The sequence below is a fragment of the Corythoichthys intestinalis genome, chromosome 18 (assembly GCF_030265065.1).
Source record: "Corythoichthys intestinalis isolate RoL2023-P3 chromosome 18, ASM3026506v1, whole genome shotgun sequence".
In the NCBI taxonomy this organism is placed as follows: domain Eukaryota; kingdom Metazoa; phylum Chordata; class Actinopteri; order Syngnathiformes; family Syngnathidae; genus Corythoichthys; species Corythoichthys intestinalis.
Window position 1 is genome coordinate 12608204 of NC_080412.1, and position 121896 is coordinate 12730099.

General features: G+C 39.1%; 4 protein-coding genes and 1 long non-coding RNA gene across 18 annotated transcripts; 3 read left to right on the forward strand and 2 right to left on the reverse strand.

The window, feature by feature from the left end:
* Positions 1 to 18659: 18659 nt before the first annotated feature.
* ufm1 (ubiquitin-fold modifier 1) lies at positions 18660 to 26471 on the forward strand. The gene is made up of 6 exons (XM_057821866.1): positions 18660 to 18722; positions 18827 to 18883; positions 19483 to 19540; positions 19743 to 19782; positions 21448 to 21480; positions 25577 to 26471. Coding segments are annotated over exons 1-6 (273 nt in total). The 5' UTR covers positions 18660 to 18720; the 3' UTR covers positions 25660 to 26471.
* Positions 26472 to 31968: 5497 nt separating this feature from the next.
* smad9 (SMAD family member 9) lies at positions 31969 to 42635 on the forward strand. Of its 9 annotated transcripts, none has more exons than XM_057821775.1 (9): positions 31969 to 33320; positions 33456 to 33552; positions 34161 to 34327; positions 34387 to 34641; positions 35306 to 35521; positions 35590 to 35859; positions 37636 to 38034; positions 40966 to 41222; positions 41337 to 42635. In XM_057821775.1, the coding sequence occupies exons 4-9, from the start codon at positions 34446 to 34448 to the stop codon at positions 41478 to 41480; spliced, it is 1482 nt and encodes a 493-aa protein (XP_057677758.1). In that variant the 5' UTR covers positions 31969 to 33320; positions 33456 to 33552; positions 34161 to 34327; positions 34387 to 34445; the 3' UTR covers positions 41481 to 42635. The 9 variants fall into 9 exon arrangements, with proteins under 9 accessions (XP_057677758.1, XP_057677757.1, XP_057677756.1 ...); XM_057821774.1 differs by having other exon boundaries at positions 31969 to 33070; positions 33149 to 33552; XM_057821773.1 differs by having other exon boundaries at positions 31969 to 32566; positions 32754 to 33552.
* Positions 41648 to 44603, reverse strand: rfxap (regulatory factor X-associated protein). The gene is made up of 3 exons (XM_057821782.1): positions 43902 to 44603; positions 42269 to 42379; positions 41648 to 42113 (listed from the first exon to the last, which is right to left on the reverse strand). Exons 1-3 carry the CDS (start codon positions 44322 to 44324, stop codon positions 42006 to 42008), a joined length of 642 nt encoding a protein of 213 aa, XP_057677765.1. The 5' UTR covers positions 44325 to 44603; the 3' UTR covers positions 41648 to 42005.
* Positions 44604 to 49417: 4814 nt separating this feature from the next.
* Positions 49418 to 118487, reverse strand: LOC130906457 (serine/threonine-protein kinase DCLK1-like). Of its 5 annotated transcripts, XM_057820823.1 has the most exons (18): positions 118317 to 118487; positions 115874 to 116308; positions 108871 to 109217; positions 90157 to 90256; positions 84591 to 84693; positions 76099 to 76196; positions 73545 to 73618; positions 63705 to 63783; positions 63440 to 63612; positions 59235 to 59354; positions 54318 to 54464; positions 54102 to 54235; positions 51723 to 51800; positions 51554 to 51650; positions 51401 to 51481; positions 51151 to 51258; positions 50983 to 51056; positions 49419 to 50914 (listed from the first exon to the last, which is right to left on the reverse strand). In XM_057820823.1, the coding sequence occupies exons 2-18, from the start codon at positions 116268 to 116270 to the stop codon at positions 50857 to 50859; spliced, it is 2268 nt and encodes a 755-aa protein (XP_057676806.1). In that variant the 5' UTR covers positions 116271 to 116308; positions 118317 to 118487; the 3' UTR covers positions 49419 to 50856. The 5 variants fall into 5 exon arrangements, with proteins under 5 accessions (XP_057676807.1, XP_057676806.1, XP_057676809.1 ...); XM_057820824.1 differs by lacking the exon at positions 118317 to 118487 and having other exon boundaries at positions 49418 to 50914; XM_057820826.1 differs by lacking the exons at positions 73545 to 73618; positions 108871 to 109217; positions 115874 to 116308; positions 118317 to 118487 and having other exon boundaries at positions 49425 to 50914.
* LOC130906458 (uncharacterized) lies at positions 51153 to 70029 on the forward strand. Of its 2 annotated transcripts, none has more exons than XR_009061329.1 (4): positions 51153 to 51287; positions 51422 to 51499; positions 51582 to 51754; positions 69455 to 70029. It is a non-coding gene; the product is annotated as an uncharacterized LOC130906458 (long non-coding RNA). The 2 variants fall into 2 exon arrangements; XR_009061330.1 differs by lacking the exon at positions 69455 to 70029 and adding an exon at positions 58120 to 58866.
* Positions 118488 to 121896: the final 3409 nt, after the last annotated feature.

The window sequence follows — 121896 nt, forward strand, 5'->3', positions numbered from 1 at the left end:
CTATGCTTCACCTCCTATTTATGTACATACGTAGTGCTCCCCCATCATTTTCTGCAATCCTCCCACTTTAAATGGATTGGACGTCTTCTAATAATAAACTCATTTAAATTCACAGCAGAAGGAAGATTGGACACCACAAGACATCTATCATCATCTTGGGATGGGCGCTAAGTAGACATGTGCCGTTTACCGGTTTCAAGGTATACCGTGGTATGAGAACATCAAGGTTTCAAAACCGCAAAAATTTTCCGTTATACCGTCCCTAAGGTATTAGCTATTTTTTATGTCTAAAAATACATGGAGAAATCCCTCGCTTGCAGTTGTAAGGCTCAACCCTATCCCCACAAGTTGTTGGTCAGTGTCTGAGTCAGCTGTGCTACACGATGGCTGGAGGAGGTGAAACTCCTGAAGTTTTTCCCCCATCGAAGAAAACATAATCGCTGGTATGGGAATACTTTGGCGACAGAAAAGTTACAGATGGCCGTGGCTTAGACGAGGAGGGCCAACTGACATGTAACTAATTTTTGTGGAGGGTGGCTGCCGAGGAGGCAAGACCTCCAATATGATTTCGTATTGATACAAAATTAAAGGTTAGTAAACACTGTCATGAACATTTCCCACCAGCTACGAGAGTTAATCCAGCGTGTTTAGTGTGTCTGGCGGTGGTAAAACGTGGCAATTTTGTTTTTGTTTTTTCTCGCAACTGTCTTAAGAAACAGTGTGTATAATCTAAACATGATACGACTCATACACACGTGCTTTTTATGGAAAATAATTCAATTATTTTTGTTCGGAACCGGTTCCTGGTGTTTCGAGGCCTCGACATCACAATGAAAAAGCCTTAACGATCCCTTTAACGAGTCCTGAAGACGCATATTGCGTCGTGACTGTCTTGTTGTCCAAACACATCAAACTAGCATGGCGCCAAGAACCACCCGCTCCAAAGTTTGGCTACACTTCACCAGGAAAGAGGGTGAAAATGAAAGGTTATGATGGTTTAGCACGAGCATTGCAGCTGTAAACATAACAATGACAGCACGTAGGTTCAAACGCTCGAAAGTGTGTCTTCACGAGGAAAAATTACAACAAAACGACTTACAATCATTGCAAGGTGGAGATAACTGCATCGGGAGGGAAGGTGGAGATAACTGCATCGGGTGGGAATAGACAGCACTGTCCTCACAGAGACAGCTATACAGCTAGCTAAACTCCGAATTGACGATACAGAAGACGTTGGTATAATTTGCTGACTTTATTCAACTATCACTTGAAGAATGAAACTAAAAATAGAAATGAAACAAATCAATTTCGTCCCCAATAACAAACAGGTTTGCATCAACGTAAATCAGCGATGATTAGCGGCTAATTCAGTAATAACAAAGCAGTTAGCATGCGTTCGCTGGCATTAGCACATCGTTCAAACCACTACACAACTGGATTCAAGTGTCCGATCGCGAGTGGAAACACAACAACACAAAAGCTGATACATACAGGCGTTGCCTCTGTAGATATTTTACAAGCATTAACAAAGAATGTAGGGTCGCAGCAGTGCTTCCCTCCCTCACTAACTCGCTCACTCGCTTGAATGCGGCATTTCTTCTTCTTCACGTGAGCGCGTTTTTCTTCGTGTGAGGAAGCGCAAGGGTGCCACCACTTGAGCGTGAAAGCACCATAAAAACGAAAAGGCATGCATTTCAATATACTGGTAAATAATACTTCAACAGTAGTCCCCAAACTACGGCCCGCGGGCCGAATACGGCCCGCCCCGACATTTGGTCCGGCCCCATGAACAATACCAGAGAGCATTTTGATTTTTTTTTTTTTTCCAATAGTGTTAATTATTTTCTGGCCTTTTTCTGTGAAGAACTCAGACAGGGTTATTTGGTTATTATCTATTTGATTAATAGTGTTACTTTTATTAATTATTATTATATTATTATTTTTATTTTATTTACTTTTGTTCCGTGAAATATCCAGAAAGGGTTATTTGATTGTGGCATTCTGAAAAACAATATTTTTTTTACCTTTAGGCACTCCTGCAATCGTCACACTTTTTCTGTTACAAACTGACCCCGGCCCCTCATCAGAGAAGGGAAAAGTTATGCGGCCCTCAATGGAAAAAGTTTGGGGACCCCTGCAAGTTTAACACATATTGCTAACGGCAGACCAACGACCTATATGCCAATATATACCAATATTTTTTATTTCTATTAGAAAAATGTTTCAGTAAATTGTTACATTCTTGTGCATTTGCCACTTATTGCCTCAGTTAATATTGAGGCTTTGGGCTTCTTATGACCTTGTTGTGAGTTTTTAAGGTTGTGACTTCTGATCAAACAAACTCAATGCCAATCAAAACGTTTGTTCTTCTTTTCCCCCAAATTAGAATCGATAAGAGAATCGATAAAGAATCGAATCGTTAATTAATATCGATAATGGAATCGGAATCGTAAAAATCCTATCAATTCCCATCTCTAGTAGTGAGTAATCTAATTAATTACTTATCTCATCTTTGCGACGCGGTTACCGTTACTGAGAATGGGGAAGGAGTGAAGGGAGTTGTGACGCCATTGCAAACGCAATGCTAGGCTAGGTGGCTCCAATAATACCTGACTGTCGCCAACAGCCTACAAACTACGCCCACATGATGCTACGCTAGATATCACATGTATATAGAACTAGATGCGAAATGACAGACTCGGCAGCGTTAGCAAATGTATAGAAAAGTAGATGCGAAATGATGCACTCGCTGGCGTTAGTAAACAGCCGCCATCTTAAAGCTGTAGACTTCTCAGGAAGGCTCTGTTGTAGAGAACCTTTTCTAGCAAACTTAAGTAACTTTATATCTAAAATACTCCTAAAACAACAAAATCTTGACTTGAATCTATCTTTAAATGATGAAACTGTTTTAAAACTTTCACATGTCGAAAGTAGACAGAAGTGAACTAATGCAATAACGGACGCAATTTTAACAACTTTAACGGTGTATTCATGACATTAAATGACTTCCAAACATAGCAAAGGTTACTATCTAGTTATTGCAATATCTAAAATATCCCTGTGTCTAGTTAAGTTTAGGGTAAAGAATTGGGCTAGGGTGACGTGTCCGAAAAACCCTTTGAACTTTACAGAGTGGGACCTATGGTTGTTGGTTTTTTTTTATGAAAAAAAAAAAACATGAAAAGTAACACCAGTAACTTTGCCAAGTAATTAATTACTCTTACATTCAGGTAACTGAGTTAGTAGCTCAATTCCTTTTTGGGAGAAGTAAATTGTAACTGTAATTAATTACTTTCTAAAATTAAGATTAACAACACTGGACTCGGTTACGTAAAGCATATTTACACAAAAGCTACTTAATCAAACTTAAAATCATAACTTACATTTTTTCACAACGATATTTAACGTTTGAAGAAGCAAGCTATCGGCTCATCTTGTTCTCAAATGAACTCCAACTTGTCTAATGTAGGGTGACCAAACGTCCTCTTTTGCCCGGACATGTCCACTTTTCACGTCCCGCCCATATCGTCCGGCCGGGATTTAAAAATTCATGAAAATGTCCGGTTTTCATGATTTTTCACGGGACCAATTTGAAGAGAATCCCTCCGGCCACTGGGGGAAGCGCCTCTCTGCGTTGATGTGGCTACTAATAGGGGGAGGTAGTTCTAAGAGACGTTTATGCTACCTGTATCCCCAAGGGGCCTCTGTCCTTTTTCAATATGACTGGCATTAAAAATATAGCGCAGAAGAAAAAATTGGGCAGAGCAAAAGAGAGAGAGAGGCTGGTGTTGAAGTTGCGTGGGCGCGCCGTGTTGAGTGGCAGTGTCCCACGCTGGTTCTGTTTTGGCAATATAAAAGTCTCCACTGAAAAAGCCATCCGAAGCGTCCATGTGTTTTATACACTTTCCATTCACTCGAAGGAAGAACCGGATCTGTAAGTTTATCTCCTATTAATGTGTGTCTTCTTATGTGTCTTCTGTTGTATATCGGGTTATATGTGTACACAGAGATATATTATTTTGTATTAGTCCTATAGTAACTGTTCTGCGTTCGTGTATTCGGTTAAATGTTAGTACTATATTCTTAAGTAGATGTGTTTCTTAAGCCTTAGGGTCCCGTCATCTATGTTGATAAAATGAAATTCCAAAATTGACATTGAGGAGTATTTCGTCACACTTAGCGTGTGATGAAATTGACTGACACTTTGCACAGAATACTACATTACTGAGCTGCTGAAACTGCCGGTGACGTGTTCCCAGAAAGCCAAAAGTTTTTTACGATCAATATGTATACTGTATAATGAAATGCTCATGTACCTAAAAGAGTAATTAAGTCGAAAATACCTTTATTCTACTTTGGATACAAATTTTCGCATGCTCACAGACTGTACACATACATACATTTCCATGGGTCTGCATAATATTATTATTTTGTATCATTATTTTCATCAGTACTTTAAAAAAAAAAAAAGACGTTGAACTGTTGAGATAGAAAACAAAAGGATAAAGTAACGTCTGCCCTTGTCTTTCTTCGGTTCTTTCTTTCTTTGGGCAAATCATATCACATTTTGCAACTGTCAATGATACCGATGATGATGACAATAAACATTTCATTTCAAAACATTAGAAACATACCCTGTTTAGAATGTATTTATTAATTATTAAAACAAGTATTATAGGAAATTTTGGAATCTAGGAATCTGGTCAGCAGAAGAATGGGTTTGTGTTATTTATTATAATCTCAGATGTTTTTTTTATGTTTTACAAGTTAAGCCTGAGTTATGCTCCCGCGTTGCGGTGACAGCGCAGCGACTACGGTGTCATTTGGCATTCGATAGTTCTGCGGTGAGGGAACACGTTGCTCTGTAATTCACCTCCAAGCCACTAAAGGGGTGTGGCGTTATGTTTGTACGGTTTTGGGACTTGCTTGTTGACTTCCTCTTGTCAAGTTTAACGGAGAAAAAAATAAACAATGCAAGATGGAATTCTTGAATGTGGATCTTCAGCTCATCAACATTGAATAAATGTTGATTATACATATCTTGAGGCGCAGGCGACGCAGAAGACGGTTTCAAGGCGGTCTGTCCAACTATTGATGCCGCATAGTGAGTTCTAGCCTCGGATGGAAACCAGCTAGCTGCAGCGGCTAGCTTCAAACTGGCATCGAGCACTGCGTCCAGCGTTTTGTCCGAGGTCTGCAAAGCCCCCTGGTCCGATTTGTTTGCCGTGTCCTGCAACCAGTCAGTGGGAAGTCATGGCAGATTTCTGGCGGCTAAATTAACTACATGAAAGAAATAACAAACAATTACATAAATTATAACATTTGGATTTCTATACATACTGTATATAACTCAAAAGACAGCAAGACACAAGTAGTTGGCACAAAAAGGAAACAAACCTACAGGAATATGTGCAGAGCAGGACGAACACAAATTTTAGTGATGTGTCGTTCGCGAACGAACCGGCTCTTAGAGCCTTTGAAGTGAACAATGGGATAGGAGCCGACTTTTTATACTCCTGTTTTTTCCCCCCTTCGGTTAAAGCCGCATGTGATTGGTCAAGATCTGTGGTAGAGGAGGGAGGGGAGGGTTACACACATGCTGCAGTGAGGAGAAGGAGGAGGGGTTAGATATACTGTATACTAATCTATATATACTATACTTAGATAATATATGGTTATGATCTGGTTTTTCTTCATGCCAATCTTCGCTACAGACTAGATAAAACTTTTACCTGGATGCTGCTTTTTTTTGTTTGTTTTACAAATTTTAATATATATAATTTGTTGTGTGGTAATCAAAGCTTACTTATGTTGTTTTACTGTAAATATTTTAAAGATTATAAATATACACACTCAGAGATTTTTGTTGACCTTGTTTTGAGATGGGTCTTTGTTTTTGTATTTTATAATTTATTTTTTTTAGCACTCCATTTTGTACTCCATGTTGAGTATGTTCAGAAGAAAATAAATAAAGCCATATAAATAATATTTGATATACTGCATATTTTTTACATTAGTAATTTGTTTTACACATAATTTTACGTTATTTTTGGTATTAAATAAATTTAAGCAACAAAAAAACTGAGGAGCCATTTGGTAGCCGAAAGAGACGGCTCTTTTTAGTGAGCCAAGCCAAAAGAACCGGCTCTCTAAAAAGAGCCGGAATTCCCATCACTAAACACAATGCAACAGCATAAAGAGCTCAAAACACCACTAATTCTCCCCTCACTAGAAGAAAATATATTGATGCAGACAGGCACTGCTCCCTAGTAGCCGGTGGCTCTCTCTTCAATATTCTTGAAGTGTGACACGTGAATAAGTCACACACTCACAGCAAACATATGTACAAAATAAATGATAAAGTGCACCAACCAAAATTACGACACAAAGTGATAAAAAGCTGGCAGTTTTTGGCTGACTGGGTCACCGCTTCGTTAAAGCCATTCGATTCCGAACACACACATTCTGTACTTGTCTCGTTGGTTCTTCCATTTTTTTCATTCAATCAATGGCTGACCTGCAGCCCCGTATTTTCAGCAATCTCCTCCCAAAAATTGCTTGCCATGTGGCAATCTTCATAATGTCTTGACGAGACATTGTAGAAGTTGTCGTACTTGGTCTTCGTTGATACTCTCCTCGGCTTGGTCCATTTTTGCGTGTGGAAAAATAATATATGAGAATGGCGGTGATTTCGCGCTGAACCGGAAACAACAGTCTGAGCGGACCAATCATAGTCCATTTCCGCCACGTCACACGCGTTGACGCGATGCAAAGTCAGAAAAAAAGGCAGGCGCCAGAGAGGCTACAGCGCAGGGTCGTGAATCGGGTCTTCGTTGACGCTGCAGGTCTGATGTGGAAGCATAACTTGGCCTTTAGACTGTGCGTTACTGTAAGTCCCACCTGTGGTTATGTGGGCAATTGTCCGTGCTGTGCAAAGTATAGCCTAAATAATTGTAAATTGTTGTCATAACATTTATAACATGGATATTATCTGAAATTGAGGCTTGTAAGTCCCACAGCATGGCAAGTGGGCATTTACGTGTTGTTTTCAGCACCATTTTCTGCGCACGTTCCGGGACCTGTGCCCGTCTCGTCATGCCTGCGCTGTCATATGTGGGATGGCTTGGCTCAGTTGTAGAGTAGTTGTCCCCCAACCCAGAGGTTGTGGGTTCGATTTTCTGCCCTGATGAAATCGCCTAAGTATCCTTGAGCAAGATACTGAACCCCACATTGCTCCTGGTGCTGCGTAACCAGTAGGTAGATGGCAATGTAGTGTAGAGCGCTTTGAGCTCCTTGAAGGTGGAAAAGCGCTATACAAGTATAAGACCATTATAACACCTACACCATATGTACTCTGCGTTCTGGCACCCTGTGATTGACAAATTAAGGACTGAGTGCAACCAAACTGTTTGTCTTGGTCACCAGTGCAGCTGGCGTTTGGTACTTAAAGTTAACAATGGTTGACCGTTTTTTTTTGCTTTGATCTGGCCAGAGAAGACATGGTAGCTCTACGATCAAAGGCACAAATGTGTTAATCATCGTTAAGCTTGTTACACACTAGCGGTATCCCAGTCTGAAGTGTGTTGTGGCAACTCGTTCATTGTGTAAGTAAGAGGCTGTTCTTGGCAGTGTGAACGTCAAAGCGTGAGTAAATTTGAGTGGATTCAATCAATGAAGCATTTCATAAAGATTAGCATTTTTCTACGTTATTCTTGTTTAAAAATAATTCGAATAATGAAGGCGGTGTGCGTGGGTTTTCTCCGGGTTCCTGCCACATCCCCCAAAAATGCATGGTATGCAGATTGAACTCTGCAAATTGTCTACAGTTGTGAGTGTGTGCATGAATGGTTGTTTGTCTATATGTGTGCTGTGACTGGCTCTAAACCAGTTCAGGGTGTACCCCGCCTTCTGCCTGGAGTTAGCTGTGATAGGCTCCAGCACCCCGCGACCCATGTGAGGATAAGCGGTTCAGAAGATAAATGAATGAATGAATTACGTATATGAATGTTATGGAGAGTGATTAAAAGTACGACATTAAAGGCGACGCAATGAAAAATGTGGGTGCATCTACATTTTGTGCTGGTGCACCTTAAGAAAAAAGTTAGGTGCACCGGTGCAGCCAATGCAAAAAGTAAGCGTGAAGCCCTGGCAATATACTAGTATATCACAATGTTAAATTTTCCCAATATTGTTCAGGCCTATCACAAAAAGAGCTATTCAAGTTATCTGGTGAGAATTCTTCCTGTTTTAACCCTTAGATGCATAAGTGGGTCAAAAATGACCCGGTGAGGTTGTTTTCTTGAAATATCTTCGATTGAAAAATTGTAATCAATTCATATTCCAGCTATTCCTCAAAAAACATGTTTTTGATTCAAATTTTTGATGAACTTTTTATACATTTGAAAAAATTGTCATTTTTGTATTACTACCCTAAGCTTCCACAAGTGGGTCAAAAAAGACCTACACGCATTTTCTATGGAATCCAATGGGAATCTTTCATGCTTATCAACTTTGGCTGTCAGGAATAAATTTACCGTGGACCGCACAGGCTAGGTATGTAAAAAGTGACGTCCCCTTAAGTAGATTAGTTTACACAGCAAGAGCTGATAAGTGTACTGTAAGTATTATGTCCATTTAGTATTTTGTGTGTGTGTCTTTCATGACTCTTTATTATTATTTATCAACAAATTAACCTACTTCATAACTAGCTAGCTAACTAAGGCTAGGTTCTTACCGCAGGTCCTAATGCACAATTTTTTGTCATATCTGTTTTTTTTGGCTTACCCGTTCATACTACATTTGTCCATTGAGCATGTTCAAGTATCACACATGCGCTCTAATTCGCAGTCCGAAATGCGCTGGGCAAACTGGCCCGCATGCGCAGGAGCATTGGAGCAGGGAGAAAAACGAGAATTATCAGGCTTATTCTCAACCCATTTTATTTATTTAAGACTGTTGTCAAGCCTGCTCCTTCCCCAAAAGCCGCGTTCAAGCTAGGCGCTAACGCTAATGCACAGCTGCAGCGCTACTGTAGCACCCTGTCTCTCTTGCTCTTTGCTGATGTTAATTGCTGCATGAATTCCAATTTGGGGGACTTGACAGTTCGGACCGCAGCCACATTCTGGAAAAATGTGGCCCGGATGGGATTGTAACCACATACGAAAGTGACCTGAATCGAAACACGAAAAAATCGGATTTGTGCTAGATTTACAGCTAAAATGGTCCTACAGATGTTGGATGATGGAGAGGTAGTGACGGGGTTGGACTCAAGTGTCCGAAATTTCTGATGATGAGGACCCAGACTATTGTCCAGGTAGCAGTGGCAGTTGTCTACCTGGAAAACCAACCGAACAGGATCAATCTGACTCATAAGATTCCACTTATGTGTCCTCTGAAGAAAAAAGTGTCCAGATCATGGCCAACAGAATGAGTTGGCAGGGCTCTTACTAGAGAATATTACCTTCCACCCAGGGCAGAGCACAGAATCGGTCAGTGCCTCCACAAGGGCTTAGCACCGCTGTCTCACCAAAAAGATGCATGGGAGCTCTTCATCATTGATGATAAAATACCAGGAAGAATGAAGTCTATTGCTTCTGTTTTTTTTCTTTCTTTTTTTTTTTCAAAAAATGTTAATTGAATCATAAAGATATTTCAAGCATGAAATCATTCTTGTGTGGCCCTAAATATCATCCTAATTAATATACAAGTGATTATTCTTCACCAAAATGGCATAAAAACACATTGGTTCTAATATGGGTCATTTTTGACCCACTTATGGAAGAGTGTAGGGTCCAGTAACTTGTGCATCTAAGGGTTAATATCGCAATACAATATTGCAATGTATCGCAACCCCCCCAAAAAATCGCAATAACAGTTTTTTTTCCCAATATCATTCAGGCTTATTCTAGAGTATGTTAAATATTAATGCTGCTTTTTGTGTTTAAAATGGCTTTTCGAAAAAGTGATTAAAATTATTGTTCCATATACTGTATTATGTCCCACGGCACTACCGGTGTTCTGTCACTTTTGGCTCCTTTGTCGAAGGTAGCTCCCCATTGTTTACAGCAGTGGCAAGTCGATATTCTCCCAGGCTAAAGGGGGCAAGTGTACAGGACTGTCTCAAAAAATTAGAATATTGTGTATTCTAATTTCCTGAGACAGTCCAGTATATATATATAAATAAAGCAGAAGTACCACGGAAACTTGTCTATAAACATAGAGCTAATACATAATATAATGTATGTCGTATTTATTTACTCATAAAAGAATAAAAATTGTAAAACACAATCATGGGATGCATCTAAATTATTGGTGATCTGCTCAGCCACATCATTTTGTGTGGCCCTCGATATAGTAAATCTTCATATTCACGGACATCATGTTTGTTGCCAAAATAGCAAATTTGCAGATTGTGTTGAGATTTTGCAAGCATTTTCTGTTACCAATCATTTTTCATGCTTTCAAATTCCAGTAAAAATTAATTTTGCTGATCATGATTTTTTAAAAAGTCAGTAATATTTAATTTTTATTTATTTTTTGCTTACAAACGTCTGCTCAACTCTTAAGCCCAATTGTTAGTAATAATGCACACATGGGCTGCTAATATACTGTATTTGTGGAAGTGTGAGTTGATTTAAACCAGAGGTCATGGAACCGTGGACCTCGGTCCGGTTCCGGACCCATAAGCCATCTGGACCGGATCTCAAGCTGTCCGGACTAATACACGTTGCAACAAAAAAAATCATTTTTTTTCTGCGGGTTTGCAGAGTGGAGGCGGGCAACAAACAAAAACCTTAGCGGTGACACGCGTGAGCCAGCCAATGGGAGTGAAGCATTTGAAAGTTATTTTTAGAACAGCATGTCTCACACTCGCTTTCCAGATTCCGCGGAGTGACTGCCAAAAACTGAGCTGAATGAAGTTGGACGAAGAGGCGAAAAGGTACGGCAAATGGTGTGCTCAAAACTACGAAAGAATGATGCAGAAAACAGAGTGTTTAAGGAGGAGTGGACCAACACATTTTTGTTCATTTTACCTGGCAGCATTACAAGACCGCTATGCCTCATTTGAGACTCATTCAGAGACGGTAGCGCTTGTAAAAAGCAGCAATTTGAAAAGGCACTATGAGACGAAGCACGCAGCTTTTTTTGCAAAGTTTCCCTATGAACTCTGCCATCCGTTCTCAAAAAATAGCGGAATTAAGGGCTCAATATGATCGCACCTCAAGGCTCATGGTTCATTTTCACAGCAACACGCAAATAAATTCTCCCTCAGAATAGTGTGGATATTGGGTCAAAACAAAAAGTCTTTCAGTGACGCACCAATTGTCAAAGATTGTATGAGTGTAGTTGCTGAAACTTTGTTGATGGAAAGCAAAAAGAAGAGGTCTGTCAAAAAATAAAGCAAACCCCCCTGTCAGCATCCACAATTTACAAAAAAAAAGAAGTCTTGAACACGCTCTTATGTTGCTATTTAATGATTCAATTAAAGCACTTTTTTAATTTTATGCACCTTTTTATATTTTATTTACATTTTTGAATGTTGTAATTATCAGCATGGCCACGTAAAAATACGTTTGTATTTTGGGAAAAAAGAAGCATTAAAAATATTTCCGGCCCCGAGATTGTTGTAATTTTTAAATTTCGGACCCAGAGGATTTTTAATTCATGACCCCTGATTTAAACAATTTTCCTGTTGTGTCCTCAAAATTTCAGGGCAGTGGCTACAGTGTTTCCGTGACAAAAAATATATTCTAATTTTTTGAGACAGTCCTGTATATATATATATATATATATATATATATATATATATATATATATATATATATATATATATATATATATATATATATATATATATATATATATATATATATATATATATATATATATATACAGTGGCGCCTCCAGAAATTTTTCATAGGGGTGGCCAGATGGGGCCACTTAAAATCTTGGGGTGGCCAAACCTAAAAGCCATAATTTCAGGTTTTCATTATATTATCGCAGTAAAAAGGTCAGGGGAAAACTTAAGAAAGACTTAAGGACACGGCTACTGATATACTTTAGTGTATAGTGTAATATTTGATGTTACTAATGATTTAATGTGCCTAGTCCATTACTGTCCAGTCAACATTTTGAGTTCCACAACAATTCTGTTTTATTGTGTTATGTATATATTAGGCATAAGGTGTACATTTAACTAGGGCTGTCAAACGATTAAAATTTTTAATCGAGTTAATCACAGCTTAAAAATTAATTAATCGTAATTATTCGCAATTCAAACCATCTCTAAAATATGCCATATTTTTCTGTAAATTATTGTTGGAATGGAAAGATAAGACAAGACGGATATATACAATCAACATCCTGTACATAAGTACTGTATTTGTTTATTATAACAATAAATCCACAAGATGGCATTAACTTTATTAACATTCTTTCTGTGAAAGGGATACACGGATAGAAATACTTGCAATTCTTAAAGGATAAATGTGAGTTTGTATATTGTGACTAAATATTGCCATCTAGTGTATTTGTTGAACTTTCAGTAAATGATACTGTAGCGACTTAACTGTTCTGCCCAAATGCATAATGGGAAGTGGTGCAACCATGACTGTGTGTGGTGGCTGCAAATGCTATATCTTCTCTGCGTTGGGTACACTACAGGGTGTTAAGAAAAAGATCAACTCCTGTCATTCTTCCCCACGTCGCTTCCCACAATATTTATAGGTGCTGTGGGAGAGTTGACAAAGCTTTTGCCAATTAAAAGCACGGCCCCAATGAATGCTTGTATCTACTCCACTCTGCCTCTTATCTCTGTATATGAGTAAAACGGCGCCATTGTAGGCTGTTTGCGGCAATGCGTGAATGAGTCGTACAGCGAATGCATTAATTGCGATAAATATTTTCACGTGATTAATTTCCGCCCTTAACATGATAAATTTGACAGCCCTACATTTAACAAAACAAAATAAATGCATTCATTTGGGATGAAATGCATAACTGATGCTACAACAATCTAACGATATACTGCCAAGCGGGGTGGCCAGTGGGGTGGCCAACCAATTTATAGGGGTGGCCGTGGCCACCCCTGGCCACCCCCTGGGGGCGCCACTGACTGAGTGCCCTTACCTGAACCATATGAGGGGGCGTGTCAAGTGAGGAAGGAAGGTTCAGGTGGGTCGACAGAAAGTGGGAGGAACCACCCATGGTATCTCCTCAATGTGGAACGTGAGGCTTATATCTCGTAAACAAAAGACATGCTCTGCTTTGATATATATATATATCAGAGGTTGCGCTAGACTTTTTCGTTGTCTGTCATTTTGACTGACAGGGTCATATAAATCCGGTCATAATCTATTTTTACCCATCACTTAAATTTTTTAAATGATGATAATGACATTGTGGTGACCCTTTGTTTGGCATAATTCACCTTCCGTACTTGTGTGTCCATTTGGCCGAGCGCGTTAGCGGCTACGACACAGTCACGTGACAGAGAAACTTAAGAGCCGCGCGCGTTCCGGCTTGAATAGAGAGTTCACAGAGAGCAGCAGAGGTACAGCGGCTGGACACAGCAATTCGAGCTAACAAGACTCTTAACATTGCATACCGCTTCAACATATTCAATAGTATTTAGTTTTCATTCATTTTAAATTAATATTCTGTCCGAACAAGCTTAACAGAGAATCCACACCGTGCCATCACACATCAAGCAGATGAATATGTAACTTTTTCTCCGCAGTGACAAAAACAGCTGACTGTGGCCCCAGTATGTAGGCTACATTATGGAACAATGAAATTAACAGTTCACCTGCTGTGGCCTGAACGGAGTCTTACATCTTCCTCCTGGTGCGCATGGACTTGAATTGCGTGCCCGCTTGTTCAGTCCCTGTTTTTTCACCTCTTTTATCAACACCATCGTCGTTTTGGGGCTTTTTGAACAAACTTCGGACACTCAGTTGCCTTGACATTTTTCAGAGTAAGGCCAACGACGTCATGCATCAAGAGAGACAATAGCTAATTAATATGCTCACTCACCATCCTGTTGTCTGGGGTGTGAATTGCAACCTGTCAGTTTTTTCCGTCACCGTTTTAAAAAATCGGTCAACGACGGAAAATATTCGGTTAACGCGACCCCTGATATATATGTATATATATGTATATATATATATATATATATATATATACATACAGTGGCGCCCCCAGGGGGTATAAATTGGTTGGCCACCCCACTGGCCACCCCGCTTGGCAGTATATCGTTAGATTGTTGTAGCATCAGTTATGCATTTCATCCCAAATGAATGCATTTATTTTGTTTTGTTAAATGTAGGGCTGTCAAATTTATCATGTTAAGGGCGGTGATTAGTTTTTAAAAATTAATCACGTGAAAATATTTATCGCAATTAATGCATTCGCTGTACGACTCATTCACGCATTGCCGCAAACAGCCTACAATGGCGCCGTTTTACTCATATACAGAGATAAGAGGCAGAGTGGAGTAGATACAAGCATTCATTGGGGCCGTGCTTTTAATTGGCAAAAGCTTTGTCATCTCTCCCACAGCACCTATAAATATTGTGGGAAGCGACGTGGGGAAGAATGACAGGAGTTGATCTTTTTCTTAACACCCTGTAGCGTACCCAACGCAGAGAAGATATAGCATTTGCAGCCACCACACACAGTCATGGTTGCACCACTTCCCATTATGCATTTGGGCAGAACAGTTAAGTCGCTACAGTATCATTTACTGAAAGTTCAACAAATACACTAGATGGCAATATTTAGTCACAATATACAAACTCACATTTATCCTTTAAGAATTGCAAGTATTTCTATCCGTGTATCCCTTTCACAGAAAGAATGTTAATAAAGTTAATGCCATCTTGTGGATTTATTGTTATAATAAACAAATACAGTACTTATGTACAGGATGTTGATTGTATATATCCGTCTTGTCTTATCTTTCCATTCCAACAATAATTTACAGAAAAATATGGCATATTTTAGAGATGGTTTGAATTGCGATTAATTACGATTAATTAATTTTTAAGCTGTGATAAACTCGATTAAAAATTTTAATCGTTTGACAGCCCTAGTTAAATGTACACCTTATGCCTAATATATACATAACACAATAAAACAGAATTGTTGTGGAACTCAAAATGTTGACTGGACAGTAATGGACTAGGCACATTAAATCATTAGTAACATCAAATATTACACTATACACTAAAGCAGGGGTCAGCAACCTTTTTGGTGTGGCGTGCCACTTTCAAATTTTCTTGTCAATCAGTGTGCCACACCAAGATTAATGACGCACATCCGAATTTTTATATCCAACAGAGCTGTAATTTTACTCCAAAGAAAACAACATGAACATACGTTGAAATCTTACCACTACCATTCTTCTTTAACAAATAACTAAAAAATAAAAGTATATTTTAGAAAATATCAAAACTTGAGCATCATCTTATGTAAACATATCACACACACACACAACCCAGCAAGAAAAGGGGAACAAGCGTGATTCTCAGTGCAGGTCTCTCACAGTACAGAGCGGGCTGTTTTAACCTTCAAAGTCAGGCGACTACTTTGTCTTTTTCACTAACAGTGAATTCTATGCACAATTTTAGATTTTATATAACAAATACAAAAGATGACTACCTTAATGTGATCCCTGGCCCTGTTTTCCATGAATTTCATGTTTCGTCTCGTAGTTGCGTTTGACACTTGTTATGCGACACACACACAACGCTCCCGAGGCATAATGCACAGAGCAAGCGGACGTAACCAGCCAACCAGTTGTTACCGGCACCCCCAAGGGGCCGCTGTCCCCTACAGTATGACCAGCTTACAAGTTGAGCGTAAGAAAAAGAGAGGCAGGGAGCAAGGTGTTGAGAGAGAGTTGTGCGAAGAGCGCCATGAAAAGTGGCTGTGTCCCATGCTGGTTTTAGTTTTGTTAATAAAAGTCTCCAGCAAAATACCATCCAACGTGTCACTGTGTTTTTATACACATCACCACCTCTCTGAAGTAATAAGCACCGGGCGAATCGACGACAACAAGCCACGTTAATCGCCTGTCCACTACACCCTACGGTGCAGAGTTGCAATTACCAAAAAGTGCAATTGGTAACACAGTGTACTTCCGCCAGCTCTCTGATTGGTCGGCTTCGTGACATGTTAGTAGCGTGGGCTGAATTAAACGCGCAGAGAAAAAAAATCCGACAAGCGCAGGAGTCGAGAAATTGGGGAAGAGCTGGAGGTGTGCTCAAAATCAATTATTGCTCGCATATAACGCCACAGGCAGAATGGGTGAGAGGGGCGGTCCCGTAAAGCCCCTAAATAACAGGGCGCGCAACTGAAAATTCCTTAATTTCCGGTAAAAAGGCACATTGTAAATGGGCTCGCTTCCGCTATCCAAACAGCTAAACATGAAAAGGTTCACACTCCGGATGTTTTCAGTAATCCTTTATGTGTCTCTTTTCTTTTTTATGAAACTAAAACAATGAAAAAATACCTGCAATCAGCAACAATGCTGCAAATAACAAAAATGCCATCCATATATGCAAACACAATTAGCCTGTATTCAGTAGTTCTTAATTAGAAATATCAAACACATTTCCCCTCAAACATGCAACCTAAAGACAATATAAAGAGTGTAATTCTCAATTTGACAACAAAATACTCACAGACGTTGCTCTAAAGAACACAAATGCCACTCAAGTTGTGAGAGTGGAGCTGCCATGTAACACACTGAATCCCATTTGAAGAACTTCCTATTTGCATTTTTCTTCTACTGTTTTAGAACCAATAAATAAAACGGCCACAAGATGGGGCGCTTGAGCAAGTGATAAAGCTACAACCGACAATGAACATAACACGCATTTTTTTTTTTTTTTTTTTTTTGCCATGCTCTCGCGTGTCACTGGTTAACCCTTCGCGTGCCAGTGCTGACACGCGTGTCATAGGTTGCCGACCCCTGCACTAAAGTATATCAGTAGCCGTGTCCTTAAGTCTTTCTTAAGTTTTCCCCTGACCTTTTTACTGCGATAATATAATGAAAACCTGAAATTATGGCTTTTAGGTTTGGCCACCCCAAGATTTTAAGTGGCCCCATCTGGCCACCCCTATGAAAAATTTCTGGAGGCGCCACTGCACTCAGTTCATTTTTATCGCCAAATAAGTTTAAAGTCCACAAAGGCTTGATGACATATAAGACAGTACAGGTGGTACACATACTGTATTTCCGGCTACATGTTTTACACGAACGCCTGTTTCAGTAATTCAGTGCTACAGATTTCTTATCTTATTGGCTCCCATTGACAGACGTCCAAATGGAATTGGATTGGATTTCTACTTGTGATAAACTCATTTAAATTCACAACAGAAGAATGAAAATACTAAGAGCCAAATGCTGGGATGTCTGTCATTGTTAAAAAATATATATACCAAATTTCCTAATTTTATACTGCAGAGTGAACCTGACTAGGTAGGACAATCACTAAACCTTGCTGGCACGCCTGACCACACGCAATGAAAAAAACTAAAATGGGTTTCAACAATCCATAGATGATAGGTTTGGTTACAATATGAAAAACTTGCATTTCTTTTAAATATTGACTGTTGGCAAATAGAAATGTTATATTGGTTGAAAAAAAAACTACTAAAGGGAGATCATCCAGCATATTTACAAGATAAGCAAAATGCACTTTTTAATTCAAGTAACATTTCAACGTGCCTGAATAGTGTATGACTGGCTCAGAACTAAAAATAAAAAATTGTGTTTGCAAAAATAATTTGTGCTGACCTTAAACACAAAAAAACTGAACTCCTAAGAAACACATTTTAACGCTTTTTAACTTGGTTTAACCATGAACCTGCACATCACTTGAACCACTTTTCTATTTATAGATTTTTTTTTTCCTTTTTTTTTTTTTTTCCATATTCTATTCTATGCACAAATGACGCTAAAATTAGGACAGCATTGCACTATTTCCGTCATGTACATATTTCAGTCTAAGTAAGCTATTATGCACTTATAACTCTAGAGCATATATTTTTTCTATTTAATAATCAAATATATATGTTTATACTGGAGTGCCACGTCCAATTTCGTTGTTCACAATGTTCTGTTGTTGACAATGACAATAAAGACCTACTCTATTCTATTTTATTCTATTTATCTATAAAAATGTGTGCACTCGCACAATGAAAATAAGAAAATACTCGCAAAATTAACCTGTGTTTGCAAAAATAATGTCCATGGTTTCAAAATACTTTTATGTCAATTAAAATATATTTTGTGCTTGCAAAATTATTTTGTCAGTGTAATTATTTTGCGAACACCATTTTTTTAGGGGAGAAGCCCTAAAAAAAAGCCCTGTTTTTTTACAAGCACAAATTAGTTTTAAATATATTTTTTTCCAAACATGAACTGTCTTGTTTATGTCAGTGCACGTCCATTTCCATGATCAGTAAATTTTAGTAGGCCGAAAATATTGCCTGTTCGAAAACATTCCCTTCTCTTATTTTTTATTTTTATCCCTGCCATCACACATTTAATGATCTGTTTATATATTGTATTGAAATATTCCTAAACTAAATAAAAATATGCTATATTTTTCTGCCTAGAATTAAATTAAACCGATGACGTGTACATAAGGGTCCTTCTGGACTTCCGGTTATGCGTAAACAGCTCACAAGCTGAGTCGCTTTGCCTTAAAAATGTATGTTTTTATTCTTTTGCGTTTGACCTTTGGTTTAAATATTGAGATTAAATACCTGTCTAAAACTAAGGTATTGACTGAGTTCTTTTTGTCTGCTTGTCCAGGTCTAAAGTAACGTTTAAAATCACGCTGACGTCGGACCCCCGGCTCCCCTTCAAAGTGTGAGTGTACACTGCATTGACAGCTCAGTGACTAAAATCGATCTGAAATGTGTGCTTAACCATTTTTATTTTAAATCTTAGCTGTATTCTACTCAAATCACTGTTTATGTTTTAATATGAGCAGCTCGTTGAAACGTGCGGCTTTTGGTGTAAGCATATGCTAGCTGCGAGAGGTGGCAAAAGTAAACATAAATAAAAATAATTATTAAAAATCTGGACTGGTCTGATAGACAAGCACGCTACAAGCAGTGTTAGGGTTTTTTATTTTTTATTTTTTTTAACAAATGTTAAAACGTTAATACTTTAAATTATTGTCAGCCATTGACGGCGATAGAAGTCCAATCATGTGGCTCTTAATATTTTTCATCCTTCTGTTGTGAATTTAAATTAGTTTGTCACTTGTAGACAAACATTCGTTTATTCCCTCGTAGTTCAAATGGATTGGACATCTATCAACGTTAATGGCAGCTAATGAGGAGTTTTTTTGTTTTGTTTTGTTTTTTAAATCCAATACCATTTGAAAAACATTTGGCTTTTAAAATATGTATTATGATCAAATAAATCATTGTAACATGTTAATATCTTTCTTTATTTAACAGCTTGAGTGTCCCAGAGAGCACGCCATTCACTGCGGTGTTGAAGTTTGCCGCTGAGGAAGTAAGGCAACAGCTGGGGGGAAAATGCTGATCCCACTTTTTTAACCCCCTTAAATGCAACTAGCGACTTAAATTCCAGACAACTATTTCCACATATGCTTATGACAAAATGAAGCCTGGTCGAACCAAATTTTCTAGGACCGAGCCTATTTCATATTATATTACAGCGCTTATTTATGTTTTCCATTTGACCCTCATTGCAGTTCAAAGTGCCATCTGCCACCAGCGCCATCATCACTAATGGTGAGTTCCCGAGGTCATACAGTCTGACCCTAAGCAAAGGCGTCCTGGCCAATCAAGCGATTTTTAGTGAATGAGTTAATAATGTACAATATACCGCATAGTTACACTATTTATTATCTTTGCACCGTAGCATTTCTTTTTTTTTACCAATTTTCATCTGAGACTACAGTGGTACCTCTACATACGGAGTTAATTCGTTCCAGGACCTTGTTTGTAAGTCGAAGTGATCGTATGTCGAGCAGGATTTTCCCATAAGAATACATTATAATTCCATTAATTAAACAGCCCGAAAACCTACACTAAATTCTTAATAAATACTGATGTTACTATTGCAAATATCAATTACAAGTACAAATAAATTATGAATAAAAATCGGAACAATAATATAATAATAGTAATAACAATGATAGTATAAAAGTATATCGGCTTACAAAATCGGCATTGGATATCTGCAATCGGCTCCAATTTTTTTTTAGATGTGGGTATCTGCATTGGCATTTAAAAATCCCATATCGGTCGACTTCTAGACTTCCAAAATGTTTAAACTGGGGGGACTGGCTGTGATGTTCATTTTAATACCTATCATAATGTAAAATAACGGGTTCTAATGTGGCGAGTGTGTTTGCGTAGTGTACCTGAACACATCGCGTGGCTGACGTGACAGAGTGAGCCTTTTTACTTTCACTTTGCTTACTTACTGCGGGGAACACTAGGCGTGTTGTGTTGCACAAATTGATGGAATAAATGAGTGATGCTGCCAAAGGGGGGGCCACAAAATAGTAAATGTGATGGTTCACTTACTTACCCCCCCCCCTCCACACACACACACACACACACACACACATCCGTCATTGTTTTCATACTATCCTCATTAAAATATGAAAACCTATAAATGTTTGGGTGGTTTTAAAGCACTGTTTTTTCATCTGTGTGATTTTGACAAAGATCAGATCACATTTGATGATTTTATGCAGAAACGTGAGAAATTCCAAAAGGTTCAGATTTGTTATACCACTGTAATATCTATCTATCTATCTATCTATCTATCTATCTATCTATCTATCTATCTATCTATCTATCTATCTATCTATCTATCTATCTATCTATCTATCTATCTATCTATCTATCTATCTATCTATCTATCTACAGGTCAATAGTAAGTATCACCTTTTTCCTTTTTTTTTTTCAACCACCTGCACTTACATTTTTGGAACCCATGTTGATTTCTCTCACGAGGAAATCTGCCGGGCTCTCAGTCTTGCGGGAAAACAAAAAAAATTGCGGTGCTGTCGTAGATCGTCGTATTGAGAGCATGTAGTCGGATTTAGAAACAAATGGCGAGTCAAATTATACGTCGGATGTCGAAAAGATTGTGTGTCGAACGGATCGTATGTTGAAGTACCACTGTATAACTTTCTGTAGTAATGACCTATTCAATCGATAGGGAGCTGTTGGTTCACATGGTGGCGGCGACACCTAGTGGTCGAGACGGAAACAATTATTTGTGTCTGATTTATATCATGTTTGTACCTAGTTTGGGGCAATTTCTTGATCAATTGCTTAAAAATATAGTTGTTCTTCTCATACTGCCTGTTCTGGCAACATCACAGTAGTGTTTGTCCATCATGTCCTTAATCTTTAAGACGCACCGTTTTATCTTTGCAGACGGAATTGGAATCAATCCTGCGCAGACAGCAGGTGAGCCGTGAAATGTATTTATAGTATTTCTCAAATATGCACCACTCACAAAAAGTCTTGATTGAACCTTGCATACGTGTTTTTTGGGATGTGGTAGAAAACTCCAAGACCTTAGAAATGTGATACAGATGTGCTAACAATTCGTCTGCTATAGACACCAGATTGAAACGATGCTTTTTTAAATGTTTGCATTTTTATTTTTGGTTCAATATGGAACATTTTTCTAAGCCTCATTTAACAGAATATTGCAAATCTAAGATCAGGTTCATACTGCAGGTCTTAACGCACAATTTTTGTCATATGTTTTTTTTTAGGATGCCCGTTCAGACTGCCTTTGTCCATTGAGCCCGTTCAAATATTACACATGCGCACTAATTCGCAGTCCGACACGCACTGAGCAAACTGACCCTTATGCGCGGAAGCATCAAAACAAATGACTACACATGCTGGCTATACATCATTCCAGGGGGATCATATTTTGATTTTCAAACAGGACACAAATAACAGACATTAATAATCCCCGTTTAGTCTTATACTCAAAGTTCATATGGATTGATAGAACGCATGGAAGTGCTGTGCGTGCATATATGTGTGTGCGTCAGTTTGCCCAGACTCCGTCATGTAAGCAATACTGAAATATTGCTTATTTGGCGCACAGAAAGAAAACCGAGCATTATCAGGCTTATCCTTTTCTTCATTTTATGTTTTTTATGACTGTGGTCAGGCCTGCTTACTGCATAAAAGTCTAGTTCATGCTAAGCGCTAACACTAATTAAGGGAGTGCCAAAAAATCGATTATTAGATGCATCACGATTCGACACATGACGATTCGATTATGTTTCATAAATGTTCACAAACGATGATTTTCCCTAATAAATTTATGACAGCCGCTCGTAGCGGAACGAAATTCAAGACACGTCTGCACACCTTTAACGGACGCATGCACAACGTTATGATGGATGCTGCCGGTTACTAGAGGTGTGCAAAATTTCCGATTCTTAGATTATTCGCGATTCGGCCGTGGAAAATTCGAGAACGATTCAAAAACATCCAAATTCGTACAACACACAGCGCGCCGCGCGGTCAATGAGCAACGGAGCGAGAGTAGCTAAACATCATGCTTCTCATTACCCGGCCCCTCGGGTAATGCCAATGCTCAACTCACGGCTCTAGCTCAACTCATGCCACGAGATTAAAAAAAATACAACATACCTGACTGCTGCTAAAAAGCTGCTACAAAAGTACGTCATCCACATGTTACGGTAGATATCATTTATATAGGACTAGATGCACTACAGTAGCGGTAGTGTTACCAGCACATCTACAAAAAGCTAGATGGGGACGTAGTAAACGGCCGCCATCTTAAAGCAGTACACTTCCCTGCAAGGCTGTTGTAGCGAACCTTCCAAGCAAACCTAATTAACTATTTATCTAAAATACTCCTAAATCGGTAAAATATTGACTTGAATCTATCTTTAAAATAGTTTTAAAACTTTCACATGTCGAAAGTAGACAAAAGGGAAATTATGGATTAACGGGAGCAATTTTAACAACTTTAACGGTTGGTTCACAACATTAAATTAATTGAATGTAGTTTAAAGCTGCTGATAGAGAATGGGGACTGGAGTTTTTTATTTACTGTTATTTTTGTATATTTGTTTACTGCTATATGTTAACTTGATACTGAAATAGTAGTTTGGTTTAGCCTGAGAGTATTTTTGAACAATTTTGGAACTAATGTACAAAAGTAGAGCTGTCCCGACTAGTCGACATAGTCGACGTCATCGATGACGTAAATCCGTCGACGAGCACAACATCCCGTCGACGGTTAATGAAGGGTTAAAAAAAATATATGCGCGGAAAGTTCAGAATGTCGGATGCTCTGTATGCAAGCGGGGAAAGCGCCACAAAGCCAAAAAAGCGCACCAGAGTGTCCAAAACATTGACTTATTTCAAAGAAATAAAGGAGGGTACACTCTTGTGTCCTGTCTCTTCACTGCCAAGCTTGGCTGCACGTCGGCCGTGAATAAACACCTCAAGCGCCGTCACCGTTTGTAAAAAAAAATTTTTTCATTTTTTGTACACCAGAGGGTGCTGTCGCTTTACTAAATAATAATGTTTCATTGACAATGGGCCCTATAAGTGCTATTAGTATTTCCAACTGAAAGGTTTATTTCATGTTATGGTTTATTTTATGGTATAGAAAAGTATATAACGTTAAAAGGTCATAAATATATACAGTATATACAGTGATTGCACTCAAGGAAGAGATTGTCAATGATAATAAATTAAGGTAAAGGCAATTCATATAGGCAATTCATTGATATATAAATAAGGTTTAAAAGGAAAAAGTGAAAAGTTTTCGTTAATTTCTAATTGTGTTGTTTTATTTGTGTGCACCATAGCTCTTACAGTGTGATTACATCAAGGATGGAATAAAAGTTGTAAACCATCAGTTTAAGAGACCATCTTTTCAATCGGGATGCTACACTAGTTAATTCTATCAGCATTTGAAGTCATTGTTTATTTGTGATTTATTATTGTTATTTACGTGTTTATTTGTACTTTAGTAAATAATTTAAGTGTTCCAATATGTTTTTTGTAAATTGATAAGCGTCACCAAAAATTTCATTGCTAAATTAGTAAACAAAAACAAAAATTTTTTTTTTTTTAATTATTAGATTAGTCGACTAATCGTAAAAATAGTCTGCTGACTAATCGGGAGAAAATTAGTCGTTTGGGACAGCCCTATACAAAACATTAAAAAAAAAAAAAAAAAGGAGGAGGGTGCATCAATAATCGTTTTAGAATCGAATCGGAGCATATGAATCGTAATCGTAATCGAATCGTTAGGTGCCCAAAGATTCCCAGCTCTACCGGTTACTGAGTGAGAGATTTGCTCCTTTTCAAAAGACTGGAGAATAAATTTGTGTATGACACAGGCTGGGACCCTGTTATTTTTTAAGTAAGTTATTTTTTAGAGCGAGAGGGGAAGAGAGATAGTTCGTTGCTCCTTGTCTTTCAGTTGTCCAGCAGTAGTTTCAAGTCATGTCATTTGAAAAATGTCCTGAGTGTGCGGCTAAAATCTGTGTGCGTCTATAAGAGGTGAGTACACGAACCCTCTTGTACTGTTTAGCCTTTATTGTTGTTGTTTTTAAGATGTTAACAGTTAGCACTGAGCGCTAAGCTAATTAGCGAATTTGCTAACGTGTATTTCCATGTCCATTTGTGCGTTGTTTGTTGGTGTACAAAAGTTACTCCATATGCAGAATGTGTAAAACCATTAGTAAGTACAGTGGTAACACTACAAACATGCGAAATAGTACAGAAATCTGTGAAGACAAAGTGTATTGGTTAAAAGAAGTCTCATTTCTAAAGACACTTTGTTTCTAGAAAATGTGAAAATTCCACGTGTGTAAATGTATTGTTGAGAGAAATAAGTTCTGCCTTTAAAAAGGTTAATGTTTTTGCACTTTCTTGTTAAAAAAAAAAAAAAAAAAAAGAAAATAAGCAGCTTTTTGTTGTATGAGCATGTTTCCATCGTTCCTGTGGAATCATTAGGATATTTTAGATAAATAATGGCCATAAATTTGTTTGGCTACTTTATTAATTAGTAATGTACGATGCATCGACAATCGTGCTAACCGTGATCATCGTCAATACCGTGACCATCATTCAATAATCGAATCTTTGCACCCTGAATCGTAATCGAATCGTTGAGTGCCTAAAATGGCACACTGCCATCCTGCCTGCCAATCTCGCTCTTTGGTGACGCAATTGCTGGATGAATTCCGATTTGGGAGACTTGACAGTTCAGACCACCACCACCACATTCTGGAAAAACGGGGCTCAGATCTGATTTAAACCACATACGAAAGTGACCCAGGTCGGATTTGAAATTTGAGCGCCTTGAAAGGTGGAAAAGCGCTATATAAGTATAACACCATTTACCATTTAAGTCCTAAAAACACAAAAAAAAATGGATTTGTGCATTAAGACCTGTGCTCTGAACCTAGCCTAATAGGTTTCGTTCCACGTTCTCACTTTTCCATTGTTACAATGTGCCTTCCTTACATTCTCTCGCCCGTTCCTGCAGGCAACGTGTTCCTGAAGCATGGTTCGGAGCTGCGCATCATTCCCAGAGACAGAGTAGGAGGACAAGGAGACGGACGCTGCTAGTTTCTGCCCAGGAGACCATAACTCAGCTTGGCCTCACCTATTTATGTACTGCTCCATAGTGTGGAGAATACACACACATAATGACATGCTGGCCACTTCCCTTAGTAAGTGTATGTAAACATCTTCATTTTTAATCTTTGTAAATGACAATTAAAAAGCCAGTCGCATGACATACAACGTATATTTGATAGCTATTTGCACATTCCATCTGCAGAACATTTGGAAGACCATTTATTTTGGAACTATTGTCGAAGTAATTTAATGACGCATCAAGATTATCCTACAAGGGTGGGCAAGTGGTGCTACTAATGAAAAGTGACACAGGTTTATTGTTTTATTAAAAGAAGGAATTGATAATGAAAACATCCATTAGCGACACTAAACATCCAATCCATTTTGACTGGAGCGGCTGGTAGCAATTGAATGATCGCTTCTACCTCCTCCCAGTCAAAGACGATTGGACATTTATTGCTGCAAAGAGTTAACATGAATTTGATTGGTTGATTACGATTTGCACACTTGTGCAACCACATTGTCAGAGTTGTTTACTATTTTTGTCAGGTTTAGGTGTCCACGATATAGCTGGCCTCTGAACAGGGGTGTGTAGACTTTTTTTTGTGCCCACAGTGCAAGTCACAAGAAGTCAATCTGCAGGTATGAATAACAAAAACAAACAGTTGTCTTATACTTTTACACTATTAAAAGGAAAGAGAACTCAGAATTTTTTTTAAACTGGACAAGCATTAATTTCTCATGTAAATTTTATTCAGTTAAATAAAAAAATATGTACATTTAAACATAGACAAGTGTGATACTGCTTCATCACTGTAAGCATGATTTGAAAAACTCACAAACTCAATATTTGACAGCATGCAATTTTTTGGAGCTATTTTATGTTCGGGTTTACCTGGGGGTAGTAACGGTTATACAGTACAGTATGGTGTCTTTTTAATTTACAATCATGCTTTTCTTTGTTCCTTAAAGATAAAAAGGGGCAAAGTTATACACCAGAAAACAAGTTTATTCCAAGTTGGATTTTGAAACTCTCAAACATGTATTTAGAGGGGGGTCCTCTTATGCTTTCCTTTATTTTTTTTAAATATTAATTTGAACTGCTTCTATATTTGTCCACCGGATGGTGCCATGTATTCTCATTCATGGCCTGACTTTTACTGTTCTGTCACCATGCAAGTATGTGTGGTTTCATATAGAGTCAGAGGCGGGTAGAGTAGCCAAATATTTTACTCAACAGTAGCGTTACTTCAGAATAATATTACTCAAATAAAAGTATTCGCCCAAAAAAATGTACTCAAGTACACGTAAAAGAGTATTTTGGTGTAAAGAACACTCAAGTAATGAGTAACATTGTGAGTAATTGCTTATATTTTTGGATTTTATTTTATTTTTTAATTTTTTTTTTTTTTTTAAATAATGGTATTTTATTCCGAGCACAAAGTTATCTGTATGGACTGTTGTTATATTGATACTGTACTATACCCCTTACACAAACCACATTAAGCCAAATAAAAACAATAACTGAATTCCAACAAGAGAAAAAAAAAATTACATAAATGAAGCACTATTCGTCCAAAGAGCATGACTGCCCTCTGGTGGAAAAAGTAGTTCCGAGTTTCAATAGTGAAGAGTTCCTTCATAATTACTCTTTTAAAATTAAAAGGATCATACCTCCAGTTTTCCGTGGTCAATTGGTGCCAAATAATGACAGAGAGAGGTTAAAATCTGCGCTTTCGAGTCATGTTGAGGGCAGCACTCGATATCAAATACTTCATTATCTACGGTGCTTTAAAGACACCACATGATTGAACAGGATGGCATGAAGATAGAATGGCAAAATTGAGTCATGTGATAATTGTTGCGATGTCTCATTGGTGAAATCGGTAGAGAAAAGAAAATCTAATATGTAGAATAAAGAGGAAAAAATGTAACAACCCTTGTGTAGCCCAAAGTAGCGGAGCATTTTTTCTGCACAAATCTACTTACAGTGGGGCAAATAAGTATTTAGTCAACCACTAATTGTGCAAGTTCTCCCACTTGAAAATATTAGACAGGCCTGTAATTGTCTATTATGTCCATTGTCTTCTTAAAAGGTTACTCAAGTAAATGTAACAGAATACATGTAACGCGTTACTACCCACCTCTGTATACAGTACTTCATAATTCCACACCCCATTATTAATTCAACAATAAAGGCTTTTAGTTTCCCCAATATATCCATGTTTATCAAACTGCTAAATGCATGAAATGCATTGATGATGATGATAAATAATCACAAAAGTTAGTTACACACAAGTTTTACTGCCTCCAAAATATTACAAACACATTTAAAAAAAATTTTTTTTGTTTAATTTGCCGAAATGTATAGCGATTTGAAATGATAGGGTTATAGGCCGGAGTTTGACGTTTGGGGCGTTGGGGCACAACATGTTGATGACCCCAAGACGCAGTGTCAGCAATAAAATTATTTGACAAGAATATCTATAATTATAAGTACAAGATGAGCGTTTTTTGTTGTTGTTTTGTTTCCTATCATTCTTTAGGGGAATTCTAAATTGGGCGGCTTTGGACAGCTACAGTATACTTTTCGCCAGGCTCGTCATCCATTGAATATGGTACGCCTGCCGGTGTCGTGCCAATGTAGTTACCCCCATCAAAAATTGTATCCTCTGGGCGGAGCCGCTGAGCTGATTTACTTGATTTCCGTGTTTTGGTGATGTAGTTATCTACGATGTCTTAAAACATGGCCCAGCCATTAAAAAAAAAAAAAAAAATTCTGTCGTATAACGTAACAAACGTACTGAACGTAAAAAAAGGCAATGTTTTACTGTTTTACTCATAGGGTGACCCCTAACAGTTATTACTGCAATTCAAGTCCCGTATGGAATTTCTCCAGTTTAATAAACGTCGATGTTCAAAATATATTGGTGTGGTTCTTTTTTGGCTTCAATTAATTGTTTAGGTCGACATAACTCATATAATTTATGTGTCTGTGTGTATGTGTGCTCCCACGGCAAGGGGATAAAATTTTTGACGGGGGTAACTACATTGGCAAGACAGTATTGGCTCTGTTGTACAATTAGCGTCTTTAGTGGGGCAAACTGAAACTCCGCTCACCATTTTGACGGAGCTCTCTTGGCATTTCATGGTCCACATTTTCAATCTTTGGTTGTTGCTCGGGAGTTGTTGTCACTTTTGAAAGCTTAGGTTTGAAAAAATTACGCATGTCCATTTTGCCTCTTGGGTCCTCGGGTGGTTTTGGCTAAGTAAAGCACCTAACCCATTATAAAATTATCTTTTTTGTTAATTAGGGCCCGAGCACTAAGCGTGCGAAGGCCCTATTGTTTTGCAAAGGATTATTATTATTATTATTATTATTATTATTATTATTATTCTTCTTTTTTCAGGGCAAATGAAAATGGCCAATTTGGAGGCCTGAACATGCACGAAAAGTCACCAAAATTTGCACAAACGTGCGGCTTTGCGTAAATTTCGATAATCTTGTGTCGTTTTGAAAAAATGTCAAAAAATGGCTCAGTGGCGCCCCCTTGACCCTTAAAATTTTCAAAAAGGCCTCTCCTCTCAGGTTTTCAACGTAGAGCAATGAAATTTGGGGAGTAGATACCTTATGCCTAAATGTTCAAAAAAGCCTCTTGCACCCATATTCCAAATCCAACAGGAAATCGGATATTTTGGATCAAATGTGAAATTTTTATCGGTTCACAGTTTGAGTTTACATTTGGAGGCCTGAACATGCACGAAAACTCACCAAAATTTGCACATACATGCAACTTTGCGTAAATTTTGATAATCTACAAAAAAATTTAACAAAATGGCTCAGTGGCGCCCCCTTGAAATTTTCAAAAAGGCCTTTCCTATTAGGTTTTTTCAACGTAGAACGATGAAATTTGGCAAGTCGATACATTGTGCAAAACTGCTCCAAAAAGTCTCTTGCACCCATATTCCAAACCCAACAGGAAGCCGGAAATTTTGGATCAAATGTGAAATTTTATCGATTTACATTTGAGACCTTGTCGCTGAAGAAAATAGTTGGATAGTCTTCAAAATTGGTCAGACTATTCAGGAGACATATGAGATCTTAAGTTTTCAAAATGGGGAGTTTTCACTCAAGGGTCTGACCTGGGCGTGGTCCCAAAGTCGGCCATTTTTGGGCAAAATACCAAATTCAGAAAATGATTAAAAACTCCGTGATACAACGTTCAATCTTTTTCATTTCTAGCATGTATATGAGATATCCCAGCCTGAACACGACTGCATTGAAATATTACCCATTAGGCCTGGCGCCCCCTAGTGGGAACAGGAAATGGCCTTCTTTACGAGACAGGCTCCTCCTCCAAGGGAAAAAAATCTATTGACCTCAAACCTGTTTCAGGGGAGCCTCAAGACATGTGTTCAGGTCCCTGATGAAAAATATTGAGGTTTCGTTGAAGCGGAGAGGTCCAAACTGGAAGTGAAAATGACCGTCAACAATTTGTCTCGCCAAAAATTTTGAACAGTCATAACTCGGCAGATATGTAACATATCTGCGCCAAACTTTCCGTGTTTGTTGAGAGTCATACCCTGAAGGTTCTTGTAGGGGTCATTTGCATCAACTCTACAGTGCCAACTAGTGGCGACAGAAAGAAGTTTTAAAAAAGGCCTTTCCTATTGGGTTTTTTCAACATAGAGCAAGGAAATTTGGGGAGTAGATACCTTATGCAAAACTGCTCCAAAAAGTCTCTTGCACCCATATTCCAAATCCAACAGGAAATCGGGTATTTTGGATCGAATGTGAAATTTTCATGGGTTCACAGTAAGAGTTTACATTTGGAGGCTTGAATATGCATAAAAACTCACCAAAATTTGCACATACATGCGGCTTTGGATAACGTTCGATAATCTTGCAACGTTACGAAACAATTTAAGAAAATGGCTCAGTGGCGCCCCCTTGAAATTTTCAAAAAGGCCTCTCCATTTAGGTTTTTCTAACATAGAGTGATGAAATTTGGAGAGTCAAAACTTTGTGCAAAACTGCTCCAAAAAGTCTCTTGCACACACATTCCAAATCCTACAGGAAATCGGGTATTTTGGATTGAATGTGAACTTTTTATCGATTTACAGTGTGCACATTTTACACCTTGGCACCTAGGGAATTAGTTTGATCATTCTCAAAATTGGCGAGACTGTTCATGAGGCATATGAAATCTTAAGTTATAAAAATGGTGTGTTTTCATTCACGGGCCTGACCTGGGCGGGGCGCCAAATTCTTCCATTTTTTCGCCAAAACACCAAATTCGGAAAATGACTGATAACACCCTCATACAATGTTAAATCTATTTTAAATCTGGCATGTGTGTGAGGTATACCAGCCTGAGCAGGACTGGATTGAAAATTTACCATTTGTGCCTGGCGCCTCCTAGTGGAAACAGGAAATGCCCTTTTTTACGGGACACACTCCTCCTCTAAAGGGAAAAAACCAATCTACCTCAAACCTGCATAAGGGAAGCCTTAAGACCTGTCTTCAGGTGCCTGATGAAAAATATTGAAGTTTCGTTGAAGCGGAGGGGTCCAAACAGGAAAGTGAAAATGACTGTCAACAATTTTTCTCTCCAAAAACTTTGAACAATCATAACTCGGCAGATATAGAACATATCTGCGCCAAACTTCCCGTGCTTGTTGAGAGTCATACCCTGAAGGAACTTGTAGGGGTCATTTGCATCAACCCTACAGCGCCAACTAGTGGCGATAGGAAGTCACTCGTTTTTCCAAAACATGTCCAGTTCTTTTCATGTTGGTCATTGTAGTTTCAAGACCTATTAAAATACTTTTTTACGGCCCATGTCCACGTGTCTCTGTCTGTTGCCATGACGACCCTTTGTTCGCCATTTAAAGGAAATATTTTTTTTCAGAGACTCAGGCAGCTTATAGAGCCACAATATTTGGCACACTTGGTCGAATTGGCCAAGTTAGAAGATTAATTTTGGTTTTGAATAAGGGCTTGGCTGCACAGCTCAGTAGTGGCTCCTTTTTTGTAGTACTCTCTCCAATAGGGGTTTTTATCTCTTGGGTGTGGGAATGTAATTAGGCGACTTTCGAGCATGTTAGGTTCTAATGAGATGATTAGAGAGGAGGATCTGCCACCACCCTGACCTGCACACAGTCCGAGTTGCGTGACGTCCGAGTTGCGCTAGATTGCGAGGGCCCGTTCAGTCCTGCTTGCAGGCCTAGTTTCATTTATTTTTGCTGTTTTTTTTTTTTTTTTTTTTTTTTAATTTACAGCTTTTATGGACAATATTTTAGCAGAAAACTGTTAATTTTAAAATCCTATATGGGAAAGTCAATTACATGCAATGACAATTTTCGGCCACCAGGGGAGCCTGGTCCCCCCTTAACTCCGCGTATGGTTATAGGATGTCATTTTATGTTATATATTGCTTTCAAACAATGTGTTAAAGGGTTAACAGCAATCAGTATGTTTTACATTAAGAGTAGTGTAACCTAAGATGTGCCGCATTTTACAACTTGTAATCTTTCGGTTTAATTAGCGACTGACTTGTCCTAGACTACTCAGTATAGAGTCAGTCGGTCGTGACCTGAGGCCGGCAAACCGCAGCGTCTTTGCGGCGTCAAGGTCGGCGGACGCTCCGCTGCCGCACCAGACGAACCACTCAGCAAAACAAAGGGGGCGCGATGCCTTGCCCCCCTCCTGCCGGCGACGTGGTTTGCCTCGCGGTGGCGGGGTGGCTTTCCGTGGCAGTTGCTGTAAACTGTGAAAATGTCAAACTTGCAGACTGAGCGTCGCCAGCCAGGCTTGCGTCACTAACCGGACCAGACCGCATCACGGCGTCGTCCGATATCCATCCGCCTGCTTTTACCGGTCCGTCCCCTCAAGGTAGTGAAAGTAATTTCAATTAGCGTGTAATATAATCCCTAATGTATGTTACTTTAACGTTTCGCGTTCTTTCATCGCGCGTTTATATTGTTATAATTTGTTGTTTACATTACTTGGTTCACCTGAAATGAAAGATTGATGCACTGACGGACTTGAAAGAGACTCGAATTTATAGCATGTTTGTCAGGTAGCAAGACCGCGGAGGGATCTGGATCGCCGGCGCTGCGGTTCCAGCCAGCCTGACGCCGCCGTGGCTGCTGTGTGGCGCTCGGGCTGGAGCCTGCAGGAGCCTAGTAGACGCAGGCAGGCCGACCCACCTCCTGCGGCAAGCCAGCGAAATGACCACCGGAAGCTTTTCCGGTTACCCTTCATAACAATAGCCCTATAGTAAATATTTACCCTGGTTTGGTTTTAATTTAATTTAAATAGTCAGACCCATGCCGACTGGCCAAATTCCCACAGACTTGTTTAATAGGCTCATTTTCAGAGACAGGACAGATTTATGTAGGTTTACTTTTGTTGCTTAATTCCTCAATTGATTCGTTAATATTTTCCTGTTCACTGATTCACTATCTTGGGCAGCCCGAGACGTCCAGTCATTTTTGACTGTGAAAGGTGAATGAATGAATGTTTTGTCACGCTTTCAAATGGCTTTGACGTCCAGCCCAATCAATAGCACTGAAACATGAGCAGCCACAACTTGTCCTCACAGTTTAAATGCATTGGACGTCTGTTGGCAGGCAATGGGTTAATAGTAAGTATATAGCAACGAGTGATTGCTCCCAACTCTCTTAATTGGCATTAATAACACTGAAACATAATCATTCACTACCAGACCGTTTAAAGCTTCGTGCTTTTCATTTTTTTTTTTATTTTGAAACACGCACAGCGGATGTGCTCAACTCAAAAGTGAAAACACACCCGCTCAGACGCGCACCTTCGCAAGCTTGAGTTGACACACTGACTGGAATACTACTAAAGTGGAGGTGAGACATCATCATCATTATTACTATTACCTTATTATTTGAACTTGGACAAAATGATTAACATGATTAAATTTGGAGACCTTAATTTTTGGGTAGATTGTTTGGGATAGTTTGGCATGCTGTATAATGTCACGTTTGCTTTATATCCTGAAGATTGTCACAATGAGCATGAATAATATCTATTTAATTATGTTTCCTTTAATAACAACACATGTATTCAAGTTGCGTTCAGATTTCAGATTCACAAGTAAGAGGAATCCACTTGTTTACTTTTGTAGTTGAGGAGTGGGCGTGAGGAAAAAAGGGGCGGGGGGGGGGGGTGTCCTGGTGATAAAGCATTAGGTAATTGGACTATCTGAGCCGGCAGACTGTGTGACGCCGGCCTCCATAAAGCAGTTGTGTAGGATTGTATGTGTAGTAGGCAATAGTTTGCACAATAATAATACAGATAGAAGATGTCATGCTTTTTCAGTCATCAACGAAGATCATGTGAGTTGTTCACATCAAGTGTGATGCTTCATTTTAAAAAGATGACTGGACAAACAATAAAGCAAACATACACACTCCAAAAAGCTCACACACGCCCCTCCTTCTCCTGTTCTGGCCAGACAGTTCGGCTCCTGGGCGTCTTCACAAGAGAGAGAGAGACGCCACAAGACCTTCCTCCTACTGACTGGAAAACTGTCCTCTCATCAGCAACAGCATCTCAGCTTCTCTTGACACACCAACTTGGAAAATAAGGCGCCTGAAAAACCAAGTGCACACATCAAAAAGGGTGAGTTGTGTCTAGCTGTTGAGTTCGAATCAAAGTGCTACAATTATATCTTTCGACAGATGCCACAAACCTAGACCCGGGTCATCGACATTGAGAATATCAGGAACAACGAGGAACCATGAACTCGTCCACTTCCATCACTTCGCTCTTCTCCTTCACAAGCCCGGCGGTGAAGCGTCTGCTGGGCTGGAAGCAAGGCGACGAGGAAGAGAAATGGGCTGAGAAGGCTGTGGATTCCTTGGTGAAGAAGCTCAAGAAGAAAAAGGGAGCCATGGAGGAGCTGGAAAGGGCCCTAAGCTGCCCTGGACAACCAAGTCAGTGGCCGCTAAGATAGAAGCAAACTGTACCATCAAATCAAATCCAATAGAAAAATACTTAAAGGTGTTAAACTGCATTGTGCTGATAGATTTTTGGCTTCTGTTTGATTTATGACACATCAAATAAAACCATGCATTTTGTTTGTAGGTCATAAAATCCAATGTTTTTGAAAATTGGTAACATGATTCAATTATGGTATTTGATGATTTATGACCACAATACAACCATCTATTGTTTTATGTATTAACATCAGCTAGAGAATAGTGGTCTTGTCAAAAAAGGAATATGGTGATGGATTTATAAGAACCATTAAAACAATTACCATTGATGTTTTGATAAAAGGAGTTCATAAAATCCAGAGCCGTACATGTTAAAAAAATAAAGGAAAAAAAAGCTTAGACATTTTTAGGTAATCTACTGATAAACTTTATAAATATAGTATAGTTAATTATAGTTCCATTTATGTACAAAAAAAAACCTATGTTCTGATTGATTTAGGACCTATGAGGGATTTATGTCAACCTGGCAAAACAACTACTCTTTGAAAATTTGTCAACAAAAGATAATCAAATCTGTTGATGCAGATTTTTTTGTGCTATGTCCAGGCAAAAAAGTGACACTCTCCTCCTCATTTTGTAATCATCCTTTACTCTTTATCAGGCAAGTGCGTTACCATCCCGCGCTCACTAGATGGGAGACTGCAGGTGTCTCACCGCAAGGGCCTGCCTCACGTCATCTATTGCCGGGTTTGGCGCTGGCCCGACCTGCAGTCGCACCATGAGCTCAAGGCGCTAGATTGCTGTGAGTTCCCCTTCGGCTCCAAGCAGAAAGACATCTGCGTCAATCCGTACCACTATCGACGTGTTGAAACACCTGGTAAGAGTCGATTTTTTTCCGCCCGAAAACGGAATCGAGAATTAACAACTTGATACCCACAATTCCAGTTCTACCGCCTGTCCTGGTTCCACGCCACAGCGAGTTCAACCCTCAGCACAGCCTACTGGCCAAGTTCCGCAACGCCTCGTTGCACAATGAACCCCTGATGCCGCAGAACGCAACCTACCCCGAGTCCTTCCCACCGCTCCCGGGCTCTTCATCCTCCTTCCCATCCTCGTCACCGTCCTCCACGTCTCACGGACGCTCGCCCCCCTCGCATTGTTACCCCGATTCTCCCGCCAGCTCCGCCGAGCCGGGTAGCCCATACCACATCGCGGGTAGGACTTCAAATGTCTTAAGAAATGATGAACATGTAAAAAAATGAAATGACTGCACTAATGTAATTTTCCAAAAAGAATTCGAATTCGACACTTAAATCTCACTGCCTTTTAACCATTACATAGTTATTTCATTCAAAGCAATGCATTAAGGAATGCCCACTTTTTTCACCAATTCTGGTTATAATGTCACAACCATAATTGATGATCATGCTTAGCTTTCTTGTGCTGCACTAACTTAGAAGTGGTTGACAGAATGACAAAACGGTCACACGACAACAAGAGGATTGCGCGTCTTTGGAAAGCATGACAGCAAAAATCTGTAGCCCATTCTGGTTGTGATATCAACTTCTGTTTGGAGAAATGCTTATTAGTAGGGATGTCCTGATCGCATATTTTTGCTTTTTTTTATTTTATTTTTTTAAATTTGACTTCCAAAGATGTTACAGTACTGTACCGTTTTAAGTACTTCCGCTTTTTGCGAGTGTTGCGGAGTATAAAAAGTATATCGTTTTATTTCTTTTGCAATGCGCCTGTATTTCTGGAATATTTAGTTTATTTTTAAATTAAAACCCGATCCTTTTCACCCGATTCTGATCCTCTGTCCTCTGATTGGGGACATCCCTACTACAGTGGTACTTCGATATACAATCGCTTCGACACACGAACTTTTTGACATCCGACGTAAAATTTGACTCGCCATTTGTTTCCACATCCGACGACATGCTCGAAATACGACAGTTTATGACAGCACAGCAGCTTCTTTGTTTTCCCACAAGACAGGTGGACAAAACGGTGGATTTTCTTGTGATAGAAATCAACATGGGTTCTCAGAATGTTAGTGCAGGTGGTGAAAAAAGGAAAAAAGGTAATGCTGAAATGAAGATGGAAATGATAGAAAAATATGAGCGTGGTGTGCACGTCCGTGAACATGCTCGACAATACGGCCGTAGAATGACTACCAACTCAACGGTCCTCCTCTGACCTCTGTTTGCCAGTCTTTTATAAGTTAAGGTGACAGTTATTATTGTGGTAACATCGCCAAAAAATCGCCAGCTTCGTCAGGTTTTTAATCATTAATTTCAGAACTTGTGCAACACAAGATGCCTACTGTCCGCGGCAGCTAAACAAAGTATAAATAAAAAGTCCTCCGCCACTCTGTCAAGTCAGCCATGCGGTGCGTTCATATACACCATGCAAAACACACATTAGAACCTGATTCGTTACATTATTACAGGTATTGTTATTATTATTATTATTACTACTATTATTATTTGGATTTTTATTCATAATTTATTTGTTTTGCTCTGTGTAATTGCTATTTGCAATAGTACTAGCAGCATTTATAAATAAATTAGTGTAGGTTTTCAGGCTGCAGAACAAATTAATGGAATTATAATGGATTATGGGAAACTCCTGCTCGACATGCGACCATTTCCACTTACAAACAAGGTGCTGGAACGAATTAACTTCGTATGTAGAGGTACCACTGTAATTAGGAAATATTTTCATTATTAAGCAAGCTTTTTTCATGGAATTGTGTCAAAAATATTTTCTGCTGTCATTTTAAGGTCACTTGCTGTAGTATTTCATAGCACTTTTAACTGATTAGCTGCTGTGATAGATCCATTTGAACTGGAAGCGCTCCGATTCAAATCGACTGACCGTCTACTAGTGATACACATTTCACAAATCCACTTAACTCATTAGCTGCCACTGAATTTTAATTTTTGCACTTTTTATTATTTGAACCTAAGATTGTTTTTCCCCCCTCAGCAGAGACTCCTCCTCCACCGTACAGCATGATGGAGTCAAGCCCCCAAGAGGACGTGAAACCCGGCATCTCCACGGAAACCACCAAGCTGACCTTCTCCGCTCCACATACAGGCAAGTTTAGCATCTCTCACGGCATGTATAGCAAGAAAGTTTGGTCATTTGGTCGTCATCTTCTAGATCTGCGTCCAGTGTGTTATGAAGAACCCGAGTACTGGTGCTCCATCGCCTACTACGAACTGAACAACCGAGTGGGCGAGACGTTTCACGCGTCGTCTCGCAGCGTACTGGTGGACGGCTTCACGGACCCCTCCAACAACAAAAACCGCTTTTGTCTCGGCCTGCTGTCCAACGTTAACCGTAATTCCACCATCGAGCATACGCGGAGGCACATCGGCAAAGGTGATTTAAAACATTTTTTTTATCATTTTGCGAAGAAAAAGCTCACTATGCTGTCTGTAGAAATAATGTACAAGTAATTCCTGAATTTACATTGAACAAAAATACGTAAAGCATTGGAGGAATACATACATACATTGAATTGTATTAATTAATAAATGATAAATATTAAAAATTATTTGAAACAAAGCTTCAAAAAATTAAATAACAAAAAGAATTGAAAGATAAAAGTAAGAAATAAAATGTATTTCAAATAGAAATTGAACATTTTTTTGGTCATTCCAAAATAACCTTCAAAGAGTGTTCTTTTCTTTAATTAAATCAGATCATAAAAAAAAAACCCCTTCTATTTCAATTTAATCAAATGAATGTTCATTCGCCGGATCAAAACATACTACTCAGCAGATTGGAATGGTGGGTAGGGCTCACTGATACTGTTCCTCAGTGGTTCACATCTTATTTACATGATAGGGATTTCTTTCTTTCATTCGTAAACCATGAGTCAGAACGAACCAAATTCACATGTGGGGTTCCTCAAGGGTCCATTCTTGGACCACTTTTATCTAACATCTATATGCTTCCTCTAGCTCAGATCATGGAACAGTATGACATCTCCTATCACACCTATCTATACAGATGACACACAACTCGACATTTCAGTGTCACATAATTATAGTCCCTAAGTAAATGCAGTCGCCAAATCAGTGAATGGATGTGCCAGAATTTTCTCCAGTTAAATGTAGGTAAGACAGAGGTGATCATTTTTGGGCCAAAAAAAGGATAGGTCAAGAGCAGCACGCAACTTGGCACAATGTCACTTACAGCTACAAATAAGGTCAGAAATCTTGGCGTTTTTATTGACTCAGACCTAAAATTTGACCGCCATCTAAGGTTCGTCACTAAATCTGCCTTTTACCACCTACAAAATGTAGCCAGAATTAAGGCTTCTCTCTAAACAAGACATGGGAAAAACTTATCCATGCATTCAGTTTTAGTAGATTGTAATATTGCAACGGTATATTTACGGGTCTTAATAAAAAACAGAGTCCTAACAAATACAAGGAAACTGGACCATATAACACCGGTTATGAAATAATTACACTGGCTTCCAGTGAGTCAAAGGATAGACTATAAAATACTACTGCTTGTCTAATAAACACTTAATCACCTTGGACCAAAATACATGCTTGATTTGTTTGACCACTATGAAGGATCTAGACCCCTAACGTCATCTGGAATCGGTCTGTATGTCTCAAGAACAAGAACCAAACAGAGTGAGGCAGCATTTAGTTACTATGCTCCTCACCTCTGGAACAAGTTACGTGAAGGTCTGAAGTAGTGCTGCAACGATTAATCGATTAACTCGAGTATTCGATTAGAAAAAATTATTCGAATTAAATTTTATTGCTTCGAGTATTCGTTTAATTAAAGTGGCGTTGTAATGGTTTATTTGAAAGTATTTGCATTTAGTTTTATTGATTAAGGTGGATACACTGCCCTCTGCCTCATTTCACATGGCTGAATCCAACTGCTTGTTTGAGCTAATGTTTTTTAATCCATTCACAAATTAGTTTATAGGTATATTTAGCCATTTTTTGTGGGAATATATGTCTGAACCATTTGTTAAGAGCATTGTTAAAAAAAATAATTAAAAAAAAACGTTAGCATTTTATAGCATTTAAGCTAGCGGATTTTTTGTTATGTAAATTAGGCAATTGTTCTTTTGTTGCATATAGATCCTTTTTTTTATTGTTTGAGGCTAAGCTCAGGTATTTTAATTTTTCATGTTGCTTATCCGATTACTCGATTATTCAATCTAACTAGTTCATCGATTAATCAACTACTAAAATAATCGATAGCTGCAGCCCTAGTCTGAAGTGTGCTCAAACTGTTAGCGCCTTTAAATCAGGGCTAAAAACGTAATTCTTTACCACAGCATATTCATTACTGTCAATATATTTCAAATTTCAAGTTCTTTGCTTATTAGTCTTTTTGTTTTGTTTTGTTTGTTGGTTTTTTTTTTTTTGTTTTATTTGCATTTCTGATTTCAATTATTTTATTTACTGTAATTTTCGTACTGTAAGCCGTTACTTTTTTCCTTCATTTTAAATCCTGTGGCTCATAGTCCAGTGTGTCTTATTTGTTGATTTATTTGGGTTAGTAGGTAACACTTGAGTATATATTTTTTTCTTCTCATGACAGTGTCCTAATTATGATTGTCTAAAGACAGTCTTATGGCGCAACTGTCAAACAACGTGTTACCAGATACCGTAACTAGGAATTAATGAAACAACTGGAACAGTAACTGAGGAAATAATTAGCACAGAATATGAATTTTGATTGTTATTTACATCTGTGGCACTCCAATGCATGCTAGGAGGCATGTTGGACAACAACAGTGTTGACAGCAAGTGGCAGCACAGGTTGACTATCTCCCTCAAGGGAGCTGTGATGGCCAAATGAAACTTCTTGAAGCAACGAAGCTTTGCAGCCAATTGATTCAAAGCTTAATGGTGGTTCATTTGGTCTTATGACAGTCGTATGATGCCACTGTCAAATAAAGTGTTACCGATTAATATCTTTTGGTGTAAATATCCCATAATACAGTGAGGACAGCTGCGGTTTAGAGTCCAGTGCGACTTATTTATGAACAAATGTCGTTTTTGTGTCAAGTTTGTCTGGTAGCAGCTTATAGTCAAGTGTGCCTTATAATACGGTATGCGGCATGTGATCTAAAGCATTTTGAATTGCCTTGTTTTGAATTTTGCTATACAAATGAATTTGCCTTGCTTTGCCCCTCCCAGTCAAACTGGATTGGATGTCTATCGCCGTCAATGACAACCAGCGAATTAAGAACGCTCAAGCACATCCAATCTCCTTGTTTTTATGATCTCTTAGCAAAATATTCATTTTCAAACTCAATGTCTCTCCCAGGCTTACACCTGTACTACGTGGGCGGCGAGGTGTACGCAGAGTGCCTGAGCGACAGCAGCGTGTTCGTGCAGAGCCGCAACTGTAACTTTCAGCACGGATTCCACGCCACCACCGTGTGTAAGATCCCGAGCGGCTGCAGTCTGAAGATCTTCAACAACCAGCTCTTCGCGCAACTGCTCGCCCAGTCAGTCAACCACGGCTTCGAGGTGGTCTACGAGCTCACCAAGATGTGCACCATCCGCATGAGCTTTGTCAAAGTAAGTTACTACTCGCAACTTATCTTTGTTTTGATTGGTTGGCATAAAATGTTCCACCCTAAATAACTAAGTCATCATCTACATGTATGGATGAAATACCCTATCATGTTTTAGGGTTGGGGGGCGGAATATCACCGCCAGGATGTGACCAGCACCCCTTGCTGGATCGAGGTGCATCTGCACGGGCCCCTTCAATGGCTGGACAAAGTTCTCACTCAAATGGGCTCCCCACACAACCCAATCTCATCAGTGTCCTAGCAGGGAGGCGTGGGGGTACAAATTCAGGTTGTGGTCCTTGTTTACTTGTGAGAATGACTTTCATTTTGCTTTGTTTTCTTGTGTATCCTGGCAGCACTTCAAAACTATGCAGCGCTTATGTGTGATTTAATTATTTTAACATACTGACCAATGTTGTGTTTGTACTTATATTGAACTTTTTTTCCTCCAAGGCTAAAATGAGCTCGGTCAAACTAATATTACAGCGGATTTGTGACTCGTGTATTAGGCTAATGAGGCACAGACAACTATATGCATGAACTTAATGTAATTCAAGAGTTTTAATTAAATATTTTTATTTCACTGTGCTCAAAGATCATAGAGCTTGTGCAGATGAATACAACATTTCTGTTAGTGGACATTTCCTTCAGGTTTTTCCTCAAAGCAACAAAACTGTCAACAAATGTTGTGAAATCAACAATACATCAGAAACAACAAAAACTAAAACACAATGGCTGTAAATACAATAAATAATGGTGGCAGACTGCTTGGCACGTGTGTTGATGGTCAGCATCCGCTAAAGTTGTGCTGCAGCGCCAGGCCTCGACTCTGCGTCGCCAAGATGTTCTGCTGCTGCTGAAGGAAGTGGATCACCTCGGGACTCCTAAGCAGCGACTGGTGGACGACATCGCAGTGAGTGGGAATGACGAAAGACTACAGCATAACCCATATTTGTAATGGTAATACATTTTTGTGTGTTTACAAATTGTAGATTTGCACCTGGAATGTACGCTTTGACAAACTGTTGTTGTGCAGCGTTAGTGACTTACCAGTCTTTTTTGGTTAAGCACCTGCTCAATGAGGGAGGGTCGCACTGGGCGGTCCCCCATGACTCCTAAACGCTGCTTGTTGACGGACACGGGCCGCTCCTCACAGTTGTCCTAAAGACAACACAGACAAGTCCTGTAATGTAGGGCTGCATCTAACGATTTATTTCATAATCGATTAATCGGACGATAAAAGATTAATCGGATAAATGTGACTTTTTTTCAATTACCTTCACAATTTACCTTGAAGTTGTTTTAGGCATGTTGTAAGTACAAGACAAAATCGACGACTCTCCTTCAAAATTATTTTATTAGTTTCCTGTCTTAACTGTATCGAATATCAAATTCGTTGGCAACTACCGTAATTTCCCGAATATAACGCGCACCTTTTTCCGCAAAATCAACTTGTAAAATCATGGTGCGCATTATAAATGGGTACATGGTTGGATTGGAGACAGAAATATATATATATATATATATATATATATATATATATATATATATATATGTATAAACCCCTTTTTTTTTTTATTGACACGACCACGTTGTGTTAAACGTATGCGGCGATCCGTTGCCGACCATTATGGTACGTGACGTCACCATTTTGTTTCGGTAATACTTCACTCTGATCGGCCGAATGATTTCGTCTGTGTTAAATTCTGCTTTTTTCACTCTTCATAAAGCACAGAATTTAGTTTCTTCAACTCATTTGAGTCAACGTTTATTGCAGCTCCGCAACTGACCATAACAAACGTAACAACACAGACTTCCTGTGTGTTTCCGTCAACTATATCTGTCCCTCGGGAAACTCAAACCCAAATAACAATAGTTCCTATTGTTACTGTCGTGTCGACAGCGATGAGCTCTCTCGGATTTCCGACTTACGTTCCCACTTTCATTTTACCGTATCAATCCATGGAAGAAACATTTCTTCATCATGATGAAACGAGCAAGTTATACAGCAGCCTTTGAAAGAAAAGTAAATTTTAGGGTATTTACAGGTCATTTCCTTTTGAGTTTGATTCACTGCCTATTTATTTGGGTGATTCCCAGGTCACTTCCTGTTCTGTAACACAAAATAAGGAGGAAGTGACCCATAAAATGTCTCAAAATCAACAGGTAAATGACTTTAAATGGCCCAAAATAACCTCATTGTCTGGCATTGGCTGCCACTGACGGCCATAGACGTTCAATCCGTTTGAAGTGGGAGGGATGACAGCGAATTCGTTCATTCGCTGCCACCCTCCCAGTTCAAATGGATTGGACGTCTACTAGTGATAAACTCATTCCAATTCACAGCAGAAGCTTGTTTTTCTGTTTATTAGTTGTAGAATATCCTAGAATGTTTCCTGACCAATGTATCGATAATTGTTGTATCGCCATATCGTCAGATCAACGTTATCGTGAGCTTTGTATCGCAACTCGTATCGTATCGTGAGGTACCAAGACGTTCCCACTCCTAGTATACACATGTACATGCAGTGATTTTAAATTAATGTATCATTTGTAGACGCCCGATCCATTTGAACTGGAAGGGATGGCATTTCATATGCTGCCAACCCTCTCAGCTCAAATAGATTGGACGTCTAGCGCCGTCAATGGCAGTGGGGGGTAAATTTTATTCGTGTCCACTTACGTCAATTTTGTTGGTGGACATGGCCTGGTCGCTTTTCTTCTTCTTGTACTTGTCTTTATACATCTTGTTGCGGTGCTTCTTGCACATCCAGGGCTTTCGTTGCTTTGCAACCTGCGTAGTAGTCTCGGTGCAGCCGTCGTAAGTGCACTGCTTGGGCGCGGCGCCGTCTCCCTCCGACGCTTCGTCGTCGTTGAGCTCCTCCGGGCTGACGGCGCCGTCACGCGCGTCGGATGTGTCCAATACGTCGCTCTCCTCGTCCGCGTCGTCCAGTTCCATGAGGTCGGCGTTCTCCATGGGGATAAGTGTGATCACGTCACGGCTGTCCACGGAGCGGCTGTCACCCACGATGTAGCGCTGGCCGTCTTTAGTGAGCAGAATGGCTTTGGAGGAGTCCTTGCGGAGAGCGGTTTCGTCGTCGCTCATGTTTGGTGGTGGAAAATGGCAAATACGACCCCGCTGTCAAGCTAAAAATACGCTGAAGGCGGCTTACGAGCCCCAGCTCCACCCGCCCGAGTTAGCAGCAGTTAGCCGATATTGCAACCATTTAACAACATGGAACAACATAAAGTAACGATTAACAGAAAAAAGAAGGCTGCGCTTCATAGAATATGAGATAATTTAATGAGGGAGGTGTGTTTGTGATCTAGCTAATAATAATTGTTGGCCAGCTCTTCTTCTTGTGTTGCTTTTCTTCTTCGTTTCAAATTCTACTTGCTGCAGTGCCCCTGGCCTCCTAGTGGAGTAAATTATAATACAAGCAAGCGTCAATCGAGAGCAAAGTACATTTTAACGTCCTAATTTGTAACTACTGTAATAGTAAAAACAAATTTTAACAAGAAACATACGTATTTTTTAAATATTTGGGAATTATTTGGATCAATTTGAATTGATTGCAAGAATGTAAATGTTGTATAAACACGTTTTAACTATTAAATTAATAACAACAAAAAATCTTATACACAGGCAATTTTTCTGTTTTTTGTCATTAAGAAGGTTGTCTTTAAACGCAAAAAATGAGGTGAATGAATCCAATGTTTTTGTCTATATTAAGGTAAGGGACAGTTTAAAAATATTTCCAAAATTTACAATATATTTTACTATATCTATCTATCTATCTATCTATCTATCTATCTATCTATCTATCTATCTATCTATCTATCTATCTATCTATCTATCTATCTATCTATCTATCTATCTATCTATAACACCATTTACCATATACATATATATATATATATATATATATATATATATATATATATATATATATATATATATATATATATATATATATATATATATATATATATATATATACTGGACTGTCTCAGAAAATTAGAATACACAATATTCTAATTTTTTGAGACAGTCCTGTGTATATATACAGGACTGTCTCAGGAAATTAGAATACACAATATTCTAATTTCCTGAGACAGTCAGGAAATTTGCAATAATAATAATAATAATAAAGACACAAATGTCCTAGCCAAAATGTGGCCCAAACGCAAAACAACATTACTTCAATGGAAAAATTAAAAGTATATCCTGTATTTTGATTGAAGCAACTTTGTTTTTGATAGAAGTAACTTTGTTTTTTGATTGAATAACAAAAACACAAATCTACCTCCATCGTTATCGAGAGAGAAAGAAATTAAGAAAGCTTTAAAACTAAAAGCCACCGGGGAGGCTGTTTTTTAAATATTTATATTTCATTACATAGACATGCCTCGTAGGGAAATGAGATTGAGGGATAAAAAAATGAGTTGGATGAGGCTGCTAAAGGCAGTGGATACCTCATCAGCTGGGTGAATAGCAGACCTGGTAAGAAAAAGTTTGCAAGGATAGTCGGGTATTAAATACAATTATAAACACAATTACATTGTTATTTTTCTATAAGATTTTATGTCATTGCTTTATTAATCATTAGGTGCTAGAGTTGTTAAGTATGGATAATAATGAAATAATAGTTTTGAGAAAACTGTGCTGTTGGTGGCTCAGTGACCATCTGATGTGGTTTGTTCTCAGATGAACAAGTTGAGGAAGGAAGTTTTGATGCAGAGGTTGAAGGAAGAAAAGAGGCAGACTGACTGAGTCACAGCCAGAAAGTGTTGATGGCAGTTTTGATTTCTATTCACTGTTGCCCCCTCCCAATTAAAGTATGTCACAGTCGCAGCCAATTATTATCTAAAGCTGGTTAAAATTGAAGTTATGTTGTTTTAAGGTGTATTAAATACTTGTTCATGTGCCCCTTTTGATCTACAAGCACCCGCCCCTCCACCGGTCTCTGCACGGCCCTGCTGAAACACAGTATGGGTCGACAGAGCTCAATATTTTGTTGGGGTGTACAGTGTACTGGAACATATTTCCTCCACACCCTTCTCACCTTTTTAACCCCTGACCCATTTTCATGCCTGATATATATATATATATATATATATATATATATATATATATATATATATATATATATATCTTACACTACCGTTCAAATTTTTCTATATATTAATTTCTTACACTACCGTTCAAAATTTTGGGGTCAAATGTGACCCCAAAAGTTTTATGAAAGTCATTATAAGTAAAGTCCTTATAAGTCAACACAGATTTACACGACCGTTCAAAAGTTTGGGGTCACACGTGACCCCCAAAGTTTTATGAAAGTCATTATAAGTCAATAGAGATTTACACTACCGTTCAAAAGCTTTGGGTCACTTAGAAATTTCCTCCTTTTTGAAAGAAAAGCAGTTTTTTTTCAATGGAAATAACATCAAACTAATCAGAAATACACTCTATACATTATTAATGTGGTAAATGACTATTCTAGCTGGAAACGTCCGGTTTTAATGCAATATCTACGTAGTTTTGTAAAGAGGCCCATTTACAGCAAACATCACTCCAGTGTTCTAATGGTCCATTGTGCTTGCTAGTTGCCTTAGAATGATAATAAATGATTAGATAACCTTGTGCAATTATGTTGGCACAGCTCAAAACAATTTAGGCGGTTAGAGAAGCTATAAAACTGATCTTTGAGCTAGTTGGGTATCTGGACGATCACCTTTGTGAAAAACTCTCAAAATGGCCAGAGAAAGACAACTTTCATGTGAAACTTGACAATCTGTTCTTGGAAATGAAGGCTATTCCATAAGAGAAATTGCCAAGAAATTCAAGATTTCCTGTAACGCTGTGTACCACCCCCTTCAGAGAGCAACAGAAACAATATCTAACCAGAGTAGAAAGAGAAGCGGGAGGCCCTGCTGTACAACCAAGCAAGAAGACAAGTACATAAGAGTCTCTAGTTTGAGAAATAGATGCCTCGCAGGTCCTCATCTCGCAGCTTCATTAAATAGTACCCGTAAAACGCCAGTCTCAATGTCGACAGTGAAGAGACGAGTCCAGGATGCTGTCTTTCAGGGCAGTGTGGCAAAAAAAAAGCCATATCTAAGAGAGGCTAATAAAAGGAAACAACTAATATAGGCAAAAGAACACAGACATTGGACAGAGGAAGATTGGAAAAAAGTGTTATGGACAGATGAATCATATTATGAGGTGTTTGGACTTTGGATCACATTTGTGAGATGCAGAACAACTGAAAATATGCTGAAAGAGTGCCTGATGTCATCTGTCAACCATGGTGAAGGTAATGTGATGGTCTGGGGTTCCTCTGATGCTGGTAAAGTGGGAGATTTGTACAAGGTCAATGGGACTTTAAATAAGGAAAGCTATCACTCCATTTTGCAATGCCGTGCCATACCCTGTGAACAACGCTTGATTGGAGTCAATTTCATCCTACAACATGACAATAACCCAAAGCACACTTCCAAATTATGCAAGAACTATTTAGGAAAGAAGCAGGCAGCTGGTATTCTATCTGTAAAGGAGTGGCCAACACAGTCAACAGATCTCAAACCCATTGAGCTGTTGTGGGAGCAGCTTGACCGTATGGTATGCAAGAAGTGCCTATCAAGCCAATCCAACTTGTGGGAGGTACTTCTGGACGTGTGGAGTGAAGTTTCTCCAGATTACCTCAACAAATTAACAGCTAGGATGCCGTGTGTGTGCAAAGCTGTAATTGTTGCAAGGGGAGCATTCTTTGATAAAAGCCAAGTTTCAAGGAGAAAATGATTATTTGAAATTAAAATCCTTATTTCTAACCTTGTCAATGTTTTGACTATATGTGTTTAATTTTTTTATTCTTTCATCTTCTGAGCTGCTAATCCTCACAAGGGTCGCAGGGGTGATGAAGCCTATCCCAGCTAACAATGGGCAGGAGGCAGGGTACACCCTGAACTTGTTGCCAACCAGTCACAGGTCACCTAAGAGACAAACAACCATTCACACATACACTCACACGTAGGGGTGAAAGTGGGCCAGAACGGTCAGGAACGCAGTTCCGGTATAATATTCAGGGCCGGAATGCTTTACTGGTACACGGTGCTTTAACTCTGAAAATATTGCAGCAACTGCCAAAACGCTATGTTAAAAAAAAGTTTTTTTTTTAAATGCTAAACTGCCACACATGCATTTAATCTCCAACAAGAAAACAATCTACCAACATCAGATTTACATACAAAAATGTTAACAACAAGTAAGCCTGTCGCAATATGCAATAATTCCATTTATCGCACGGTAAATAAAAATGAAGGCGATAATTTTTCCGCTGCGATTTATCGCCTCGCGTGCACCTGCGTGCGCTCGTGCGGCTGACGTGCTGTTAAAAGTTCGGCTTCCTTGTTACCAACTACGCAAAATGCGTTTTAGTTCTGTTTTTAGTTTAGTGCAGTTTAAGTTTAGTTCAGGTGGAGAAAAAAGAAGAAAAGGTGATGCTTACCATTGAAATGAAGATGTGAATGATAGCAAAATATAAGCATGGTGTGTGCATCCATGAACTGGGTCGTAGAATGCCGATCTCGGCCGGAGGTACCCCTCCGTTCGCCAGTCTTTATAAGTTAAGGTGACAGTTCTTATTGTGGTAACATCGCCGAAGAAATTGCCAGCTTCGTCAGGTTTCAAATCATTTATTCCATCAACTCGCCGAGTGTCCACTTCTGTTGATGCCAGGATCAAAACAGAAAGTAAAATAGCGCTTTCCTGCTCACCGTCAGCCCCGCGGTGCGTTCAGGTACAGCAAAAAAAGTCCGCCACATTAGAAGCTGATTCGTTACATTATTACAGGTACTGTACTGTATTATTGTTATTATTGCTATTATTATATTATTCTCTCATATTTTATTTGTTTTGCTCTTTGTAATTGCTATTTGCAATAGTAACAGCAGTATTTATTTAGGATGTATTAGGGAAAATAAAAATTAGGAGATGGAGGTTGGGGTTATTGCTGTTTTTGTTAACTTTTACTTTGCAAATCAGTGAAAAAATAAAATTTTGAATGAAAATCCGTTTTTGTATGTGCTATTGAAATAACTGTGCCAAAACATTTTTATTTGCCTTTCAGTAGTTTTAGGAGGTTTGACCCCCCCAAAAATGTAAATACTGTAAATAAATAAATAAACAAAATTTCTGGCGCAGTGGCGACCTTCACGTCGGGGAGTTCCGGCAAGAAATTCTAGCCATTTTCACCCCTGCTCACACGTACGGACATTTTGAAGTGTTCAATCAGCCTGCCATGCTTGTTTTGGGAAGTTGGAGAAAGCCCACGTAGGAACAGGGAGAACATACAAACTCCACACACGGAGGCCGCAGCTGGGATTGAAACAGCAATCTCAGAATTGTGAGGCGGATGTTCTAAACACTCAGACACCATGCCACCGACCAGGAACATGTTAGAGAAAAAAGATCATCAGAGCTATAAAGTAAAAATCATTACATAATATTTTCTCTAGCAAAAATGAACTTCCACTAGACCGGGACATTTGTTTTTAAGCATTTTAATAACTGTTTATAGCATGTTCTTATTGATAGAGCACTGTCAAAGAGAGGTACGTACATGTATTGGTATTGCAACAGGCGTAATGGTGTAGTGCAGGTGTCACAGCACTTTTGTGAGCTCTTGTCGCTTTTGTAGCTGTTTATCCATTAGTTGGTATTGATCGAAGTCAATACGGTCGACACGTTACGGAAAGCCGTAGACGGCAATGGATGTAAATTCCTTTGAAATGGGAGGACTAGGAGTGAATGATCATGTTTCAGTGTCACTGGCAGCAATACGCAACCAAAGTGTTTTGGATGTCTGTCGCTGTCAATGGCAGCCAATGAGTTATAATTAGAAAAAAGACACAGGTCTGCCAATTGGCGGCCATATTAGTGCTACTGTGTGTCTTATGCTGAACAAATCAAAGCTGAAGATGAATGAGGTCTTTCCAGGTGGCAAGTAAATCCACTTGAGTGCTGCTGGTTCTGCAAGTGTTTGACATCAGCGAGGCCTATACTGTGGTGGCGGAGGTGGAGGGGTCATGTAAACATGTTTGCTACACACCAGCAGTGAACGAAATAGCACTCAAACGCATGAATGTCGACCAATTCCACAGTCTGTAAGCTTCATAATGCAACATTGGCAACACCGATACGTCTTTGTTCCGTTTTCCAACATGTTTTGTAATAAAAAGTGCCTAAGTCGCATTTTTTTGTCAAAGTCTACATGGGCCTACGGCAAAAAACACCTACTTTCTTCCACCGATCAAACGACATTTAAAAAAAATGAAGTTCATTGGTCCATATTGCCAAGGAGGTTCCATCACAGAAGGGGAATGAGAGATGTAACAACTCGGATTAATGAATTAGCTAAAAAAAAAAGAAAAAAGTCTTCTCCTCTTGGAAAGATGTCCAAGAATTCTCCCAGGTTTTTTTGTTTTTTTTTCTGCGTAACAGTTTTCCCTCTTTGGGAACTCCGCGAAGATATTCCCACACTCTTCAGAGATGATGGAGATGTCATCAGAGTCACATGGGAGGCTGGCATTTGGGTGGGACATTTCAGGGAGGGTTTGGACGCAAGTTTGCAAAGGCATCACATCCGGGTAGCGTCTTCATCAGAGAAGCGACCTCTCCTTATCAACAGAGGAGGCCTGAAGATAAAAAGACACAATTTAAATTCAGAAAACTCGCTGTCTAATGAAAGTCCACACCAGCTTACCTTATCCAATACATAGCCGGGTGCTGGTTGAGGTCTAACGAACCGGATCTCTGCATAGAAAAGCTTCCGTCCAACTGAAAACAAAACAGCAGAGTCAAAAACTCAAACGGTGTCATTTTCATCACGTCCTCGCATCATGGGTAATGTAGTTTGGTGATCTCCACTTACAGGAATGAGCGCCTCAGTGTTTTCACTGTCCTTTGGCGCGGTGTTGAAGTGCTTCTTGATCTTTCCTGCTACTGATAGCTGGTGATCGTTCTCACCAAGACATTCATCCTGCATCGAGCAAGGAAAACCGCCATCAGGTAAGTCTCAGATCAACAACAATTCATCAATTGATCGGGGAAAAATGCAAAATTGTTGAGGATATGACGTGATGAGAACTAGTGAGATCAAAGTTGAGTGTAAGAGTGCTTACTGTGACCCACGGATGCTCCAGAACCTGCAGGGCCGTGAACCTCTGGTCCACCTCTACCTCCAGCATTGATCGGATCAGCACCTGAAACAAAGATAAAATGTGAGTAACATTGGATGACCATTTCCCGAGAATCACATGTTAGCATTTCCTTACTTTGGCTGTATCTGACACGTTGTCCCAGTACGGCAGAGGAAATTCTACCTGGCCTATCAGAATTTGGTCAAAGAGAACCTCCTGATCTTCACAGCTCCTGCAAGCAAACGCACGGTGACATCAGCTGCCAGCAGAGGAAGCGCTCCGCTGGCGAAAAGAAGCGACCTACCCTCGGAAAGGAGGGAAACCACACAGTAGGATGTAAGTGATCACACCGGCTGCCCAGATGTCCACTTTCAGGCCATACCTGTCACAACATTGTCAGAAATAAAATACAAAGAATAATAAACTAACACCTTAAAAAATATGATTGACTACAAGTAAATATTAGGACTGTCAAACGATTAAAATTTTTAATCGAGTTAATTACAGCTTAAAAATTAATTAGTTGTAAGTAATCGCAATTCAAACCATCTCTAAAATATGCCATATTTTTCTGTAAATTATTGTTGGAATGGAAAGATAAGACACAAGACGGATATATACATTCAACATACGGTACATAAGTACTGTATTAGTTTATTATAACAATAAATCAACAAGATGGCAATAACATTATTAACATTCTCTTAAAGCGATCCATGGATAGAAAGATTTGTAGTTCTTAAAAGATAAATGTTAGTACAAGTTATAGAAATTTTATAATAAAACCCCTCTTAATGTTTTCGTTTTATTAAAATTTGTAAAATTTTCAATCAAAAAATAATCGAATAGCTCGCCATTGTTGATGTCAATAATTACACCATGCTCACTCCTGGTGCTTAAAGCCATAAAATCAGTTGGACCCAAGCGCCAGCAGAGGGCGCCAAACACCAAAAAACAAATAACAAGCGGACATTACACTCTGCTGTCATTTTAATCTGTTTGAGCGGGGCATGTGCGTTGATTGCGTCAAATATTTTAACGTGATTAATCTAAAAATTTAATTACCGCCCCTTAACGTGAAAATTTTGACAGCCCTAGTAAATATATAAAAAGGGAATATAAGGTTAACTCAGTGGCTGCCATTTACGGCGATAGACATCCAACCCATACGGAGCTCCTAAAGCGACATCGACAGAAATAAAATAAATTTAAGCAATCTGGTCCGCACCAGATAGTTTCTAGTGCGCACCAGAAATGATCTGGTAAACATTAGCATTATATAGCATTTAAGATAGCGGACTTTTGAAATGCAAGTTAGCCAGTTGTTGAAAACACCACTATGTAGCATTTAAGCTAGTGAACTTTTGCTATGCAAGTTAGTCGACTTTTGCTATGCAAGTTAGCCAATTGCAACAATGCAACATCTGGCTAACTTGCATAGCAAAAGTCCACTAGCTTAAATGCTATATAATGCTAATGCTTACCAGACAGTTTCTGGTGCGCACTAGAAACAACTTGGTGCCCACGAGAAACAATCGTGCTTAAATTTACTTTATTTCTGTCTATGTCCATTTATGGGCTCCCAAAACCCATTTGAAGTGGGAGGGATATTCGTTGCCACCGCCCTAGTTCAAATGGATTGGACGTCTACTAGTGATAAACTCATTTAAATTCACAGCAGAAGTTAATGTAAAAAATAAAAAATGATCAAATTCAGTAAGGAAGCTAGAATAGGGATTATATAGAATTAAAAGCAAAGGGTAAATTTGACTTTGAAATACAGTGCATCACAAAAGTGAGTACACCCATTGCACTTCTGGAAGAAAGCCCGCAAACAGTTTGCTGAAGACATGTCCCAAAGCACATGGATTACTGGAACCATGTCCTATGGTCTGATGAGACGGGCGGGCTTTTTTTGTGTACCGTCCTCAGAGGAGGCTTCCTCCTGGGGTGACAGCCATGTGCACCAATTTGATGCAGAGTGCGGCGTGTGGCCTGAGCACTAACAGGCTGACCCCCCACCTTTTCAATTGCTGCAGCAATGCTGACAGCACTCCTGTAATGAGTCACATAACATTTTGGAGGGAAAATGACAAGCAGTACTCAATTTGGACATTTAGAGATGTACGTAGTTTCTAAGGGGTGTACTCACTTTTGTTGCCAGGGGTTTTGATATTAATGGCTATATTTTATTTGAGTTATTTTGACAAGAAAATATATTAACTCTATTATATAAGCTGCACACAGACTACTTTTCATTGTGTCAAAGTGTCATTTTGTCAGTGTTGTCCCATGAAAAGACATACTTAAAAATCTGCAGAAATGCGAGGGGTGTACAGACTTTTGTGATACACTGCATCAATAACATCACATAAATTAACAGTTAAAATCAAATTTTATACAATAACAGCTCTGTTACATTAAAAAAATACAAAAAGTACATATAAAATTATCCCATGAAATGTAATCAGCTAAAGAACATTTAAAATACAGACAATATAGAATAAAAACCAAAGCAAAATAAATGTTAAAATATTGAAAAAAAAATAATACAAAAATAGCAGAATGTAAACAATGTGGATGGAATATGAATGCATGAATGAATACTTTTGAAACACTATAAAATAAAGTCATAAAATTGGGTAACATAAAATACAAATTTGAAGTCAAAGTGGGCCCTCACCCGGTTTCTGCAATAATTTCCGGTGCTACATATGTGGGGGTGCCGCATACAGTGTAAAGAGGTCCATCCACCACCGTGGCCAAACCGAAGTCCCCCAGTTTGAGGCTCTTGCTGCCGTCTGCGTGCTCATATACCTGAGAAATGTATAGAATAAAAAAAGCACATTCAATGTAACGCCTCTCGTTTTATATATTTTAAGACAGAAAGTGACCTGACCAGAAGGTTTTCCGGCTTAATGTCCCGGTGCACAATGTTGAGGCTGTGGAGGTATTTGATAGCGTTGGCCAAGTTGTAGAGCATGCCACTGGCGTCCTTCTCCGTATAGCGGTTGGCCGAGGTGATGGCGTCGAACAGGTCTCCCCCCTGCATGTCGTGATGATTGTTAGTTATTTTGGGGAATAAAATAAAGATACTTGAGAAAATCTGGATGTTGCTCCAGAATATGGAGCAATGAATGCAAATGAATGATCATGTTTCTGTGTCACTGACGGCGATAAACGCAGTGGCGGTTTTAAGGGTGGGGCTGCAGTGGCACTGGCCCCACCTCTAATTTGAATGGCCCCTTAAATTGCGTACGTCCGGATAAAAAAAAAGTCTTAAATAGCATTATTATGTGAATTAGAATCATATTTTTACTATATACAACAATATGGCAAAGCGCAGATGATGAAAAATTAGTCTTTTAATCCGCGGTTTAGCCACGCCTACCATTATAGGGCTTTAGTTTCCCCAAGAGGAGGATGACGTCTGCAGGGTCATGGTTTCATCTGATTTATAATTCAAACCATTGAGGGGGAATTATTCACAACGAGTAAAATGCGAGGAAGAGAGCCGCAAAATGTCATTGTTTCAGTCTCTCTACTCCAATATTTTTACAGGATATTCTTTATCGAAGTATTTTTCTCCCAATTGCTAAATAAAATATGAAATAATAAAAATGCATTTATTTAGTTCGACATGGCAAAATTACTCCATAATGGTCAAAACTGTCGACTTCACCTTTACTGTCGCACCTCCCGAACGATATTTTATGCCGCCGTAGTTAGTCAGGCTTTTGTCATTTCCCTGCCCCAGCTTCGGAGAATCTAAACAAACCAAGAGGCGGGACAGCTATCCGACATGCTAACCCAAACCGAGTGACGTTTCAAAGCCTTATTTTCGCTTTTCGAAGCGAAAAATCACACAAAACTAGCCCGGATCAATTCACACGGCGGCGGGGTTGTCAATCGTCAAAAATTGAATATATAAAACAATCGCTTCCACACACATCCAAGCAGTCCATTTCATTTAGGAGCATAAAACACCGCATGAAATATGAAATAAACGTGCTTTTTTGGTGTCATACGCACTTTAAGTGCCCCTGTCCCCATTTTAGCACAAAGCATGGCAATTGGCGAGTCCTTCTTTCACTGAAGTGAGAAAGAATGAGATAATGTTGTTTCTATAGTACATTAAATATCAAGGCTGCTTTTCATGTTTAAAATAGCTTTTCAAAAAAGTGATTAAAATATTGTTCCATGTATTGTATCTTTAAAAGGAACCCCAGATAGAAAGACGTGTAGTTCTTAAAAGATAAATTTTAGTATGAGTTATAATTATTTGATATTAAGTGCCCTCTTTTAATAAAATTTGTAAAATTATTTTAACTAATAGCTCGCCACTGTTGTTGACGTCGAAGGGTGGTGACGTCACATGGCCACGCTGACGGACTTCCACCGTGTCTAACTATGTAAGGTAGTAATTTAAATACGCCACAGGGTGTCAATGGAGAGTTTTGAATTAATTTGAGATCAAGCCAGTGAGTCCATTTTGTCCCTTGACTGGCGCCTTAGTTTTTCTTTTATTCCACAGTCGGGTGAAAGGCAAGTTGACACAGGTGTTCAGATTCCTAGCCCGGATCGTGCCGTTTATTGGCATAAGCTTTGGCAACTCCTCCTTCACAACATACAATTGAACATAATTATCATAAAGTGAAAATACAACAAAATAATATTCATATCGCTCAAAAAAATGTTTTACAAAAAGTAAAGTGCTTAAATCTGTAATAATGAGGCCCTATTCTCAAACAGTTAAACAACAGTGCAAAGAAAACTGTCATTCACAATCAAAATAGAATTGCAAAGTCCACATAAAAACTTACTCAGACTTTGGTGAAACTCTATTTCAACATTTTAGCAACTTGTTTGGCTGAACAAATACACTGGATGCCAATATTTAGTCACAATATACAAACTATGATGCTGGGAGCCATTATCACAACATACAATTGAACATAAGGCACAATGGCGCCCGCTGTGCCCAGCACTAAGGAATGAAATGAATGAATATTATTTTACGGGAGCGTGGCCATGTGACGTCACCGCCCAGTGACGTCAACAACAATAGTGACCTACTAATTAATTTTTTTGTTTAAAATTTTACCCATTTTTTAAAACTGAAAACATAAAGAGTGGTTTTAATATCAAATTATTGTAAGTCGTACTAGCATTTATCTCTTAAGAACTACATGTCTTTCTATCCGTGGTTCCCTTTAATTGCACAAAGTATGATTAAATACGGATTATTACAAACTTTATTTACTGTTTCATTTTTGGGGCCTTTTACATGGTGACTCTCCGAGAAGACGAAAAATTTCATGTTTGCATTTATATGGTTCCGTCTCTATTCGAAAAATGTCGCAATTCCGCATGAAAACGATGTAGTATTTATGCCAGGCCCTAGGGGGCAGTGCAGATTTACAAGGCAACAGCGAATGATGCACTTTGACCTCCTCAGCCCGGAAGACAACATGCCAGCCCACTCCAAGCAATGGCATTTTCTTTTGTTCAAAAAGGCACAAAAATGGAAACATTACACGTAAAAAAAATTAAAAATATTATAAAAACAGTTAATTAAAGCCGACGTTCCGCCATATTTGCTGTTTTTAATGTTTAGTAGCAGCGCTGCGCACGCCCAATGTGACGTGTATGAGTGCTGATGTTATCGGCGCGGTCCTGCGCCGCGGGAGCTTTTGATATGCATGCGGAGCAAGCCCCCCTTAACCCCGCAATCGAATTCTTCCACTTTGAAGGCAGGATTCCAAGGTTTGCGTCTTTGCCTCCCGTCTTCGCCGACACCATACGAACGCGAGGCCACTCCGCAACACAGTCATTGCGTCTTTGTGTCGCAGAGTCGCCATGTAAACTGCCAGACCTGTTAAGTTTCACGATTTGGTCGGGAGACTCCCGATTTTGACCCCAATGCTCACGCCTCACGATTAGAAAGCCAAATCTCCCGATTTTCCCAAAATGTCAATTTTTTTTTTTTTTAACGTTTTTGTTTGTCACCGTTTTGTAACGATACCATTCGGCCCGATTCGGAAAGTGACCAACAACGAATAGCCTGGCCGTCTCCGACTTCCCTGCCCTCCCTCCCCTTCAGAGCTGGAAAAGCCCAACCAAACATCTGACAGGGAGGGAAGAGGCGAAGCACCACCGACTTCCCAAGGTGCTGGCACTAATAAACCGGCTTTTAGACTGGTTCAAGTCTTTATTTTGGAAGGAAGAGATGGAGCTGACCCTGGTCGGCCTCCAGTATTCGGGAAAAACGACGTTCGTCAACGTAATTGCCGTAAGTCTTACCTGCCAGCGATAGCTAACTAGCCTAATGCTAATAGCATTGATGGGAGAACGATGACGAGGAAGAAGTCGCTGCTTTACTCTGTGTTTTCGTGGATCAAACATCATGGAATATTAAACCATTGCGGTCCTACCCCCACAATATATGAATTTAAGTGAGAAAGCGTATCGTTACTTACTTGAAGTTTAATCATTTAGATTCACTATTATGCTAAAGCTAAAGTGTATACTATACACTTTATTTCATTATATCATTATTACTGTGCTGAAACAAAAAATATAAAGTTTCAATTCTAGGTTACAATTCAATTAAAAAACTGCCATGACAAAGATACTTTTAAAAACAAATATGATTAATTTTCTAAATGATGTAATTAATGTTTTTAATCTTGCTGATTTAGTCTGACGAAACCCTAATTGGAGTGATGGTTGATGAGATGAAGAGGCTGCTGAGGAAGCTGATGTCCAAATTTGTGCAAATGGATGTGATCAGGAAAGCTGAGGATATCTAGATGTTGATTACAGGAACAAGGAGAACTGGCATGACACAGGCAACATAGCAGTATCACATGATGCCAGACAATACATGGAGCAAGTTGAAGACTATCTCTGATGCCACCAAAAAGAGGTTCTTTGACAGTGTAGTTAATTTTTACACAAGTGTTGTGACCAAAATGAACTTGAAAAAAAATGGTTGCATTTTGTCTTAGCGATTGTCGCGCGCGCGTCATTGGGTTGGCAAACAGAAATCTCCCTATTTGCAATTTCTACAACTTAACAGGTATGAACTGCCCCTTTGTTTGATAGTGTCAAAAATGTTTTGACCACCACATGTAGGATAATCTGCAATTTCTGCATATTGCCTTGTTGACCAAAACAAACATTGAACAAAGAGGGCAGCGAAACTTGGTTCGTGAGGGTGGCCCCTTCTTGGACCCTGTTTCAGAAAAATCCTTGAACCACTACTGGATAGACATCTATTTCATTTGGACTTAGAGGCCTGGTAGCCAAAGAACGACTAAATTAAAACTCTTTAAATGAAATCCCAGTTCAATCCGTTTGAACTTATTAACTCATTTCAATTCATAGCAGAAGGATGAAACGAGCCATAAGACTGGATGGCTGCCATCGTCAATGGCACAATGGATTAGTGCATCCTTTAGTCTAGAGTGCTTTATTGTACAGAATTTACGGTATTTGTATATTTTGGGTATCTAGCTGAATTTTTTTTTCACATCCAGTTCAGGGATTAGTGATATTTAATGAATGCAGAAAGACGACAACCTCAGCCATCTGCGTTTCTCGGCCTTCCCCGCCCTCCTCACACGTACACGTCCCCCACTCGTCAAACAGATGGATGGCATTCACTCCTCATTAATTATGCACTGGACGCTTCCCGCCTCGCTTTACATTCAAACGCGGCTGGGCATTCGCTATGGAATACACTACTCGCGTCACGCTCCACTGAAGAACGCTCCCAGGTGGATAAGTTACTCCGCAATAAACAGGCACTGACCTTGACCAGCTCCATGACCATGTAGAGCTCTCCGTACGTGTCCACCTCCTCAATGAGCAGGACGATGTTAGGATGCTTGACTCGCCGCAGGATGGCCACTTCGTTTTGGATCATGTGCTCCTGGAAGCAAAGATGGACAAACATTTTTTTAGTATTCTGTGTACATCTGTGTGGCCCTATTATAGACTTTTTCAGGTCCCTACAATTCAGGCACACACACTGGATGGTACTTTTTCCCACCTTATTTAACGCAAATATATGGCATTAATAACATGCCGATGCTGTGAAATAAGTACTTTTTAAGATCTGAAGTGGGAGGGCGGCAGTAAATGATTTGTTCATCTGCTGCCAGGCCTCCCCTGTCAAATGGATAAGGAAAAACATTGCAATAAAATAATGCAAACTGGTTAAACTAAAAAGAGTAGCTGAGATCTATCATGACAGAACATCGCTTCAATGATATCTGGCGCCATCTAGCGTGGTGAATGGGGAGAGTAGCTGAGATCTGTCATGACAGAACATCGCTTCAATGATATCTGGCGCCATCTAGCGTGGTGAATGGGGAGAGTAGCTGAGATCTGTCATGACAGAACATCGCTTCAATGATATCTGGTGCCATCTAGCGTCGTGAATGGGTATAATGTCTAGACCGCAAATATAAGACGACCCCCTCTTTTTCAGTGCTATTTCAATGCAAAAAACACCGTCTTATATTCGGGCCAATACGGTAGTTCACATTCAAGTGACAAATAAATTGTGTATATTCATGATGTTTTTTTTTTAACGTCGTATTGGTATAGAATTGGGATCGGCCGATACCACACAGCTGGGTGTCAGAATCGGTATCTGTGCAACACTACTTTAGATGGCGAAAATACATTTTAACTTGGGTTTTACATATATATACAAAGTTTAACACCGAACGTGTCGGCAGCGACGCATTTACGCATGTCGTCTTTGAAGCTTCGCCACGCTGTAATTACGTCATCCACGTGCCGGTGGTTGGTCTCATTTGAAAGTGCGGAAGTTGATGTCCACGCCAGTTTATATTTGAAGTCAATCGACCAAGAAAAACGGGAGATAATGTCATTTGAGTTTTATAGTTTTATTGCACTCATAAATATGCATTAAAACGCTGCATGTAACATGTATCTATCTCCATATTTCCATCATTTCTTGTCCTTTTTCAAAACCGAAAGCAGCACAAAAGACTAAATATCCCAAGATCCGTTGTGATGTCAAGAAGGACGAACCGAATGAGAACATTTTTAACAAATTGCCGAGCTAGGCGCCAACTAAGGAAAAGGAGGCATGGACACCGGTTGGATTGCGCGAGCGACTTTGAAACGTGCAGAATGAATCGAAAACTAAATTTAGTGCAATCTAATGCATTTTTTCGTCAACTGAAGGAATAGGATGAGCTGCATTTGTCGTTGTTTTCCTCGGATTAGTCGGCGTCTCGGCGAGTAGAAGTGACAGCAGCGTTCAAACGGCAGAAGAGTAGGCTGTGTGACGTTGTATGTGACGCAGCTCAGTGACCTGTTCAAAAACTTTTTTGAGTGCACAAAAAAAAAAAAACTTTATTGGGTCGCATGCCTGAAAAAATTGAATTGAACTGAACTACTTGTCAATATTTTTGAAAATACTTTTTTTCAATGTTATATATATTTTTTTCTTCACTATGAATCTTTTCAATTTTTATATAGATGTGTGTTCGAGAAGCTTGATCGCATGTACGTATACTTTAGATAAAGTGATGGGTATAATACCTAACTTCACAAAGAGATATCCTCCAAACCTTTTTTGTGTTAGATGATATATATAATTTTTTTTCCTCACTATTTTGCACTGTATATAACATGTTTTGACCATAGTATGTGTAAAGGCCAAAAACGCCTATGACCATACCCGCTGTTTGTGTTGAATAGTCAAACATAAAACTATTCAATCTTATTTTTTTCTATTGAATGTTTATCCTAACAAGTTGAATAAATATTATCAAGCTTCAAAACGGTTGGTTGAGCATGTTTGGTTGTCAATGGGACACCAACATTACAAATTTTGAAAAAATATTTTGGCATTTTTTTGTCTTTTTGGGTCCAAAATGTGGATTATAATTGGTCAGTGAAGAAAACAACAGTTTGGACATGAAGTTCAAGGTGTCCTGAAAAAAGGGACCCAACTTGGCCATTGTGAACAATTTTTGCTTTGAAATATAAAGGCAACATCAAATGCATGCAAATTCGGCCAAAATAGGCTTAGGTGTTAAAGGGTTAAAGCTTTCTGAGCTAAAAGCAGAGGTGGGTAGTATAGTAACGCGTTACATTTACTCTGTTACATTTACTTGAGTACCTTTTTGAGAAAAATGTACTCCTAAGAGTAGTCTTACTAAGCCATAGTTTTTACTTTTACTTGAGTACATTTGTGAAAAAGAAATGCTACTCTTACTCCCCTACTTTGGGCTACACTCGTCATTACATTTTTCCTCTTTATTCTACATACTAGATTTTACTATTTTTTCCAGCCATGCCAACAGCAGCTCAACCACTTTAACCTATTTGACTTTGCAACTATAATCACATGACTCCATTATACCAATCAGACGCAAGCTTGCCGTCCTATAATAACGCCAGCCTGTTTAATCACATGGCATCTTTAAAGCGTCGTAAAAATGTAATTTTTTGACATAGAGCGCTGCCCTCAACATGACTTGGTAGCGCGGATTTTAACCTCTCTCCCAGTTTTGATTTGACACCAACTGACCACTGAAAATCGGAGATATGATCCTTTTAATTTCAAGATAGTAACTATGAATGAACTACAGCAAACATGTCCAAAGTCCGGCCCGAGGGCCAAATGCTGTCAGTGGTCAAATTTCATCTGGCCCCCAACCTCTGTCATAAAATCAATAACGTCTGGCCCGCACACAGACCTAATAAATTGGTCAGCAGTACTGCTACCAGCATATGAAGTAGCTTACACACTAAATGCTGCTCCTCATTTACCCACTAAAAGGCAGCAGTAATCTAAGCAACATTACCCCGTGTGACCCTTTATTCCTAATTTTCTTAAATAGCGACAATCAACAAAAAAAAAAAGAAAGTTGACTGCGACAGCCGACGCTTCAAGGATGGGTGGAAATTGGACTATTTCTTCATTAAAATCCGCAACAACTGTGTCTGCCTCATTTGCAAAGAGACAGTCGCTGTTTTTAAAGAGTTTAATGTGAGGCGATATTACCAAACAGGACACGCTGACATATACGACAAGATTACAGGGAAGATAAGTAGCGAGAAATCGAAGCAACTTGAAGTTAGTTTAATTTTACAGCAGCAGTATTTCGCAAAAGCCGGAGAGATGAAAGAGAATGCTACAAAAAAGAAAAGTTGACTGCGACAGCCGACGCTTCAAGGATGGGTGGAAATTGGACTATTTCTTCATTAAAATCCGCAACAACTGTGTCTGCCTCATTTGTAAGGCACCAGTCGCTGTTTTTAAAGAGTTAAACGTGAGGCGATATTTCCAAACAAGACACGCTGACATTTACGACAAGATTACACGGAAGATACGCAACGAGAAATTGAAGAAACTTGAAGCTAGATCCCGAGAGTCGAAAGAGAACGCCACAAAGGCTAGTTGCGAGATTGTTGAAATTATTAATTAAAAAAAAAATTAAGCAAATGTGACATACAGAATGGCTTGCTAAAATTTGCTTAAATATATTGTTCTACGTAAAGGACGTCAGTCAAGATCACCCCCCACATTTTTACCACAACAAATCTGGCCCTCTTTGCAAAAAGTTTGGACACTCCTGAACTACAGCATTCACTACACAAACTAAGAACTATTTCTCTATTTAATTTAATGATTTGTCCCCCCTTTGGCTTAATGTAATGAGTTATTGTACAGTATCATTATAACAACAGTTCATATAGATAAGTTTGTGCTGAAAGAAAAAAAAGAAAAAGAAGCAGTTACTTAAAATGTTACTCATTACTTGAGTATTCTTTTCACTGGATACTTTTTTACTTGTACTTTTACTGTACATTTTTTGGATGACTACTTTTACTCTTAATTGAGTAATATTATTTTGAAGTGAGGTTACTCTTATTTGAGTCGAATTTTTGGCTACCCTACCCACCTCTGCCTAGAAGTACCGTTACATGAGTTCACATCAAACAAGTTCCTGGTGAGCATTGTCTGACCTTGCCTCTGCATTTGCCCTTGTTGATAATCTTCAGTGCGTAATGGCGTCCGGTCGAATGTTCCGTGCACTCATGGACCACTGCAAAATTGCCGTCGCCCAGCATGCGGCCCACCGTGTAGCGTTCCGAAATGTAGGAAGGCACGGCAGGAACCTCGTCTGCAACCACTTCCTCTGCGGGAGTGTTGAAATGAATCGATAATGTTTGAGAGTCTCTTATCGTCGGGGAATTTTTTTTTTTTTTTTTTTTTTGCGCTTGTCCTTACCGTCGGTCACGGCTCCATCGCTGTTTACCGGGCTGGACGCTTGAGTGGAAGACTGTGACGAAGAAGAGCCTTGAGAGTCCTGTGGATGAAATCGCACCGATACAATTGAATGATAAGTAAGCAGGGCTCTAAGGATAAACTCATTCACTGCACTTGACAGCTGTAGACATCCAATCCATTTGAACTGTGAGAGCTAGCATGAGATGATCATCTTTTATCGTCATTGATGGCGATAGACATCCCAGCCCAACCAACAATCGCTGCCAGCCCTTCCAGTCCAAATGGATTGGACGTTTATTGCCGTCAATGGCAGTGAATCAGTATCAAATTGCATTTTATGTCTTCAACTCTACCGAATGAGCAGGAACTCTGAGGTTCTACACGCAGCCGCACAGTCATACCAATGTATTGCTGTTATTCGACCGCTGTCGGCCACTCCTAGCTCAAATGGATTGGACGTCTATCGCCGTCAATGGCAGCCAGTAAGGAATTTATTGAAATAATTAAAGCTGTTAGAAGAGTAGGAAGCTTGTTGATGTGTTTCCTTAGTTTGAGTGTTGTAAGTCGTATGCCAACAGTTGTTGTCAAGGACGTAGGTTTGGTCTCAACATTGGTAGGGACGATATTACAGCATAACCTGCATGCACACTTCTTGCTCGGGATGGGATATTAGTAAGACCAAACAGATTGGGTGGTCAGAGCTACATTTCTCACAAATATTCACCTAATTCATTAGATCGATCACGATCGACCAGCCACTCACAACGCTAATGTGGGTAGCTTGTGGCACCCCCCTCTCCCAAAAAAAAAAAAAATTAACGTACATAGTCAATTATGACATTTCTCACAGTTAAATTAGGGTTAACAGTAGACAACACATACAGGAGGACACCTTTCTCGAAGAAGCGTCCTACTCGAGTTTTGCAGGTTCGCAACTTCACACAGTTTAATATTATGCTAACTCTGATGCAGGTCAGACTTTCAGTAGCAAAACTATGTGTTTCCCACCCCCACAACATTGGCGTCTTTTTAAATTACTTACAGTGGCTGCTGCTGGCCGAAAAAAAAACTTCTGTAATATTCCTACTCTTCGAAGGGGGCGGAGGAGGCGGCATGTTGTCGACATGTATTGTCAGGACTGTGTGAGTGTGAGCATGTGTATGGCGGGGGTGGGTCAAGTCATCAGCCAATAAAACGTGCCTTTGAGGTGAAAAAAAAAATGGACCCGCACATCCGGCACATTTAGCAAGTGAAAAGGGGTAAATGTAAGTCTGAACATAATGAAAATAATTCACTTGATAATGGTCGGGTCAATTCTAACCTTATAACATATGGGAAGATAATTGAAATTACCTATATAACTGAACTCATTTCTAATACATATAATGTTGAATAAAAGTTGGTGGGGACAATTTGAGCGGCCTGAAAAGTTATGTCCCTACTGTCCCGATGCAAACCTACGCCCTTGGTTGTGGTTGATGTTAAAACAGCTCATTTTTAGACCAATTCTGGTTCGTCTATCACCGTCAATGGCAGCAAATGAGTTAAGAATGAAGTTGTATCTCGATTTTTTTCTGACTATTGAATCTGGGAGGTTGTCTTTGAAGGTTTGTTCACATGTTGGGAAGTAGTCCAGGTCTTGCTAACTGTACAAGTTCCACCTTTGTTGTAAGTCAGGGGGCCAGAATGATATTTAGAAAAAAATCAACAATATCATTGACAAAATTATTTCAATGAATAGAATCTATAATTATAAAAGTTGTTTTAAAGTGAATGAATTAAAAAATATGATTAGTTTGATAAAAAATTTGAAGATGAATTAAGTTTTTAAGCATGTTTCATAATGTAAGAATTTGTTTTAACGTACTGCGAATTAAAATAGAAATATGAAAAGCGTAAAATTTTGATGGAATTAATGTTATTTGAAATGTTTTATTGTACCGTGAATTTCATACGTCATTTTATTGAGAATTTTTCTTTAAAACCTTCTAAATCTAAATAATTTTAATCAGCTGGACGAAATTTAATTAATCAATTTTATACCTAATAGATTGCCCACTATAATTATTTCACATATTTACTTCAGGATATTTATGAAAAGTATGCATATGCAGTACCACTTGATGTAGTAATGAATTGTCAACAACAGCAAGTGAAATGTAAAAGAATTTCACATACAGTATATAAAAATAATTGAGTTTAATTGATTTGCTATGAATTTTAATGTTAACGAAATGGAAAAATGTCATCTGAAAGTTTTGTGGAGTAAAAATTCTTTTCCAATTAAATTAAAATAGTTGAACCTAATTAATAATATAAAATCTTATTAATCTGTATTACTAGTATTTGTACGTGAAAAGAAGACATCATCCATAGACATCATCACTATTGACGTGTCACTTCGTCATTGCGCGACGCCTTATTAGGGGGGCCCGAGCTTCATTTAGTAATAGCCGAAGACATCACATGCTCATGTTGGATTTAAGCTTGGATTTACTCACGATTGGATTTAACTACGAAAGTTGTACCGCATAAAAACACGAAGGATTGTCTCAGGAGTGATTCGTTCGAGGATTCAAGGTAAATATTATATTTTTCGTACCATGCATGCGTGATTGAAGCATTTATTCGCAGGAATTTTCTTCTTTATTTACACATGGAGGCGGCTCATTTTCGTAACTGACTAGCCTCATAGTTTACTTTTTTACGTCCATTTCTATAGAGAATTCAGGGATTTAAGTATTTATTCACAAGAATTTTCGCCACAAAGGCTCTGTTTACGCCAGGCGGCCGCTAGCCTCGTTTGCTAACATAGTAGCATTGTACTTCGTCAATATGCGCAAAGATAAACGCTAACTGCACGGCTTCTTTGCTTTTAACCAAGAATCGAGATTGTTTTACGTCCATGTCGATGAAGAATTCCGGGATTTAAGCAATTTTCGCCAGAAAAGCTCCTTTTACGCCAGGCGGCCACTAGCCTCATTCGCTAACAAAGTAGCATTGTACTTCGTCAATATATGTAAAATAAACGCTAACTGCAAGGTTTCTTTGCTTTTATCCAAGAATCGAGACTGTTTTACGTCCATATCTACGAAATTCGGGGATTTTAGCATTTATTCACAAGAATTTTCACCAGAAAAGCTCCTGTTACGCCAGGCGGCCGCTAGCCTCATTCGCTAACAGTGTATAGTGTGTAATGATAATAAAGGGCTATTCTATTTTATATTAAGTTGTGATTGTATATAGAATTTATTAATAATCTATTTACATATTATTTATAATTGATTCTGCATGTTTTCCTCAAGTATTAAGTTTCTGATATTAAATTGAGTGATTTATTAGCTGTTGAAAACTTGCAGAATTTTTTTTAAAAAAGTTGCTATTTTGGTCAAAAACGTATATAATATGTTAAATATTGCTATTGATCCTGAAAATATAAGTGATTATCTCATCATTTGTTGATTTTTGTGCATCTAATGTAAAATCTGAGACTTTTATAGTTATTTTAAGTTGTGTTATACTTCTGTAAAAAAATAATTAATTGGAAATTTATAAGGAAACGACTTTGAATTTTATGATGCCGCTGCTCATGGAGACTCAAACATGGCTAAGGTAGGTGCCTGTTTTGGTTTTACGTCAGTAGCAGTATTGGTTTTGTAAATATTTGAATTTGAAATTTTTGAAATTAGGCCCCCTACGAATAGGCCCCGTTTCCCGTGTCACGTCAATAGGTTATGAAGTCTATGGTTACGCTATAAAACACATGGCTGCAGTAGTCATTTTCTGGACTACTGAGAATAAAAATGTCCTCGAAGCTCTTGTGTCTTATGTAAGCTCTTCTTTTTTAGGGGGGAGGGGGGGCAATCAGCATAAAAGCTGCTCTTGGTCTCCTTCTTTCCTCCTGTGGCCTCATCTCACATGCAGCCGCTCTCTTCCTGCCACAAACACTGTTGCCATGGAAACTGCCGAGAGGCAGCTGAGCAGAAGCCTGAATATGGTCGCTTCCTGCTGCCTGGATGGAGGGATGAATTTGGATGGAGCGAGGTGGGCGTCTGTCTATGGTCATAGGTGGGGAACATCTGGCTGAATGCAAACAGAATCTAGAGATATTCTGGACCTTCATTTGTTCAATGACATTGACAGAGGTGGACGTCTTATCTATTTGGACTGGGAGGGCTGGCAGCTGCAGGAAGACTATCTACATCAATGGAAGTCAACCTCCGCTCTCTCTGCCTTTCCACTTGTATTTTTTGAACAACCCCTAAAATTGTTATTGCAGTTTATTTTGGCATCCAAACAACAAGACAAGTAATAAAAAAGTGAAGTGGAAATGCGCTGAAGCAATAAAACGCAGCATTTTGTTTGCGCGGGAGGTGATTTGATGACTTTCTGCCGTCTAGACGCTCAAGAAATCCTGTCGCACTCTCGTAGGAAAAGATCAACGGGATTACGTGTCTGATCCCTGACAGCTGCGCGACAAGGAAAAATTAAAAAATTCGCTAAACGTCAAAGGGATAAAGGCGATACTGGAAATATTGAGGCCGCCAAATTTAAGGACTGTTAGAGTCAATTAAAAAGTAGCATTAAAAGTATTCTTTATTTCATAGTTTACATGATATTATGATTGTATTATTGCCAAGTGGAAGCACCTCCATTTTGTGTGTGGGTTGCTGTGTTTGATCTACCTGTGTTGGTGGGTGCTTGTATGTGGGGGAATATGTGTGTATCTTGGTGAAAGGGATTGTGTTTGTGTGCTTTTGCGCATGAATGTGTTTTGTATACGCGTGTGTTGATGGGGATTTGTGTGTTTTTGCATGTTTAACCCTCTATAGGGCAAGTGTTTGTTTTTCGGAAGTTGAAAAATAACTTTAATAATAGTTATTACAGTATTACATAACCCACATAGCAGACCGACATTTAATAAACATTGATTTTCCATCAAAATCATCAGTATGGTTCACATTGAAATTTTCGACAACAAACAATGTTGAATCAAAATTGCAAATACCAATGACACCTGACAGTGACGTTGAAACAAGATTGTTCTGTGGTGTGTCGGGCGATGGTTATGGTTAAATAATGTTGAAGAATACTTGATTTTTGATTGACCGGGAAAAATTATTGAAAAGTCATCGAATTATTGATGAGCGGAAGTTATGGTAATTAAATAGTTGTGTTCGTGGTTGAGCGGGAAGACAGCGTATCACCTCAAACGAACTCCACTGGAAACGCTTTATTTAAGGGTAGCCATATTTAAAGGTAAGCCTGTTGCTTTTCTTCAGCGCCTTTATCAGCAATCATACGGTAGAATAAACCGCGTTTGTCATCAAAGTTGTATATAAAACTGTTTGCCTTTCACAACGTGACAAAGTTGCCGAAATTGTAGGAAACAGTGCATTTGCTGTGATTGGCATACAAGCGAAGACCTACTTAGCCTAGATGTTAGCTAAGTGGAACTTAGTTCAGGCAAACGTGATTCTTTTTCCAATTAAAGTGCTAAAATCCCTAGATATGACACAATCGAGCCTTGTCTAAATTAATTTATTGAACTCCAAGACTGTAATTTTTCCATCGTAGCTAGCTAACTAGCTACCTCCGTTCCCATATGTAGCCCTAATTTGGTTTGAGATTGGTTGAGAAACTCTGTTCACCACAAAATACTGATGAATATTTCTAAACTTACTCATGATACCTGCTTAAATTCCTTGATATCAATTAACTCTGAATGCTGTTTTGTTTGTATTTTTCAGATTCACTGAAGAGGCAGATAGGGATGGACGCGTCACAATATGCATTTGCTGCTGTTGTGGTGAAGTGGCTACGATATGCCCCAGACCGCGTTGGTGGCAAAGTTTGCAGCGAAACTTGTCAGACTGAGGAGGAGGCTTAAGTTTGAAATAAAGCTTTTTTTTTTAATTGTTCATTTATTATATTTTATTAGTCAGCATAGCTTGAAACGACATTTAGGTTTTGTAGGGATTTCAACATTGGAACAACATTAATCGAGGGTGCAAAAGTGATGACAAATCAACGTCAAGTGTCAGCGTTGATTCAACGATATAAGATTGACAGCGGAATGTTGATTCAACATCATTCCATCATCTGTCTGCTATCTAGGGGTTGTTATTATTTTATCAATAATCATAGACTTCATAATGTATTGACGTGACACATTCGCCATTCACTGCGTCACGCCTTCTCGAAGGGCTGTCCCACTCTCCGCTACATTTATTACCAGTCGGTCACATGCAGCGATCTAACGCCGGATTTAGGTTGAAAAAGTACGAAAGCTGTACCGCGCACAAACCGAAAGGATTGTCTCAGGAGTGATTTGTTCGAGGATTCAAGGTAATTATCATATTTTTCATACCATGCGTGCATTTTGAAACGTTGTGAAAAAAATCAATGGGAGAAATTAACTGCTACAGCATTGGCATTATACTTCGCAAAATTTATGTAAAATAGCTGCACGTTTTTTTGTTGTTGTTTTTTTGCTTTTAACCAAGAATAGAGACTGTTTTACGTCCATATCTATAAAGAATTCATGTATTCATAATTTCAAGCTCTTTGTCTGTGTTTCCACTCGGTCAGCTTTGATGGAGATAGGCCCCCTATGTATTGGCCCCGCACCCAGTGTCCCGTCAAAACATTATGACATCTATGCATCAATGGCGCCACCAAAAGGTGGCCACAGACCCTCTATAAATATGTTGGCCACCCTACTGGACAGTAGAACGTTAGATCATTATTGCATCACTTATGCATTTCTATGCACATGCAATTATAAGTAACATGAAATATAACACAATAAACAAAAGTATATCAGTAGATGTGTCCTTAAAACTTTCTGATTTTCTTCTACTGGCCTGTGTACTACAGCATAATAAGAAATTGAAATTATGGATTTTAATTTTGATGTGCCTCCCAAAGAATTTAAAGTTCAGAATTTTTGACATTAGGCTTAATCTTCGAGTTAGCGGGGGTTTAGTTAGTCAGTGGAGTTGATTTCAACAAATTCCGTGCAATTTGTCAGTTACTTGTTAGTTTCAGGGCTCTGGAATGGCTAAGATCAGTGGTCCCATCTTAGCATGTCAATGAACAACTATATTAACAGATCTAACATAATCAAATACATTCAAAATGCACATCATTGTTCCAAATGTGGCTAAGCTAGCGCAAATCAATGGTCCCATCTTAGCATGCCAATAAAAATCAACATATGCACGCATGAGAATAACCGATGAACCATGCAATCATTAGTGTTGGCTATGTTTTCAGGATAAAGTTATTAAAACTTACCATTGCATGTCAATATTTGTAGGATGAACAGCAACATTTGTAATCCAGCAGCTCTGCAGAGAACAGGCTGCACAGTGGAGTGATATTTTTTTCCACCGGCGTGTTTATCTCGTAGCCAGCAGAAAGTAACCACAGTTTATATTGTTCCCTGTTCTTCATAGGGAATTTGTGGAAACTTCGATTTCCCCATTTCTTTTGTCTGCTTCCACAGCCTCGAAATGCACATTTCACCATGTTATTGTTCTTCAGTCAAGACTCAGTAGACTGATGCTGCATTCGAGGAAGGTGGGAAGTCGGAATTTTCCACCCTCCGACCAGAAAAAAATATCATTCGAATGCCACTCGAACTGGGAGGCCCTACTCGCGATTTCAGAAAAAAAAAAAATGCCGACTTCACGAGTTGCTTCAATCTGACGTCACTCGACAAAATGGCGCTGCCCGTCCAAAAGGAGACCGTCAATAGTAAAACTAAAGAAGACAATTTACAATGTGTGCTATTCACCTTAGCCTTAGTTTTCCTCCACTATTTGATCGCTTATCAGAAGGCAGGTTTGCTGAAGGTCAAAATGTCTTTTGATGGCCAAAATAAAAAACAGCTTGTCGTGATCAGCAATCTTGCTGTTAACATTCGCTTGGAATGCTTTGAGGTCGCAACTGGTACCATCCGAGTTGCATAATAACTTCCAACTTCCCACCTTCCTCGAATGCAGCATCAGCACGAGTGGCCGAAGCACTGTAGAATCAAATGAATTACGGCAGTTGGGTGTGACATTTTGAATTTATTTGACTATGCTAGATCTGTTGTTGACATGCTAGGATGGGACCACTGACTCGCGCTAGCTTAGCTCTTGCAACCCCTTTTGGTGCCCTAAACTGAAAAGTCTGAAAACCCCAATTCTAACCTCCAAAATCAGAACAACAACAAAAATTATTGTGTTTTTATAGCAAATCACTGTACACGCCTTTGTATTAATGTTTTGAATAAAGTCCATTCACATTAAAAGAAAATCTATGTTTGCATAGAAACGGCAATATGGACCAGTATATGTACATGCTTTACTGAAGTGACTTAACATAAATCAGTATCACATAATTATATTAGGGCTGTCAAAATTATCGCGTTAACGGACGGTAATTAATTTTTTAAATTAATCACGTTAAAATATTTGACGCAATTAACGCACATGCCCCGCTTGGATTAAAATGAAAGCACAGTGTCAAGTCCACTTGTTACTTGTGTTTTTTTTGGTGTTTTGTCGCCCTCTGCTGGTGCGACTGATTTTATGGGTTTCAGCACCATGAGCATTGTGTAATTATTGATATCAACAATGGCGAAGTTTATTTTTTGATTGAAAATTTTACAAATTTTATTAAAACGAAAACATTAAGAGGGGTTTTAATATAAAATTTCTATAACTTGTACTAACATTTATCTTTTAAGAACTACAAGTCTTTCTATCCATGGATCGCTTTAACAGAATGTTAATGTTAATGCCATCTTGTTGATTTATTGTTATAATAAACAAATACAGTACTTATGTACAGTATGTTGAATGTATATATCAGTCTTGTGTCTTATCTTTCCGTCCAACAATAATTTACAGAAAAATATGGCATATTCTATAGATGGTTTGAATTGTGATTAATTAATTTTTAAGCTGTGATTAACTCGATTAAAAATTTTAATCGTTTTACAGCCCTAAATTATATTACATCTAGTTGGAAGTGGATACAATTGTAAGAGATAAAATATGTAAAGCCTCATATTTTAAATAACTTATAGAGAAAGGCGAATGAAAGCTGTCTATTCAGTGTGTTTTGCCTACTTGTTTGGTGTTTTGTCTTAACGGTGGCTTCTTAAAATAAAAAAACTTGTGATGCCCTTTAACCCCAACGCACTTTGTGTCACTTGCGTATACGATGCTTGCACTGACGAAAAAATGGCTGACAAGTAATCACATCCATCCTAATGGTTTAACAGCAAGCATTACACATTGAGTTTTTTATATGAACCACATTAACGGTTCACTTCTTGTTGATACTGGTAAACTCCTGTTCATTTTGTGTCACGTTTCCTATTTATTTTGGGACACTTCCTGTTGAGTCTGGGCGTTTGTGGGTCATTTCCTGTTGATTTGCGGCAATTTCCATGAGAAATAAATTAATGCAGTTTTTCTTTTTAATTCATCGTATTTAACTCTTTCAGTGCCATTGACTACGATAGACGACCAATTATGTGTAGCTTTTCATTCATCTGCTGTGAAATTCATTTTGTCTGTCAAGAATAGACATCCAATCCATTTGAACTGAAGGGCTGACAGCGAACGAAAATTAATTCATGATCATTTTTGGAGTCAAAAAGGTGAATTCTTGGTCGAAAATGGGAAGGTGAAGAATTTAATATGTTGCAATAGGAATTATGTGATTTATATGAAAAAGGAATTGGGCGGATGTGAAGCTGAAATGTTGAATTGAATGCATGCATGCATGCATGCATGCATTTCACTGCATTCCAACAATAAGGTTCTTGTCTAGTTGTACCTCAGTATGCTCTCTGTTGCCCCGTGTGGCTGCACGGAGTACTGCTTCCTCTGAGCTTCCACAGTGGAGGACAACTGCAGAAGAACATCTCCATTAACTCTTTCAGTGCCATTGACGATGCTAGACGTCCAATCATGTGGAACTTTACAACTTTCTGCTGTGAATTTAAATGAGTTTGTCACTTGTCCATCCAATCCATTTGAACTGCGAGGGCTGCCAGCAAATGAACGTATGTTCATTCGCTGTCAGAGCCTCCGAGTTGAAAAGGGTTGAGCGTCTATCGCCGTCAATGGCAGCCGGTGAGTTAACTGAGTTCCCTATAAAGGGTTAAGTGTATTTTAAGATGTGTGATTGTGCGTATGCTGCTTTATTTTTGTATGTGAATGTATTTCTCATAAGTTGAGTTCTCTTATATGATTTGACTTGAATGTGCATGTGTGATTGCTTTTAATCTGAAATCAGTTCCCACCAAAATTGTGTCGTACCCTGTGTGTTTGTGTGTATGTGTGTGTGTGTGTGTGTGTGTGTGTGTGAGACAGACAGAAAAACAAAAAACATGAAATGAAACACATGACAAACAATTGCAAATGAAGTGATAATTTAATGACAACGGACAAATGGAAAGGAAAACATGGAAAACAATAATAAAACTCGAAGATGACATAATTCAACATGCAAATACAGATGATTTTATGACTTTTCCCAAATGTGCGTCGACAAAATGTAATGACAAATACACATCAACCCTCTCACACACATACACAACATAAAATATGAGTCATGGCATCCGCACACCCAATACGGCGAGAACGAGGAGCCAACAGCATCTTGTTCCCGTGATTTATGGCCGCCGCCCGTGTTTTTCACACTTAATGGAGCAAGCAGACGCTGAGCGACCTCGGAGCGACGCTCGCAAATCCGCTCGGAATTTGGATGAGATGTCGGAGCGTCGCTGCAAACAGGCGAGGCGGCTCCGATTCATAAAAATGGGTCACTCCAGCGCCGCATGTATAAAACATGACACTGTGTAAATGGCTGCTTCATTTGTGACGTCAATTACAATAGAAGAAACAACTACGTCTTCATGAGCTCCATTTGGTATACAATTAATAAGTCATTGACACAAGTATATCCCATAAAAAATGTTAAGTTTTGATGAACATTGTCACATGATTGATGATAGATTTATGCTCCACGACTGCTTTATGGCACCCTTAAGAAAACCATTCATCATTGTACCTTTTCCTCTTTTAACAAAAAATAACACTTTGATGTATGTGTACAGTTTATGGGTTAAAAATGCCATTCAGCCTTGGAGCTCATAAATCCTGGTTTTGCTTTTATTGAAGGTACCATTAAGCATATTACGGTTTGACCTCAGTTTACAACTTTGTTGGTTTGCCATAAATCAATCATACAAAGGTGGAATCAGGCTTTTGGTTTATGACCTTTGGTATATTTACGGCATAGAAAGAAAGTCATTCATCACATCATTTGATGACAATAGGTCATAAAATCCAGGGGTACATCCCTTGGCGGTTTCATTGAGGAAGCAAGTGATGGGTGATGGTGCTGGATTTATGACCATGTTTGGTGCCATAAATCAGAGGACATAAATCAGTTGTAAATTGGTAGTTGGATCACATTCTTTGTATTGTGTTTGATATTGACACCAGAAGGTAAAAAAAATCCATGCCATTGACAGTGATAGACGTACAGTTCATTTTGACTGATTTCTACCAGCCCTCCCAGTCAAAATGGATTGGACGTTTATCACCATCACTGTTACTGAAATGTAATCCCACACTGCCAGCTAAACTGAAATAGTGAGAGGATTTTTAACATTTTCTTATGCGTGACCTACAACTTGTTAATACGTATGTCATGCAAAACATGCTCCCAACCAATAGATACAAAACACTAAACCTCATCTTGACATAACAAATTGTACAAATTAGCACAAGTAGAAGTTTCAACTAACAGAGGCCCCATCTGGGAACACAATTTGATTGACCACTACAAAAAAAAACAAAATCAGGAAAACATTCCTTAGACGCATAGACTTCATACACCGGGACGTCGCCTTAAAATGAAGTCAGCCTGTGCTCAACTTAATCTCTATCCTGTTAACATAGTGTTATTTAGTCACAGTATATCAGTGATTTACTGTTCTAGCTATTCAAATGTGTACTAAGTGGGTGTGCGGTTAAACACGAAGCTATGAAAAGGAAAAACTTGAACTGAATAATTAATGTCAAGTCTTGATGTTTTTGTATATATTACACAATATAGCCCTAAATCAACAAAACAATCCAAAGGGTTAATGTATGTTTTTTTTTTTTTTTAAATATATAATAACACAATAAAAAATATATATGCTAGTTTCCGACTTGCATGTTGTTAAAAAATAAAAATAAAAATATTAAAAAATCAAAAATGGCATCCCCTGATCCAAACCCCACAGGGGATCATTCACTGTCAGCCTTCTCAGTCAAAATGGATTGGACGTCTATGGTCATCAATGCGCTAATTGGCATTCTCGTTGCTTCCTTACCCGGCGTCGTTGGTTGAAGCTGGCTGGGCTGGTCGGGGAGGGGCAGGGAGACTTCGCCGTCTGTGGCGGGGACAGCTGACTGGCGGGCGTCCCGTTCACTGGAGGGAAAAGTGGAGAGAAATTGGAACGAGAGGGCATGAGGCGGGCACGTGTCAAACCCCGCTCGGCCTGCTGGGAGATTTTCCAATGTATGATCGTGTTTCAGTGCCTTTGAATTCATCCATCTTAACTATTGCTTTTGTTAGTTTATAACTCGTAGACATCCATCCATTTGAACTGGGAGGGTGGCTGCGAATGAACATTCTCTGCCATCCTCCCAGTTGAAAAGGATAGGTCGCCTATCACCGTCAATGGCAGCCTATGAGTCAAAATCCTAACACTATAGCCACAACCGAAGCACACAACTTTGTGTGCATAATTCACCAGCAGCCATCCACAGCGGACGAAAATAGATGTTACACAACACACAATTTCATCATCATGGACCATCATCATCATCCTTGTAAGAAAACACAACAACCTCATCCATTGATAAAACACACACACACACATAGACAGATTGTTACACAACACGTCTAGCTGTCTTCATCGTCCAAATCGTCGCAGTTAATCTTGGCAGTACCCTCAATCGCGCGCACAAATACGTCTATAACCTCCATATAATGAATTCCCTACCTTCCTCCCCTGGCATGATGAAGATGAAAAGCACAGTGCGGATGGACGAGGAGGAAGAGAAGCAGCTGCCTGGCTACTAAAGTGTTGAATGGGAAGACGTTGGCTGTGCTGTACTACACTAGCGGGCACAAAGGCAGGAGAGAGCGAGCGAGAGAGAGCGAGATGCGATACGCTTGCGCATACCATGACGCGCTCCCGGTCTGGAGAGAGGAAGTGAGAATGGATGGAGTGGGGGTGACCATAAATCACTGCTAAAATGAATTACTTTCGCATTTGTTGACAAATGCACATTTGACAAATGTCAATTGTGAACTAAAGGGAGCAGGACAGAGGGGAAAAAAGCAAGATGTATGCGAGTGAATGATGTCATAGCAAAGCTGACTGGTGAATATTTTTAACCCTTTATAGAGCAAGTGACTAGTCATAAGGACCTGGTGTCCACATACAGTGGGGAAAATAAGTATTTAGTCAACCACCAATTGCGCAAGTTCTCCTACTTGAAAAGATTAGAGAGGCCTGTAATTGTCAACATGGGTAAACCTCAACCATGAGAGACAGAATGTGGAAAAAAAACAGAAAATCATATTGTTTGATTTTTAAAGAATTTATTTCCAAATTAGAGTGAAAAACAAGTATTTGGTCACCTACAAACAAGCAAGATTTCTGGCTGTCAAAGAGGTCTAACTTCTTCTAACGAGGCTCCACTCGTTACCTGTATTAATGGCACCTGTTTTAACTCATTATCGGTATAAAAGACACCTGTCCACAATCTGAGCCAGTCACACTCCAACTCCACTATGGCCAAGTCCAAAGAGCTGTCGAAGGACACCAGAGACAAAATTGTCGACCTGCACCAGGCTGGGAAGACTGAATCTGCAATAGGTAAAATGCTTGGTGTAAAGAAATGAACTGTGGGAGCAATTATTAGAAAATGGGAAGACATACAAGACCACTGATAATCTCCCTCGATCTGGGGCGCCATGCGTCAAAATGATAAGAACGGTGAGCAAAAATCCCAGAACCACACGGGGGGACCACAGTAACAAAGGTTACTATCAGTAACACAATGTGCCGCCAGGGACTCAAATCCTGCACTGCCAGACGTGTCCACCTGCTGAAGCCAGTACACGTCCAGGCCCGTCTGCGGTTCGCTAGAGAGCATTTGGATGATACAGAAGATGATTGGGAGAATGTGTTATGGTCAGATGAAACCAAAATAGAAATTTTTGGTAGAAACACAGGTTCTCGTGTTTGGAGGAAAAAGAATACTCAATTGCATCAGATGAACACCATACCCACTGTGAAGCATGGGGGTGGAAACATCATGCTTTGGGGCTGTTTTTCTGCAAAGGGACCAGGACGACTTATCTGTGTAAAGAAAAGAATGAATGGGGCCGTTATCGAGAGATTTTGAGAGAAAATCTTCCATCAGCAAGTGCATTGAAGATGAGACATGGCTGGGTCTTTCAGCATGACAATGATCCCAAACACACAGCCAGTGCAAGCCAGGGCTTCGTAAGAAGATGTATTTTAAGGTCCTGGAGTGGCCTAGCCAGTCTCCAGATCTCAACCCCATAGAAAATCTGTGGAGGGAATGGAAAGTCCGTGTTGCCCAACGACAGCCTCAAAACATCACTGCTCTAGAGGATATCTGCATGGAAGAATGGGCCAAAATACCAAAAACAGTGTGTGAAAAGCTTGTGAAGAGTTACAGAAAACGTTTGGCCTCCGTTATTGCCAACAAAGGTTACATAAAAAAGTATTGAGATGAATTTTTGTATTGACCAAATACTTACTTTCCACCATGATTTGCAAATAAATCCTTTAAAAATCAAACAATGTGATTTTCTGTTTTTTTTCCCTCCACATTCTGTCTCTCATGGCTGCGGTTTACCCATGTTGACAATTACAGGCCTCTCTAATATTTTCAAGTGGGATAACTTGCAAAATTAGTAGTTGACTAAATACTTATTTGCCCCACTGTATGTTCTTTTTTCATTCCAGCATCTGATTGAGCTTGATGGGCGGGGTCATGCAACGCACCTGTGGCGCATTAGGAGCACGCTGTATTTAAGGACGCCTCTGTCTAACAGCTGTGTCGGACGATTGCCTTGCTTAATTGCTTGTGCGCGCAATCATATTCGTGCTCGCTGACATTCCTACGGTTGTATCCTAGATTGATCATTTTGATTTTTTGTGCTCTATTTTCTGTTGGACTTTGTGATCACTTAATTGTACTTTGTTATACTTGCGTAATTTTTGGCGTGCTCGCTTGGCTGTACTTTTTATTAAATACAAACTTATTCGCCATTTTAGGTCTCTGTGTCTGTGATTGAGATCCACACATATGGCTTGCTGTTCATTAAAATAATTGCAATTATTGAAGTTATTTTTTTAATGACCAAAAATAGTGACTTGCCCTAATAAAGGGTTGAAGGGCTGCTAAACTTTTGAATAGCTGTCCACTTTCATGAGCACTGTCACTGAAAGGGTTCAAATGGACAGAATGTCTATCACTGACAATAGCAGTTGAATGACGTACCGTATTTTTCAGACTATAAGCCGCTACTTTTTTCCCTCACTTTAAATCCTGCGGCTTATAGTCCAGTGCAGCTTATTTGTTGTTTTATTTGGGTTAATAGGTAACACTATTTGACAGCCACATAATAAGACTGACATTAGACTGTCATCATGATGACGTGACACTGTCATGGGCATTAATGAATGCTTATGAAAGATGTCATTAAGTGTCATCTGGCAAATTTTATCACCAAGTCCATTTATGTCCAGCTCGAATCTATTACATTCATTCAAAAGTGAGATACTTTGCCAAATGACACTAAATGACATCCGCTCCGCAAGCTCATGCAATGCTCATGACAGTGTCATGTCATAATTATGACCGTTTTATGACAGTCTTATGACGCCACTGTCAAATAAACTGTTACAGGTATCTTTTGGTGTAAATATCCCATAATGCAGTGAGGACAGCTGCAGCTTATAGTCCAGTGCAGCTTATCTATGAACAAATGTCGTTTTCGTGTCAAATTTAGTGGGTGGCAGCTTATAGTGAGGTGTGCCTTATAGTCTGAAAATTACGGTAATTTAATGCAAAACCACACAGAAAAGCTTTTTTTTTAAAAGGATTTTTCCAAAATATGTACAGTATCAGTCAGCATCTGCCAATGCTGCACAGAATTCTCAACTCTCATCAGCCTTCTTGAGCCGCCAGCCCCATCAGATGGTGTTGTGACTCACTCATATAACCTTTTCTCCCTTTCAATCCAGACACAACGATCTGCGAAAACGGACGTGTTTTTGAGCATTTGTTGCGCAAGCTGCGCCGAAACCACCAAGAGAACAATTGGTTACAAACGCTCATTGCTGAGACTTTCAAGGGTCGCACGTCGTCAACGACCAGTGATGTACTTTTCATGCCGGTGACTGCAGGATTGAGTCAGCAGACAGCGGCAGCAGTTTGTCGTTTTCCTCCCCTCTGGTTATCATTTCGATTCTTATTATGCAGACACACACACACACACGCTATACCCCAGCAAAGACTGTGTTTGCTCACACGTTTTTTCATGTTAATGAGCGGAAAAACACCAAAGCATAACAGCAGCAAGTGCAAACAACTGATAGGACACTAATAATATTAAAGTAAAAATCTTAATTATGTGACAATGTAAAAAATGACTGGCAATACTGCATGTGTGAATGGTTATTCATGGTTCATGGTTATTCATGTGTGTTGCACCGATACCAATTTTTTGGTTCCCAATACCAATTCCGAGGCCGATACTGTTCTGATGCCATATGTTTTTGAAAAGAAGTGTTCATTTATTAATACTAAATTATGGGATACTCACTTGAATGTAAAGTCACTGCTATCCTGGTTTGATCAGACACTGCTTTATTCATGGTGCTCGACGTCCAATCCAATTGAAGTGGGTGGGTTAGCATTCAACATTCATTCGCTGTTACCCTCCTACTTCAAATGGATGTATGTCTACTAGTGATAAACAGTGTTGTTAATCTTACTTTAAAAAAGTAATTAATTACAGTTACAAATTACTTCTCCATAAAAAGTAATTGCGTTAGTAACTCAGTTACCTGTATGTAAGAGTAATTAGTTACTTGGCAAAGTAACTGGTGATAATTTTTATGTTTTTTTTTCTCAAAACACCCCCCCCAAAAAAACAGGTCACACAATGTGAAGTTTAAAAGGTTTTTGGGACACTTGGCCCTCGCCCAGTTCTTTACCCTAAACTTAACTAGACACAGGGTTATTGCAGATATTGCGATAACTAGATAGTAACCTTTGCTATATGTGGAAGTCATTTAATGCTGTGGATCAACCGTAAAAGTTGTTAAAATTGCTCCCGTTATTGCATTAGTTCCCTTCTGTCTGTTTTCGACATGTGTTAGTTTTAAAACTGTTTCATCATTTAAAGATAGCTTTAAGTTTTGCCAATTTAGGAGCATTTTAGATAAAAAGTGACTTAGGTTCGCTAGGAAGGTTCTCTACAGGAGCCTTCCTGAGAAGTCTATTGCTTTAAGATGGCGGCTGTTTACGAACTTATCTAGTTCTTTATTACACATGTTGCTAATGGCGCCGTGTCTGTCATTTGCATCTGGTTCTGTATATATGTGATATCTACCGAAGCATCATGTGGGCGTAGTTGGTAGGCTATCAGCTACAATCATGTATTATTGGAGCCACCTAGCATAGTAGCTATCAGCTACAATCATGTATTATTGGAGCCACCTAGCATAGTGTTCGCGTGCTACGGCGTCACACTCCCTTACCTCCTCCCCACTCCTGCTCTGCTCTCTTATCTCCGTGACTCCGTCTTTTTCAGCCGTTTCTCGCGTCAGTCAACCAACATCGTAACGCATACATAATGGTAACGGCGTTGCCAAGATGAGAAAAGTAATTAATTAGATTACTCACTACTGAAGAATATAACACCGTTATATTCTAACGCCGTTATTAACAACACTGGTGATAAACTTCCGTATTGGCCCGAATATAAGACGGCCCTTATTATAAGACAACCCCCTCTTTTTCAAGACTCAAGTTTGAAAAAAGACTTTTTGAACACCAAATTATTTTTTATCTGAAACAAATGATTAAAACAATATATTTGAGAGAAAAAACATGTTATTTTGCCTCATTCAAATCTTAATATCATAATAACATTTAAATATGTAAACTAAAGTGCAATCACATTCGTAAATGAATGGCTTCTGGTTTATGAAAAGTAAATAAACCAATCTATTGTGATAAAACAAAAACAAAAAATGCAATAACTGCATTAACTATCAAAGTGATGTCTAACTGTAACTGTAGTCTTGAAACAAATCTGAATAAGGAAAAACATTGCAATAAAAAAATGCAAACTGGTCAAACTTGAGAGTAGCTGAGATCTGTCATGACAGAACATCGCTTCAATGATATCTGGCGCCATCCAGCATCGTGAATGGGGAGAGTAGCTGAAATCTGTCATAACAGAACATCACTTCAATGATATCTGGCGTCATCTAACGTCGTGAATGGGTATAATGTCTAGACCGCGAATATAAGACGACCCCCTCTTTTTCAATCTTATTTCAATGCAAAAAACACCGTCTTATATTCGGGCCAATACGGTAATTGGTGGGAGGGTGCATCTTGACTAGAGGATCAAATTTTATTTTTTATGTCATACGCTTCTATTGAAAGAGCTAGACATCCAATTTATTTGAATTAGGAGGGCTAGCAGTGAATAAACATCCTTCCTCTTCATATGAATTAGCTGTCTACTAGTGATAAATGATAGGACGTCTAACAATATTGAGGAAGGGCGGCAAGCGCTCTTTCTTTACAGCAGCGTGCGTAGCTGGCGGCCATCTCGGAAACTCGATCTCGAAAAAATACACCGACATGTTATTTCTTAGTTCTCCCCAATACGTATGACGTCATTTAAGTGCCGTATGGTTCCAGATACGAATACCAGTATTGGTATTGGTGCAGTACTAATCATAGGGAAGCCACACAAGGAAGAAAGAAAATAAACCTACGAGATAAAGTCAAAGTACAGTGGTACCTCTACATATGAATTTAATTCGTTCCAGGACTTGGTTTGTATGTCAAAATGGCCGTATGTCGAGCGGGATTTCCAAATTAAATTAAATTATAATTCGATTAATTTGTTTCACAGCCCAAGAACCTGTGCTAAATCCTTAATAACTACTGCAGGTACAATTACAAATAGCAATTACATAGAGCAAAATAGATAAATTATTAATACAAACCATAATACTAATACATTGGAAATAAAACATTTTTATTGCTACCTTAATTTATAGAGACTGGCGAATGGAGGTCGGAGTCGATGGCGGGTGGAGGTCTCTTTTATCATTAATCCTTATCAACAAAAGGCGTTACATCTCCTCCGAAATAGCGCTACGACATTTAGAGAGGATAGTCGTCCCTTAAGATGACGATTTTGACGGCTTCCATTGGCTTGAGGACCGTCGAGATTGTGAACATATTCCGGCCGTATTGTCGAGCTAGTTCACTGACGCACACATCATGCTCATTTTATTTATTTTTTAAAAATAATTTTATTCCTAATTTTAAAGGTAAATGTCTATTTCCTTTTTTTCAACAGCTGCACTAACATTCTTGGGACCTATGTTGATTTCTCGCACAAGAAAGTCTTGCGGGAAAACAACAAAATTGCAACACTGTCCTAAATCGTCGTATTTCGAGCATGTCGTCAAGAGACAAATGACGAGTCAAATTTGACATCGGATGTCGAAAGAATCGTATGTCGATGCGTTCGTATGTCGAGGTACCACAGTATCAGGAGTTTAAGGTCAAAGTCGTAATAATTAGTGGTGCAAATTGGTCTATTTATGTTGATAATGACATAAAATGTTGATGAAAAGTTTTGAACGGTTTGGCAATATATAGTACAGGTAGTCCCAGGGTTCCGAACAAGTTCCGTTCCTATGCTGGCAATGTAACCCGAATTTTCGCATATAGGACCCATAAATCTCAAAATAAATACACCCAAAAACGATGGAGGATACACTGCCCTCGGGTGGCAGCGCTGGGTCTGGCTGGAATGTCGCCTTGTGAGACTGAAGTGCAGACTCTAGACGTCTGACATGGATAAAGGATAGCTGTGCTCTGGTTTGACCCACATAAGGCTGTAAGTTGTTTCAGCTAATATTTGTTTGTGCATGCATTTGTAATTAAGTTTACAGCTCCAGTTTGTGGAGTTAAGTGTCAGGAATTTGCTATAAGAATTGAACAGACGTTAGTTTTCGTAGCACCTAAGCTTGCGGACTTTTGTTAGGCAAATTAGGCCAATTTATCTACTTAATTTCCATAATAATCAAACTAGATGGACGTTTGAACACCAATGTTTTTGTGTCATTTGTTTTATTGTTAAAACGCGTGTCGTTATGAACGTAAGTGTACATACGTGTGGTTCAGCTTTACAAATTGTCAAAGGTGAAGGAAGTAAAACACTTCAAAAAACACAATTGCCTTGTTTGCTGTCCGTAAAGATGAACAACTTTACATTCAGTGAGGCCAGAACATGTCATGAATAAAGTAAAGTAAAAAAATAAGCTACTGTGAGGTAAAATAAGGTACAAAAAAAAAAACTGGAGACAAAATGGCGGACGAGACTCCAGCGTCGTAAAGTCGAAATCGCCTAAATCAAGTACAACGTAACCCAGGGACTACCTGTTTATCGTACAGAAGTATAATTTACAATATCTGTCCTAATTAATTCAGAAATCCAAGTTGTTTTCCTTACTTGACGGGGGCAACTTGCTGCGTCGCGTTAGGTTGAAAGCCATGGGAGAAACCCCGGATGGAGGACATCTTGCCGTAGTTCATTGGCCGCATTATGCGACACTCTGCCACAATGAAACACAATACGTTAGAATGACAGGAGGGCTCGCTGAAAATGATCATGTTTCAGTGCCACTGACGGCGATAGACGTCCAATCCAGTTAAAATGTACTGAATATCTATCCGTCAATGGCAGTGAATGAGATAACAGACAAGAAAACAGTGACTAAAGGAAATTCTTTACTGTACGTACATGTGAATGAAATCAAAAGATTGAGATTAATAGTATTTATGAGGAGGAATTAATCATGAGTTTCACTTTGTGAACATATTTTAATATTCATTCAGTGTTTCGACCTTTTCACAAAGCAAATCAAAAGAGCTCATTTGGATGTTATTGTTTTGTTGTAGCATCATCAGCGTGACATTTATGTTTTTTGCATGTTACTTTGTTTGAATTAATAAGTGTCTCACATGTGTGTTTTGTGACTACAGCAATATGAAAACGTACTGTATCTGAACCTTTTGGAATTTCTCCCATTTCTGCATAAAATCACCATCAAATGTGATCTGATCTTTGTCAAAATCACACAGATGAAAAACCAGTGTCTGCATTAAGTAAAACCACCCAAACATTTATAGGTTTTCAAATTTTAATAAGGATAGCATTCAAACAATGACAGAAGAGGGAAAAATAAGTCAGTGAACCCTCTGCCTAAGGAGATTTAAATGAAAACAATTTTTAACAAACATTTTAAGTCAGGTGTGTGCCCAACAGTGTTGTTAATAACGGCGTTAGAATATAACGGCATTACCAACGGCGTTATTTTCTTCAGTAGTGAGTAATCTAATTAATTACTTTTTTCATCTTGGCAACACCGTTACCGTTACTGAGGCGGGAAAGGCGTGCGTTACTATCTTGGTTGACTGGCTCGAGAAAGGTCTGAGAAAGACGGACTCACGGAGACGAGAGAGCAGAGCAGGAGTGAGGAGGAGGCAAGGGAGACGTCTTTGCAAACACGATGCGACTATGTTAGATGGCTCCAATAATACCTGACTGTAGCCAATAGCCTACAAACTACGCCCACATGATGCTTCGGTAGATATCACATATATACAGAACTAGATGCAAATGACGGACGCGGCTGCATCAGCAACATGTATAATAAAGAACTAGATGCGTTAGTAAACAGCCGCCATCTTAAAGCAGTAGACTTCTCAGGAAGGCTCTGTTGTAGAGAACCTTCCTAGCGAACCTAAGTAACTTTTTATCTAAAATGTTCCTAAATCGGCAAAATCTTGACTTAAATCTATCTTTAAATGATGAAATAGTTTTAAAACTTACACATGTCAAAAGTAGACAGAAGGGAACTAATGCGATAACGGGAGCAATTTTAACAACTTTAACGGTTGATTCACAACATTAAATGACTTACACACATAGCAAAGGTTACTATCTAGTTATTGCAATATCCGCAATACCCCTGTGCCTAGTTAACTTTAGGGTAAAGAATTGGGCTAGGGCCGATTGTCCCAAAAAACCCTTTAAACTTCACATTGCTGTTTTGTTTTTGTTTTTTTTGTGGAAAAAAAAAACATGAAAGTTCTCACCAATTACTTTGCCAAGAAACTAATTACTCTTACATTCAGGTAACTGAGTTACTAACGCAATTATTTTTTGGGAGAAGTAATCTGTAACTGTCATTAATTACTTTTTTAAAGTAGGATTAACAACACTGGTGCCCAATTACTGATGAGTTGTTTAAAGCTGCCCTGCCCACTATAAAACACACACCTGGTAAGAAATGTCTTGATGAGAAGCATTGTCTGATGTGCATAATGGCTCGGTCAAAAGAGCTGTCTGAAGACCTGTGATCAAGGATTGTTGATTTGTATAAAGCTAGGGAAGGATATAAAACCATCTTTAAAAGTCTGGATGTTCATCAATCGACAGTCAGAGAAGTTGTCTACAAATGGAGAGAGTTTGGCACTGTTGCTTCTCTCCCAAGGAGTGTCCGACCACCAAAGATGATGCCAAAAGTTCAGCGTAGAATACTCAGAGAGGTAAAAATGAACTTAAGAGTGTCTGCTAAAGACTTACAGAAATCACTGGCACTGTCCAATATATCTGTACACACATCAACTGTATGTAAAACTATGGCCAAGAATGGTGTTTATGGGAGGACTCCACGGAGGAAGCCACTGCTGTCTAAAAACATTGTTGCTCGTTTAATGTTCACAAAAAGGCTCTTGGACACTCCACAGATGTTTGGGCAAAATATTTTGTGGACTGATGAAACCAAAGTTAAATTGTTTGGGAGTAACACACAACGTCATGTGTGGAAGAAAAATGGAACAGCTCAACAACATCAACACCTTATCCGCACCGTGAAGCATGGTGGAAGGAGCATCATGATTTGGGGCTGTTTTTCGGCCTCAGGGCCTGGACAACTTGCAATCATTAATGGGAGAATGAATTCAAAAGTTTATCAGGATGTTTTGCAGGAAAACCTGAGGCTGTCTGTCAAAGATTTGAAGCTAAAAAGAGGATGGATGTTGCAACAAGACAATGATCCAAAACAGAAGTAAATCAACTTCAGAATGGTTTCAGAAGAACAAAATACACGTTATGGAGTGGCCAAGTCAAAGTCTAGACTTGAACCCCTATAAAATGATGCGGCATAACCTAAAGAAAGCGATTCATTCCAGACATCCCACGAATCTGACTGAACTACAGCAGTTTTGTAGAGAAGAATGGATATGATCGATGTGCCAGACTGAACTGCAGCTACAGGAAGAGTCTGGTTGAAGTTATTGCTGCCAAATGGGGGGCCACAAAATATTAAATGTGATGGTTCACTTACTTACTTCTCCCCCTTTTGTCATTGTTTGCATAACATCCTCATTAAAATATGAAAACCTATAAATGTTTGGGTGGTTTTAGTTGAAGCAGACAGTTTTTTCATCTTTGTGATTTTGACAAAGATCAGATCACATTTGATGGTGATTTTATGCAGAAATGTGAGAAATTCCAAAATGTTCAGATACTTTTTCATACCACTGTAATTTGTGTAATCTATTTGAAGTGGAGGGCAGTCAGAAAATGATTGTTTCAGTGCCATTGACGGTGATAGACGTTCGATCCATTTGAATAACCATTGGTGCAAATAAACTGAAATTAATTATCATCAACAGGAAGTGACCAAAATACACAGGATATTACTCAGAAATGACCAAAATTGAACAGGAAGTGAAATTAGGTTTTAGCTACATTTTAAAAGGAATTGGATGTCAAGCACCGTTAATGGCACTGAAAATGAGCATTCGCAGACAGCCATCAAAATTCAAATGCATTAGACGCCTGTCAACGCCAATGGCAGGCAGTGAGCTAATAAATGGGCTGCGTTTTGAGTGGTGGAATGCTGATTGCAGTGCTGACGAGAATACAAAGCAGACGTGCAGACAGCAACGCGCTGCGGGGTGAAGTAAGGCGAACGAGTGAGCGAGTGAGAGAGAGCGGGTGTGTCCTCGATTGACCGCCGGGAAAGGAGGGGGTGCGAGACGGGCAGAGCAGGGGAGCGACTCGATGGCATTGATTGCAAAACGCAAAAAGCGGGTGTGCCGGCTACAAAAAACACATTCGGCTCTCATAAATCAAAGATATGAAGATATTTTCCCTGTCTTTTTTTTCTTTTCTTTTTTTTTCTTTTTTTTTCCCTTTTTTAACCTGTCCTGTTCAGCTGTTTGACACAGAGAATGGAAATCTAAGTGCCCGGAAAGTCTGAACAGTTTTAATGTTTCACATTGAGAGTCTGACATAGTCCCATTTGTGATCATTCAAAATACCTCATTTAATATGACAAAACAGCAAACTGGAAGGGGTTATCGGGGGACAGAAGAAAAGAAACACAAGAGAAGAAAGAAAAAAAACACAAACACAAACAACAAGAAATACATTGAACGTCTAGACTAGCTACTAATATGTTAGTGCTATCTTCAGCTAGATGTATTTCCGGTTAACACAGTGAGGGGGCCTGTTGACCAGTGAAAGAGGGGGACGGGGGTGGGGGTGTCTATAAGATAAGTGATTGAAAGGGGTAGAGTGTACACAAATCAGTTCAGTGATCTAGAACCCAGTAATCGTATGAATCCTTTGTGAGTGTAAGCCCGTTGGCGACCGACCCTACCCCGCCCCATCGCCAATCCCGGCACCGCGCAGCCCATCCCTCCTCCCACAGCCCAGCCATCGTCACCCCCCCGGGATCCAGGGTGGTCCCCCAGGCCACCCGCGCACCCATCAACCGGCCCTCAGGGATGGCAAGAGGGGACGCACCACCAACCCCACATCCACCCCCACCCCCGTCTGCCCACCCGGCCCGCGAGCCACAGCCGCAGCCCCCCAACCGGCACGGCTCTTTTTGTTTTTAAGTGACTATTTTTGGTAATTTCAAAAAATAGCCTCATAAAGGTAGACATCACATTCAGGCTATAATATTAACATTTGCTATCGTACAAGTGTGTCGTAATATTTTTCTGTTTATTTATTTATTTATTTTTTTTTTGTGAATACATAAAGTTCTGAATGAATATAGTGTTAACAAAAACGAATTTATAATAAATAAAAAATAAAATACACTCTGTTATGGCCGTCAATAACACTCTGACATTGATAAATAATATAGACAACAGCATCAATAACAAAAAAATGTTTAAATTCCCTTTTATGTTTTTAACCCCTTCAGACCTGCATTTTTTTCTGCTGGCCAAAAAATAACAATCTTCGCTGATGTTTTCTCTACTCAAACACCACAACAAAAGTGTAATTTTTTGGTTGGGGATATTTCACGCTTTCGTTAGGTTTTTTTAGTGTAATATTTCATTGTTTTTGATGAGAAATGAGCACTTATGTTTGCCTTTTTGAAATGTTTGTCCATTTTCAAAGAGCAAAAAATAGCAAAGAGGGCGTGCTAAACCTCATGATTTGATTTCGATGGGTAAGGTTTCATCCAATCCTCTCCCAGAAGTGGCAATAGCAACTAAATTCGGTGTATTTATTGATTTAGCGATGCAAATGCGTCATGTCCTTCAGCAGCATGCTCAGGTCTGAAGGGGTTAATATATAAAATGTAAAAAAAAAAAAAAACATTTTGCGTAAATAGAGGATATCTTTTTATTTGTCATTTAAAAAATCATAATAAATCATTTTATTTTTTAATTTAAAAAAATGGAAAACAGAAGCTAAGTTTAAAACTTTGAATATACATAAATAAGATAAGATAATAAGCTAATATTAAGTTTACTATTCGCTATCATTGCCTGCTATTGACAATAATAGTCTGGATTGGATGTCAATGGCAGCCAAAGGAAATTAACTTCAATATGACCCAAAACAAAGATGAGTTTGACACCCCAGATAGAGACTATGAAAAAAATGTCTTACATTTGGACCCTCATATGGACTTTCATAGGTTCCTTTCAAATATCATAAACTGCACTCACAATTGCAATATTAGAATAAAAAATCTCACCAGTCTCATCCAGCATCAGGTCATCTTGGTTCCTCAGCTTTTCCGGTCCACATGCAACAAACACGTCCTCGTCGCCGAAAAAGTCCTGCAGACACGTCACCTGCAGGGAACAAAACTTAACTCATTAGTTGTCTTTTGACCGCAATAAATGTCCAATTTGAACGAGGACATATAGGGGTTGGACAAAACACCGAACATTTTGGCATCATAATCATTGAACATAATTATTAAAGAATGGCATGAGGAGCATTCTAATGAAGTTGAGCATCTCGTATAGCCGGCACAATCCCCAAACCTCAACATTATTGAGCATTTATGGTCAGTTTTAGAGTTTCAATTAATACGCCAATTTCCACCGCCATCGTCTCTAAAAGAGTTAGTGAATCCTAACTGAAGAATGGCTTAAAATTCCTATGGAAACAATTCACAAGTTATATGATATACCGCGAAGAATTGAGGCTGTAATTGCCGCAAAAGGCGGACGTACACCATATTAAATTAGTTTTTGTTGATTTTTTTTTAAAGGTTTTTCCATTACAGTGTTTTGTCCAACTCCTGTACGTTCATTCACCTTTCCAAGTGAAGTGGACTGGACGTTTAGTTTCATCAATGGCAGTGAATGATTTCTTTTTAAAAAACACTTTTCAAACAATACACGATGGAAGAAATGCAAATACAGTGATCCGTCGCTTCTTCACACTTTAAACTTTGCGCCCTCAGTCCATTGTGGATTTTTTTTTTCCCAATTAAAAAAATAAATAAATAAATGCAGTATTTTAGAGAGCTGTCCCGATAAGATCATGTAGCCTCTCACTCACGCTCCTGTCGCTTTTCTTGGTCAGACAGTGCACTGGAGTTGCTTATTAAATTTAACGATGATTGACAGATGTTAAGGTTTGATCTTGCCAGAGATGGCTGGGAGCCAAAACTTCAAAGCGCCGCATGCGTCAAACATCGTTTAACTTGTTAAACCGTTGCTGTGGCAACTCATTGTGTATGAGTGAGCGAGTTGAGTGGACTCACTCAATGAAGCATCTTATAAAGACAAGCATTTTTCTACTTTATTCTTGTTTAGAAATAATTTGGTGGGACAATAAGATGTTCAAAACCTTTAATAATTATTACATTTGAAGTGCTTAAAAACATTTGGGAGTTTATTCTGGGTTTTTGTTTTTTGTTTTTTTTAGTTAAACATGTCTTATATGAATCTCTTTCCAATGCTAAATCTGAATAAATACTTTTTTTTTTGGGTGGGGGGGCGCTACTTTTTCACTTATCGCGACGGGTTCAGGTCCCCATTAACCACGAAAAACGAGGGATCACAGTAGTGATTATTTGGCTTTGTATTTATAAGAAATATCATTTAGGTTATTTTCTAGAAAAAGATTCATTATTACAGAGACATGCATATGGCAGAAAACACAGCCAAGACTGAAAAAGCAGTTTCTCCTCTTGCACTCCTCTTTAAAAGAAACTGCTGTATTTTAAGCCAAAACAACTGTTCTGTTTGATAGAACAATATCTCCATATGCTGCCATAGCAGATTCATGGCGCATTAAGCCCCCGAACTATTTTTAATTTGTCCGGTTTACCCTGAAAACCCCTGTTTACAGACGTCGCGCAACCGCTTTTGTTTCAGCCCAGGCATTAAATGAAGGTAATTAATTATATTTGTTATTCAAAATGTCTGTCATTTTTAGCTTAGAATCATTAATTGATGTCTAATATTTCGTTTAAAAAAAAAAAAAACACTTAAAAAAATTATTCACTCGCATATTTGAAACTTTTAAACAAATGACGTCACAATGAAAAAAATGGCGTCTGTAAAACGTCACGGATATCTACCGCATAACTATCGCTTAATTGTACTTTATTTGTTACTGTCGCATTTTCTCCGATTTGTTAGATGATAAATAATCGATCCAAACAAAGGAAAAAAAAATAAAAAATGTTTAAAGGGGTAAATATATGAAAAAGAAATTCTCGACCACTCCTTGATGTCTGTGATTTCTGCATCGCGACCCTTGTTATATTGCCATGTTTCACCCATAAAATCCCCCCAAAATCCAGCTGTAGGCATTCACAACTGTGTCTTGACTCTCAGTTATACATGCTACATGGAGTTTTTGGATCAAAACAAGGTAAATACGTGACAATATCTTGTTAAAGTCATGGCGTCTGTAATTCTGCTGTCGCGTGCTCTCGCCTCCAGATAGGGTTTTGCTGTTTAAAAAACATTTTTCTAAAAACATTGCCCTCCTGTTCAAAATTTTTCTTCCCCCAGAAAATAGAGATTTTAAGCTTTCCAATAATGTATCACACATGCATATCAACCAAATTGGGGGTCTCAGAGCGGAACTTCAAGTCACCTTAGTGTATTCCGGCATATATATATATATATATATATACACACACACATATATATACATACATACATATATATATATATATATATATATATATATACACACACACACATATATATACATACATACATATATATATATATATATATATATACATACATATATATAATGAATAAAATAATAGAAACAAAATTTACTAGAAAATGCAATTTCAGGAGAAATGCTATGCTCTTCTGGTCAGCAAACTAAAACCTGGTCACTTGCTGTTGATTTTGGACCATTTACAGGTCGGTTACAGATGATTTTGGGTCACCTCCTGTTGATTGTGGGTCATTTCTGGGTACCTTCCTGTGTATGTTGGTCTCTTCCTATTCATTTTGGGCCATTTCCATGAGCAAACATTCTGGTTATGGCCCCCATTCACACTTGAAAGTTTTTGGGAAATTCGTCGAATTTAAATGAGTGCTCCATAAAGAATAAAGAACGTCCCAATACTTTTGACCATTTCTGCCACCACTTCAGACAGCATAAGCAAAGTACCTGAGTCATTTCTAGATCAACTAAATGTTATGCAACCGAAATGACAAAAGGACGCCACAAGATGGCAGTGTCGAGCAGCAGTGAGACGAGACAAGCAGCCTTTGTAACAAGCAAGTGCAGAAAATGTAGCATAAGTTAAGTTTAGAAACGTGTAACTTGGTAAACACGTCTATAAAAAGTGCTTTGATGACTTCGTGCCATGAAAAACAGAAACTCTAATAAGTCCATCGCACAAGTGAGCAGGCTTGCAATTGTCCAGCTGGGCTGAGTAGGAGTTGAAAGTTTGCGAGCTAAACGTAGTGTGCGTGGGAAACGTGCCTGAGAGGGAAAATAATTGCTTTTTCCCAGTCATAGAGAAAGAAGAAGCAAGTCAAGAGGTCCAATGTTGGTATGGAGCCAGGAGGAGCTGACCCTGGTGCTGAATTCGACATAGAGAGTAACTTCACAAAACTTTTAATATACAAAAACATATTTTTGGACCAAAAACTAAAATTAATGGGCCGGGGGCCAGATACGGTCCACCACATCATTTTGTGTGGCCCGCGAAAATAAATTATGTGCATCAATTTCATCGTTTTTGCTAAAATAAAATTTATGTAAAATTTCCATAGTCAAGATATCAGAGAATATTTACAGGTTTTTTTTTTTTTTTTCATTTTCAAATTATATACAGTAAAGTCCAAAAGTTTGGACACATCCGCTCATTCGTGTGTTTTCTTTATTTTCATGACTATTTACAATGTAAATTCTCACTGAAGGTAATAAAACTATGAATGAACATGTGTCGAATTATGTACGTACTTAGCAAAAAACGTTGAAATAACTACAAAGATTTATTTTAGTCTAGTATCTTTAAAGTAGCCACCCTTTGCTCTGATCACTTTCTGGCACACTTTTGCCTTTCTCTCAAGAGGGAGTCACCTAAAATGGTTTTTGACTTCACAGATATGCTTTTTCAGGGTTGATTAGTGGAATTTATTGCTTTATCAATGGGGTCGGGACCTTCATTTGTGTTGCATTGAATGAGGGAAGTCCAAACCTTTGGCCTGTATTGTTTATAGCCTACATTAGAGGAGTTCCAAAAAATCGATTATTACATGCATCGCGATTCGACACATGACGATTCGATTACGATTAAAAAATGATGATTTTCCCACATAACATTATGACAGCCGCTCGTAGCTGAACGAAATTCAAGACACGTCTGCCAACTGGACTCCTTTAACGGACGCACGCACAACGTTATAATGGATGCTGCATGTAATTGAGTGAGAGATTTGCCCTTTTTCAAAAGACTGGAAAATAAATTTGTGTATGAGACAGACAGGCAAAGAAGCGTGCGACCGCATGGTTATTTTCTAGAGCAAGAGGGGAAGAAAGCTAGTTCGTTGCTCATTGTCTTTCAGATGTCCACCAGTAGTTTCAAGTCACGGCAATTGTAAAATGTCCTAAGTGTGTTGCTAAGACCCGTGTGCGTCTATAAGAGGTGAGTACATGAACCCTCTTGTACTGTTTAGCCTTTATTGTTGTTGGTTTTGAGGTGTTAATAGTTAGCGCCAAGCGCTAAGCTAATTAGCTAATTCGCTATCGTGTATTTCAAATGCAGAACGTGTAAAACCATGATTAAGTACAGCGGTAACACTACAAACATGCGAAATAGTACAGAAATCTGTGAAAACAAAGTATATTGGATGAAAGAAGTCTTATTTCTAAAGACACTTTGTTTCCAGAAAATGTGGAATTCATTCCACCAGTGTAAATTTAATTGTATTGTTGAGAGAAATAAGTCCTCCCCTTAAAATGGTTAATGTTTTTGCACTTTCTTGTAAAAATAAATAAATAAAAAGGGAGTTTAAGGGCAGCTTTTTGTTGTACGGGCATGTTTCCATCGTTCCTGTTGAATCATTAGAATATTTTAAATAAAAAATGGACAAAAATTTGTTTGTCTACTTTATTCATTAGTAATGTACGATGCGTCGATAATCGTGATAACCGTTATCATCGTCAATACCGTGATCATCGTTCAAGAATTGAATCGTAGCCCCCTGAATTGTAATCGAATCGTGGGGTGCCTAAGATGGCACACCCCTATTATACATATGAGAATATTCACGTTTTTCCTTCTTTTAAAAATTTAAATACATTTAAAAATACAATAATTACTGTTTCCCATACTTTTTAAAGGGGAAAAATTGGGGTGGGGGATTGGGGGATGTGTTATATAGAGGCAAAAAAGAATTTTACGTCAACAGTGTCTCTAAAGTGGTTAATTTACTGTCAAAATAGATGATGGTTCATTTGCTAATTGAATAGTCAACTAATCATGGCATCTCTAGTTTTACCTGTCACAGATAATGCTAGACACCCAATTCATTTTGACTGGGAGGGACTAATGAACATACGTTCATTCTAGTGCTGCAATGATTAATTAATTAACTCGAGTAATTCAATTAGAAAAAAGATTCGAATTTAATTTTGCAGCTTTAAGTATTTGTTTAATTAAAGTGGCGTTGAAACGTGAAAAGTGTTTGCCTTTTCTAGGGGCAACAGTGAATATGATATACAGTGATCCCTCGCACTTCAAACTTCGCGCCCCCAGTCCATCGCGGATTTTTTTTCAATTTAAAAAAAAATAAAATACAGATGAGCTGTCCCGTGCAGTCTCCCTCTCGCTTCCTCCCTGTCCCTGCTCTTTATTCACATGCACTGGAGTTGTTTATTAAAGTTAACGATGATTGACAGATGAATGTGTTTGATCATCTGAAGCGCCGCGTGCATCAATCATCGTTTAACTTGTTAAACAGTTGCTGTGGCAACTCATAGTGTGTAAGTGAGCAACTCCAAGCGGATTTAAGACTTATTCAGTGAAGCATTTAATAAAGCCAAGCATTTTTCTGCTACTACGTTATTCTTGTTTAAAAATAATTTGGTGGGACAGTCACATGTTTAAAACTTATCATAATTATTACATTTGACGTGCTTAAAACAACATTTATTAAAATATATACATACATATTTTTTTAATTATACTCTGGGCAAAAAAGTGAAAAAACATGTCTTATACGTATCTCTTAATGTATTGAACACACACATAAAAAAAAAATTCTGCGCTACTTCACGGTTTTTCACTATCCCGGCGGGCTCTGCTCACCATTGACCGCGAAAAAGAATCCAGCTGCTCACTGTTAAGACCAACATAAGCCCAACTTTTGTTTGAGCTAATGATTTTTTTAATGCATTCGTAATTTAGTTTATTGGTATGTTTAGCCATTTTGATATAGGAATATGTGTTTAAACCATTTGTTCAGAGCATCGTAAGAAAAAAAAAGTTAGCATTTTATAGCATTTAAGATAGCGGACTGTTGCTATGTACGTTAGCCAATTGTTCTTCTGTTCTACTTAGGTCCTTATTTATTTATTTATTTTATACCATTTGAGGCTCATCTCTGGTATTTTAATTTTTTATGTTCATTATCCAATAACTCGAAACTAACTAGTTCATTAATTAATTGACTACTAAAATAATCGATAGCTGCAGCCCTAGTTCATTCATACAACGTACGTTCATTCGCCCCTTCCAGTCAAAATGAATTGGACGTCTAGCACCGTCATTGTCATCCAAAAATGTATAAAACAAGCAAGCCACTTCTACAAACAGTTCTAGTTCTGTATGTGTGTCTGACTCAAGGATGACAGCTGGGGTCTGACATAATTATGTGTGTGTGTAGCCCTCCGTGCCTTAATGTGCGTGATTCAAGGCTCAAGTGTGTGTGTGGGTGTCGAAACACAGCTTACCACAGTATTAATAGTGGAGCCATGGCTGTGCTCTGTAAGCCACTTACAGCTTGTCTATCTTCTTGATCAGAACCAGCCTGACACACACACACACACACATACACGCACAGTTCAGTACAGTCGAACAAACGGCTGTTGCTTGGCAACCATGGCACGAGGACCCTGACGGAGAAGGAACCGGATATCTTCTCGCTCGGATTACAAGCGGAATGTGAAACCAGGAGCCTCAGAGGGGCGCTAGTGAGGGAATCAGGTATCAGGTGCTACCAGCGTCTCTGAAAATTCAGCCTCTCAAGAGAGTTTCACTAGCTTCATCAAAATTGGTAGACATGTCTATAATGAGTAAACTCATAAAAAAGTAACAAGATGCCAATCTGCGAGAGACACATGAAGTTTGGTTTCAAACTGTTCAAAAAAGTACATTTCAAAAGGTCAGTTTTTATAATGTATATTAAAAAATTCAGCGCCTCGGGCCACTTTCCGTTACCCGAATTAAATTGGGGGGGGGGGGGGGGTCTTTTTCGAGTAGTCCCACAAAAAAGTCTCGAGAAGTCATAGCAGAAAAAGCTAGAAGAAGCAACTCTTGCCCAAATGATTAAAAATTAATCTACTTAAGCCAGTTTCACAACAACTTTAATAATAATAAATGATAACATTTGTTAGGCGTGTCTATCACGAATAGTCACAGAAAAATGTCTGAAAGTGCTATAGCCAAATTGACACAGGAAGACTGTCATTTTGGCATGCAGCAGCTGTATTATTCTCAACAACAGCCAATTTCACAACTTGGCACAAACAAAATTAAATTTGGTAGAGGCACTTGGCTGCATGAAATTTTGTCGCATAGTGTATCACAAGTAGACTTGCATAAAAATCTCAATTGAGCTCGACTGTGTTTCCTCATTAAAAGAGGTTAATGAACGCAGAGATGAGCGAGCCGTTTTAGCGTTTGGACGTCATCTCACTTTCTCTCCTTGGACTCATCGGTTCTGCCGGGACGTCACGTCACAAGCAGCAACCCAAAAACCTACTTCTGAAACACGCGCACCCACCAAGTAAACAGATTTTGGTGTGCACTTCAGTAATTACTAGGGATGTCCCGATCACATATGAGTGCAAGGAAGGGTGTAGGTTTGCATAGGGACGGTAGGGACATAACACTATCAACTTTTCAGAATGCTCAAATTGTCCTCATCAACCTTTAAGCAGCCTTATATGCATTATATAATGAGTTCAGCTATACGGGTAAATTAGATTGTCTTCCCATATCTTGTAAGGATAGAATTGACCCTATCATTATTAATTGAAAAATGTCCCCCCTCAAACGCACGTTTGATTGGCTGACGACTTGACCCACCCCCGACATACGCACACTCATGCTGATACAGCCCCAACAGAAATACATGTCGACAACATGCTTCCTCCTCCGCCCCCTTCGAAGACGAGGAGTATTACAAGTTTTTTTCAGCCAGCAGCAGCCACGGTAAGTAGTTTAAGAAGACGACAATGTTGTGGAGGTGGGAAACACACCACCAATTTTCCTACTGAAAGTCCAACCTGCATCAGAGTTAGCATAACATTAAACTGTGTGAACTTGCTAACCTGCAAAACTCGAGTAGAAAGCTGCTTAGAGAAAAGTGTCCTTCTGTTTGTGTTTTCTACTGTTAACGTTTAATTAAACTGTGAGAAATGTAGTTAATTCGGCTGGAAACTATAGAACCAGAAAAACGTGACCAAGCTGCTTAGAGAGAATTGGGTGCTGCATGACCTCATATGTTGCTCACACAAAACAACAAACACACAACATAATTATATAAGTAACTATGTACATAAAAAAAAAAAAAATCATCTCTTTTTGGTGGGGGGGGGGGGTGCCGTGAGCTACCCACACTAGCGTCAAGTGGTCCATCATGATCGACGTAATTATCGACGCATTTAGTTACTTCAAAAAGATCTATAAGGAAACCCTTCTGAGTCGCTACTCGAACCAAAATAACACATAACTCCACTGGCACACACACATCCACAACAAAATGTTCCCACAACAAAAAGATGATTGAATGTCAAGGACAGAGACTAAGACATAACATTGTATGCCCTGAAGATATGCCCTGTAGCGAACTCAGATCACAAATCCGCAAGTGTAAGTGCCACCTGTGTGCTTTCAATGTTCGCTGGAAATGGAGCTGCTTGACTGGACGCTAAGCTCATTGGACAGAATCTTCTCTACAATGCGACCTACACCAACTCAACGGCCATGTCCGGCCAACACCTTCACGTCTGGACATGCGGAGGATGCCTGGGGAAAATGGAGGCCCATATGCCTGAGCGGATTGCAGCGGACGTGGGCCTCCATGACACCCTCAGCCATCCCTCCCTACACTAACTTGAAAATCAACCTATCCAATGAACCTACTCTAATCGACAATATTGCAAGTGCCATGGCAATCAATAACTTTTGGGAAGATAATATAAGTGAAAAAGGACAAAAAACGAAAAGAAAAGTTCATGTAATGTGATGTATGCAACTCTACCATGTTTGACTTTGCGTCCCTGGCTGTAGGGGTACGGGTATTGATAAGCATATGCTTTTCCCGTCTGCCTTTGTCTGACTTCGGTTTCTTTCTTTCTTCGGGCAAATTATTCCACATTTTGTAACTGTCAATGATACCGAAGACGATGACAATAAACATTTCATTCATAATGAGCACCCCTGATTTAGCATATCAATTAATTAGGTTCATATTCATGAGAAATGTAGCCCTGACCCCTGTTCACCCAAACTGTTTGGTTTTATTAATGTCCCGTCCCGAGCAAAATGTGTACATGCAAGTTATGCTATTATATCGTCCCTACCAATGTTGAGACCACCCTTCGCCCTTGAGTGCGAGTTACATGTTTTTAAGAATCTGCCAATATCGAGTAGGATCCGATACCTCAGGGATGTACTGAGGGGAAAAAAGAATAAGCAAATGTTTTTTTCCCTCAATTTGAATCTCAACAATAAATCCATGTAAAAGGGTTATTATTAGCACAGCGGTGGTTTCAATGAAGCAAAACCAAAAAAATCAAAAATCCCTTTTTTTGCAAATCATTTGTGCAGCACAAAATAAGGTTTTAAACAAATTGCGTTTGAATATTTTGTTTACATCAATAAACTTGGTCATTCAATGTGATAAATTGAGCTATCTTGGTGTGATTATCTTGACTGTTGCTTGACATTTTCTCTTCTGCAAAGTTTGTCTCAGGTAGTGTAAATAGAAATATTAGGGCAGGGCAATGGTTTCTGATTTTAATCGTGTGAGATTCATTGCCATTAATCGACACACTGATGAATTCAAAAGCAGTAGTTGGCAGATTTTTATTTTAAAATATACTGCCATATGAATAATGTAACAAAGTACATTAGCTCATTGTGTCCCATTGAAAGCTGGCAGCAAACATTGATTGCTGCCAGGCCTCAGAATTCAAATGGATTAGACATCTATTTCCATCAAAGTGATGCATTAAATTACTGCACGATTAAAATAATTTACTGTAAGATTAATTGCGATTAATCACGTTATATATAATAAGTAAATTAATGTTAATTTAATTAATTTATCATATTCATAATATATTACTCTATATTAACTTAAAGTGATACAATAAGTTAATGCAAAATTAAAATAATTAAGTGTTAAAGCGGAAGTTCAGAATTTTTGGCAATAGGCTTAGTCTTCAAATTAGTGGGGGGTTTAATTAGTTGATGAAGTTGATTTCAACATATTCCGTGCAGTTTGTTAGTTATTTATTAGTTTCAGGGCTCCGGAGTGGCTAAGCTAGCAAGACCAATGGTACCGCCTGAGAACACCAATAAAAAAGGATATTGACAGACCTGGTGTTCACTTACTGAATGCATCGACCTGAGCTTTCTTCGTAGTCGCTATGCATCGAGATATTGAGATCCTGAAAACGTGTCCAGCTCCAATTCTCGCATTTGTTGTTTAACTAACTGAATGACCCTTAATTTATTTTACTTTACATTCACATATTTTTTTTAATCTAAATCATTGTCTGATTAAATATTATGTTCTACTCGATATATACTTAAAAACTTTAACATATTAAATATTTCAAATAAATATTTTTTCCTTTTTTTGCACAACGCCCCACCCACTCTGTCTTAGCAGAGAATGGTTTGACCCCGCTCTGGCGCACTCAAGGCTACACTATGTAATGCCCTGAAGCGGGAACTTAAAATCTGTCATTGTCATAAACTCTATACATGGCGAGTCGTCATAAATCTGGTGCGCAGAAAAGAAAAGACAAAGACCACAGAGGTGAACGAGAAAAAAAGTTTTTAAAAGGGGGACAAGAAGCCAGAGAATTAGGGCTAGAGTTGGCTGTGGACGGTGATGTCGGTATGTGAACAACAGCCGCTAACACTGAATGTTTACATTAGCAATCACCATGACCAAAGCCCGATTCGAGTCTGTCACCGACCTTTTGTAGCCTATTGAGCGGCGGTATGACAAGACATGCTGCTCGTTTTGAGCCAAGGAGAGAGAAGGTGATGGGAGATCAGAGATATGTGTTGGTCTGTGGGGAGCAGGTGAGCGAGGCTGAACAAACTCGGGTCCGGTGGCTGGATTTATCTTGGGTTTACATCCCACTGTGTATTATAGCAAACGCTAATAACTACGAAGCACACTGTTGCACACATGCACACGCGTAGCACACTGCTACGCATTTACTTGTCTTTGCCAGTGAATGTAGCTGGAGGAAAGTGAGCCTTCAGTAAAATGAAAATAGAAAACTACCTACGCTCCACCATATCACAGGGCAGGCTTAACAACCAAGCCATGCCCTCCATTGAGCGTGAGCTTGCTCAAAACTGGATTTTAATGATGTTATAAATGACTTTGCTGTCAAAAAAATCTTGGCGGATCACTGTTTGAGGGCTTGATAACCACAGGTATGTGGAGGGGGCAGGCACAGGATGTTTAGTTATACTGTTTTGTTGCTTAGCAGGCAGGCATAGCACTCTCAGTTGTATTGTATTGTAGCCTACATGGGACAATAGATGGAAATTGTTTGCCTGGCACGGCCAGACTGTTCTCCCTGTATTTTTCAAACACTGAGAGAAAAGTCAGGGAACCAGCCAGTTAACGGCCTCTCGAGCAGGTACAAAATCAATCGACAAATCAGATTCGTTTATTTGCGTGACGTGTTCTTAACGAGCAACGTCACTCTTGCGCGTCGGAAGTCGTCGCCACAACAACACAGATGGTGAACAGGAGAGCCGAGAATATGTTCCAATCCACGGTAAAATCAGTTTTAAATTACCAGAAACACATCGACACGAGTCATTGACAACAGTCTGTCTCGCGCTAGCCATGTTGAATAAACTCCGCTCTCCTCGTATGTTTACTTCCGCGCGCAAGTCCCTCGTCCTGCCCTCGTCGTTTTACTAACATCACGTCTACCCGTCGCTGATTGGTCCGCTCCGCTGTCTGTTTGCTGTGGCTTGCTCCGCCCTGGAAATTGTATCCGCTGAATGGTGGCCAGACTCAATAGCTGGAACAGCGGTGAGTCTGGTGTACCAGGCAAGGAAATTGTTTGTTTATATTGTGTCACATCACATTACGGTCTGTTAAATTTAACTGTCCATCTCAAATTAAATAATTTGAAAATTTATACTGTCATTGCTTGCAAAGCGTTAAAAGTACTGGCAATGTTATCGTGACAAGCCGGTGGCAGGCATGGGGTAGGGAGGCCTTATAATGGTCTCTTGTCCCCGGGCCCCTGCAAGTCTGTTGACAGCCCTGACTACACCCACTAATTAAACCCCCGGTAACTCGAAGATTAAGCCTAATGTCAAAAATTCTGAACTTCGCCTTTAAAGCAACACTACGGAACTTTCAGTTTGGGTCGATTTTAGCGGCGCATGTGGACAAAAGCAGTAGTGTTTTGCCTTTAGGAAGACTGCATTTCCCATGAGGACCAGCGCACAGTGTTGTAAAATCCTGATCTGCCGGTCGCCTGCAGTTAAGCGCACAGTGTTGTAAAATCCTGATCTGACGGTCACCTGCAGTTAGATTGAATGACATTTCTGTTTCCACCGGCTGTGTGAAGGATGAATAGTGGTTAGGTAATGAATCCAGTTGTGGCTAAACAATACTATATGAATTTATGCCGTAAAGCAGTCAGCACATTTGCAGCTTTTTTGTGTGGCAGGGTTCCTGCCACCCTCCTCAAAGTTAATTAGTGCCAGTGAAAGCGATACAGATCCCCTCAGGTCATAACAGAGGTCATTCAACTAGTAGTCAGTCAACTTATCATCACAAATGTTATGAAAATTTTATAAAGATTGAAAACTCCCTAGTGTTGCTTTAAATTGAACTCAACTCATTCACTGCCATTGACAGTAATTGAAATCGAATCCATTGCAACCGGGATTGCTGGCATTGAGTAATCATATTTCGCTGCCATTGGCGGCGATCAACATCATATCCAATTTGATTGGGATCGAACGATTGCTACCAGCATTCCAAGTCGAAATGGATTAGAAATACATATACATTTTTTTTTAAAATCAAAATTTGATCCTGTTATCGTCTTGCTGTCAAAATATTTGACTGATGACGATAAGCAAAAACTGCAATGCTCATATTAAAGCCATGAGAGAGGCGTATTTATTTCTTCCGCATAAACCAGGCTGTTGTCGTTGCGATTACAACGCGGATTAAGCACATTTCACTGCGGTTTAAACTAATCTCCTATTTGTCCGTTGTGCTTTCGTGATCTTTGGTATCCTTTCAGCCCCCACCCCAAAAAAAAGAGTGCACCCAGCCTGGGCAGTTCGCGTGTTGCCATGCCCCGTGGCCCAATCGACAGATTGGCTAAATATAGCAACGCCATAATAGCCTTACTTGCAAAGAGAGAGGAGGGGAGTTTATTGTGTAATCTCCAAGACGACCGTAACCCGTGGCAACCGGAGAACTAGCAGGCGTCAGGAGGAAAAAGTGTGACTTGAGATCTCATGTAGGAGGCTTCTCAAAGAAAGTAACGTGTTTTTTTGGACGACGCTCCGATCCGATCAGGAATCTGGAGCGACGTCCCGCTGGGTTAATCACGGCCGATCGTTAAATGGATTGCGAGGTCAGACGGGATGTGACGCCCGTCAGCGTTAGGAAAATAACACCAAATGCTCAGAGGGAAAACAGTAGCATCCCCACTTTTGGATGTGTTGTGACATAGGAGTCAGACAAATAATTAGTAATAGCATGAGATGAAGAAAAATGAGAATGTAGTTGTTGTTTTTTACCATGTAGATTAAGCGAAAAGTTATTTTACAGGAGTAAACCTTTAAAATCAAATGCTTCTAAAGTAAAGCTATTACAAAAAGAGTACCCCCACCCCCCGAAAAAAAAAAAATAATTTTGACTGGGACGGGGGAATGAACAACTACCAGCCCTGCCGCTTCAAATGGATTGGACGTCTAGCGCCATCAATTGCAGACAATAAGTTTGTCTGCCCAAGCCATAGTAGCAATTATTTACATCCAAGTGAGTATGCAGTCATTTAGAATTAAAAAAAAAAAAAAAAAAAAAAAAACGTTTTGTATTTTTTTAAAAATCGTGGCATCAGTACAGTATCGGCATCACACAGGAATGTATTGGAATTGGGAGCAACAACAAAAAAAATGGTATCAGTGCAAAACTAAAGCCCCTTTCACACGAGGCCTGTCGCGATAACAAATTTTAGTAGGCGATATAGTGTCTCATAAATTATTGCCGATTTGCGATTTTATTGTCATTTTTTAAAAATCCAATTAAACCACTAGTGTAGTGACAATTAATCCTAATCATTCATTCAAATGAAGTAAATTGTTATTCTTAAATAAAACAAAAACTATAATAAAAATACTCAATATTTTAAATAAAAAAAAAACAACAACACATACATACGTATGTTTAATTTGAAATCAAGCTAAGTGTAGAATATGAAATAGGTGAGAAACCCAACACCATTTTTGTTTACTGCCAATCCGAGCCCATCAAAAGTGTTTATTGTGTGTTATTCTTTTTTTTTTTTTTGAATGGGATTCCTTCGGTGCGCTGCCCAACCCAAACTGCTTGACCGACCGGCACCGTTCCAGTATCGACACGTCCGAAATTTTCGCACGACGATGGCGTTTTTTCAAACGGACCCGAAAGATTTTCCGTTGCGCCGCAAACGGCAATTTTCCGGAAAAAAAAGCAATTTTCAAAATGTATCTTGTCCTACAATTTTTGACCAAATTACGGTGAGGGGCATAAAAGTTGTATACAGAATTTGGAATAAATTTACGGTTCACCGGAAATTTGACAAAAACTTGCCCATTCATTTTTAATGAGAAAAAAAAAGTTTCAAAATGTATTCACTTTAATTTTTGAACAAAACACACAATTTGGGCATCAAAAATTCCGGAACAGCGAGGGGCATAAAAGTCACACAGAAAATTTATTTGAAATAATGTACGGTTTTAAAAACTTGCCCATTCATTTTTTATGGGAAACTAAGAAAAGTTTCAAAATGTATCTAGTTCAAAATGACTGTCAGCTTGTCCTGCATAGTGCGCATTTGAAGCCAAATTATTCATTGCCAATCAGATTTTTCAAAATGGGTGTCATTTTAACTGTGTTTAATTATCAACTGTGTATGTGAAATTTAACTCCAGAAATCTTTATTTACATGTTGAACATGACCTGCTTTTACTTTGAAATGTTTCCTGGAAGTACAATGTGGCAATGCTAATGTTTTACAGTGTTTCCTATAGATGTGTTTCCTTATTTTGTACGTCTAAAGTTTAATTCTACAGTGTGTTGATGACCAATAAACATCTGTCAAAGGAACTGGAGTGTCATATGCAATCAACACGCGCGTGCTCCAAATGCACGCAGCACACACACGTGTGCAGCACACATACCAAAGTATGTATGCGCGCATGCACACAGCGATAAATCACAGCCGGGAAAATTACCGACCTCATTTTTATTTACTGTGTGACAGGCTTATTTCACACACACCTGAACACCGTTTAAATCCCGAGATTTAAATGGGCAGACCTTATGTGTCGACTGACACGGAGATGACGCTGACATTAACTGAGTCGCGTCATGGTATAATGTACGGGACTTTCCCTGCATGAAGGCTGATGACGTAAATATCATGATGGGCCGATCGTCATTTCCTCTTTCTTCCCGTTAAGACGAAAATCGGTAAACAAACATGGCATGGTAAGCTGGAAATAGCTAAATTAAACAGAAAACATAAAAAAATAAAATTGCTGCTGGATCGTAAAGCTGAGGAAGATAGTTCATCGTCCATGTTTGGCAGTATGGTTTATTTTGTTGCCAATGCCGACCAAAAATGACGTAAAGTCTGGGTTACAAAATCGCGCCAGCCGCACAGAGAGCGCCGAGTCGGCAACACGGGACAAGTTAGTGAACGTGTCTAACCCGCTTTATTCCTGGAATATCTCCCTATGTCTAAAAGTCATGACACGATTAATTTACTGGGATACAGTGGTGTTACCAGGATGCCAGGTGTGGGTGGGCATTAGTCTTACCTGGGGAAAAAAAAGAAAAAAAAAGCTACAATGCTCAAGTAGGTCGAAACCAGCGTAGGGCTACTGCACATTAAAACATGTTTTGCTCCTCGAGATACAGTGCCTTGCAAAAGTATTCGGCCCCCTTGAATCTTGCAACCTTTCGCCAAATTTCAGGCTTCAAACATAAAGATATGAAATTTAATTTTTTTGTCAAGAATCAACAACAAGTGGGACACAATCGTGAAGTGGAACAACATTTATTGGACAATTTAAACTTTTTTAACAAATAAAAAACTGAAAAGTGGGGCGTGCAATATTATTCGGCCCCTTTACTTTCAGTGCAGCAAACTCACTCCAGAAGTTCAGTGAGGATCTCTGAAGGATCCAATGTTGTCCTAAATGACCGATGATGATAAATAGAATCCACCTGTGTGTAATCAAGTCTCCGTATAAATGCACCTGCTCTGTGATAGTCTCAGGGTTCTGTTTAAAGTGCAGAGAGCATTATGAAAACCAAGGAACACACCAGGCAGGTCCGAGATACTGTTGTGGAGAAGTTTAAAGCCGGATTCGGATACAAAAAGATTTCCCAAGCTTTAAACATCTCAAGGAGCACTGTGCAAGCCATCATATTGAAATGGAAGGAGTATCAGACTACTGCAAATCTACCATGACCTGGCCGTCCTTCCAAACTTTCTTCTCAAACAAGGAGAAAACTGATCAGAGATGCAGCCAAGAGGCCCATGATCACTCTGGATGAACTGCAGAGATCTACAGCTGAGGTGGGAGAGTCTGTCCATAGGACAACAATCAGTCGTACACTGCACAAATCTGGTCATTATGGAAGAGTGGCAAGAAGAAAGCCATTTCTCAAAGATATCCATAAAAAGTCTCGTTTAAAGTTTGCCACAAGCTTCCTGGGAGACACACCAAACATGTGGAAGAAGGTGCTCTGGTCAGATGAAACCAAAATTGAACTTTTTGGCCACAATGCAAAACGATATGTTTGGCGTAAAAGCAACACAGCTCATCACCCTGAACACACCATCCCCACTGTCAAACATGGTGGTGGCAGCATCATGGTTTGGGCCTGCTTTTCTTCAGCAGGGACAGGGAAGATGGTTAAAATTGACGGGAAGATGGATGCAGCCAAATACAGGAACATTCTGGAAGAAAACCTGTTGGTATCTGCACAAGACCTGAGACTGGGACGCAGATTTATCTTCCAACAGGACAATGATCCTGGTGGCGCTACAAAGTATTAACGCAAGGGGGCCGAATAATATTGCACGCCCCACTTTTCAGTTTTTTATTTGTTAAAAAAGTTTAAATTATCCAATAAATTTTGTTCCACTTCACGATTGTGTCCCACTTGTTGTTGATTCTTGACAAAAAATTAAAATTTTATATCTTTATGTTTGAAGCCTGAAATGTGGCGAAAGGTTGCAAGGTTCAAGGGGGCCAAATACTTTTGCAAGGCACTGTAACTGTTGTTGTGATTTTAATATAAACAAATAACAGTTGATTTCATTTTATTTGACTTAGGTGACAATGTTTTTTTAAGTAACCTATTGTGATTCCTCGGTTTTATTATTGTTAATATAGTTATTCTTTGTTCCGCAGCCCCTTTGAGCTCAATTTGACCCCCTTAGAATGCTTCAAAATGCACCAAAATCGGCAGGCAGGTCAAGACAGGTGCAATCTTTGATACCGTGTAAAGAAAAATTCAAAATACACTATGTAGCGCCCCCTAGCAGTCATTCTTTATCCTGCTGACGCTTTGAGCCCTAATTTGACCCCCTCAGAATGCTTCAAAACTCACCAAAGGGTGAAAACTGGTGAAAACTTTGATAAAATGAAAAAAAACAACAACAAAAAATATGCGTAAATGTGTGTAGCGCCCCCTAGGAACAAAATCAACATTTCATTTCATTTTTTTACTTTTCTTTTTTTTTTTTTTTTTAATAAGGTGAAAGAGGAGGTAACAATGCAACGGTTAAATCTTAGAACACATCAGTACTATATGAATGGGATACTTTGGGTTTTCTTTGGGTGGGCAGAGCTTGTCTGTGGGTGGGCACTGCCCACCCCCCACCCCCCACCTGGTAACGCCCCTGCCGGGATAGAAGTCTGCAAGGGGCCTAATTTTTACATCTTAAACCTTACAAAGACATCAAAATATCACGAGAAGGAAATGAGATTTTGGGAGGGAAAAAAAGGTGAGGATACGATAAGAAATGTACATTTTGTTTAAAAAAAGAATTAAAGCTTTCCAAATATTTTGAAAATGATGTTATAATCTCTTACGCAAAAGAGTCCTAACCATAAAAGATTTTTTTTTGAAGAATAAAATTTGAAAAAAAGTTCAACTGTGTTTTTGAATCATAAAAAGATATGCACCAAGGCCTTGAGCTATAGGAGTTCCGTGTGACTCACCAGTTTCCCCTCCAGCGTGTAGATCTTTTTAACAACTCCCGAGTCCAGCTTGATGGCATCGGTGATGACGGTCAGCACCTGCTCGTAGGAGTGCGCTGTCTTCTTGTTCAGCAGAACTCGCACGGCCTTGCGGGGCTTCATGCCGCTGCGGACTACTGTCACCAGCTTGGGCCGAACAAAGTCCTTGTTGTCGCGGCTCTCGGGCGGCACACCGCTAGCTAGCGATGGCGGCCCGCGGGCCGAGCCGGTGCCTGACGCTTTGACGTTCACCGACCAGTTGGGGTTGACGTTTTTGCTGTAGTCCACCTTTTTGTAAGATTCCACGGAGCTGCACACGTAGCTTTCGCCTGCAGGGGGCGTCAGTGTTAGAAAACTGGATATTAATCTTAGGAGGCTCAATTAAATCGTGTCTGCAGGTTATTACTATGGTAGTTTGTGATACTTGAGCTTTCCTTGAAATGCAGTTTACGATATTCATTCAAATGCGTGCAAAGTGATGGAATTCACAACATTGGGGAAATAAGCAATTTTGTTTTAGTCAATAATATTTAAATAAAAGTATTTTGGAATTGATTTTTCAATTTGATTGCATAACTCTCATTTAAAGAAACATTAAAGAAACTTTAATTTTTCAGTTTTAGTTGATTTTAGCGATGCCGGTGGACAAAAGCGGTAGTGTTTTGCCTTAAAGAGCATATGACACGAGAAAAAAAGTCTTAAATGGCATTATTATGTGAATTAGAATCATATTTTGAGACGATTCGACTATATAGACCAATTTAGCAAAGCACAGATGACGAGAAATTAGTCTTTTAATCTGCCGGTTAGCCACGCCTGCCATTATAGGGCTTTAGCGTCCCCAACAGGTGGATGACGTCAGCGTTAGACTGGGCTCATCGGTTTTACTATTCAGCCCATTGAGGGGGAATTATTCAGAACGAGGAAAACGCGACGAAGAGTGCCGCAAAATGTCATTGTTTCAGTCTGTTTCAGTCTCTCTCTACTCCAATATTTTTACAGAATATTCTTTTTATCCAAGTATTTTCCCCAATAGCTATATAAATGGCTTGAGAAGGACCAGTCAGCCCGTCAAGGGGGAACTATTCACAACGAGGAAAACGCAACGAAGAGAGCGGCAAAATGTCAGTGTTTCTGTCTCTTTACTTCAATATTTTTACAGGATATTTTTTTTTTATCCAAGTATTTTCCCCAATTGCTAAATAAATGGCATGGTCATGACAAATAACAGTCTTGTGCAGAATGGAATATGAAATAATAAAAATGCATTTATTCAGGACGACATGGCAAAATTACTCCATAATGGTCAAAACTGTCGACTTCACCTTTACTGTCGCACCTCCCGAACGATATTTTATGACACCTAAATCGGACATATGTCATTTCCCTTCCCCGGCTTCGGAGAATGTAAACAAACCAGAAGGCGTGACAGCTAGCTGACATGCTAACCCGAACCGAGTGATGTTTCAAAGTCTTCGAAGCGGAAAATCACTCATATCTATCCTGGATTATTTGACATGACGACCCGGTTGTCGATTGTCTTCGCGGATCGGCAAACCGCCCGGCGGAGAGCAATTTACAGTTCGTTCCCCGGAGGAGGGTGGCTGGAGTTGTTGTGCAGCTAACGTGCTGCTGCTAATGAGCATTAGGAGAGCTTTTTACATGCCTATCAATGATCAAACGTAAGTAGTCCTTCATTTAAAGGAAGTGTGTAGTGTTTACTTTGTAATTGCTGTATTCGTATTTGACATAATACAAAACAAAATGTTTACTCACTTCCTCGTAAGTCCAATGGTCCCACAGTAAATATCCACGGTGAATGGGAACCTTTTGAAACTCCAAAAAGGCGCATACGCCTCTCCCTCATACAGAATGATTTTTCTGCAGCCGTTTGGCTGGCGTGATAATCAAAATCAGCAAAATCAGCTGAATCCTTCGTCCTCATACACAACAGTACACTGTAGCGTGAAGAGGATGTCTTCTACCGTACACGTCACAGCGCCCTCCTCCTCAATGCAAGACCGAAGCCGGAAGTCACTCATTTTCATGGCGCGGGATTCAAAAAACTAAATAAAAATAGCGATCGCTTCCACACACATCCAAGCAGTCCATATCATTCAGGGGCATAAAATACCACGTGTATTATGAAATAAACATGCTTTTTTGTGTCACAGGCACTTTAAGGAAGACTGCGTTTTCCATGAGGACCAGCGCACACCCACAAAGTGTCGTGAAATCATCGATCAATCAAGCAGTCAATCAATCAAAAATGAATCGCCTGGTCGCCTAAAGATGGATTAAATAACATTTCTGTTTCAAGCTGCTGTGTGAAGGAGTGAAAGCCCAGCTTTTTCTTTCCTCCTCAGACAAAACTTTTTGCCTCTTTTGTTGCTCTGCCATCTTTGCAGAATTCACGTGAAAGCATTCGCATCGACTCTTGTCTTTATAATGAATGGGGAAAAGGCGAAGTGATGTATCCCGTAAAGCAGTCAGCACATTTGTAGTTTTTTTTTTGTGCGTGTGGCAGGGTTCCTGCCACCCTCCTCAAAGTTAATTAGTGCCGGTGAAAGAGACACAGACCCCCTCAAGATATAATAGAGGCGTCATTCAACTAGTAGTCAAAAGCTACTTATTGTTGCTTTAAATGATTTTTTTTTTTTTTTAAGTTTTTTTCATTTTTTTAGCATGAAATACAAAAACCATTTAACTTTAACAACAAGGTAATAAAATTATAATCAAATAATTCAAAATGAAAATGAATGTATTCTCAACAAAGTGAGTAATAAAAGTTATGAAAATAAAGAAAGTCAGTACTATGTAAAGTAATAAATGTATTGTCATAGTATATATATATATATATATATATATATATATATATATATATATATATATATATATATATATATATATATATATATATATATATGTGCACTTTTTTTTTTTTTTTTTGACTGGGAGTTGACTGGGAGGGGCGAATGAATGAACCATTCACCCCTCCTAGTTCATTTACCCCTCCCAGTCAAACTAGATTAGACGTCTAGTGCCATTAATGGCACCGAAAGATGAACATTCACAGCTAGAACATTTTGAATGAATAAAGTTTGAATGAATTGGACATCTATCGTTTTCAATGGCAGCCAGACAAACTTGCCCAGCAGATTGTTGCTCTTGAACCAAGGGCGTAGGTTTGCAGGTTTGCATAGGAATGGTGGGGACACAACACGACCAACCTTTCAGGATGCTTAAATTGTCCCCACCGATTTTTACGCAACCTTATTTGCATTACATAATGACTTCAATTATATAGGTAATTTAGATTGTCTTCTCATGTTGTACGGATAGAATTACCATTATTAAGTGAATTCTTTTCATAATGTTTTGACTTACATATATTCCTTTTCACTCACTGTATATATTTTATTCCCCCTAAAAGCAGGTTTGGTTGGGTGATGACTTAAGCCCCCCCCTTCTCCACCCCCTTTGAAGAGGAGGGATATTAGCAGTTTTTTTCTGCCAGCAGCAGCCACTGTAAGTAAGTCAGTGTTGTGAAGGTGGGGGGAAACACCACTAATTTACTACTGAAAGTCTGACCTGCATCAGAGTTGGCATAGCATTAATCTGTGTGAACTTGCTAACAAAACTACTGCGATCAGGCCAGCCTCGACAAGGAACAACGAAGTCAAGCTAGCCATTCTTCATTTGGATCATTGTTTGCATTATGGGGATTACTGTAATGCAACGCAGTGGCTTCAGAGTGCAAGTCCCAAGAATGGGTCCACTTCAGAGGGACACTCACATGAACATGAACTGACATGAAAAAAAAAATCTGAAATGAAATCGCAAATCAGAATTTCATGAGAGTACTTTGGTTCGAGTCTTGGGGTAGTCTGGGGTGCCTCAGGTCTATATCAGTCCTTGGATATCTCGGGGGAGTTTTCATGATTTTTTTCCCCCCCGAAAATCACTTTTATATTACAATACTTTAGTTTGAGTCTAGGGGTGCTCCAGTGTCCCCAAGAGATGGACCCATTCTTGGATAGCTTCCCATTTTTTTAATAAAGGAACTTTCACTTCAAAATGTTTCTTTAGTAGTTTTTGAAAACAAAAGTTTGAATCGAACGTTGTATCATGCTAACCAATTCACATAAAAGTTAGTACGATAATTTTTGGACAATAAAGCGCACCTGACTATAAGCCGCCACCCACCAAATGTGACACGAAAACAGCATTTGTTCATAGATAAGCTGCACTGGCCTATAAGCCACAGCTGTCCTCACTGTATTATGGGATATTTACACCCAAAGATATCAAGCGTTAACACTATATTTGACAGCGGCATCGTAAGACTGTCAAAAGATCAAATGAACCACCATGAAGCTTCGAGCCAATTCCTTCAAGACGTTTCATTTGGCCATTACTGTTCCCTTGGGGGAGACAGTCAACTAAATTCAGTTCAAGTTTATTGTCCCCTAAGAAGGGGAAACTTATCTTACAGCAGGTAAGCCTATACAGATAACACAACAACAGATAACTCATACACATAAAATAACACAGACTACAATTTAAAAATGCTACAGACAGCTTCGCATCTAGGTGCAAGAATTGTGCAAATTTAGCAGCCTAATCGTACTTGGTAAGAAGGAGCCTCTGCTGCCACATGTTGTCAACATTGTTATTGTCCAACATGTCTCCTAACATGCATGGCAGCATTACAGTTCTTACATGTTCTGTGCTAATTATTTCTTCAGTTACTGTTCCAGTTGTTTTATTAATTGGTAGTTATGGTATTTGGTAACACTTTATTTGACAGTGGTGCCATAAGACTGTCATAAGTCCATCCTAATTATGGCACGACACTACCATGAGCATGAATGAAAGCCTATGATAGATATCATTTTGAGTCATCCGGCAAATTATCTCACTTTTGAATGGATGCAAAGATCCAATCTGGAAATAAATGGAATTATTCACATAATTCATGTCATTAATGCTCATGATAGGGTCATGTCATAAATATGACAGTTTTATGGCAGTCTTATGACACCGATGTCAAAGATAGTGTTACCTTTTAACCGAAATAAATCAACAAGTAAGCCGCACTGGACTATAAGCCATGTGATTCAAAATGAGGGGGAAAAGTAGAGGTTGAAAGTCTGAAATTGTGGTATAAATCAATACAGATTTATTTTGCTTTGATCATTTCACCTATCAATTAAGTTCATATTTGCGAGAAATACAGTGCCTTGCAAAAGTATGTGGCCCCCTTGAACCTTGCAATCTTTCGCCACATTTCAGGTTTCAAACATAAAGATATAAAATTTTAATTTTTTGTCAAGAATCAACAACAAATGGGACACAATCGTGAAGTGGAACAAAATTTATTGGATAATTTAAACTTTTTTAACAAATAAAAAACTGAAAAGTGGGGCGTGCAATATTATTCGGCCCCCTTGCGTTAATACTTTGTAGCGCCACCTTTTGCTCCAATTACAGCTGCAAGTCGCTTGGGGTATGTTTCTATCAATTTTGCACATCGAGAGACTGACATTCTTGCCCATTCTTCCTTGCAAAACAGCTCGAGCTCAGTGAGGTTGGATGGAGAGTGTTTGTGAACAGCAGTCTTCAGCTCTTTCCACAGATTCTCGATTGGATTCAGGTCTGGACTTTGACATGGCCATTCTAACACCTGGATACGTTTATTTTTTAACCATTCCATTGTAGATTTGGCTTTATGTTTTGGATCATTGTCCTGTTGGAAGTTAAATCTCCGTCCCAGTCTCAGGTCTTGTGCAGATACCAACAGGTTTTCTTCCAGAATGTTCCTGTATTTGGCTGCATCCATCTTCCCGTCAATTTTAACCATCTTCCCTGTCCCTGCTGAAGAAAAGCAGGCCCAAACCATGATGCTGCCACCACCATGTTTGACAGTGGGGATGTTGTGTTCAGGGTGATGAGCTGTGTTGCTTTTACGCCAAACATATCGTTTTGCATTGTGGCCAAAAAGTTCAATTTTGGTTTCATCTGACCAGAGCACCTTCTTCCACATGTTTGGTGTCTCCCAGGTGGCTTGTGGCAAACTTTAAACGAGACTTTTTATGGATATCTTTGAGAAATGGCTTTCTTCTTGCCACTCTTCCATAAAGGCCAGATTTGTGCAGTGTACGACTGATTGTTGTCCTATGGACAGACTCTCCCACCTCAGCTGTAGATCTCTGCAGTTCATTCAGAGTGATCATGGGCCTCTTGGCTGCATCTCTGATCAGTTTTCTCCTTGTTTGAGAAGAAAGTTTGGTAGATTTGCAGTGGTCTGATGCTCCTTCCATTTCAATATGATGGCTTGCACAGTGCTCCTTGAGATGTTTAAAGCTTGGGAAATCTTTTTGTATCCAAATCCGGCTTTAAACTTCTCCACAACAGTATCTCGGACCTGCCTGGTGTGTTCCTTGGTTTTCATAATCCTCTCTGCACTTTAAACAGAACCCTGAGACTATCACAGAGCAGGTGCATTTATACGGAGACTTGATTACACACATGTGGATTCTATTTATCATCATCGGTCATTTAGGACAACATTGGATCATTCAGAGATCCTCACTGAACTTCTGGAGTGAGTTTGCTGCACTGAAAGTAAAGGGGCCGAATAATATTGCACGCCCCACTTTTCAGTTTTTTATTTGTTAAAAAAGTTTAAATTATCCAATAAATGTTGTTCCACTTCACGACTGTGTCCCACTTGTTGTTGATTCTTGACAAAAAAATTAAATTTCATATCTTTATGTTTGAAGCCTGAAATGTGGCGAAAGGTTGCAAGATTCAAGGGGGGCGAATATTTTTGCAAGGCACTGTATGGCTCTGACACCCATTCAATAATCTTTCATTATTTTTATTTTATTTCATTAATATCCCGTCCCCATTAAAAATGTACAGGTTATTGGCCCTATATGTTGAGACCAAACCTACGCCCTTGCCGCTCCCATACTTTTACCTTCAACAAGCTGATCGATGCTTCCGACGCGTCCGGAGCCGTCCAACGTGTAGATGTTGCGCACGCCCTGCGGCAGGTTGACGTTGTCGCAGAGCGCGCGCGTCAGGTCGGCCAGCAGAGCGTCGAAGGTGCGGAATCGGTCGGTGGACACCGCGTACACGATGCCGTGGAAGAAGCGGTCGCCGTTGCGGTAGAAGCGGACCTTCTTGGCACGTTTCTCGGCGCTCAAGTCCTTCAGGCTGCGCGGCGCGCGGAACAGGCTCCACTGTGCGCTGTGCGCCGGGCTCTGCACGCCATTGACGCGCGCCCCGGCCCCCGTGGCCCCAGCGGCTCCGGACGCCGACCCGGCCCGGTCTCCTTGACGCTGAGCTCGGTCGTCAAAGTGCTCCATGTCCATGTGGCCCGGCGGCGCCAGCACCACCACCGCGGTACTGTCTGACGTACACGCACGCGCAAGGACAAAAGTTGTGAAAGCAAAACAAGCAGAGAGCAAGCGCGCGTCTCAGATTATAGCCTCTAATGACAGATTAAGGGCCCCGTTCACAACCTATTACAGATTTGCGTGCACGACTCGATTACAATCGTATTAAAAAAAAAAAAAAAAAAACGTTGCACTTGTGCAAAGAAAAAAAAACAACGCACAAAATATTTTTGCAAGCGTAGAAAATATTTTCACGCACATAAAATATTTTTGCTGACACAAAAAATCTTTTGTAAGTGTACAAATGTTATTTATGAGCACGAAAACTTTTTGCAAACATATTTTTTTGCTGAGGAAATTTAACTCCTGTGACGTGGATACAATGAAGTATTTCTGCCAGTAGGGGGCAGTGCAGTTTTATAACCCGATAGCCCATAACCATAGTTTCTTGATTACATCCTTTGCACAACCGACAAATGGTGACGGCAGTCAAATTTTTTTTCGGTTTGGCAGGACGAAAAATTACAATCACTTAGTGCAGCGATTAATCGATTAAGTCCATTCGAATTAAATTTTGCTGCTTTGAGTATTCATTTAATTAAAGTGGGGTTGTAATGGTTTGTTTTGAAAGAGTTTGCATTTAGTTTTATTGATTTGGGTCGATACACTCCCCTCTAGTGGCAACAGTGAATTTGACATAACTCATTTCACTTCACATTGCTGAATCCAGCTGCTCCCTGTTAAGACCAACATAAGATCAGTTTTTGTTTAAGCTAATGTTTTTTTTAAATGCATTCGTAATTTAGTTTATAGGTATATTTAGCCATTTTTGTGGGAATATGTGTTTGAACCATTTGTTAAGAGCATTGTAAAAAAAAAAAAAAAAAAAAAAATAGCATTTCATAGCATTTAAGCTAGCGGACTTTTGCTGTGTAAATTAGCCAGTCGTTATTTTGTTGTACGTAGATCCTCAATTTTTTTTAAATTTTTTATACTGTTTGAGGTTCAGTTCAGGTATTTTAATTTTTTATGTTCCTCATCCGATTACTCTATTATTCGAACAAACTAGTTCATCGATTAATCGACTACTAAAATAATCGATAGCTGCAGCACTAGAATTACTACTTTGTGTTACAGTCGACTACTATCAACATAATGTCGACTTTGAGCGACGCTAATCTAATGGAAAAAATAATCTATAAAGGACACTCGAGTTATGTTTTACTTGGCATTTAAGAGTGTTTTTGTATTTGTGTGTAAAAGTCCAAACTGCGACCCGCTTCCTAGTTTTATATTGGCCCAAACAAGAAGCTTGAGTTCAGCCTACACATTCTGTTGCACTTATCAGCGTCAGCATTAGATGGAGTTAGTCAAACAGTGCCTCTCTTTTTTTTTTCATAATAATAAACTCCAATAATAATATACTCCTATGTGATAAATTGAGCTCTTTTTTTTTTCTTTTTTTTTTGCTGGACATTCTCTTTTTTCTGTTCTGCAGTTTGTTTAGTCTATATATACACATTAATATTTCTTTACTTTTTGCAATATCCTTATACCAAAGGGTTTTTTAGGTTGTTGCATGTAGCTCTTAATTCATTCGCTTCCATTGACATTTATAGACATCATATCCATTTCAACTGGGAAGTCAGGCATTGAGTTATCATGTTTCACTGCCATTGACGTCCATAGACGGCCAACGTCGATAGCTCCCTGCCATCCCTATCAAAATGGATCGAAGGTATGTCGATATCAATGGCAGTCAATGAGTTAATTACCAAAAAAAAATCGTTGGTATCACTCTCCCTGTCAAAATGGATTGGACGTTTGTCACCGTCAACGGAGGCCAATAAGTGAATAATCTCACTCTGTTTCTAATCTCTTGTACTTCCCGGCCGCTGTCGACTTTCAAAAGTGAACATTTTATCTGAAAAGCTGTCAAAAGCCTTATAACGCATGCATGCGTGCCTCGATGCTCGCCCATCATTAACACCCTATAAAAACTAACACGTGCACGTGACTTACCGACGCGAGAGCTAAGCTCCTCCGTCACCTCCAGAGTGAAAAAAGCTGGACTAGTTAACAAAAGCAGAAGGGCTTCGGAGCCCCTTCCTCACACGGATGATAATGATGATGAAGGGAAAGAAGCAAAAGCTCAACGGCACACCAATTAAGTAGCGGCTGCAGCCCTCCCTACCGCCCCCTCTTCTGCAACGTCACTCGTGTCGTGATTCCCATTCGCCTCACACACACGCACGTTTGACACGTGACGTCAGCATCAGTCCATGCTCTGATTGGTAGCTGAGAATAAGCCAAATTAGACGAGCATTTGCACACAAAGCCATTCATTTCACAGTAGATTTCTTATTATAATTATTATTATCGATGGGGAGTTTCTAATAATTTGGGAAGTCAAATTATTCAAAATTAGAACTCCAAATTCCAAATATGAGTGAAAGCATGCATAGAAAACATTGCTGTTCAAACTACGCCCCCCGGCCTAGCAGTTATTATTGGCCTGCAGCAGATTATGAAAATATCATTGAATATGGCCCACACAACAAGCTTGGGTTTAGCCTTCAACATTAGATAGCGCAAGTCACTTAAACAGGGCTATTTTATATATATATATATATATATATATATATATATATATATATATATATATATATATATATATATATATATATATATATATATATATATATATATATATATATATATATTAGGGCTGTCAAAATTATCACGTTAACGCACGGTAATTAATTTTTTAAATTAATCACGTTAAAATATTTGACGCAATTAACGCACATGTCCCGCTCAGACAGTATTCTGCCTTTTGGTAAGTTTTACAGCAAGGTTTTTTGTGCTGTCTAACAGCGAACTCTTGTGGTCGCTTTGCGACATGGTTTATTGCTTTCTTGCCAGTTCAATATGGCTGCACGACGTCTCGGGCTGACGCCTACGTTGTAATGTTGTGCTTATATGATCCTTGGACAAGATTTGTCCGTAAGTATGGTTGTTGTAAAGAATGCACATATTATGTTAGTAAGGGAAATGTTATATTTTTTGTATGAGACGCCTTTTGTTTATGTTTAGTGAACCTGTATAGCGTGCTAAGCTAACGTTGTTGCTAATGCAATGCTTGTGTACTTTTTTTTTGTAGTTTCACTACGGTCTAAAGAGGACAGTGGTTTGAGGCCATTTTATTAATAAATCAGATGAAAAAGGAAGAAGTCTGATTGTTAAGGCGTCGTTCACTAGCTGTCTAGCTTTGGAAAAAGTAGACGCTTCGGAGTGAGGACAGCATAGACAGATTTAAATGACAGTAGAGTGAAATGCCCACTACAGTCCTTATGTACCGTATGTTTAATGTATATATCCATCTTGTGTTTTATCTTTCCATTCCAACAAATTATTTTACAGAATATATATATAATTTACAGAAAAATACGGCATATTTTATAGATGGTTTGAATTGCGATTAATTGTGATTAATTACGATTAATTAATTTTTAAGCTGTAATTAACTCGATTAAAAGTTTTAATCGTTTGACAGCCCTAATATATATATGTGTATACACCCAATTTGGCCAACTTTCAGAATTGTCCGATATGCATGTGTGATACATCATTGGAAAGCTTAAAATCTAAATTTTCTGGGGGAAGAACATTTTTGAACAAGAGGGCATTTTGAAAAAAAAAAAGTTTTTTAAACAGCAAAACCTTATTTGGGGGTGAGAGCACGCAAGAGCAGAATTACAGACGCCATGAATTTAACGAGATATTATCGCGTACTTATTTTGTTTCGATCCAAAAACTCCATGTAGCATGTATCACTGAGTGTGAAGACATAGCTGTGAATGGCCACAGCTGGATTTGTTTGGGATTGTATGGGTGAATCATGGTAATATAACAAGGGTTGTGATGCAGAAATCGCAGACATCAAGGAATGATCGAGATTTTCTTTTTCATATATTTACCCTTATAAACGTTTTTTTTTTTTTCCAATTTTTCTTTGTTTGAATCGATTACTCATCATCTAACACAGCGGAGAAAATGCGACAGTAACAAAAAAATACAATTAAGCGATAGTTATGAGGTAGATATCCTTCAGTTTTTTACAGACACCATTTTTTTCATTGTGACATAATTTGTTTAAAAGTTTAAATTATTTGAGTGAATAATTTTTTAAAGTCTTTTTTTTAAACTAAATATGAAACATCAATTAACTATTCTAAGATTAAAAACGACAGACATTTTGAATAATAAATATAATTAATTACCTTCGTTTTATGGCTGGGTTGAAACAAAAGCGGTCGCGCGACGTCTGTAAACGGGGGTTTTCAGGGTAAAACGGACAAATTAAAAATAGTTTGGGGACTTCATGCCTATATCTATCAAACACAACAGTTGTTTTATCTTAAAATACAGCAGTTTCTTTTAAAGAGGAGTGCAAGAGCAGAAACGGTCTTGTCTTATAAAGCCTAAAAAAGCAGTTTCTGCTCTTGCACTCCTCTTTTAAAGAAACTGCTGTATTTTGAGCCAAAACAACTGTTGTGTTTGAAAGAACAATTTGTCTATATGCTGCCATAGCAGATTCATGGTGCATTAAGTCCCCGAACTATTTTTAATTTGTCCGTTTTACCCTGAAGCCCCCCGTTTACAGACGTCGCGTAACCGCTTTTGTATAATAATGAATTCATAGGTACAGTGCCTTGCAAAAGTATTCGGCCCCTTTGAACCTTGCAACCTTTCGCCACATTTCAGGCTTCAAACATAAAGATATAAAATTTTAATTTTTTGTCAAGAATCAACAACAAGTGGGACACAGTCGTGAAGTGGAACAACATTTATTGGATAATTTAAACTTTTTTAACAAATAAAAAACTGAAAAGTGGGGCGTGCAATATTATTCGGCCCCCTTGCGTTAATATTTGTAGTCAATTTTAACCATCTTCCCTGTCCCTGCTGAAGAAAAGCAGGCCCAAACCAGGATGCTGCCACCACCATGTTTGACAGTGGGGATGGTGCGTTCAGGGTGATGAGCTGTGAGCTGCTTTTACGCCAAACACATCGTTTTGCATTGTGGCCAAAAAGTTCAATTTTGGTTTCTTCTGACCAGAGCACCTTCTTCCACATGTTTGGTGTGTCTCCCAGGTGGCTTGTGGCAAACTTTAAACGAGACTTTTTATGGATATCTTTGAGAAATGGCTTTCTTCTTGCCACTCTTCCATAAAGACCAGATTTGTGCAGTGTACGACTGATTGTTGTCCTATGGACAGACTCTCCCACCTCAGCTGTAGATCTCTGCAGTTCATCCAGAGTGATCATGGGCCTCTTGGCTGCATCTCTGATCAGTTTTCTCCTTGTTTGAGAAGAAAGTTTGGAAGGACGGCCGGGTCTTGGTAGATTTGCAGTGGTCTGATGCTCCTTCCATTTCAATATGATGGCTTGCACAGTGCTCCTTGAGATGTTTAAAGCTCGGGAAATCTTTTTGTATCCAAATCCGGCTTTAAACTTCTCCACAACAGTATCTCGGACCTGCCTGGTGTGTAATGCTCTCTGCACTTTAAACAGAACCCTGAGACTATCACAGAGCAGG

Excerpts from the sequence above, each read along its gene's own strand:
- ufm1 (XM_057821866.1), top strand. Across the intron at positions 18,884-19,482 it reads CCCCGGCTCCCCTTCAAAGT|CTTGAGTGTCCCAGAGAGCA; the intron begins GTGAGTGTACAC and ends TTTATTTAACAG. Across the intron at positions 21,481-25,576 it reads CAATCCTGCGCAGACAGCAG|GCAACGTGTTCCTGAAGCAT; the intron begins GTGAGCCGTGAA and ends CCGTTCCTGCAG.
- smad9 (XM_057821777.1), top strand. The coding sequence starts at position 34,446 with ATGAACTCGTCCACTTCCATCACTTCGCTCTTCTCCTTCACAAGCCCG. Across the intron at positions 35,860-37,635 it reads TAGCCCATACCACATCGCGG|CAGAGACTCCTCCTCCACCG; the intron begins GTAGGACTTCAA and ends TTCCCCCCTCAG. Across the intron at positions 38,035-40,965 it reads GCGGAGGCACATCGGCAAAG|GCTTACACCTGTACTACGTG; the intron begins GTGATTTAAAAC and ends TGTCTCTCCCAG.
- rfxap (XM_057821782.1), bottom strand. The coding sequence starts at position 44,324 with ATGAGCGACGACGAAACCGCTCTCCGCAAGGACTCCTCCAAAGCCATT. Across the intron at positions 42,380-43,901 it reads TGTCCACCAACAAAATTGAC|GACAACTGTGAGGAGCGGCC; the intron begins GTAAGTGGACAC and ends TGTTGTCTTTAG. Across the intron at positions 42,114-42,268 it reads TGCTTAACCAAAAAAGACTG|TCGCTGCTTAGGAGTCCCGA; the intron begins GTAAGTCACTAA and ends GTCGTCCACCAG.
- LOC130906457 (XM_057820824.1), bottom strand. The coding sequence starts at position 116,270 with ATGGACATGGAGCACTTTGACGACCGAGCTCAGCGTCAAGGAGACCGG. Across the intron at positions 73,619-76,098 it reads GCTTCAACCAACGACGCCGG|TTGTCCTCCACTGTGGAAGC; the intron begins GTAAGGAAGCAA and ends GTTCTTCTGCAG. Across the intron at positions 51,482-51,553 it reads ACGTGTCAGATACAGCCAAA|GTGCTGATCCGATCAATGCT; the intron begins GTAAGGAAATGC and ends TCTTTGTTTCAG.